The 144179-nt window shown below is 41.9% G+C and overlaps 4 protein-coding genes across 12 annotated transcripts; 1 reads left to right on the top strand and 3 right to left on the bottom strand.

The window, feature by feature from the left end:
- Positions 1-40500: 40500 nt before the first annotated feature.
- Positions 40501-43104, top strand: LOC112246188 (frizzled-8). The gene has a single exon (XM_024414480.2). It carries the CDS (start codon positions 40826-40828, stop codon positions 42578-42580), a length of 1755 nt encoding a protein of 584 aa, XP_024270248.1. The 5' UTR covers positions 40501-40825; the 3' UTR covers positions 42581-43104.
- Positions 43105-51299: 8195 nt separating this feature from the next.
- On the bottom strand, positions 51300-53966 carry LOC112246189 (gap junction delta-4 protein-like). Its single transcript, XM_024414481.2, has 2 exons — positions 53313-53966; positions 51300-53035 (listed from the first exon to the last, which is right to left on the bottom strand). Exons 1-2 carry the CDS (start codon positions 53374-53376, stop codon positions 51864-51866), a joined length of 1236 nt encoding a protein of 411 aa, XP_024270249.1. The 5' UTR covers positions 53377-53966; the 3' UTR covers positions 51300-51863.
- A 367-nt stretch (positions 53967-54333) lies between these two features.
- Positions 54334-100279, bottom strand: LOC112246191 (cyclin-Y). Of its 9 annotated transcripts, none has more exons than XM_024414484.2 (11): positions 100231-100279; positions 65202-65276; positions 64445-64465; positions 63931-63965; positions 63363-63457; positions 63219-63254; positions 63052-63109; positions 62795-62914; positions 59505-59671; positions 56268-56430; positions 54334-55966 (listed from the first exon to the last, which is right to left on the bottom strand). In XM_024414484.2, exons 2-11 carry the CDS (start codon positions 65266-65268, stop codon positions 55850-55852), a joined length of 879 nt encoding a protein of 292 aa, XP_024270252.1. In that variant the 5' UTR covers positions 65269-65276; positions 100231-100279; the 3' UTR covers positions 54334-55849. The 9 variants fall into 9 exon arrangements, with proteins under 9 accessions (XP_024270252.1, XP_024270250.1, XP_024270251.1 ...); XM_024414482.2 differs by lacking the exon at positions 100231-100279 and adding an exon at positions 99642-100202; XM_024414483.2 differs by lacking the exons at positions 64445-64465; positions 100231-100279 and adding an exon at positions 99642-100202.
- Positions 100280-108239: 7960 nt separating this feature from the next.
- LOC112251089 (cAMP-responsive element modulator) lies at positions 108240-128970 on the bottom strand. The gene is given in 9 exon segments (XM_024421776.2): positions 108240-110947; positions 111314-111365; positions 111368-111475; positions 119736-119912; positions 120409-120551; positions 122646-122737; positions 125166-125297; positions 125575-125695; positions 128823-128970. Coding segments are annotated over 8 exon segments (966 nt in total). The 5' UTR covers positions 125692-125695; positions 128823-128970; the 3' UTR covers positions 108240-110802.
- Between the last annotated feature and the right edge of the window lie 15209 nt (positions 128971-144179).

Below are 144179 nucleotides of genomic sequence, written 5' to 3'. Positions count from 1 at the left end.
GCTCTGTTGGTTTGTACAGATGGGGATGGGATATTTAATTATTATCTCAGTTTGGAGGGTTGGGGGATTATCTCTCTCTTTTCTCTCCCTTTCTCCTTTGCTGCCTCTTCCCCTCTGTCTTCTTCCCTTATCATTTCCTTCCCATTTCTCTCCCCACTCCCTCTCCTCTCTCTCCCTCTCCTTCCCTCCACTCCCTACCTCCTACATCCTAATCTCTCCCTCTCCTTCCCTCCACTCCCTACCTCCTACATCCCAATCTCTCCCTCTCCTGCCCTCCACTCCCTACCTCCTATATCCCAATCTCTCCCTCTCCTGCCCTCCACTCCCTACCTCCTACATCCCAATCGCTCTCTCTCTCCTGCCCTCCAATCCCTACCTCCTACATCCCAATCTCTCTCTCCTGCCCTCCACTCCCTACCTCCTACATCCCAATCTCTCCCTCTCCTTCCCTCCACTCCCTACCTCCTACATCCCAATCTCTCCCTCTCCTTCCCTCCACTCCTTACCTCCTACATCCCAATCTCTCCCTCCCCTTCCTTTGTCCCTCCTTCTTCCTACTCCCCTACTCCCCTCACTCCCGCCTCCCTGTCTTCACCCCTCCCCCTACCCTTCCCTCTCCTTCCCTCATCATCCTCTCTCCTCCCCCTGAGAGGCTGTGCCTCTGCTTTGTGCTGCTGTTCAGGGTCAGTGGGAGCCTGCCTCAGTCTGAGAGTTTGCCTGGTGGCTGGAGATGTTATTGGTTTTCCCTGACCTTTTAAGACGTCCTGGCTTCACTCCAACTGACACCCTATACCCTACATAGTGCACTCCATCTGACCAGGTCCTATAGTGGTCTGGTCAAACCTAGTGCACTATGTAGGGAATAGGGTGCCTTTTGGGACAGAGATATCCTCTCAGCAGCTCGGCCTTGGCTAAGTAAAACCCTGAAAAGACTCTTCTCTCAGCATCTCCTCACACACTGTAATTGCATTGAGACTATAACGAGAGTCCTTAACCTCGCATCTTATTGATTAATGCTGTTAAAAAACAATGCAGTTAGGTCTACTATATGACTGGCTGACTGGCTGCTGTTATGGCTGTCTATCAACTGGGCTAACTAACCAAATATCCAACAACAGTGGGTGGCCAGCGCTCGGTTTTGATACGGACTGAAGCAAGTTGCATTAGCCAGTAGGAATTATTTGAGCAATGTACAGACTTTGTGGCTTATGCTCTCACATTAAGTGTTTCCCATTGATGAATGTGACCAAAGACTATTCAGGTTAGTTGTATTTCTGTAGCCTACTTGTCCCAGGCTGGGCTAGGCGCTGAGCTGGAGAGAGAGCCTGTGGGTGGGTATTAGCAGTTAGCTACTGAAACCACTAATCTCCTGTCTGCTGTTAGCAGCTCTGCTCTGCGGTGCAGACCTGAGTTCAAATACTATTTGAAATAATTTCAAATACTTTAGCTGGGCTTTATTGAGCTTGTCTGGAGCGCTGAACCAATAGAAGAGTCACAAACTGCAAACCATCCAACCCGCCCATCTGGCTCTCCAGGCAGGCTAAAGCAGATGCTAAGAGCATTTGAAAGATGTCAAATAGTATTTGAACCCAGGGCTGCTGCAGTGATGATGTTGCACACACGCAAACACTATGGATGGAAACCATGTTGGATCCTGCCTCAGGTGCTTCAACAGACCCAATGACCCTGGTCACATGACCCCGCCCGTCCACGGAGCAGAGGACCACACAGTGTGCTCCCTCTCTCTCAGGCAGCTGAACTAGAAAACGGAAAGTTCTGGCAGCGACGCTCTTTTCTCTAAACACAAGGAACATATCCTCCGGTCCAAAGAAAACTGCCTCTGAGTAACTTACATAGAAATTCCCCCACCGTATGCATTACTTCTGCATGCAGCAGAGCATTTGGGTTTCAGAAAAGTGCTGTAGAAGATCTATGCGGTATCATTATTAACAAAAAGTTGTGTCGTTTCAGTTTCATTCAGCTGTCTTCTAGACAATGTACACTACATGTATTCCATGTTGACAAATTTAGTAGGAGCACATCTCAACAGCAGCTGGTTGTTCACATATTAGGAAAGCTATGTGTTCACTTAACACTGTTTGTTTTGGTGGTCTGTGGCGCAGACACTGCCTTGACCACATGATCATTCCAACAGGAAAGTAGATAGCCGCCCTATGTAACATGAATTCTACTCATAACCAGTAGTGCAAAGTGGATGAGATATAGGAATTTATCGGGAAAGATTTGAACTACTGTGACCGTACAGACAGTCAACCTCAACATTTAGCCTACTGTTGAAGTTCTAATGCATATTTTCAGTTAAAGAAGCAATCTGGGATTGAAACAACAACAAAGGGCACAGTTTTCTGGGTAAACAGCTGAGTGATAGGGCTGCATAAACGTAACCACTCAAATGTACTGTTGAAGCTATTATACGGAATATTTTCCCCTTAAAAACACAAGTCAAATGTGTGTGTGTGTGTGTGTGTGTGTGTGTGTGTGTGTGTGTGTGTGTGTGTGTGTGTGTGTGTGTGTGTGTGTGTGTGTGTGTGTGTGTGTGTGTGTGTGTGTGTGTGTGTGTGTGTGTGTGTGTGTGTGTGTGTGCGTGCGTGTGCGTGCGTGTGTGTGTGTGTGTGTGTGTGTGTGTGTGTGTAACTTCCCACACGCATACAGTAGCGAAATTCCCCAAAACTAACCCAGACCCCAGACAAACAAATCTAGTGCCAACCTAACTAGTCTCTAACAGCAAGGATAATTTGAGGGATGTGTCATCATAATAAGATTCTCGTCTGGAGCCTAGTAAAAAGGTGTTATTAAAAACCATTCAGTCTTCATTTGCACCGTTTCATTTCACCTCCCAAACTGACACTTACAAAGCTGAATAACAGTTATTCCGTGATTAATATAGTATTATGACAAATAACATCGTGCGTCCAAAACGGAACCCTATTCCATATCTAGTGCACTACTTTTGACCAGGGCCCACTGTGCCCATAGTGCAAAATATAGGGCGTAGGTTGCCATTTGAGACGCACCCACTTTGCTTTGGAGTTATTTAAAATGGTAAAATACACAGCCAGCTCACCTGTGTTTAGTCAGGAATTCATCCTCTGCTTTGTTTTCCCTCATGCTGGCATCTTGGCAGCAGTACCACAACAGACAGACAGACAGACAGACAGACAGACAGACAGACAGACAGACAGACAGACAGACAGACAGACAGACAGACAGACAGACAGACAGACAGACAGACAGACAGACAGACAGACAGACAGACAGACAGACAGACAGACAGACAGACAGACAGACAGACAGACAGACAGACAGACAGACAGACAGACAGACAGACAGACAGACAGACAGACAGACAGACAAACTGCTGCCTAGCTACAGTATAGCAGAATGTCCACTAGGATGGACCGGGATCTGCCCAGACATCTATCTAGACTATGTACTCAACTGGCACCCTATTCCATATATAGTGCACTGCTTTTGACCAGGGAGCATAGGCCTCTGGTCAAAAGAAATGCAATATATAGGGGAAAGGGGAAAGTAGTGCACTATATAGGAAGTAGGGGACCACCAGAGGTAACACTGCATAGGCAAGATGTAATAGATGGTATAAAATACAGTATATACATATGAGATGAGTGACGCAAGATATGTAAACATTATTAAAGTGGCATTATTAAAGTGAATAGGGATCCATTTATTAAAATGGCCAATGATTTCAAGTCTGTATGTGGCTGCTGTCTGCATCTAACACTTTCCAACAGCTCAGGAAAGTTAAGTATATGTTGTTTTCCTGGGACTAGTTTCCAGCCTGGGCAAATGTACAATGGCTGGGATTTTTTAAATAAATATTTGTTATTATTATTATTTTTTTAACCTTTATTTAATCAGGCAAGTCAGTTAAGAACAAATTCTTATTTACAATGACGGCCTACCCCTGCCAAACCCTAACCCGGACGATGCTGGGCCAATTGTGGGATCAGTAGCAGGGCAAGCCGAGCCTCAGCCCTGAGGGACCACATTACATGGTGTTCTGGCTAGCATATAAGAAGCTAAGCATTAAATTGAAGCAATTTCCCTTTTAGAGTTAACTACCCCTGCTTGAACCAAATAATCCATTGTTGATCTATGGGGGTGTGTCCCGATGCTGGTGGCCGTGCAGCCAGCAGGTTTATCTAAATATATCTCCTGCACAAGGCATTGAATGCACCCCAAATGGAACCCTATTCCCTATGTAGTGAACAAAAGCAGTGCACTATATAGGGAATAGTGTGCCATTTGGGATGCATACATTTATTTGTGTGGAGTGGAGCCCACTGTTTACAGACTGGATACAGATGGTGGCATCATGCCCTGAGGTGAGCTGGTTACACACACTTCACTCTCCACTGACAACAACTAAGACCATGTGGCTGCTGCCGGTAGATACCAGATGAATGGTTGTACTAGTCATGGCACGCTCCTGACAACTCTGAGGGAGGTCTATCTGTCTGCTTGTGTCTGCTTATGTCTGCTTATGTCTGCATCCAAGGAGAATGTGTGTTTTTGTATCTATGTTTGTCTCAAGGCATAACCTACTGTAGACGTGTTATGGAACCATTGGCAAGGACAAGGGAAAGGAAATCTGAAACTGAAGTACTGTTAAGGCACATATGGTAAGTCTGTATCGAATGCCTCTTTCTCTAAACAGTAGAGTGAGTCAGCCAGCATGTCAACGTAGGTCACACAAAAAAATAATATACTTCCAGGGACTGTCCAGTCAAGGACTGCATGGGTTATTGGGTTACTCCTCGGCAGACTAACGTGCAATATCCTCTGAGTCTGTGTCTGTGTCCAAAATGACATCCTATTCACTACATAGTGCTTTATCCTTTGACCAGCACCGGTGCACTATATAGGGAATAGGTTGCCATTTGGGACACAACCTGTCTATTTCATTTTCATTTCCCTGTTCACCAGCAGTGTGGTTGTGTGATTAGGGAGAGGAGGTAGGCATGTAGCCAAGGGTTACCAGTTCACAGCAGACAGACAGACAGACAGACAGACAGACAGACAGACAGACAGACAGACAGACAGACAGACAGACAGACAGACAGACAGACAGACAGACAGGCAGGCAGGCAGGCAGGCAGGCAGGCAGGCAGGCAGGCAGGCAGACAGCAGGCAGGCAGACAGACAGGACAGACAGACAGACAGACAGACAGACAGACAGACAGACAGACAGACAGACAGACAGACAGACAGACAGACAGACAGACAGACAGACAGACAGACAGACAGACAGACAGACAGACAGAGTGAGAGGCTGGAATACAGCTGCTGTGCAAAAAGGTTGTTGAGTAAAGTGCCAAAGTAGCTTCACTGAGGATGTGACTCAAATGGCACACTATTCCCTATTTGGCTCTGGTCAAAGGTAGTGCACTATAGGGAATAGGGTGCCATTTGAGACATTACACAAGTATTTATCCAGGGATTATTGGAGGCTGTTGAATTCAATGAAACATTGCTTTGGCAGTAAACTTATTTTACATGCAGGCAGGTGCTGCATGCACCTGGATTTTCCTAATGGCAGTGTGTTAGTAGTGTGACTCTCGTTTGGGTTTTAAGAAATCCACATAAAATGATGTGAAGATTACCTGGTTAGCTTTCATTTTTGGTGTTTTGGTTTTTACCTTGGATACTCTGTCAACGTCATTAGGCCAGCGATGGATGGAGAGCCGCATGCGGCCAGGGAAAACAGTGTGAACTTCAGCAACACTGTTTAGTTGGACACACTGGGACACAGCTTGGAATGTGATCAGGGCCTACAAACTAAGCACCAGACCAACAGTTTTATATGTAGCTTTCTTATGGACTAGAGTTGTACAATTCCGGTAACCTTCCCAAAATTCCCAGGTTTTCCAGAAATCTAAGTTGGAAGATTCCTGGAATCAGGAGGGAATTTAGCAGAAAAGATGGGAATCTTGTAAGCGGGATTTCTGAAATACCTGAGAATTTGGGGGAAAAAAACAGAAAGTTGCAATCCTATTATGGACTGATACCCTGACAAATGCCTTCACACTACACTACATTCATTATCAATTGAGAGGATGACTGAAGAAAATAACTGTGACAAAGATTAGAATACTATACAGGACTAACCTCATCCATTCAAATGAAACTCTTTTTGTGATTCACTCAAATAGGACACACCAACTTGGTAGCATGGCAACTGAAAAAAAGAAAAGATTGAGGGGGAGATGGACTTGAGGAACAGAGCCGAGATCATAGAAGACTTCACCTGAACCTTATCTCCAGCAGTTCTCAGTTAACTCTCATCCCTTCTCTCTATTCAGATGCTTTTACAGTGACGCTCTGTGAAAGCAGTCTTTGAAGCCACGGTCTGCAGCATCTGAATGGAGAAAAACAAAACCCCAAGTGTACTGAGCCCCCAAAGACCAACTTGAATGAAATTCTTCCCCTGACTTCTCTGCCCAGCCACACAGTGAGAAATGTCACATTTTCTGTCAGTTTGCACTAATGGATAAGACAATATTTGCCAGAGGGATGGGGTGGTGTGGTGAACTGAGGCATGGAAAGGGAGTTTAGAATCAATTTGCATTAAGGCATTGTGAATCTCTTTTTTTTAACCAAATACATGGTTTATATTCCATTCATCAGATTGGCAGGCTAGATGGGAAGACTTTCTGTTTTGACATTTACATTTGAGTAATTTAGCAGAGGATCTTACTCAGAGCGACAGTCTTTATGAGTCATTTCCTTTCTTAAATCACTGTAAAATAAGTATATTTCCTACTCGGTCACTTAGGCTCAATCAGACAGAGAAAACTAGAGCTATCTGAATAAAGTATCAGCGCCAAGCAGATGCACTCTTCAGATGGTGTTTTATACAGTGTTGTTTACCTTTGGAATTGTGTATATCTACCGGCTACTGATAGTATGCCGCATGGCGTACTGTGTGGTCTTCCTCCATTATATAAAAAAGGAAAGGTCTCTCAGACTAGGACCCTTCACATCTGCCATGTCAAGTCCTATTTTTGTTACTTACCAAAATATATTTTTTTAAATTCAACTTTCTCGAAAAGCCTCGGGCTAAAATTCCTCTTGCTCATAATTAGATGTAGCTGCAGTATTGTATAAGTAGTGTGACCTGTGTGAATGAGAGCAATGCTCAGCTGTTTTTATACAAAGAGCTTTGGGTGAAAAGTGATCACATCATGTTTGTGGAAGCCATCCTAATACAGAGTGACAGATGTGTAATAAACGTAAAAATCTAATACAGACCCGACTTTCTTTACACTATGTCCTTTTCTTAAGTTAGGTTTTACAGATTCATAATGACACAGCTAATTATCCGTGCAAATTCATCTTGGGTGCTGAATATAAACACAGGCATGTGGATGGATTGTTGCCATAGAAATCACTTCAAATGCAAACGGTATCTGTCACGACTGAATTATTGACTTTTGTATGCCTAGTCAATGCCTCACATTAATTAGGCATGAAAGCTGCAGATTAGGATATTAAAATGAATAGAAGCTGTTGCTAGCTGAAAGTATGTTCATGTTCACTTTCTAAGTCACTTCAACCCCTCCCACTGTCTATGTACAGTGCATTCGGGAAGTATTCAGACCCCTTTCATTTTTCCACATTTTATTACATTACAGCCTTATTCTAAAATATATATATTTTTAAAATTCTCATCAATACACAATACTCCATAATGAGAAAGCAAAAACAGTTTTTTTTTGGACATTTTTGCAAATGTATTACAAATAAAAAATGAAAATGTCATATTTACATAAGTATAAGACTATTTACTCAGTACTTTGTTGAAGCACCTTTGGCAGCGATTACAGCCTCGAGTCTTCTTGTGTATGACGCTACAAACTTGGCACACCTGTATTTGGGGAGTTTCTCCCATTCTTCCCTGCATATCCTCTCAACCTCTGTCAAGTTGGATGGGGAGCGTTGCTGCACAGCTATTTTCAGGTCTCTCCAGAGATGTTCGATCGGGTTCAAGTCCAGGCTCTGGCTGGGTCACTCAAGGACATTCAGAGACTTATCCCAAAGCCATTCCTGCATTGTCTTGGCTGTGTGCTTATGGTTGTTGTCTTGTTGGAAGGTGAACCTTTGCCCCAGTCTGGTGTCCTGAGGGCTCTGGAGCAGGTTTCCATCAAGGTTCTCTCTGTACTTTGTTCCGTTCATCTTTCCATCGAACACATTTCTCAAAGCGTCAGCTGCTGTTTTTTTTACATGGATAAAAAATGAGTCATATTCAGTATGTACCTGCTTTTAATGGAATACAAGAAGCATGTTTCTTCATGTGTGGATATGTATGCTATGGGCATTCTTCAAGAATCTGTGTGGTTGTGTTGTGTTCTGTTGTGTTGTGTTGTGTTGTGTGTGTGTGTGTGTGTGTGCGTGTGTAGTTGTCCATTACAGTACCTACATCTATCCCATCTGTTTTACAACTGTATTCTACATCCAGTCAGTAGCTCAACTCAACTCCTCACGTAATAGTTTATCACCGGAAAATTCATAAATAAATAATTTTGCAGCTGAGCTCAAGTTCCCATTTGAAAAGAGCAACCAGCCAGCCATATATTCAAAGAGCTGAGACGAGAACATTTCTGGAAAAATGTGTCAAACCTGAGCCTTGCAATGATGGAAAACACATTCACTCACAGGGGGAAAAAAACATTTTTTTTAAATCAAAGTAGCTACGTCCCTGTTGCGTATACACTCTCTTCAGTGGGAGCCTGATATAATTTCACTGTAATTGTGTTACGTTCCAGAATCTTCCAGAATATAAACTTGACTGAATGGAATGTTCTCTATGCTTCTCTATGTTCCGAGGCCACCCAGGGGTGTCTATATGTTTCAATGCTCTGTATGTTTTTGTGTTGCCCTGTATATTTTTCCTATAGATTCTGGACCGTGAGAAGTGAAACATCATACTCATCTGTCATTTTCACAGAACAGTAACTGTCCAGTATCTCATGGGCTGTAGACCCAGATGCTATGGTTTTACTATATGTTTTAAGAGATTATTCCTACTGTGTTGGCTTTTCGTTTGTCTCTCACTGTATACCATGATAACTATCAATGTATAAAACGGAGAGCTACATTCTAGTCACTCTGGCTGTCAACTCAAGAGAAGATGATGCCTTTAAATTAATGGGACATGTAACAAGACACAGACCACGTGGCATTCAATGCAACAGTCACAGAGACAAAGAACGACAGAAGCCTAGTGTGTATTTCATCCATATTTGCATTTCGTTGAATGGTGTATACCGTGTGTACATTTGGGATCAAATAAAACATTTGGGATAAAACTTGAAATTTGAAACACACTTCACATTTCACTCCTTTAATTCTGTAATGATTTGTTTGACTCTATAATTGAGGAAGTCTTTAGATGGTCTAGTCTGGGTGACTCCCTGCAGCATGATCATAGTGTGCGTCCCAAATTGCATCCTATTCCCTATATAGTGCACTAATTTGGACCCTGGGCCCTGGTCAAAAGTAGTGCACTATGTAAGGAATAGGGTGCTATTTGGCAGGCCTACATAATCACCCAGAACAGAGACCTGGGATGTGAGTCACTCCAATTAACATTCCAACCTAAAGAGCAAGTATCTGTTCTCTGAAGAACAACCATGTAACCTGCAAAACCTCTCTCATTGTCATTGTAATTATTTTCAGGTTTTTAGACAGAATCAAGTCTTTCCTTTGGAATGTATTTATATGTCTGGTATATGATTGGAGCATCCTGGTCCATTTATGGCCATCCTGGTCCATTTATGGCCATCCTGGTCCATTTATGGCCATCCTGGTCCAATTTATGGGCATCCTGGTCCATTTATGGCCATCCTGGTCCATTTTATGGGCATCCTGGTCCATTTATGGGCATCCTGGTCCATTTATGGCCATCCTGGTCCATTTTATGGGCATCCTGGTCCATTTTATGGGCATCCTGGTCCATTTAGGGCCATCCTGGTCCATTTTCCTGGTCCCATCCTGGTCCATTTATGGCCATCCTGGTCCATTTTATGGGCATCCTTCCATTTAATGGGCATCCTGGTCCATTTATGGCCATCCTGGTCCATTTATGGCCATCCTGGTCCATTTTATGGGCATCCTGGTCCATTTATGGCCATCCTGGTCCATTTATGGGCATCCTGGTCCATTTATGGCCATCCTGGTCCATTTTATGGGCATCCTGGTCCATTTTATGGGCATCCTGGTCCATTCATGGCCATCCTGGTCCATTTTATGGGCATCCTGGTCCATTTTATGGGCATCCTGCTCCATTTATGGCCATCCTGGTCCATTTTATGGCCATCCTGGTCCATTTATTGCCACCCTGGTCCATTTTATGTCCATTTTATGGCCATCCTGGTCCATTTATGGCCATCCTGGTCAATTCTATGGCCATCCTGGTCCATTTTAGTGAGGTTACACACGTTACAATGACTAGTACTTGTGTTTATGTCACGGGAGAAAGAGCTAGTGAGAGGAGGACACAGGACTATGTGGACCAAATCTTGGAGGACTGATAAACATCATTACCTGCATTTTCCCCTGATACCAAACATTTATTCAAAGTGATATGACATTGTGTCAAAACTGATTTCACCCTGGTCTATCAGATAAGCCTGCCAAATAACCAACCAGCACCTTTTCCGCTGACTCCGGATATCAAGCCACTGTCAAACTGCCCATTCCCCTCACCTCTCTTCTTGTGCGGGAGATTGAGCCAGAGAAACCAGTCACAGAGTACTAAAGTGCATCCAAAATGACACCCTATTCCATAGATTGTGCACTACTTTTGACCGGAGACCTATGGGCCCTGGACAAAAGTAGTGCACTATCAAAGGGATAGGGTGCCATTTGGGATGCAACCCTAGAGCCCTTTTCTGAGGGAAACAGGTCCACTCCCCTTCCCTCGCTCCCCTGGGGCTTTAGCCTGGGGCCATATTGACTCCTGCCTGGCTGCCTATGCTTTATCGCTGAAGGCGATATCCAGTCCGGCCTGTGTGGTGCCTCATGCCTGGGCCTGCCTGCACCAAGAAAGACAGACAGACCGACAGATACACAGAGACACAGCCTGACATCTGATTGGACGTGCACAGGCCAGATAGTCAGACTACATGCCCTGGAGGGAACTGGCAGGCCATACCACTCACCACACCTCACTAGCACTCTACTCCTGAACTGAATACTGATTCATACTGTAATAGGGATGATATTAGAAAGTACACATGTTCTATCCATTTTGGTCACCAAAATATGTTTCAACCACTACTTGGTTGGTTGGTACTAGTTGTTGTTTATGTTTGTTAGTTAGCAGGGGCTGCTATACATATTTTGATTCAACAGCATATCAGGACATATTTTGACTACACATAAATGGAACATTTCTGCTATTCTTCCAGCTGTTGAAAGACACGTCACATTTACCAGAGTTGTGTTTAATAGGCACCAAACAGAAGAAGACAGACTGAAACAGGGCGGGTCTACCTGAATGTGTCTAATTAAGAAACACATGTTTTTGTATTCCATTGCAAAACATTTTGTTACGGTTTACAGTAAATAAGAGTACTACATTCACTTCTGTGTTGGTTGGAGTTGCAGCTGCTTTAGAGTGAGTGGGTGGTGGGAGGGGAGGGGGGAGGGAGGCAACGGGAGATCTGGTCTGGCTTCTGACAGAGACAATGTCTGCTAAACATGCTGCTCCATGCTAAGTCCTTTGTCTGACAGGGTGGGAAGCTCCAACAAATAGCTGTTGGCAGCATGATTCATCTCTTGATCATGATGTGGAATCCGTCCTCATTTGCATTATTATTGAATGCTGAAATGCAAACAGACAGCCCACAGCACGTGAGTCAAACAGAGGCGTCATCTTAACGTAACGTGACAGTGCTTCTGACTGCCATGTTAAGAGGAAAGGTGTGATCTGGAGATATTTCTGTGTCACGTAAAGTCACAGATGAAGTGAAGAAATGTAAAGACAGATTGAAACTAAGTTGATAAGTGGTGATCTATGGTGGCCCTAAGGGGAAAACATTTCCAAAATTAAGTGATACACACACACACAAAGCAAGTGTCTGATCAAATACAGTGTGAAGTCAACGTGACATTTGCAGAGACTACAGTTAGTTAGTTAGTTAGTTAGTTAGTTAGTTAGTTAGTTAGTTAGTTAGTTAGTTAGTTAGTTAGTTAGTTAGTTAGGCAATACGTAACACACATTTAAAGAAATATGTTTTGCTCTGTTCTGTCACTTACATACACATTTTCAATAATATCATTAGGCACGATGAACTATAATGGCGCTAATAAATAAACGTGTCAACAAGTGTTTGTCTTTTCTTTACCAGGCCTATAATGTACTTGAATACAGCTGTTAAGAGGATTTTTTGGGATATTCCTAAAGTGTGTCTGTTCGTTGAGGGCTTTGGAAGAACAGTATTCAGTGTGACTGAGAAGTTTGATAGAGAAAATGTGTCTGAGTGTCTGATTACATTAGGGCCAATTAACAAGACAATGGAGAGGGATTGTAAGGAATTAAATCAGGCTATTTGTCAGCTCGCATCTGTTAATGATTTGTGCAAATTAGCTCCCAAACTCTAATTATCACCCACAATTAGTGGGAGGAAATGTTATTAAGTGTGTTTAGAGTGCTGACAAAAACAATTAGCTGCTGAATTCTCCTCCAATGCCACCCAAAGACTAACAGTTCTGTCTCCAGCAGCAAAGACCTGGCCTGTGTTCCAAATGGCACCCTATTCCCTAGGTAGTGCTTTTGACTAGGGTCCTCTGAGCTCCGGTCAAAAGTAGCACACTGTATATGGAATAGGTTTCCGTTTTTTTTCCCCCCAGGGCTCTGGCCAAAAGTAGAGCACTACAGTTACACCTGTGGTTTAAATTGAGAGGGCAGTCCATAAGGATCTGGAAATATTATGAACGGAGGAATGGTCAGGAACCCTCCGCATGTGTTCTCCAATCTCATAAAACATTTTAGAAAAAGGCTCAGTGCCGTTATTCTAATACTATGTTGTATTACTTGTTAAACAAAGATTCTTTCTCTGAGCAATTGTATTAGTATAAAAATAATATAATTTCAATCATTTTAGGCCTGACTGTATGGAAAGAATAGGATGTCATTTCGGAGGCAGCCTTGGAGCAGACTCATTACTAACCCTGCAATACACAGCCAACCTTTACGCCAAAGTCAGTGTAGCCAGTGTAAAGTCAGTGTAGCAATACAGATTCAACTGTATTCAGTTGAATTCAGTTGAATGACACAGGAGAGGTAAAGCAAGAGCTGTCATGTAATCTCTAATAGGCTACATCATGCAATTCTGTTCAAATCCATTCATGTTTAAGAGGCGAAACAACATACGGTAATGAGAGACACTTTGCTGAAATCATCATCAGTATACAGTATCCATGCACATAACTCAATTCCACGTTAGCCTAAACTCTCAACTTTATGTCTGCCCCTATGACAGTGGACCAAAGAAAAAGTCAATGGCTCTCGGATAAGCGATCCCTTCATCAACGTCACAAGACTACCGTCAAGGCCTCTGCTTCATGAGAGAGGGTCTTGGCTCTGCTCTCAGTATAAACCACTGAGGAGAGCTGGGTAGAAACATCTGTGACATGGAAATGAAATGAAAGGAGATGGATGTAAACAACCTTTCCTTGCTGATGACTGCAGATCAAAATCTTCTCCAAAATAGCAATGAAAACACACATGAAAGAGTTGGTTAAAGAGGGGGATAGAAAAACTGGTCTCAGTTCACTTATCTTCCCTTTAGTTGCTCTGGTGCATCATAGCAATATTTCTCCAATTCACAAAATAAATGTTTTAAAAAAAGCTCTAAATAGCTAATATCAATCCACACTGAATGTTGATGCTTCAACAATGGCAGAATAAACAACTAGCTCTTTAAATGAAATAGTGGAGGGTAAAAGCCTAACTAAAATGAGACTAGATGATTACCCTGTCGATAGACATACTATATAACCTAGACAGATATCTCAATACAGTCAATTCGATTTTATTTATTTACAAATGTGGTTAATTGTGTGGATTAACATGCTACTGTAGAACAAGCATATATTTCCCCCACAAAATGTTTATATATTCACCATCATATTTGAGTATTCATAAGTTCTGGCCACAGGCACTACACGAACTTAAACCTTTGTTACATGCATATATTTAAAGGCATTTGCATAATCCACTTCATAATCCATAGCAGCCCTTTCCCCATACAAAGATAAGGAGGGGTGGACACAGTTTCTCATGGGAATGCAATGGAGATAAAACTACACTCTCTGCTCATATTATGTGATTAAAGAGGATTTTTAAAGTTTCATGTTGCAGGGTATTTCCCTTTTAGGTTTGATTTACGGAATATCCCTGTTTGTATTTCTTTTCATTATATACATGGGGTGTGAAGGTTATGTGAAGGCTACATCACTAGAAGGCATGTTGATCAAAACAGTAATTTAGCTGTTGAGATAAAATAGACATAGGATGTTACAATGACTGAATATGCTTCTACAACAACAAATGTTGAACGAAGTCCCAAGAGTACGCCAAAGACAATCGGCCAAAAGAACAACAAATGAGCAGTAACTGACGGACTGAAAGAACCTACTGTGTAACGCATTGTATTAACCAGCTACTAAGGAGGGGGGTCTGTGGCTTTGTTAAAGCCACATTCAAGAGACATGGTGGTGGACGGAAATGGCAGGAAGTTTGACTAAGGCAGTGAAAAGCTCTTTAAATCCACATCTCTCCATCCAATGGCCCTTAAATGGAGGCACCCACCTCCCGCCCCAACCGTGTCTCTATACACATTCCTTGTGTTTTTGGACAATGGCAACACTTCCCTTTTGGCCTAATGGGCAGGAAGCCCCAGCCTCTGTGGCCTGATTAAGTTGGCCCATTCAGGGCTCAGCCTTTCTAATTGCTGTGGTCTTGTGTGGCTCTCCTTCCACTACTGTAAGAATGAATGAGACATAATTACGCACCCTACGAGTCCCGGGCCTCAGCCAATCCCTGAGTACCTACCCCCCATGAATAGCAGAGAGTGGAGGGAGAGAGCGGAGGGGAGGCGGATAGGAGGGAAGAGAGGAGGGGAGAGAAGGAGAGAGAAGGGGAGTGGAGTGGACATAGGAGGAAAGAGGAGGGGAGGGGGAGAGGAGGAGAGAGCGGAGGGGGTGGGATGGAGGAGGGGAGAGGGGAGAGGAGGAGAGAGAAGGGGAGGAGATGAGAGGGGGAGAGGAGGAGAGAGAAGAGAGGATGGGATGGGATGGAGTAGTGGAGAGATGAGGGGAGACGTTGAGTGATGTGTATTCGGAGAGGGAAAGAAAGGCTGAAGTATACAGCATGTTAAAGGGACCTTTGAGACCGGCCCGTAGTCTGACTCAAGAGGGAAACGTTCCTGTGTTCTCCAGGCATGAGCACAGTGTGGGAAGCAAGCTATGTCGGTTCTGAGGAGGTGTTGGAGCACTGAGCAATAATGAAGGGAAAGTCTCTCAGAGTACATCCCAATGGCACCCTTATTCCCTAATTAGTGCACTACTTTTGACCAGGCCCATAGAGATATGATCAAAAGTAGTGCCCTAGGGAATAGAGTGCCATTTGGGACACACTCTCACATCTTTGCACAGGAGCTCTGACTAGGACAACTCACAGAATTGTTCCCCTGGCTGGAATAGTAATGGCATTATTCTCTTTCATTCAGGACTGGTGATTTTGAACAGTTCTCATGTGAAATATACATAGCTCTTCCTCTGTCTGGAGGCAGACAGACTTCTCCTGAGAATGACACCTGCCATTGTTAGACTTTCTGTCTATCAATTCATAGGCAAAATGTCTCTGTTAGCAAACCTATCCAGACTCACATACGTTCTTCATCTATGTGAACAGCAAACCAAAATAATATATAGTAGGCCTTAAGTTCTTTAGGGGTAATGATGACAAAATATTCTAGTCTATGATGGGTATCAATATCAAATCAATCCAGATTCTCTACTGTCCTTTACCTCATCATTAATTACCACAGGATATAGCTAGCTATTAGATTACAATTATTTTAGAATGACTAGAAACTTCTAATGATAACTCCAAAGCCTGAGGTGAAGAGCTGAATATTTTCAGCATTTTTGTTTTATAGATTGGCGCTTGAGTAGAGTATAGTAATTTATTATTCTCTATGTTAATCCCAAGACATTCAGGAAAGTAATTTCAGTCTTCTGGCTGTTATTTTATCTCAAACCCTCTCAGTCACTTCTCTTGCCTTTGGCAGATCGCAACAGTGAACGAGACAACGATCTCAGTGAAATTTCAGTCTGTCTGCAGCTCTCTCAAAAACACACTGCTCTCACACTCTCTTTCTCACACACGCACACACACACACACACACACACACACACACACACACACACACACACACACACACACACACACACACACACACACACACACACACACACACACACACACACACACACACACACACACACACACTAGGTTGCGTCCCAAATTGCACCCTATTCTTTATATATGGAATAGGTTGCCATTTGAGATGTAGTGTCTGGCCCTATGTTCTTTTAGTGTGTGCTGCCTCTCAACTCCTGACTGAACCCCCTTTGTTTCCCCCATGACCCTATTTAGCACAGGTTGCAGCCTGCAGCCATTCCACTTTGGATTTGGACCCTATCGTGTATCATACTGCTAAGTAGACCAGGCCTGGGCCTCACTCCATTAAGCCAGCCAGGATGGCCAGTCAGTGCTGTTAGTCTGTCCAGTTCTCCACATGCCTGTCCAAAGGGAAGGGAACACTGCCTTGTACTACCTCTCTCTCCAACCAAGGTGCATGAATTGAGGAGCAAACTGAAGTGAAGAGGAAATTCAGCAACTCTTAGAGGACAGTGGAAGTTAAATTTAACCGCTTCTTTATTGTTAAAAGATTTAAACGATAAAGAAGCAGTTTTATCCACTGTTCTCCAAGAGTTGTTGAATTTCCATTCTGCATACCTGTCATCTTATTACTTCCTGCCTGCCTGCCTGCCTGCCTGCCTGCCTGCCTGCCTGCCTGCCTGCCTGCCTGCCTGCCTGCCTGCCAGCCTGCCTGCCTGCCTGCCTGCAGCAGCAGCAAATGGCTCTTCTCTGTGTCTCTCTTTCCTAGTGTAGGACCGTCAACACAGCAATCTATTCACACCGGTTCCTCCTAGTTATGTTGTTTGAGTAGTACTATTGCTTTACTATAGTTGTGTGTCTCGTTGCATTTACATGGAGAACAAAGTGTTATTCGTCACATGGTCTCTCCTGTGTTATTGGCAACTACAGTATGATACAACAGCAGTGCAGTAAATATGGCCATAGAACATCATGTATTTTCTGTGTGAAATGATTACCGTTCTATGCTGCATGATGCTGTAATCATTAACTAACATAAAAACATAATCTGGCGTTCAAGTCTATGGATAACGTCATCTGTCACTTTCCCTGGCTGACAATGATGTCCCATTTAAAAATGTGTAAACATTTACAGTTCTGTTGTTGCTTGCTGCAAACCAGGGCTTGCATCCCAAATGGCACCATATTCCCTACATACTGTAGTGCACTACTTTTGACCAGAGCCTCTAAGTCCTGGTCAAAAGTAGTGCACTAAATAGAGAATAGGTTGCCATTTGGGACGCAGGCCCAGTTGGTGATAAATAGGGTCGATTTATATTATGACGCACTTGCATCAAAATCCAGCCACTCCATTGGACAGATAAAGATTTATTGCAGTGTCTGGAATTTTTATTAAAGTATTCTTAATGGTTTTATTAGCATGTATTTCATATCTTTATATTCTTGATGAAGTGTTGCAAAGCTTGAAGAGCTCGACAGGTCAATCTCTATAACAAAGCGCATTGTATAAAACCTCCCTCAAAGACGATGGTGTGAATGTGTATTTGCTTGTATGTGTGTACACACTGCATACATTATGCAGTATGCAAGCAAATATATTTGCATGTGTCAGACTGTTGGAGATGCCTATGTAGTAAATCACAAATGATCTCAGCAGTAGCATGCGCGTGACACTCAGGAGTGTGACCACAGACAGTCATGTGGAGGACTTTTATGGGTGTGCCTTACAGATAGACCCAGAGGGTCCACTATGTGGCTGAAAAACATGGTCGATAAGAACGGAGAACGGAGTAGATGTAACGAAATCCATCTTCCTCTGACGAGGAGTATGACAGATCGGACCAATGTGCAGCATGGGAAGTGTTCGTCATTCTTAATGAATAGTCACTGAACACGAAAATACAAATTAACAAAGTGAAAGACAGAAACGAAAAACGAAACAGTTCTGTCTGGTGAAAACACAGACACAGAAAACAATCACCCACAACTAAAATGGGGAAAACAGGCTACCTAAGTATGATTCTCAATCAGAGACAACGAACGACACCTGCCTCTGATTGAGAACCATACCAGGCCAAACACATAAATACTACATAGAAAAAAGAACATAGACTACCCACCCCAACTCACGCCCTGACCAAACTAACACAAAGACATAATAAAGGAACTAAGGTCAGAACGTGACAGTAGAGTTCTTACTGCTAGCTGTACTACTACAACTATGCCCAGGGACTACAGAAAGTAGCTATTAGCTATTGCCAAATAAACTTAATACATCAAATTAAATGATTCAGCATTTTGACTTGTCCCTCTGTGACCTATAGGAAGAGTTTAACCGGCTTAACCCTAAAATGTAGTTTTCACCACCATTGTCAAGGCCTAGTCATATTGTTGCTTGACAAAGTCATTTCTGAAGATTATTCTTTATTTCATGTGATTAGTGAATCATGGACATCTGTCACTCATTTTAAGATCAACCGTGTGACATGAACTGAACATTCATTTTATTATGGTGAACCTATTTGTTTAGGAAAAATTTACATTGAACATCTAATTGTCAAATCCTAGTGTAAAAGCAGGTGAGCTGATTCTACTATCTTTGGCCATTTTCTTGTGTTTTGTGGGTTGAGCATAACGGGGCTGACCAAGATGGCACCGACAGACATGGTCACCCTGTTTCTAGCTCCATGACAACTTTGCAGTATTTAGCTTTTTTTGTCATTTCGTACATTATTTGCTCAAAACAATTCTAGTGGTATTATCTGATACAGACAAAAATAACTTTTAGGCATTAGATCGGCGTTCACAGAAATTCAACTTCCCTGATCTGGACCCATTGTTTGGTCTTCCCAAGGCAGACCCATTCATCCCGGGTGCTACACCAAAACATTGATGCCGTCTAGTCAGGCAGCGAGCAAACCAGCCACAGCTCCCAAGTATATTACTAGCTAACGTTCAATCCCTGGACATTAAAGTAGACAAGCCCAGGGCAAGGATATCCTTTAAGAGAGACATAAGGGACTATACCTCTGTTTTACGGAATCATAGCTCTCTTCATATATATTGCCACTGTCCATACAGCCAGCGGGGTTCTTCATTCATCGCATGGACAGGAAGAAAGAACTCTCCAGGAAAAACAAAGGTGGAAGGGGCTCATGATTAACAACTCATTGTGTGATTGTGGAAACGTACATGAACTCAAGTCCTTTTGTTCTCCTGATCTGGAATACCTCACCATCAAATGCCCACCACATCCCTTCCCGAGATAATTTTCTTTGGTTATTGTCACTGCCATGTATATTCTCCCCCAAGACGACACCGCGATGGCTCATCGGGAAGTGCATAGAGGATGTTGTTCCTACTGTGATGATCCAAACCAAAAAACGCATTTAACCATGGCAAGGTGACTGGGAACATGGAATTTTACAAACAGACCAGCTATGACCTCCGTAACGCAATCAAAGAGGCAAAACAACACTACAGAGACAAAGGGGAGTCACAGTTGAATTACTCAAAAAGACATGTGGTAGGGACTTCAGACAATTATAAAGGGAAAGCCAGACACGTCACTGACACCAATGCCTCACTACCGGACAAGCTACAGGGCCTTGTGAAAGTATTCGGCCCCCTTGAACTTTGCGACCTTTTGCCACATTTCAGGCTTCAAACATAAAGATATAAAACTGTATTTTATTTTTGTGAAGAATCAACAACAAGTGGGACACAATCATGAAGTGGAACGACATTTATTGGATATTTCAAACTTTTTTAACAAATCAAAAACTGAAAAATTGGGCGTGCGAAATTATTCAGCCCCTTTACTTTCAGTGCAGCAAACTCTCTCCAGAAGTTCAGTGAGGATCTCTGAATGATCCAATGTTGACCAATGATGATAAATACAATCCACCTGTGTGTAATCAAGTCTCCGTATAAATGCACCTGCACTGTGATAGTCTCAGAGGTCCGTTAAAAGCGCAGAGAGCATCATGAAGAACAAGGAACACACCAGGCAGGTCCGAGATACTGTTGTGAAGAAGTTTAAAGCCGGATTTGGATACAAAAAGATTTCCCAAGCTTTAAACATCCCAAGGAGCACTGTGCAAGCAATAATATTTAAATGGAAGGAGTATCAGACCACTGCAAATCTACCAAGACCTGGCCGTCCCTCTAAACTTTCAGCTCATACAAGGAGAAGACTGATCAGAGATGCAGCCAAGAGGCCCATGATCACTCTGGATGAACTGCAGAGATCTACAGCTGAGGTGGGAGACTCTGTCCATAGGACAACAATCAGTCGTATATTGCACAAATCTGGCCTTTATGGAAGAGTGGCAAGAAGAAAGCCATTTCTTAAAGATATCCATAAAAAGTGTTGTTTAAAGTTTGCCACAAGCCACCTGGGAGACACACCAAACATGTGGAAGAAGGTGCTCTGGTCAGATCAAACCAAAATTGAACTTTTTGGCAACAATGCAAAACGTTATGTTTGGCGTAAAAGCAACACAGCTCATCACCCTGAACACACCATCCCCACTGTCAAACATGGTGGTGGCAGCATCATGGTTTGGGCCTGCTTTTCTTCAGCAGGGACAGGGAAGATGGTTAAAATTGATGGGAAGATGGATGGAGCCAAATACAGGACCATTCTGGAAGAAAACCTGATGGAGTCTGCAAAAGACCTGAGACTGGGACAGAGATTTGTCTTCCAACAAGACAATGATCCAAAACATAAAGCAAAATCTACAATGGAATGGTTCAAAAATAAACATATCCAGGTGTTAGAATGGCCAAGTCAAAGTCCAGACCTGAATCCAATCGAGAATCTGTGGAAAGAACTGAAAACTGCTGTTCACAAATGCTCTCCATCCAACCTCATGAGCTCGAGCTGTTTTGCAAGGAGGAATGGGAAAAAATTTCAGTCTCTCGATGTGCAAAACTGATAGAGACATACCCCAAGCGACTTACAGCTGTAATCGCAGCTAAAGGTGGCGCTACAAAGTATTAACTTAAGGGGGCTGAATAATTTTGCACGCCCAATTTTTCAGTTTTTGATTTGTAATTTTTTTTTGAAATATCCAATAAATGTCGTTCCACTTCATGATTGTGTCCCACTTGTTGTTGATTCTTCACAAAAAAATACAGTTTTATATCTTTATGTTTGAAGCCTGAAATGTGGCAAAAGGTCGCAAAGTTCAAGGGGGCCGAATACTTTCGCAAGGCACTGTATATATATATTCAGCATGACAATGATCCCAAACACACCGCCCGGGCAACGAAGGAGTGGCTTCGTAAGAAACATTTCAAGGTCCTGGAGTGGCCTAGCCAGATCTCAACCCCATAGAAAATCTTTGGAGGGAGTTGAAAGTCTGTGTTGCCCAGCAACAGCCCCAAAACATCACTGCTCTAGGAGATCTGCATGGAGGAATGGGCCAAAATACCAGCAACAGTGTGTGAAAATCTTGTGAAGACTTACAGAAAACGTTTGACCTCTGTCATTGCCAACAAATGGTATTTAACAAAGTATTGAGATAAACTTTTGTTATTGACCAAATACTTATTTTCCACCATAATTTGCAAATAAATTCATTAAAAATCCTACAATGTAATTTTCTGGATTTTTTTTCTTCTAATTTTGTCTGTCATAGTTGAAGTGTACCTATGATGAAAATTACAGGCCGCTCTCTTCTTTTTAAGTGGGAGAACTTGCACAATTGGTGGCTGACTAAATACTTTTTTGCCCCACTGTATATATATGTATATTTCATGATGCTATAATCATTCATTAAGATAAAAACATCTGACATTCAAGTCTATGAATAACGTCATCTGTCACTTACCCTGGCTGACAATGATGTCCCATTTAAAAATGTGTAAACACTTACCGTTCTGTTTTTGCTTCTTGCAAGTCAAGCCTACATCCCAAATAGCACCATATTACCCACATACAGAGTCCTATGAGTCCTGATCAAAAGTTGTGCACTAAATAGGGAATAGAGTGCCAATTGGGATGCAACCCCAGTAGTTCATGAGATATTGGGGTGATTTATCATATGATGCACTCCATTGGACAGATAAAGATTTATTGCAGTGTCTGGAATTTTTATTAAAGAATGTCTTTGTGGTTTTATTAGCATGTATTTCATGTCTTTATATCCTTGATGCAAGAGCTCAACAGTTCAATCTCTATAACAAAGTGCATTGTACAAAACCTCCCTAAAAGACCATGTGTTTGCATGTGTTTGTACAGTATGCCAGCTAATATATTAGCATGTGTCGGACTGCAGGAGATGCATATGTTGTAAAAGATGGAGGGATGTATCACACTTTCTTTTTTTTTGCACACTCAGGAGTGTGGTCACAGACAGCCATGGGCACTACATTTATGGGTGTACCTTCCAGACACAGACCCAAAAGTATGGACATGGGTCAGCATGGGGGAGACAATGAGTGCAAAGTTGAGTTCTTACTACTGCCTGGCTCAAAGGTCCTATCAATGTCATCAACAAAGATTACGTCCACTTCAAGACAACATGGTGGTGTTAATAAGCCCTCCAATTAAAATGCACACAAGGACAAAGACATTTTGGGAATGGTTGAATATTTGGGTGTTACAAAAAGTGTGAGTGACACTAAAAATAACTAAGATGATATCTCATAAAAGATCACATGCAGGTAGTAATTGTATATTTACCGTCCTGTACAGTAGGTTTCAACCACAGGCAGTCCAAGTCATTAGGTGTTTCTGTCAGAGGCCTGAAGGCCTGAAAAGGTATAACTACCTACATATCTCTCTCTCTTTTTCTACTCTCTCTTTTCTTCTCCTCTCTCTCTCTCTCTCTCTCTCTCTCTCTCTCTCTCTCTCTCTCTCTCTCTCTCTCTCTCTCTCTCTCTCTCTCTCTCTCTCTCTCTCTCTCTCTCTCTCTCTCTCTCTCTCTATCTCTCTCTATCTCTCTCTCTCTGCTGGAGCTAAATCACTTGCAGGAGATAACATCACAGAAAGAAATTCCGTCGGTGTTGCCAAACTGCTCAGTTTTCTCCCTGGGGCTGACAACAATGTGTGTCGTTCATAAGCACCTCTACTTCTGCTCTCCCCTCCCTGTGGGCATCGCAAATGGTACCTTACATCCAGTGGAGGCTGCTGAGGGGAGGACGGCACATAATAACGTCTGGAACGGAGCAAATGGAATGGCAACAAACACATGAAAACCTTGTGTATTATGTATTTGATACCATTCCACCTACTGTAGGGCTCTGGTCAAAAGTAGTGCACTGTATAGGGAATAGGGTACCATCTCAGACCCAGCCACGGACTCTAAAGGAAACTCATCTGCTTTTAGTCCAATTACTTTTATAAAAACAACCCAAAGAGTCAGAGGTCTGTGCATTTAATACCCATTACAGTTGAATATACATTGTACATTTGTCGGAACATATGATTTATATATAAGATAAATGGATTTCCTCCATCTTCACCGTAGTGCATTATCCTGTGTACGTTCTCTATGTCCTTCATTGTTCTATGTTCTGGGATCAGGTCTTATCTGGTCTGTGGTTTGTTGTTTAGATGGGTTCTGTTGTTTTATTTATCCATATATGATGTCCATTTGGTCCAGGTCTTTACAAAGGGTTCCAGTTTCAAGCAGATTGTAGCTGATATTCTTGGATGTTGTTGGTTGTGTTGGTCCAGTCCAGGATGGTTGGTATTTGAGGTGATAGCCAGTGTCTTGTTACTGCTTTCTTACTTGCGGCTAATGTGATGTATGGCATTTTTTCCCGTATTGTTTCATTTCATTTTCAAACTATTCGTTGATATGTTTCATGGACATCGCATAGGCTGCTGAACATACGTGGAACCAGCCATAACATCAACATGACCAGATGGATTCTCTCTCATTCACAAAGGGCAACAAGCCTCTATATCACTTTAAGAGTGCCTGTCAAACATATATCCCTGAACAGTAAACACCACTTTGCTTCCTTATGTCAAGGCTAAATATAGCACCCACTAAAGAGTAACAGAAACAAAATATCCATGGTAACTAAACACAGCATACAGACGGGGCTTCTCAGATTAGTAGGTAGCAGTTTGGACTCAGCCTGGACTGTGTATCTTTGCTATATAATAGTTGCTTGAACTGTATATAGAATTGTCTCTAAAATGAGAGTGAACACGGACTCTGACCTTTGGAACCTTGCGTTGGGAGCAGCCTCCTCATACCTTATCTCAATGCCTGTATTGTCTAAAGAAGTCCAAAGCCATCTCCCTCTCTCTTGGTTATCCTTTGGCAACACTATCTCATTAATGCAGGGTCTGGCAACTGCACCCCTTATTGACACTTTAACATTAACAACGCGATAGTAAAGCACATTCTGGGGTGAGCAATGGTGGAACAAGTCATCAAAAGTCATACTTTGAGTAAAGGTAAAGAAACCTTCATGTAAAATTACTCAAGTAAAGTACTACTTGTGTAAAAGTCTAAAATATTTGGTTTTAAATATCAAAAGTAAATGGAATAGCTCAAATGTTTTTTAAAAAGTAAAAGTATTAGTAATTTCAAATTCCTGATATTATGCAAATCAGACAGCACAATTTTTATTTTTATTTGTATTTTTTATGTGCAGATAGCCAGGGGCACACTACAACACTCTGACATTAGTTTACAAACAAAGCCAGATCAGAGGCAGTAGGGATGAACAAGGATGTTCTCTTGATTAGTGTGTGAATTGGACCATTTTCCTGTCAAAACGTAACAAGTACTTTTGGGTGTCAGGGCAAATGTTTGGAGTAAAAAAGTATGTTATTTTCTTTATGAATGTAGTGAAGTAAAAGTAGAAGTTGTCAAAAAATATAAATAGTAAAGTAAAGTACAGATACCCCAAAAAAACACTTAAGTAGTACTTTAAAGTATTTTTACTTAAGGACTTACACCACTGGGGATGAGAGAGCCTTAATGACTGAGCTAATGAGTGCTCTCTCTCTCAGCTATAGCCTCAGCCATGCTATCTCAGGCTGGCTAAGCAGGTGTGCATAACAATACATTTTCCAGTTTATACTCAAGACTATTTCATGATAGGCAGTGATAACCCCCTCTCCCTCTCTCTCTCCCCCAGACCTGTCTATCTACTCCATAACTCATTCTCGTCTGGGGAGGTGGTTCTGGAGCTCTCAGTTTAATGTGAAGCTATCAGTGAAGCAGTCAGTAGTTGCGTCCTAAATAACGCCCTATTCCCATATTGTGCACTACCTTTGATCAGAGCCCCATAAGGCTCTGTCACAGTAATGCACTATAGAGGGAATAGGGTGCCATTTGGGACTTAACCAGTGTGTCAGGATTATTTATCCTGTGGACCAAGGGGCTTAGCCCACAGCCGGGGTTGTCCGGTGCCGTCTGGCCTGGATGGCTTGTCACGGCCGTGTGAAATGTGTCAAGAGGGTGCACCCCATAGGTCCCTGCACCGTGTACATGCTGAAGTAGGGCTGCTGTTAGGCTGCTGTTGGAGACACTGACATGGGCAAACATAGCAGGGCATTGCTGAAGGTTAAGCTGGTCGGTCAACGCAATGGTGATTGTTTGTGTGTGAACATGTGTGATTGTGTGTGTGTGAGAGCATGTGTGTGAGCGTGTGTGTTCCAAGATGGGTGAAATGAGGAAACATGACTATTTAAAAGTACAAGAAAATAATATTGCCCATAGATTTACATGCTTCTTATTCTAAAGGGTCAGACACACCGAGAAATCTGACTGCCGGTACTTAGCACCTCTTCTTAGAGAGTTGGCAATTAACTTTGTATTGTTCACACAGAACCGTTTTACCTGCGATTTGCTTTATTTAAATCCTCCAGGCCACAAGGTGGCAGTAGCTTGTTTGACCTGTGCCTGCTGCAGCTAATGTAAGCTAACTAGCAAGCTGCGCAAATGTTGTTTCTAGCTAGATAGAATTTGAAGTAAGCCCTTGTTGATACTAACCAGATGGCCACAACTAGATCACTAACTTAAACTAGTAGCATTATAAATAAATGACAATGAATAGCGTAGCTAGCAACATTATAATTAAATATAATTATAATAATGTTATAATTCAATCACAATATTTTTTAATGAAGTAGCTACCTGTTAGCTTCCAAGAGTCGGTGAAGCAGCTAGCTAGATGTCTTTTGCAGATTTATTGTTTAAGTTAGAAAAATTCTGATGAAAAGGGGGTGGATTACACTGGGAAAAGTGCCCTCTTTTTTCCATTTTGTTCTCATGTTCTCGGCTCCCCCACATGGAGGCTCGTGCTCTCTGACTGGCTCAAAGTCAAAATTCTCGGCTACTGACGAACATGGCGATGTGCGCTGTACCATTAGTGCGTGTTACATGTGATCTGATAACCATCTGCATTAGTTTTCCAACCCTGCTGCATGGAAACCAGGGGTTGCATCCCAAATGACACCCTATTCCCAATATATTGCACTACTTTAGGCTCTGGTCAAAAGTAGTACACTACACTACATGGCCAGAAGTATGTGGACACCCCGTCAAATTAGTGGATTCGGCTATTTCAGCCACACCTGTTGCTGACATCTCCATAGACTGAAGAGCTCAGTGACTTTCAATATGGCACCATCATAGGATGCCACCTTTCCAACAGGTCAGTTTGTCAAATTTCTGCCCTGCTAGAGCTGCTCCGGTCAACTGTAAGTGCTGTTATTGTGAAGTGGACACGTCTAGGAGCAACAATGGCTCAGCCGCAAAGTGGTAGGCCACACAAGCTCACAGAACGGGCCCGCTGAGTGCTGAATCTGTTTTTCTTGGTTCGAGTGAAGGGAAATCTTAAAGCTACAATATACAGTGACATTCTAGATGATTCTGTGCTTCCAACTTTGTGGCAACAGTTTGGGGAAGGCCCTTTCCTGTTCCAGCATGACAATGCCCCAGTGCACAAAGCGAGGTCCATACAGAAATGGTTAGTTGAGATCAGTGTGGAAGAACTTGACTGGCCTGCACTGATCCCTGACCTCAACCCCATTGAACACCTTTGGGATTAATATTGAACGCCGACTGCGAGCCAGGCCTAATCGCCCAACATCAGTACCCGACCTCAATAACCTCATGGCTGGAAGCAAGTCCCTGCAACAATGTTCCAACATCTAGTGGAAAGCCTTCCCAGAAGAGTGGAGGCTGTTATAGCAGCAAAGGGGGGACCAACTCCATATTAATGCCCATGATTTTGCAATGAGATGTTTGACAAGCAGGTGTTCACATACTTTTGGCCATGTAGCATGTATAAGGAATAGGGTTTCATTTGGGATGCAGACCAGAGGTAGAAGGGTCACAGGTTCACTAGTTTAGAACAGGTTCACTAGTGGTAAACCAAAGTCTGGCGTGTACACAGAGGGCACAATGCCAACTCCACACTCCCCAAAGTGGATGAGGACAAGGCTCTTTGAGTACTAAAGTGATGGAATGCTACAGATCTCAGAAGGTTTGTGTGACCACTGCGCTCAGAACAGGTGTGTCGACCAAAATGCATTAGAATTCCAAAATTGTGTAGCTGATCCGCACTCAAAGGAGATTCAAGATTAATTTTTAGTATTTGTTTTATTCACGTGTAGGTAGATAGATATACATTTCAAATTAATTAAATACTAAAAAGAAACCTTGAATCTCATTTTTGATTGCGGACCAGCAACCTGGGGCGGCAGGTAGCCTAGTGGTTAGAGCGTTGGACTAGTAATCAGAAGGTTGCAAGATTGATTCCCCGAGCTGAAAAGGTACAAATCTGTTGTTCTGCCCCTGAATAAGGCTGTTAACCCACTGTTCCTAGGCTGTCTTTGAAAATAAGAATTTGTTCTTTACTGACTCTTCTAGTTATTTTTTTTTTTAAATAAACACAATCTTGGGACACTACTGATCTGCTCTTCAAACATAAAACAAAATGGCTTCTGGAGTATAAAGGTCTAAGTCTTTTTCAATTGCAGTATTTACTAGTAACTAGATATGTCAGACATCCGCTTTAATACTTGAAATAAATCTGATGGGGAACATTATCTCCGAGGTCACTACTGTTAAATCAGGACAAGATATAGCGGAGGACAGAAGCCCTCTATTACGGAACTGCTAGTCTCGCTTGGCCATCCATCCAAATCTCGTCTCGTTGACCTAACTATTGGACTATTGGACAATTTCAAACAGAACGTGAGAAGTCTGGACTTTCCGAGGCTTTTATTTTTATTTTTTATTTAACCTTTATGTAACTAGGCAAGTCAGTTAAGAACAAATTCTTATTTACAATGACAGCCTACCAAAAGGCCTCCTGCGGGAACGGGGGCCTGGAATTAAATAAAATAATTGAATACAATATAAATATAGGGCAAAACACACATCACAACAAGAGAGACCTAAGACAACAACATAGCAAGGCAGCAACACATGACAACTCAGCATGGTAGCAAAAAAACATGGTGGCAGCACAAAACATGGTACAAACATTATTGGGCACAGGCAACAGCACAAAGGTCAAGAAGGTAGAGACAACAATGCATCACACAAAACAGCCACAACTGTCAGTAAGAGTGTCCATGATCGAGTCTTTGAATGAAGACATTGAGATAAAACTGTCCAGTTTGAGTGTTTGTTGCAGCTCGTTCTAGTCGCGAGCTGCAGCGAACAGAAAAGAGGAGCTTTGGGGACTACTGAAATGCAAACATGTATAGACATTGTGTGACATAACTTTATTACTTTCCGAACATTTTTAATTCCATTCCAAGGTGGTTGAAGTGTGGTATTTCTGCCATGCAGGTAAAGGGGAAAAACGGTACATTACAACATTTCCTCCTTTTCCACAGGGGCTTTGCCTAATTACTCAGAGAAATGATCTCTGTGAGCAGTCTGACTGCCTCCCAAATGTCACCCTATTCCCTATATAGTACACTACCTTTGACCAGGGTCTGGCCAAAAGCAGTGCACTATATAGTGAAATAGGGTGCCATTTGGGACTCATCCACTGATTAGCCTCGCCCCGGCGTTCCCTCAGATGAGAGGTTAGTAAGTGCGCTAGCTAGTTTCCAGCTTGTCATTACGGTTCTAATTAATCCGTGTTTGTGTGAAGCCGATACGGCTATGTTTCCCTTACTGAGGATGTAATAGCAGCAGAAGAAAGAACACAATTATAAAAATGCCATGAATCTTTCCAGTTGTTCCCTTTAAAATAGCCCCATCCTTCAGGGACTGATGACGTGATGAGAACAAGTTGCAAGTTAGAAGGGAAAACATAGCACCATAGATGTGGGGCTCACATGGTACTAAATTAACTATGAATATAGAAACGTATAAAATATGTATTTTGCGGAATCATGAATGTATGAAGATGATTTTAACAGCTTCAACTCTGTTCTAAAAAAACACAACCTCTTGAGTTACCTTAGCTTTCTTGAGAACAGGAACAATGGTGCCCCTCTTGAAGCATGTGGGAACATGGGATTGATTGAATATTCCGTAAACACACCAGCCAGCTGGTCTGCGCATGCTCTGAGGACGCGGCTAGGGATGCCGTCTGGGCCGGCAACCTTGAGAGGATAAACACGTTTAAATGTTTTACTCACGTTGGCTGCGGTGAAGAAGAGGTTTTGGTAGCGGTGGCACTGTATTGTCCTCAAAGCGAGCAAAGAAGTAGTTTAGTTTGTCTGGGAGCAAGACGTTGGTGTCCGCGATGGGGCTGGTTTTCTTTTTGTAATCCGTGATTGACTGTAGACCCTGCCACATACCCAACATAGCCTGGAGGTGTGTTGGGTCATTGTCCTGTTGAAAAAAATAAATGATAGTCCCACTAAGCACAAACCAGATGGGATGGGGTATCGCTGAAGAATTCTGTGGTAGCCATGCTGGTGCCTTGAATTCTAAATAAAATCACCAACAGTGTCACTATCAAAGCACCCCCACACCACCACACCTCCTCCTCCATGCTTCACGGTGGGAAACAAACATGAGGAGATCATCCGTTCACCTACTTCGTGTCTCACAATGACACCCCCGGTTGGAACCAAAAATCTCTAATTTGTACTCATCAGACCAAAGGACAGATTTACACCGGTCTAATGTCCATTGCTCGGGGCTCTTGACCCAAGCAAGTCTCTTCTTCTTATTGATGTCCTTTAGTAATGTTTTCTTTGCAGCAATTCGACCATGAAGGCCTGATTCACGCAGTCTCCTCTGAACAGTTGATGTTGAGATGTGTCTGTTACTTGAACTCGGTGAAGCATTTCTTTGGGCTGCAATTTCTGAGACTGGTAACTCTAATGAACTTATCCTCTGCAGCAGAGGTAATTCTGGGTCTTCCTTTCCTGTGGCGGTCCATATGAGAGCCAGTGTCATCATAGCGCTTGATGATTTTTGCAACTGCACTTGAAGAAACTTTCAAAGTTCTTGAAACTTTCCGGATTGACTGACCTTTATGTCTTAAAGTAGTTATGGACTGTTGTTTCTCTTTGCTTATTTGAGCGGTTCTTGCCATAATATGGACTTGGTCTTTTACCAAATAGGGCTATCTTCTGTATACCACCCCTACCTTGTCACAATACAACTGATTGACTCAAATGATTGGCACGCCTGTTAATTGAAATGCATTCCAGGTGACTACATTGTGAAGCTGGTTGAGAGAATTCCAAGAGTGTGCAAAGCTGTAATCAAGGCAAAGGATGGCTACATTGAAGAATATAAAATACTTTGAAATATATCAAATATATCTTGATTTGTTTCACACTTTTTAGGTTACTACCTGACTCCATATGTGTTATTTCATAGTTTATGTTTTCACTATTATTCTACAATGTAGAAAACAGTAAAAAATAAAGAAAAACCCTCCAAGCTTTTGACTGGTACTGTATCTGTTACATTGTGTTTATCATTATTTTCTTCATTGTTGTACTTATCACCAAGATGTTTGTGTGTGTGAGAGGTGTGGGGAATGTGGGGAGGGGTTGGGGGCAGACACACCTGAAACTGTTTAGCAGCAAATCTCTGGCTAAACAAAACAGACAGGGGAGTCTGCTACAACTACAGACTGGGGAGTGAATCACACTTGGAGAGTGTTGGTGCTGGGGGTGTAAGGTGAGGGGTGAGGGGTGTAAGAAGCTGATCTTGGGTCAGTTTTCCATTTTCCCCTAATGGTTAGGTTTTGGGGGAAGGAAAGCTGATCCTAGATCGGTACCTAGGGAAAAGAGATCCTCACTGAACTTCTGGAGAGAGTTTGCTGCACTGAAAGTAAAGGGGCTGAATAATTTTGCACGCCCAATTTTTCAGTTTTTGATTTGTTAAAAAAGTTTGAAATATCAAATAAATGTCGTTCCACTTCATGATTGTGTCCCACTTGTTGTTGATTCTTCACAAAAAAATACAGTTTTATATCTTTATGTTTGAAGCCTGAAATGTGGCAAAAGGTCGCAAAGTTCAAGGGGGCCGAATACTTTCGCAAGGCACTGTAAATGGGACGAACTGAAAGCACGTATATCCTACAGCTGACAGGTTATACACTCTATCGGCAAGACAGAACAGCAGCCTCTGGTAAGACACGGGCCAGGGGCCTATGCATTTATGTAAACAACAGCTGGTGCATGATATCTAAGGAAGCCTCAAAGTTTTGCTTGCCTGAGGTAGGGTGTCTCATGATAAGCTGTAGACCACACTATCTACCAAGAGAGGTTTCATCTGTATTTTTCGTACCTGTCTACATACCACCACAGAGCGAGGTTGGCACTCAAACCGCACTCAATTCCACCATAAGCAAACAGGGAAACACTCATCCAGAGGTGACGTTCCTAGTGGCCGGTGACTTTAATGCAGGGAAACTTAAATCAGTTTTACCGAATTTCTATCAGCATGTTAAATGTGCAACCAGAATGAAATTCTAGACCACCTTTACTCCACACACAGAGACGCGTATAAAGCTCTCCCTCGCCCTCTATTTGGCAAATCTGACCACAGCTCTATCCTCCTGATTCCTACTTACAAGCAAACATTTAAGCAGGAAGCATCAGTGACTGTATATAAAAAGGTGGTCAGATGAAGCAGATACTAAACTACAGGACTGTTTTGCTAGCACAGACTGGAATATGTTTCGGGATTCTTCCAATGGCATTGAGGAGTACACCACATCAATCACTGGCTTCATCAATAAGTGCATCGAAGACGTCGTCCACACAGTGACTGTACGTACATACCCCAACTAGAAACTATGGATTACAGGTAACATTCGCACTAAGCTAAAGGGTAGAACTGCCCGCTTTCAAGGAACGGGACTCTAACCCGGAAGCTTATAAGAAATCCCGCTATGCCCTCCGACGAACCATCAAAGAGGCAAATTGTCAATACAGGACTAAGATCGAATCATACTACACTTGAAAGCTATTACAGACTACAAAGGAAAGCACAGGCGAGAGCTGCCCAGTGACACAAGCCTACCAGATGAGGTAAATAACTTCTACGCTCGCTTCGAGGCAAGTAACACTGAAACATGCATCAGCTGTCCCGGATGACTGTGTGATCACGCTCTCCTCAGCCGACGTGAGAAAGACCTTTAAACAGGTCAATATTGACATGGCCGCTGGGCCAGATGGATTACCAGGACGTGTACTCCGAGCATGCGCTGACCAACTGGCAAGTGTCTTCACTGACATTTTCAACCTCTCCCTGTCTGAGTCTGTAATACCAACATGGTTCAAGCAGACCACCATAGTCCCTGTGCCTAAGAACACTAAGGTCACCTGCCTAAATGACTACTGACCCGTAGCACTCACATCTGTAGCCATGAAACAATTTGAAAGGCTGGTCATGGCTCACATCAACACCATCATCCCAGAAACCCTAGACCCACTCCAATTTGCATACCGCACCAACAGATCCACAGATAATGCAATCTCTATTGCACTCCACACTGTGCTTTCCTACCTGGACAAAAGGAACACCTATGTGAGAATGCTGTTCATTGACTACAGCTCAGCGTTCAACACCATTACTGCGCTCACTAAGTTAAGGACCCTGAGAGTAAACAACTCCCTCTGCAACTGGATCCTAGACTTCCTGACGGCCTGCCCACAGGTGGTAAGGGTAGGTAACAACACATCCTCCAAATATGATCCTCAACACGGGGGCCCCTCAGGGGTGTGTGCTCAGTCCCCTCCTGTACAACTCATGACTGCACGGCAAGGCACAACTCCAACACCTTCATTAAGTTTGCCGATGACACAACAGTGGTAGGCCTGATCACCGACAACGATGAGATAGCCTATAGGGAGGAGGTCAGAGACCTGACTGTGTGGTGCAAGGACAATAACCTCTCCCTCAACGTGATCAAGACAAAGAACATGATTGTGGACTACAGGAAATAGAGGACCAGGCACGCCACCATTCTCATTGACAGGGCTGTAGAGGAACTTCAAGTTCCTTGGCGTCCACATCACCAACAAACTAACATGGTCCAAGCACACAAAGACAGTCGTGAAGAGGGATTGACAAAACCTATTCCACCTCAGGAAACTGAAAAGATTTGGCAGGGGTCATCAGATCCTCAAAAGGTTTAACAGTTGCACCATCGAGAGCATCCTGATGGGTTGCATCACTGCCTGGTATGGCAACTGCTCGGCCTCCGAGCGCAAGGCACTACAGAGGGTGGTGCATACAGTTCAGTACATCACCGGGGCCAAGCTTCCTGCCATCCATGACCTCTATACTAGGCAGTGTCAGGGGAAGGCCCTAAAAATTGTCAAAGACTCCAGCCACCCCAGTCATAGACTGTTCTCTCTGCTACCGCACGGCAAGCAGTACTGGAGCACCAAGTCTAGGTCCAAGAGGCCTCTAAACAGATTCTACCCCCAAGCCATAAGACTCTTGAACATCTAATCAATTGGCTTCCCAGACTATTTGCACCTCCCCACACTGCTGCTACTCTCCGTCATAATCTATGCATAGCCACTTTAATAACCCTACCTGCATGTACATAATTACCTCAACTACCTCGACACCTGTTCCCCCGCACATTGACACATTGTCTCTGAACTGGTACCCCTGTGTATAGCCCCACTATTGTTATTTACTGCTGCTCTTTAAGGAAGTGTTTTTCTTCTCTCTTACTTTTTGAAAAAAAAAAATATTAGGTATTTTCTTTAAACTGCATTGTTGGTTAAGGGCTTATAAGTAAGCATTTCACTGTAAGGTCATATACAATTTATTTGTATTTATAAATCTTTCGTAACATAACAATCGTAAACAAGTATCATTCTTTTAAGTTGTTGAAATGGTTCACAATATGTTTAAAATAACTATGTTGTTGACCTTAATGATAAACTCAATAAGCTCAGAAAGAAACTCAAAATCGACCATCACTTAGACGAAGCAGAACCACTCAATTCTGCCGTTAATACCTATCATTTGACTGATTCAATTGGGGTCAACTTTGCCACAAGGGAATTACATGGCTGCCATGTTTCATGTGGTGGGAGCGTAGAGAAAAGACATGAGAGTTGGTCCTCAGCAATGAGTCTTTACAAATCTACACGTGTGTCTCAAATGAGTCTCTGTCTCCCTCCCTCTTTCTCCTTCCCCTCTCTCACTTTCTCTCTCTCTAGTTCTTTCTTTCTGTGTGTCTCTCCCTCTCTCCCTCCCACTCTCTCTCCCACTCTCTCTCCCGCTCTTCCCCTGGCATCATGAACTGTGAGAGCCCTGGGAGCATAACGAGAGAGAAGGGGGGGGTCCCACTCTGGCCAGAGAATGTAGGCCTAGAAATGTAGTTTTAAACAGATGCAGTAATTCCATTTCCACCCTTTTAAATTTGGAAAGCAGGGGGCCCATACGTAATCCAACACCTGCTATCACAGTTACACACAGGGGGCGTTTCAACAGTTGGTTGCTGGACTGCTGCTCTATCTGTCTGTTAATCAATACGGGTCCCTATAGATTCTGATAGACACACCCTATTTCCAGGGCCCGCAGTGCACTGTTATAGGGAATAGGGTGCCATTTGAGACGTACACACAATCAGGGTAACTGATGCGGCTCCTCATCTGCTGGTCTCCATTATATTGGCCTATGACCCTGAGACTGGACACCTGTTCTTTTCTGCAACTTTCACCTGCAGTTCAAAGCTTGTGTGCATTCTAAATGGCACCCTCTTTCCTGTATAGTGCACTACATTTGAATAAGGCACGTAAGGCTCTGGTTAAAATTAGTGCACTATGTAGGGAATAGAGTGCCACTTGGGCACAAACCCCTCTGATGGGGGCAGGGAGACGAGAGGGGAGGGGAAGCACTCACGGAAATCTATTTAAAATGTCAATGCAGTAGACACAGGCTGGCTTTGGAAGCACAGCTCTGCCAGATTTGCTCGAAAACAAAATGCAAAAAAAATGACAGAAAAAATGACATATTTGTAATTATGTGCATGTCACACTGAAAAAAAATACATCCACAGATCTAGTTGTTTCAATTAATTGATATTAAATAACTGGTTCCAAGCCTTTTTTTTTTTTACTCAACTTTTCAGTCTAAGTATTACCTGAACTTGACATTTTTAGTTGGCTCAAACTTAGCTCCAACATGAGAAAACATAGGCAAAATTCAGTCAACTTAAACATTTTCTCATATGTTCATTCAACTAGAAATTATTATTTTGGCATCTTACCTATAAAAAAAGGCTGTGGAACTATTTGAGACTTGGTTTATTGAGTTTTTTCCTGAAATTGCAGTAATAGCCTGAAACTGTCGCAGTCAGACCAGAGTTTACCCTTATCTCGTAGTAGGCTAACCTAACTAACTCAGGACCCTAGTTGTAGCATATGAGATAGAAATAAATCAGCTGTAAAAAGTGGTTTTATATGGGCTGTGATGGGACCAGATAATTTTTCTAATCAGGTCATAATTATGGCCCTAGGAAGGATGAAAACATTAAAACCCTTTACACAGACAAAGAGACAACAACTGCGATTGGACAAAAAATCAAATCAAATCAAATCAAATTTTATTTGTCACATACACATTGATTGGACAAAAACGAACAGGGCTGAGCTCGCTGTTTGCTGGGTTGCATTGTGTAGGCCCTTCAAACTCAACTCTGGACCTCAAAGCCAGTTCCACTGCATTTTTTTCATTGTTACCCTCTAAGCAGGGACTGATTTAGATCTGGGACACCAGGTGTGTGCAATTAATGATCAGGTAGAACAGAAAACCAGCAGGCTCTGGACCTCGTAGGGTAAGAGTTGAATACCCCTGGTGTAGGCCTTTGCATCTGTCATTAAAAATATACTCAAGTAGTGTGTCAATACTATTGTGTGTCAATCATTTTGGATTTAAAAGGCCTAGGTAGCCTTACCACCTGAGGTGTAAATATAAATCAAATTTACTCACATTCCCATTTCCTCAGGACACAAATAAATGGGCCTATTTTAGGCTATAAATACGTAGCTTAGGATATAAAAACCTGACCAGGCCCAGATGGGACAGAGCACAATGGCTTCTCAAGACTACCTGCAGCTGTGGTTGTTATCAGTAGGCTACAGTTGATCAGACTGAAGCACTGACTAATTCTGCAGCTTAACAAACCATGAAGCATTTTATTTAATTTTTGGGGTGGTGGGTATGGGCTTCTACATACAGTGCCTTCAGAAATTACTCATACCTCTTGACTTATTCCACATTGTGTTGTTTTGTTACAGCCTGAATCCAAAGTGGATTAAACAAAACAAATTGTCTGCCCCATCTACACACAATACCCCATAAAGTCAAAATTAAAACATGTTTTTAGAAATGTTTGCTAATTTATTTCAAATGAAATACATAAATATCTCATTTACATAAGTATTCACACCACTGAGTTAATACTTTGTAGAAGCATCTTTGGCGATGATTACAGCTTTGAGTCGTCTTGGGTATGTCTGTATAAGCTTTGCTCATTTAGATTTGGGGATTTTCTCCCATTCTTCCTTGCAGATTTTCTCAAGCTCTGTTAAGTTAGATGGGGAGTGGTGGTGAACAGCAATCTTCAAGTCTTTCCACAGACTTTCAATGGGATTCAAGTCTGGACTTTGGCTGGGCCACTCAAGGGCTTTCACATTCTTGTTCTGAAGCCATTCCAGCATTGCTTTGGCTGTATGCTTCGGGTCATTGTCCTTTTGGATTGTAAATATTCACCCCCAATCTAAGGTCATTTGCACTCTGAAGATGGTTCTCAGTAAGGATTTGCCTGTATTTGGCTTCATTCATTGTTATCTCTTACCAGTCTCCCAGTCTCTGCCGCTGAAAAGCATCCCTATAGCATGATGCTGCCACCACCATGCTTCACGGTAGGGATGGTGTTAAATAGGTAATGAGCTATGCCTGGTTTTCTCCAGACATAGAGCTTTGCATTCAGGCCAAAGAGTAAAATTTGTGTCTCATCAGACCACAGAATATTTTGCCTTATGCTCTCATAGTCTTTCATGTGGCTTTTTGCTAACAGCAGGCATGCTGTCATGTGCCTTTTTCTCAGGTGTGGCTTCCCTTTGGCCACTCTCCCATTAAGTCCAGATTGGTGAAGTGCTGTAGAGACTGTTGTCCTTCTGGCAGGTTCTCCCATCTCAGCCAAGGAACTCTGTAGTTCTGTCAGAGTGGTCATTGGGTTCTGGGTCTCCTGCCTGATCAAGGTCCTTCTTGCCCGGTTGCTCAGTTTGGTCGAATGGCCAGCTCTAGACAGAGTCTGGGTAGTTCCATATTTGTTTAATTTCCCAATGATGGAGACCACTGTGTTCTTCAAAACTTTCATCACTCTAGCAATTGTGTTATACCCTTCCCTCGATATATCACAATTTAATCTCAGAGATCTATGGACAGTTCCTTGGACTTCAGGGAATAGTTTCTGCTCTGACATGCACTGTCAATTGTTATATAGACAGGTGTGTTTGTTTATAAATCATGTCCAAACAATTGAATAGGCCACAGGTGGACTCCAATCAAATTGTAGTGAAATCTCAAGGATGATCAAAGGAAATTCGGTGCACCTGAACTCGATCTGGAGTGTCTTAGCAAAGGGGTGTGAATACTTATGTATATGAGATATTTCTGCATTTTATTTTCAACAAATGTGCAAAAATGTCTAAAAACATGTTTTCACTTTGTCATTATGGGATATTGTGTGTATATTGGTGAGAAAATATATATTTCATCTGTTTTGAATTCAGGCTATAACACAAGAAAATGTGGAATATGTCAAAGGTTATTAATGCTTTCTGATGGCACTGTAAAACCACACTTATTGGTGAATTCCCTTTATACCCACGTTTTCAGTCACAATTTGCTTTTACCACATGTAATGATTTGCATGATATTGATCAAAATGAAGCCTGGTTTGATGTAATGTAATTTAGGCCTACTGTATTTTATATTCTATTCTATGGAGAGGGTTAATCATTCATTACCTGATGATGACATGCTGCTACAGCAACTCTGTGCTTCTGTCTTGAAGCTAAAATGTAATGAGTGTAGCCCACAGACGAGAAAATAAACCCTTTAATTGTCTGCACATACTGTACATACTTGTGAATTGTTGCATTACTCAAGAGTTTTATTTGGTTTGGTTGCATTATTCAATAGTGTAATAATGTTTTAGAAGAAAAGTTTCTGTCATTGTTGAATAGTTTATGCTTACTGGCTCGTGGCTACTGTGATATTTACGGTCAATTCTCTCTCTCTCTCTTTCTTTCTCGCTCTCTCTCTGGTAGGACCGGAGTCCTAGGACCATGCCTCAGGACTACCTGGCACGATGACTCCTTGTTGTCCCCAGTCCACCTGGCCGTGCTGCTGCTCCAATTTCAACTGTTCTGCCTGCGGCTATGGAACCCTGACCTGTTCACTGTGATTACTATTATTTGACCATGCTGGTCATTTATGAACATTTGAACATCTTGGCCATGTTCTGTTATAATCTCCACCCGGCACAGACAGAAAAGGACTGGCCACCCCTCATAGCCTGGTTCCTTCCTAGGTTTTGGGCTTTCTAGGGAGTTTTTCCTAGCCCCCGTGCTTCTACACCTGCATTGCTTGCTGTTTGGGGTTTTAGGCTGGGTTTCTGTACAGCACTTTGATATATCTACTGATGTAAGAAGGGCTATGTAAATACATTTGAACATTTGATTTGAATTTGGGCTGCGGACCAAGAATGTCGCATTGCCAACCTCAACGAAAGGTAAGGCAAGGGTGTAGTGTGAATTAAAAAGTAGAATTCTCTTTTGCCACCCCACTCGGCAGAATCTCCTTCATATCTCGTAGTGGGAATAGGGCCTTAGACTATTGACACACATCCTCAGCATGTTTGTTAGCCATTGGCAGACAATTCACTAATCACCTCCTCAGCATGGGGCTTATACAAGCCCTAAATCAAACAATGGCACCTCAATTAAGACAAACACATTTTTCTTTAGTTTAGGACAACCCCCTGGGGTCTCCTAACTATCTCACATTAACACCCAGGGTCTCCACCCTCCCCTAAAGTTTGAATATTTATCTTGGGTCTATGCCTACTACAGTGTTAAAGGTTTACAATGAACGTGTTCCTTTAAAATCACGGATAAACCTTCCAATCACAGATAAACCGGTCTTTCTCAAATAATTGTATCCATGATTGACTGAAATGTAAATATCATGTTGAACGTGAAAATGCATACACTGTAGTCTAATAAGGCCTAACGTTACCCAAGGAGTGCAATGCAACGAATCAAATGGCAACAATGTTCTCGGGAAGCGTGTGAGTTAATTTAGCCACAATTTAATGTAAAAGTCCAATTCAATTCACTCAATAAACTCCTCCCCCTCAGTTAATAACTCGTTATGCATCGCTTTGTACGGGGGAGGAAGAATAAACCAAGACCAAGCAATTAAAAATATTCTATAAAGGGGAAAACGTAAACAAACACCTTTGAAAAACACTTGATTGACTTCCCTAGTTCCCCGCCCCTGTCGCTCTGTGATTAGACGCTCCGATAGGGGGAGTGACTTCGCTGCCCCTCCCTCCAGATATATTCCATTAAATGCGTTCGCCAACAACTGTTAACATGCAGAGCGAGCGATTAACGGTAGTGCCAAATGGAGATATCGGTGCGTAAATTATATTCTGTCAGTCAACAGTCCACAGCAGACGGAGAAGAGTGCTAGTTTTTTACAAAATAACGTAAACATAGAATAAACGATGTGATGTGTGGATTCCCTAACATTATACCAGCCAGAAGACACCCGAAGGCTTGCTTATCCCCAAAAACACGTCTGCGCCAAGGATGAGTTTACCCGCATCTCTGGAATAATCGGACTCTACAGCCTACTTGCAAGCGCAAGTTCGCTGGCACGTTGAAGCAGACGAATTCAGCAGTGAATGAGGATGGAGTGCCAGCTGCTGGGGTGGTGCATGCTTTTTGCACTCGTTCTACACAGGTCGAGCTGCGCCGCGGCGAAGGAGCTACAATGCCAGGAGATATCCGTGCCTCTATGCAAAGGAATCGGCTATAACTACACCTACATGCCCAACCAGTTCAATCACGACACACAGGACGAGGCAGGGCTGGAGGTGCACCAGTTTTGGCCCCTGGTGGAAATCAAGTGTTCTCCGGACCTGAAGTTCTTTCTCTGTAGCATGTACACTCCTATTTGCCTGGAGGACTACAAGAAGCCCCTGCCGCCGTGTCGGAGTGTCTGCGAGAGAGCCAAGGCAGGCTGCGCGCCTCTGATGAGGCAGTACGGATTCCCATGGCCAGACAGAATGAGATGCGATGTATTACCAGTGCAGGGTAACCAAGATACATTGTGCATGGACTATAACAGAAGCGAGACAACGACTGTTTCTCCAGTTGTTGCAAAGCCCACAAACCGCCCCATTAAACCAATAAACCCACGAAAGAAGAATGGACACGGGCGTTCGAATGTTCCTAGTAAACACAAACCTCAGAGTTCTCCTTGCGAACCCCGGTGTCACTGCCGCGCGCCCATGGTTCAAGTCAACAGTGACAGTCATCCTCTATATAACAGAGTTAAAACGGGACAGACTCTGAACTGTGCCATGCCCTGCCACAATCCTTACTTCTCCCAAGACGAAAGGACATTTACTGCATTTTGGATAGGACTATGGTCCGTGTTATGTTTTATCTCCACTTTTGCAACAGTGGCAACTTTCTTAATCGACATGGAGCGGTTCAAATATCCGGAGAGACCCATTATTTTCCTCTCTGCTTGTTACATGTTTGTCTCCGTCGGTTACATTGTCAGACTAATTGCTGGACATGAACAAGTGGCTTGTAACATGGAGCATGATACCGAACACATCCACTACGAGACCACCGGCCCTGCGCTTTGTACCATTGTATTTCTGCTCATCTACTTCTTCGGCATGGCAAGTTCTATTTGGTGGGTTATTCTGTCCCTTACTTGGTTTCTGGCTGCGGGGATGAAGTGGGGGAATGAGGCCATAGCCAGTTACTCCCAGTATTTTCATTTAGCTGCCTGGCTGATACCCAGCATGAAATCAATAGCTGTGTTGGCGTTGAGTTCAGTGGACGGGGACCCGGTGGCTGGAATATGCTACGTTGGCAATCAGAACTTGGATAACCTCAGGGGCTTTGTTTTGGCGCCGTTGGTTATCTATCTGTTCATTGGGACTATGTTTCTCCTGGCTGGATTTGTGTCACTGTTCCGGATCCGGAGTGTTATAAAGCAAGGAGGGACGAAAACAGACAAGTTGGAGAGACTGATGATCAGAATAGGTATTTTTACAGTGCTTTACACTGTCCCAGCCACGATTATAGTAGCCTGTTACTTCTATGAGCAGCACAACAGACAGACTTGGGAAATAACCAATAACTGTTCCTGCTTGCCGGAGCATGAAATGCAAAAGCCAGACTACGCTGTGTTCATGCTCAAATATTTCATGTGCCTTTTGGTTGGCATCACGTCCGGCGCGTGGGTCTGGTCGGGGAAAACTTTAGAATCCTGGAGGAAATTTTGCACCCGCTGCTGTTGGGCCAGCAAGACCACGAGCGGGTCAATGTACAGTGACGTTAGCACGGGACTGACGTGGAGGTCTGGCACTGCGAGCTCTGTCTCTTGTCCCAAACAGATGCCATTGTCTCGGGTTTGAAAAGGAAGAATAGACATCTAATTATGTTGGGATTGTCCATCAGCGTGTTCAAATTAACACATTAACGAGCACGTAATGATTTCTCTTCTTACTCAATGAGACCCGCAGCCAGTTTAGAACCATATAAATATAATGAGATGTGATTCTATGCTTACTGTTGAGGACCAGTTCAATGACATACACAATACAGTGATATTTTTCGATTGGCGGAAATTCAAGGTTATATCTACTGTTCTATTCCTTATTACAAATAACCATATTGTCTTAAACACACCATTTATTAATTCGAAAGAGAGACTTGGCTTTGTCTCATTTTAACTTGTAAAATTTGCTTAGCAAAGATGGTTTGAAGTATGCTGTCTCATACGGGTTTTGTTGGTGTTTAATGTATTTATATAATTATTCATGTAAAAACATTGTACATTTGTATATAAAATGTAGGCCTATACGAGATTGTAAATGTGTATAATTAACTTTGATAGAAGATCTTTATTTTGAGAATAAACCCATTTTTATAAAATGTTTACCTGTGCGTCTTGGTAGTCATTCTGTGCCAAAGCTGTAGGCTACATTTAGCAAATTTGCTTTGTTGTCTTCCTGCCATGAGAATAGATTTTTTGATAAGTTAGAAAGGCTATTCATAAATTGTCAAACAATTATAATTCATAGAAACGTATCCCTACTTGTGTATTGATATTGGGTTCCTTTTGGGTAGCATTGGTGAAAACAGTACACTTTTACGTATTGTAGATGCGACCGCGGGAAGGATTCGGAATAACATTGAAATGGCAATGAAAGCCTTACAGGTGGTCTGTTTGAGTAATCCTCTCTCGACGGAACCCCTCTGTGCGACAATTATGTTACAAGTCTTGCGTCTTCTGCCCCCAATTAATACTGACGACCCAATGAAACGTGAAATACTGCCTAGGTCTCGCTTGAATAAAGTGTAGGCAGGCTATCAGACTCTGCATGGACGTGGCACTGACCTCATATGAATATGAAATTATAAAGATTCTACTACTATTCTTATTGAAGTTTGTGTGGAGCAGAGTTCAGAATACCCACTGGTGTGCATAATTGGTTGGGTGCCCCTTCTTACTGTCAAGATGCCCTAGGCCTGATAGTTAAGATGTCAGACAGTGATGGAGTGGGACAGTAGAACTGGGTCCCAAAGGGCAACCTATCCCTATAGTGCACTACTTTTGACCAGAGCCATATGGGTCCTGGTCAAAGTAGTGCACTATATGGGGAATAGGGTGCTATTTGGGACGCACTTACAAACAAACAAGCTAGGCCCACTAGGCCGACCCTCTGCCTTCCCCGTTAGAAGGTAATTACGTCCCAGTGTGTGGTCGGTTTACTCTGAAAGCGCTTAAACAGCTTGCTTATCTTCTTAACAAGCATAGAGACACTGTTGCATGTGAAAACTGCAAATAGGACCCCTGCTTGTGGCGAAAACACTCGTTTAAGAGCGAGACCTGGGTGTAAAGAATCTCAAACCTTATAAAATGAAGCCCGTGTTTACTTTTACGCAGAGGGGCATGTTTGTGTTGATCCAATATCCATATATATATAATAATACAACATAAAAAATATTTTTGCAAATACATACCACTGTTTTTGTTAATTTGGACATTCAGGAGATGTAGTGTTCATCACAAAAAATGTACTTATCTATTTTTTTTCCACTGTCCAACCAAACAGGGATTTTACAGCATGATGTTATTGGGACCCAGTGGTCATGCCTCTCATTCTACTTGAAAAACTGCATCCTGACTTTAGTTCAAGTTGTATCTGCAACTTCATTCAGCCTAGGCAGCTTCATGAGAGCAGGAGCAACGCTTCAGGTAGACTACTGCAGTTCAATAATATCATACCGCCACCTTGTGGAAAAATTATTAAAATAAAATTGTATTTGTCTCATGCGCCAAATACAACAGGTGTAGTATGCTTACTTACAACCCCTAACCAACAATGCAGTTCAAAAAATAGAGTTATGAAAATATTTACAAAATAAAATAAAGTAAATAATTTTTTTTTTTAAAGTAACAATAAAATAACTATAACAAGGATATCTACAGGGGGGTACCGGTACTGAGTCAATGTGCGGGGGTACAGGTTAGTCGAGTCCGGGTAGCTGTTTGATTAATTGTTCAGCAGTCTTATGGCTTGGGGGTTAAAGCTGTTAAGGAGCCTTTTGGACCTAGAATTGGCTCTCCGGTCCCGCTTGCGGTGTGGTAGCAGAGAGAACAGTCAATGACTTGGGTGACTGGAGTCTTTGAATTTTTGGGGGGGCCCTTCCTGTGTTACAAGCTTTTTGGGGGACCTTCCTCTGTGTTGCAAGCTTTCAACAAGCCTGTAATGAGCACTCAATAAATGTTAATGTTAATAAATGACACGTTTTTTCCCAATGCCAATTATAAGTGAATTGATATTCCAATAAAATGTTAAACAGTTGGTAGGCCTATAGCCTATTCAGAACAATATAATGTATGGTTGACAAACATATGGCCACAACTAGGATTCAACTCAGAGACAAAGTTAGAGGTTGGTAGGGTGCCATCGTCCCAAATGGCACCCTATTATACTGCAGCCCCCAGTAAAAATCAACAGAGGAAATGAGGTCACACCGGATCCACCTCCTGCCAAGATAAACAGGAGGCCGTCCATAGAAGGCGACTCAAATGGCATCCTATTCCCTATAGTTCACTACTTTTGACCAGAGCCCAATGGCCTTGGTCAAAAGTAGAGCAATACGGAGGGAATAAGATGCCATTTAGGATGAAAACATGGTATCCCATTTAACCCCCCATCCCCCTGAACTGCTAAAGCACATTGAATGGTGTCTTTGTCTACTGATTCAATTGGTTTTCTGTCATTGATTGAGACACATCTGTTTTAAATTGAATACAGAAGTAAGATGACGCCCACAGTTAAACACGCAGTGGCGGAAAATCCAAACGTATACAGAGCATTGTATATACAGTAGATTTGCCCATATCGATACAATTCCATAAGGATGCTGTAACAAAAACATTAAAGCAAGTGTTTTATTCAGTTCTCACCTATTCATTAGCCAGCTGGTCACCCTGTGTTGTTTTGTAATCAACCAGCAGAAAAGCAGGCTCTCTAACTCCTTCCCCACTATATTTTCAAACAGAGTTGTGCATCATTCATGTTACTAGCTCAATGTACAATTCCTCAATACAGTCTCCACTTATTTCCCTTACACAACAGTCATATTCACTAGGCCCTAAACTGAAGAAAACGTACTGAAACATGGTGGGACCACCTGACTTTGTCCTTTACGAATCGCTTGTTTTCATTTTCTTTTGGAAAATGGTTTGCCATGTTTTGATATGTTGTGCACTAATGACTACTACCCAGTAGGCTTGCTGGGAATGGTTCATTGTATGTAGTGATATTTTTTTTCATGTACATTTAGTCTGACAACATCAAAGGAATGAGGAATGGATTTTTTCTGTCACCAAGGACAACACGCATATAATCCTACTGATCTGTCTAAAGGTGAAAAGTAAGTTTGGCAATATTTTTTATAGACTTTTGATGTTCTATTATTGTTAATGTCTATCACCAGTTGCATTTACCCATGAGATCGGAGTGCTCTAGGTACACCATGTAGGGCCATTGATGGGTTGCAGCATTTTTACGTTAGGAATTCTTCCAAAATGGCACACTGTTCCATGTATAGTGCACTTTTGACCAAGGCCCATAGTGGACTATATGGAATAGGGTTCCATTTGGGATGCAAATGAACAGTGGATCAATCAGGGGAATAGGAGCCAATGACTGGAAGGAGCTGATTTGTTATTTTCACTGTTCTCCCTTTCCCCTGGACACTGAACATTATGTTTGCAAAACGAATTCATAGACAATTGAATGATTTAACGTATTGTAAGAATAATGGTATAATTTACTATTTAACTAAGGAAAAGTATGTACATGTACACATATAGAAATGTCCATAGACTTCGCCTTGCTCATCTCTGGCAAGGTGGTTCTTCTTTTCATCTGCACTTTCATACATCTACCAGAGGAGGTCAGTATGGCTTACACTTACTTATTCCGACATTATTAGACCCTCAGTTGTTTAAATGGATTTCCAACATGGCTGTAACTATTACGTGTGAGGACACCGAGTTCCAGAAGTCATTTTTTGGAAAAAAAAAAAAAAATGTATATATATTGTACACATATTGTACAAATTAGATGCATTCTATCACAGTGCCATCCGTTTTGTCACCATAGCCCCATATACTATACCCACCACTGCAACCAGGTCATCTATAAGTCTTTGCTAGGTAAAGCCCTGACTTATCTCAGCTCCATGGTCACTATAGCAGCACCCACCCGTAGCACGCGCTCCAGCAGGTATATTTCACTGGTCACCCCCAAAGCAAATTCCTACTTCGGCCGCCTTTCCATCCAGTTCTCTGCTGCCAATGACTGGAACGAACTGTAAAAATCACTGAAGCTGGAGACCCATATCTCCCTCACTAGCTTTATAAGCACCAGCTGTCAGAGCAGCTCACAGATCACTGCACCTGAATATAGCTCATCTGTAAATAGCCCATCCAACTACCTCATCCCCATACTGTTATTTATTTTGCTCCTTTGCACCCCAGTATCTCTACTTGCAAACTCATCTTCTGCACATCTATCACTCCAGTGTTTAATTGCTATATTTGTAATTATTTCACCACTATGGCCTATTTATTGCCTTACCTCCCTTATCCTACCTCATTTGCACACATCGTATATAGACTTTTTCTATTGTATTATTGACTCTGTTAGTTTATTCCATGTGTAACTCTGTGTTGTTTGTGCCGCACTGCTTTGCTTTATCTTGGCCAGGTTGCAGTTGTAAATGAGAACTTGCTCTCAACTAGCCTACCTGGTTAAATAAAGGTGAAATAAAATAAATAAAAACAATAAAATCAATTACGGTTCAACATCTAAATATTGCTCCCAGCGTTGATAACTCAGAATGCTTATATTCTTGATCTGACTGATTCATAATGGCGCCTGCCTTTGTTCGTTATGTTCGCCTTCTCCACCGGATTTGCCTTTTTGTGCAACAAATTCCCAATCTCTCAAACGGCGGTAACTCCGCACTCTCGAGGCCTTGAGATATGAAACAAACTACCCAGCTCACAGTCAGATCAATAGGTAAATACTGCTGACAGTGTATTTGGGAGATGCCGGACAAAAAGCTATTTAAAAAATATAGATACACTATATGCAAAAGTATATGGACACCCCTTCAAATGAGTGAATTTGGCTATTTCAGCCACACCAGTTGCATAAAATAGAGCACACAGCCATGGCCTTACTAAAAAGCTCAGTGACTTTCAAAGTGGCACCGCCACCTTTCCAACAAGTCAGTTTGTCAGATTCAAAGTTTTGCCCTGCTAGAGCTGCCCTAATCAACTGTAAAAGCTGTTACTGTGAACTGGGAACTTCTAGGCGCAACAACGGCTCAGCCACGAAGTGGTAGGCCACACAAAAGTGGTAGGCCACAAAAGTGGTAGGCCACACAAGCTCACAGAATGGGACTGCCGAGTGGCCGAGCAGCCGCACACAAGCCTAAGATCACCATGCGTAATGTCACTCGGCTGCAGTGGTGCAAAGTTCGCCGCCATTGGATTCTGAAGCAACGGAAATGCATATTTCTAGAGTGATGAATCACGCTCACCATCTGGCAGTCCCACGGATGAATTCCAGCTACCTGCCCCAATGCATAACGCCACCTGTAATTTTTGGTGGAGGAGGAATAACGGTCTGGGGCTGTTGTTCATGGTTCGGGCTAGGCCCCTTAGTTCCAGTAAAGGGAAATCTTAATGCTACAGCATACAATTACATTCTAGAAGAGTCTGTGCTTCCAACTTTGTGGCAGCAGTTTGGGGAAGGCCCTTTCCTGTTTCAGCATGACAACGCCCCAGTGCACAAAGCGAGGTCCATACAGAAATGGTTTGTCGAGATCGGTGTGCAAGAACTTGACTGGCGTGCACAGAGCCCTGACCTCAACTACATTGAGCACCTTTGGGATGAATTGGAACGCCGACTGCGAGCCAGGCCTAATCGCCCAACATCAGTGCCCGACCTCACTTATGCTCGTGGCTGAATGGAAGCAAGTCCACGCAGCAATGTTCCAACATCTAGTGGAAAGCTTTCCCAGAAGAGAAGAGGCTGTTATATCAGCAAAGGGGGAACCAACTCCATATTAATGCCCATGATTTTGAATGACATTTTCGATGAGCAGGTGTCCACATACTTTTGGGCATGTAGTGCATGTCCGTCAAGTGGCTAGCTGCTGGCAGAGACTTACAGTGCCTTGCGAAAGTATTCGGCCCCCTTGAACTTTGCGACCTTTTGCCACATTTCAGGCTTCAAACATAAAGATATAAAACTGTATTTTTTTGTGAAGAATCAACAACAAGTTGGACACAATCATGAAGTGTAACGACATTTATTGGATATTTCAAACTTTTTTAACAAATCAAAAACTGAAAAATTGGGCGTGCAAAATTATTCAGCCCCCTTAAGTTAATACTTTGTAGCGCCACCTTTTGCTGCGATTACAGCTGTAAGTCGCTTGGGGTATGTCTCTATCAGTTTTGCACATCGAGAGACTGAAATTTTTCCCATTCCTCCTTGCAAAACAGCTCGAGCTCAGTGAGGTTGGATGGAGAGCATTTGTGAACAGCAGTTTTCAGTTCTTTCCACAGATTCTCGATTGGATTCAGGTCTGGACTTTGACTTGGCCATTCTAACACCTGGATATGTTTATTTTTGAACCATTCCATTGTAGATTTTGCTTTGTATTGGATCATTGTCTTGTTGGAAGACAAATCTCCGTCCCAGTCTCAGGTCTTTTGCAGACTCCATCAGGTTTTCTTCCAGAATGGTCCTGTATTTGGCTCCATCCGTCTTCCCATCAATTTTAACCATCTTCCCTGTCCCTGCTGAAGAAAAGCAGGCCCAAACCATGCTGCCGCCACCACCATGTTTGACAGTGGGGATGGCGTGTTCAGAGTGATAAGCTGTGTTGCTTTTACGCCAAACATAACGTTTTGCATTGTTGCCAAAAAGTTCAATTTTGGTTTCATCTGACCAGAGCACCTTCTTCCACATGTTTGGTGTGTCTCCCAGGTGGCTTGTGGCAAATTTTAAACAACACTTTTTATGGATATCTTTAAGAAATGGCTTTCTTCTTGCCACTCTTCCATAAAGGCCAGATTTGTGCAATATACGACTGATTGTTGTCCTATGGACAGAGTCTCCCACCTCAGCTGTAGATCTCTGCAGTTCATCCAGAGTGATCATGGGCCTCTTGGCTGCATCTCTGATCAGTCTTCTCCTTGTATGAGCTGAAAGTTTAGAGGGACGGCCAGGTCTTGGTAGATTTGCAGTGGTCTGATACTCCTTCCATTTCAATATTATCACTTGCACAGTGCTCCTTGGGATGTTTAAAGCTTGGGAAATCTTTTTGTATCCAAATCCGGCTTTAAACTTCTTCACAACAGTATCTCGGACCTGCCTGGTGTGTTCCTTGTTCTTTGTGATGCTCTCTGTGCTTTTAACGGACCTCTGAGACTATCACAGTGCAGGTGCATTTATATGGAGACTTGATTACACACAGGTGGATTGTATTTATCATCATTAGTCATTAAGGTCAACATTGGATCATTCAGAGATCCTCACTGAACTTCTGGAGAGAGTTTGCTGCACTGAAAGTAAAGGGGCTGAATAATTTTGCACGCCCAATTTTTCAGTTTTTGATTTGTTAAAAAAGTTTGAAATATCCAATAAATGTCGTTCCACTTCATGATTGTGTCCCACTTGTTGATTCTTCACAAAAAAATACAGTTTTATATCTTTATGTTTGAAGCCTGAAATGTGGCAAAAGGTCGCAAAGTTCAAGGGGGCCAAATACTTTCGCAAGGCACTGTATATTGCATTGATGTTGAAGGGCTTTGGTAGGTCTATTACTTAGCTTCTTACATCATCCTTCTAGCTGGTTAACCTCAGCAGGAGCAAAAAACAGCTCATAATAACTTTGCTTTACAGAGAGTTAGCCAATGAGACAGACAGTGACGTGGCGCTCAATGGTGAGACTGACGCAGGCTGCAATGCATGGTGGGAGAAGTAGAGACATAGTGGTTCGTACAATAGTTCCCAAACTTGGGGTCAGGGCCCCACGTCTGGTCTCCTGAGAAAATATGGACTAATCTTATCAGTTAGTACCTTAAAAAAAACAAGATATTTTTCAATATGAACATCTCCACATGGCCGATCCTCCCAATAGGCCTACATTACAATGCAAACAATACAGTTCTACAAATGTAATGTGTTTGTTTTGTCGCTGATGTGACGTGTCAGTGTGAATCATTTCCTCATATTTCCTCCCTTTCAGGGGTATAATATTACAATTGTATAGCTAATAGGCTAGGTGTCTGTAGATCGCCTGACGTGAATGAATCTACATCAGCCCAAGTGATAATGGCCAGGATCATTTTTACTTGTTTTTGCTATTCTCCAAATAGCATTTAAAAAACAACATTTAATTCCAAACCTCACTTAAAACTCACCCTGGTTACAGCCCTGATTTCAAAGAAGGAATTAATTATGGCAGTCCCATGTGTACTAAAATGTTTAATACAGTCTGTACATTCACTTAAAAAACAGAACACATAAATCCCTATGGTAGTTGAAATGATTTATTTTTAAAAAAAGAAAAGAAAAGTAGAATAAAAAAAAATCAAGATCGTTTGAAATCCTACACTACTGCTATACTGGATGAAGGCTTTGGACAGGATTCAATCCAAAGCGCATTGCAGGGAAGCGCATTGTGCTTGACTTTTAATTTAAGGTAATCAGTTCTCCAAGTGACGTTGGCTTCGGTGGGGCAGGAGCATGTCAGTCGTCTGACTGTTGTTGGTGAAGCCAATGAAAAAACAGTTGAGCTGAACAACAGCTGTGTGCTGCCACCATTGTCCTTGAAGGTCAACTGGCATTGTTTGAGTCACTCATTCTAATTCTGTAAGCCAACACAAACAGCTCTATAGACAGAAGGTGGTCACTAAGTATAAAGTCAGCAAAATGTAATGTATAGCCCATTATAACATTCAGGAGGAAAATTCATTCAAGTGTAAGTAATGAGTAAATCATCAACAATGTTTAACAAAAAAAAAAAGACAGTCACATTGTTGTGTTTCGCCCTTGCACAGAATTACATACATTTAAACAATTAAAATAAACTTTATTGCGCATCTGATGAGGAAGAAGAACCACTGGAGGAGCTTGAGGTGCCCCTTACCCCCACTTCCTGCAGGATGACTTCCTCCTGGAGTCTGTCACGGGACTCTGCACTATCATAATGCTGCTCCAGGAGTGTTGAGTCTACCACGTTGTAGCAGCCGTGCCTCCGGCCACTGTTCATTGGCGAGGGGGTAGACTGGCGTGAGACTACCACTGGGTTTCTCTCTAACCCCCGGGAGAGGGGGACTGGAGATGAATGGGAGATGTGGTTTGGATGAACAAAGCGACTGTTCAATGACGGCGGAGGCTCCATCCTTGCAGCTCTCCGTGGTGGCCTTCTCCCCTGCAGGGGTGGGGCAGCCACCCTTACCTGGGTCTCATTGTTTATTCTCACTCGTCCGTGTGAAAGGTCACTCTTTGGGATACACCTCGAGGTCGGTTTGTCAATGTGACTTTGTCCTCTCTTTAGGACAGTTTTAAGAGCGTTCTGGGCGTACAGGACTTCAATATCTTCCCCAACTCCTTCATTCATGAACAGTCCGCCTTCCTTCAGCTCCTCCTCTCTCCTCCCCTGTGTCACCATGCGCTGCACGGAGCACATCAAGTCCGCCAGACTCAGTAGCAGAGACAGGGAGGCAGCCCCCAGCATGAAGTTGAGCATGATGGTCTTCTCTGTGGGGCTGGATATGTAGCACTCCACCATGGACGTACAGGGGGACTCATAGCACTGGAAGCGCCTGGGGACAGAGAAGCCATAGAGGTAGTACTGTCCGGTACTGAACGCTACCTCCAGTAAGATACGCAGTAGCAGGTCCAGGAGGTAGGCCCTTAGGAAGTTAGGCGTCCCTTTTGGTAGGGAATGTTGATGGGTACACAGAGCCCCTGCCGGCCTTCTGCTGCTGGGGAAATAGTTCCCTCCGATACGAAGAGCTGACGATACTTTGTGGACGATATACGAAATGAACATCATGTGAGGGAGACAGAGCATGATCAGTTGGAACAGCCAGAAGCGGAAGAGGGAGAGGGGAGCAAAGCCGTCGAAACAGACGTTGGTGCAGCCCGGCTGGATGGTGTTGCACACAAAGTGCTTCTGCTCGTCCCGGAAGAGGGGATAGCCAGAGAACAGGAGGATGAGTAGTCTCAGGACCACCATTAAGATCAACCACGTCTTCCCTGCATAAAGAGCCAATCAATTAAATATTCACTTACACACACACACACACACTATTTTAACGTTAGACACCAATATTGAAAACAAAGCTATTTGTTAGTAACATTAACTATCAAAAGAAGACCATCACGCTCTCCCCTAAACATTTTGTTGGTGCGGAAAACCTGTGAATCTAAATAAGTAATTTAATGGTCTGACTGCACTCAAAAATATGTTGCATAAAGGCCCAAGAAACATCAACTATCCCAAACATATACCATTCACATTATGTTTACCTACCCAGGAAAGTGACGTTGTGATTGAAAGTAATAAAGAGCATTTCCATTAGGCGCGTCTTCTCCATGGTGTAAACAAGCAGCTCATCCCACGGTCTGTATACCTTCCTCCAATCCAGGTTACTCAGCGAGGGTCTATTTCAGTCTGATCAATCCAATTCAACCAATTCACTTCGATTCAATTCAGTCCAATTCAAATCCAACGGTCTCATTGAGTCGTAGACAAGTGACTCCAGCGTAAGTTCCCTAGCTGTTCCCCAGTGTGTGTGTGTGTGTCCACTATAGAGCTCTCTCAAGTGTTATAAACAGCTTAGTGACAAGACACCAGGGACCTCTCTGCGCTATTATTATCATCCTGCCAAAATCATGTTACCATCAAAGCATTGCTAGGATATTTCAACAAATTACACTGAGCTCAGACAACTGGTTGGGTCTACATGAACTCAGAGTAGCATAGGGACTATAATGGTACTCAGATTGAAGGTTACCAGGTTAAAGATTATAGAACAATAATGAGAACGTAGCTCTGTCCCCAAATGGTGATGGTCTTAGCCATGAGCCTCAATATCCATGAACCTATTGACCGTGAAGGTCAAGTTTCGTGCGTAAATAGCTAAGTGATTAATGACAATTGGTGTGCTTCCCAAATGGCACCCTCATTCCCTGTACAGTGCACTACTGTTGACCAGAGCCTATGGTCCCTGGTCAAAAGTAGTGCACTATATAGGGATTAGGGTGCCATTTGGGACACAAGCCTGCTACTCCATGCTGGATATGTAACAGTATAGCTTCTGTCCCTCTACTAGCGCACAGCTAACTAGCTAGCATTTACATTGGCTACGGATACACTGGTAATAAGGTGATTTAGTGATTAGCATACACAGTCTTAACAAGTTCTCCACATATAAAAATAAATTAATACTGTCGGACAACCAGATTGGAAATAAGTGTTTTTAACACTAATGTGTTATCCTCTGAGATTTATTTGTAGCCTGTTTAAATGTACAAAAAAAAAAAAAAAAAAATAAGAAAACAAGGAAATTTTATTTTAGTATAAACATGGATCAACACCTCAATATAAATATTTAACAATTAAGTTAATGATCTCATCACTTTAATACTTGTTTACACACTGTAGAAAGTTGATTAGCAAAATAATTAAATTCTAGTGCTTCAGTTGTCAGGGGTCTTCTTGACAAATGATAAAACAACTAAAAGTTGATCATCAGGAATTTAACAATAATATTTGAATCAAAAATAATTGCTTAAAAGACAAAATCAATCTGTATAAAGTTTGAAGGAGCCATGTTATATATAAGTTGGCTCAGGATTCAGGTTTTTGTTCTTAAAAAAAAACATTGTAGCTTAAAACATCCAGAGTTCTGAGACAAAAAACACAAGTCATGCTCTACAGTGTATCAAGTATGACAACCCATTTCTATCCTTTCATTGGTTGCTTTCTTGTCAACATAACCTACTTTGAATCCTGTGGATGACACATTCACAGTAGCTAAAAATCACTCACATATCTCCAAAAGCTTTCAATTAGGATTTTAGCTGCAGATTTGAATACAACATTCTGTATTGGGAGGCACAGTAACTGTACACAAGTGGAAAGGTAATTAATTATGGCCAACTTGTTTGAACATAAACAAAATAATTGTGTTCATTAAGAACTAAATGATTCTGGAATGTATGTGTAGATCAAGTAGAAACGCCTGCACAGCTAGAAGGCTATTTTATCTGATCAAATATTGTACCTGGGTTTGGTTGGCTGTAGCACTTAGTAGTAAAAACAACTATGAATACAAAATAAATAAAAACCTGTTCACCAAAAGCCACAGAACCGTCTGTAAAGGCAACCATCTGTCCTGTCATGCCAGGTTGGATAGTCCAGACCCATGGTCGTATTCATTAGTGGACACTGTAGCAAAGCGTTTTGCAACGGCAACGAAAACACACGTTTCTTATTGGACAATTTCAGGTCGTCCCTCCTCGTTTCAGTCCCTTTTCGTTTGTCATGATCCAGGGTAAGAGGTCAAATGACATTGACATTTTGTTCTGACCACTTCTATCTTGGTTTGCTGCTTCAACGCATAAAGCTCATGTTGCCGCGGTGATCATCTGGCTACTTCTGTCAACAGGAAGCTATGATGTCATGAGCTCTCCAAACAGTCAAATCTTTATATCACAAAGAAGCTTTCTTTTTCTTAACAGTCAGTGAAGTACCAGTCCTGTAGAGAGTTCTTCCTTCTGTGTTACAGGAGTAGCGGCACTGCAAAGGCATCTATCTGTGATGAGGACAAAGTCTGTCTAAGTTAGGGGAGCAGAATTCCGATAACTTTCCTCAAATTCTCAGGTTTTCCAGAAATCCAGATCGGAGGATTCTAGATTTCCTGCTGATTCCGGGAATCTTCCAAGCAGGATTTCTAGAAAATCTGGGATTTTTCGGAAAGTTACTAGAATTTTGCTAGGTAAAAGACTGGATGTCCCCATGCTGGCCTGAGGCCCAGTCTCAGGTATGGTCTATGTTCCTGGTTGTTAGGAGAGGATAGCAGGGACCCATCGCACTCCGACCAGGTTGTCCACGCTCGCAGAGCGCTTCTTGCCAGCTCTCCTGGTATCTTTGTACTTGTCGTCACACAACCTCGAGATCGCCTGCAGGAATAAAAAAAAAACATGAATCGCTAAACAAACTCAGATGTATCGCTTGAACTGAATTGTTATTGACCTTCTGGCATGGACTACATCGTCAGGTCCAAGTGTTAAACCATTGCTATTAAGAGGACCAGCTGCCATCAATTCATCTATCAAATGCATTTCTAAAGCCATTTTCTCAGAACAGCAGTTGTCAGAAAGTGCCCTACTATAAATTCCCTTTGTGACAGCTGCTGATGTAAAAAGGGCTTTAGAAATAAATGTGATCATTGATAAACAGTGAAATTGAGTGGTGGCTCACCTCTAGTCGCTGGGCTTTGTCCTGGCTCAGGGGCTCCAGAGGGAAGCTCAGGTTGTTGGTCTCTGACAGTGAGCGCAGGTCAAAGTAGTACTTGGCATAAACACTAGACGGAACGTTGATGTTGAACTGAAGAAGCTCCAGAAACTGACGCTCCAGCTCGTTCCTGTTCAGAAAAAAAGTGAGAAAATATGTTTATTTTCACAACAATTGGTAGCACTGTTACGTAGACAGCTCACTGTCCTGGAGATCAAAACCAACATATTAGGGGCATGTATCCAAAACGTTGGTGTAAAAACATGTGTACAGTACCGGTCAAAAGTTTTAGAACAACTACTCATTGTATTATGTGTTAACCAAAAAAAAGTGATGACAACTTTGCACACTCTTGGCATTCTCTCAACCAGCTTCATCTGGACTGCTTTTCCAACAGTCTAGAAGGAGTTCCCACAAATGCCGAGCACTTGTTGCCTGCTTTTACTTCACTCTGCAGTCCAACTCATCCCAAACTATCTCAATTTGGTTGTGGTCGTGGGATTGTGGAAGCCAGGTCATCTGATGCAGCGCTCCATCGCTCTCCTTGGTCAAATAGCTCTTACACAGCCTGGAGGTTTGTTGGGGCATTGTCTTGTTGAAAAACAAATGATAGTCCCACTAAGCGCAAACCAGATGGGATGGTGTATCACTGCAGAATGCTGTGGTAGCCATGCTGGTTAAGTGTGCATTGAATTCAAAATAAATCACGAAGCATTTCTTTGGGCTGCAATTTCTGAGACTGGTAACACAAATTAACTTATCTTCTGCAGCAGAGGTAATTCTGGTTATTCCTTTCCTGTGGCGGTCCTCATGAGAGCCAGTTTCATCATAGCGCTTGATGATTTTTGCAACTCCACGAAGAAACTTTCAAAATGTTCCTTATTGACTGACCTTCATATCTTAAAGTAACGGACTGTCATTTCTCTTTGGTTATTTGAGCCGTTCTTGCCATAATATAGACTTAGTCTTTTACCAAATATGGCCATCTTCTGTATACCACCCACCCCTACCTTGTACCAACTCATTAAGGAGGAAATAAATGTCACATTAACTTTTAAGAAGCCACACCTGTTAATTTAAATGCATTCCAGGGGACTACCTCATGAAGCTGGTTGAGAGAAAGCCGAAGAGTGTGCAAAGCTGTCAAGGCAAAAGGCTGTCTACATTGAAGAATATCAACTATATTTTGATTTGTTTAACACTACCTTGGTTACTACAGTCTTAGCCAAATGTTTTGAGAATGAGACAAAGTCTGCTGCCTCAGTTTGTTTGATGGCAATTTGCATATACTCCAGAATGTTATGAAGAGTGATCAGATGAACTGCAATTAATTGCAAAGTCCCTCTTTGCCATACAAATGAACTGAATCCCCAAAAATCATTTCCACTGCATTTCAGCCCTGCCACAAAAGGACCAGCTGACATCATGTCAGTGATTCTCTTGTTAACACAGGTGTGAGTGTTGACGAGGACAAGGCTGGAGATCATGGTCATGCTGATTGAGTTCGAATAACAGACTGGAAGCTTCAAAAGGGTGGTGCTTGGAATCATTGTTCTTCCTCTGTCAACCATGGTTACCTGCAAGGAAACACGTGCCGTCATCATTGCTTTGCACAAAAGGGCTTCACAGGCAAGGATATTGCTGCCAGTAAGATTGCACCTAAATCAACCATTTATCGGATCATCAAGAACTTCAAGGAGAGCGGTTCAATTGTTGTGAAGAAGGCTTCAGGGCGCCCAAGAAAGTCCAGCAAGCGCCAGGACCATCTCCTAAAGTTGATTAAGCTGTGGGATCGGGGCACCACCAGTACAGAGCTTGCTCAGGAATAGCAGCTGGCAGGTGTGAGTGCATCTGCACTCACAGTGAGGCAAAGACTTTTGGAGGAAGGCCTGGTGTCAAGAAGGGCAGCAAAGAAGCCACTTCTCTACAGGAAAAGCATCAGGGACAGACTGATATTCTGCAAAATGTACAGGGATTGGACTGCTGAGGACAGGGGTAAAGTAATTTTCTCTCATGAATCCCCTTTCCGATTGTTTGGGGCATCCGGAAAAAAGCTTGTCCGGAGAAGACAAGGTGAGAGCTAACATCAGTCCTGTGTCATGCCAACAGTAAAGCATCCTGAGACAATTCATGTGTGGGGTTGCTTCTCAGCCAAGGGAGTGGGTTCACTCACAATTTTGCCTAAGAACACAGCCATGAATAAAGAATGGTACCAACACATCCTCCGAGAGCATCTTTTCCCAACCATCCAGGAACTATTTGGTGACGAACAATGCCTTTTCCAGCATGATGGAGCACCTTGCCATAAGGCAAAAGTGATAAGTGGCTCGGGGAACAAAACATAGATATTTTGGGCCCATGGCAAGGAAACTCCCCAGACATTAATCCCATTGAGAATTTGTGGTCAATCCTCAAGAGGCGGGTGGACTAACAAAACCCCACAAATTCTGACAAACTCCAAGCTTTGATTATGCAAGAATGGGCTGCCATCAGTCAGGATGTGGCCCAGAAGTTAATTGACAGAATGCCAGGGCAGATTGCAGAGGTATTGAAAAAGCAGGGTCAACACTGCAAATATTGACTCTTTGCATCAACTTTATGTAATTGTCAATAAAAGCCTTCGACACTTATGAAATGTTTGTAATTATACTTCAGTATTCCATAGTAACATCTGACAAAAATATCTAAAGACACTGAAGCAGCAAACTTTGTGGAAATTAATATTTGTGTCATTCTCAAAACTTTTGGCCACGACTGTACATGATTCCATGTGTTATTTCATAGTTTTGATGTCTTCAATATTATTCTACAATGTAGAAAATAGTTTAAAAAAAAAGATAAACCCTTGAATGAGTAGGTGTTCTAAAACTTTTGACTGGCAGTGTATATGCTTTTGATTTCAAAATGTGGTCCAATGACAGCCATAAGTCAGTAAAGCTTTAAGTTTGAGCATTTACTCAGAAAAAGTGTGTACTTTAAAATGCAAGCAGCAAAACAGGTCAGCTACAATTAGCCGGCAGAAGAGAAGAGTCCCTGTTGAAAATAACATCCTGAAAATAAAATGTATCATGTTCCCATTCCAGTCATGGACATACACTCTAGACATGTGACAAACATGTGAGACACTGAAGTATATAATCACACACACAAATGTCTGAGGATCTGACAGTAGTCCATGTTCCATATATTGATTGATTAACTCACATGTCCTCCACGGTGATGTCTTTGAGGATCTGGCAGTAGTCTACGTTCCACACAGCCTGATCGTCCCAGACTTTAGATGCCAGCAGGATGGCTCCCAGCAACATACGCTTCCAGTTCCCTGGGCCAATGTCTATGTCTGCATACGTCAGCAGCCTCTCAACGTACACCTAAAAAACACAATGGGAAAATGAATACTAAAGTCATGAGGTGCTCCGACATGCTTTTGTCACTTCTAGGTTAGACTACTGCAATGCTCTATTTTCCGGCTACCCGGATAAAGCACTAAATAAACTTCAGTTAGTGCTAAATACGGCTGCTAGAATCCTGACTAGAACCAAAAAATTTGATCATATTACTCCAGTGCTAGCCTCTCTACACTGGCTTCCTGTCAAAGCAAGGGCTGATTTCAAGGTTTTACTGCTAACCTACAAAGCATTACATGGGCTTGCTCCTACCTATCTCTCTGATTTGGTCCTGTACATACCTACACGTACGCTACGGTCACAAGATGCAGGCCTCCTAATTGTCCCTAGAATTTCTAAGCAAACAGCTGGAGGCAGGGCTTTCTCCTATAGAGCTCCATTTTTATGGAACGGTCTGCCTACCCATGTCAGAGACGCAAACTCGGTCTCAACCTTTAAGTCTTTACTGAAGACTCATCTCTTCAGTGGGTCATATGATTGAGTGTAGTCTGGCCCAGGAGTGGGAAGGTGAACGGAAAGGCTCTGGAGCAACGAACCGCCCTTGCTGTCTCTGCCTGGCCGGTTCCCCTCTTTCCACTGGGATTCTCTGCCTCTAACCCTATTACAGGGGCTGGGTCACTGGCTTACTGGGGCTCTCTCATGCCGTCCCTGGAGGGGGTGCGTCACCTGAGTGGGTTGATTCACTGTTGTGGTCATCCTGTCTGGGTTGGCGCCCCCTTGGGTTGTGCCGTGGCGGAGATCTTTGTGGGCTATACTCAGCCTTGTCTCAGGATGGTAAGTTGGTGGTTGAAGATATCCCTCTAGTGGTGTGGGGGCTGTGCTTTGGCAAAGTGGGTGGGGTTATATCCTTCCTGTTTGGCCCTGTCCGGGGTGACCTCAGATGGGGCCACAGTGTCTCCTGACCCCTCCTGTCTCAGCCTCCAGTATTTATGCTGCAGTAGTTTATGTGTCGGGGGCTGGGGTCAGTTTGTTATATCTGGAGTACTTCTCCTGTCCTATTCGGTGTCCTGTGTGAATCTAAGTGTGCGTTCTCTAATTCTCTCCTTCTCTCTTTCTTTCTCTCTCTCGGAGGACCTGAGCCCTAGGACCTGAGCTCCAGGACTACCTGACATGATGACTCCTTGCTGTCCCCAGTCCATGCTGCTGTTCCAGTTTCAACTGACCTGAGCCCTAGGACCATGCCCCAGGACTACCTGACATGATGACTCCTTGCTGTCCCCAGTCCACCTGGCCATGCTGCTGCTCCAGTTTCAACTTCCACCTGACTGTTCTGCCTTATTATTATTCGACCATGCTGGTCATTTATGAACATTTGAACATCTTGGCCATGTTCTGTTATAATCTCCACCCGGCACAGCCAGAAGAGGACTGGCCACCCCACATAGCCTGGTTCCTCTCTAGGTTTCTTCCTAGGTTTTGGCCTTTCTAGGGAGTTTTTCCTAGCCACCGTGCTTCTACACCTGCATTGCTTGCTGTTTTAGGCTGGGTTTCTGTACAGCACTTTGAGATATCAGCTGATGTACGAAGGGCTATATAAATAAATTTGATTTGATTTGAGGTAATTGAGGCCACTACCTTTGTGATATTGGTTGTATCACAAATGGCACCCTATTCCCTAAATAGTATGTTCATCTCCTGATAACGCACACACAGAGCCATGTTCAAAACCTGACCCGTATCTCAAGCTTGAATCATACAGTGACCTCCCCTCAACCCCACTGATCCTCACCCGAGGCACACAACACACCCCCATCCCTACTCCCTCTCTCACAGCTTCCTTCAGCCCCCAGGGCGCTCTCAGGATGATCTCAGGAGGCAAGCCAATGACGTGTGTAAATTGAAGACAAGGCCACAACATTGGTGCATCGAAATGTCATGTGGTGTGTGGAAAATGCATCTCTCTGATCCTAATATTAGCCCTTCTCTGCTCTGGCAGCAGACCGACTGTGTATTCCACAGGCAGTAGAGTATTAGCCGCAGGCCTTGTACTGTACATTGATGACTCAGTGGCTTACTGGCTTTGGCCACGTTTTCCTCCACTGCTGCTCTTGACAGTCTCTGAATCTGCCTGCCAGCAGCCTACAGACACAGGTTAGTTAGTAGGCTTCTTCTGGCAACCGATTCCCTATATTGACCTATGGGCCCTGGTCAAAAGTAGTGCACTAAATAGGATGCATTTTGGGATGCACACACAGGCTAGTTAGGCAGCCTCTGGCAGACTGACTCACATGGTGATCAGCCTGAGACTGGAACACTCCAAGCCTGTGTCTGACCGGGGATAGACATACTGAGACAGTGACCAACAGGACACCAGATGATCAAACATGGCGCTAAAGGGGATAAAATAACTTGGTGGAGAGGACTTCTGTCTGCCCAGTCTGAGAAGGTATCTGATGAGCAGTGGTGTAAAGTACTTAAGTAAAAAATATTTTAAAGTACTACTTAAGTCGTTTTTTGGGGGGGGTGTCTGTACATTACTTTTCACTCTATACATTTCCCCTGACAATCAAAAGTACTCATTACATTTTGAATGCTTAGCAGCACAGGAAAATAGTCAAATTCATGCACTTATCAAGAGAACACGTGGTCACCCCTAATGCCTCTGGTCTGGCAGACTCACTAAACAAATGCATCTTTTGTAAATAATGTTTGAGTGCTGGTGTGTCCCTGGCCATCTGAAAATAAAGAAAACAATAAAATTGTGCCATATGCTTTGCTAAATAATTGGAATTTGACATGTTTTATACTTTTATATATTTTTCTCTCCAATTTTATGGTATCCAATTGGTAGTTACGGTCTCGTCTCACCGCTGCAACTCCTGTAAGGACTCGGGAGAGGCGCATGTCGAGAACCGTGCGTCCTCCGAAACACAACCCAACCAAGTTTGCTTCTTGACACAATGTCCACTTAATCCGGACGCCGGCCGCACCAATGTGTCTGAGGAAACACCGTACACCTGGCGACAGCTGCAACAGAGCCTGGACTCGAACCCAGAATCTCTAATGGCACTGCGATTAGTGCACTATATCGGTTATAGGGTGCCATTTGGGACACAAACAAGGGAGTCAACCATCCCCCTCCTTTACCAGTGTAACAATGGCACATTCTGCAGTGAGCTGAGCAGCGCTGAACAGCGTCCGGACGAAGCGGTAGATCTGCTTCTGCTCTGGGTTGTGTTTGTCATAGTCAGACGGCACTTCTGATTTCTGTGGGAGTAGAAGAACGTGAAGGCTTTATGGACAGAGTATAAATACAGAGTATAAAAACAACATTTTATAGAGTCATACACGCATAAACACAGTGGGTCAATATGAACACCTGCACGGATTGCGTCAGCTATTACCGAGAGAGGGTGAAGCTTCTCGTCAAAAATGTCTTGCTGCATTCCTCCATCTGTGTACCTGAAACAGGCCATTCAGGAAAGGTCAAATGTTTTACTGAACTGTTACACTAGCTAGATAAACTCTCCATTCAAGGCATTGCTTGCTCAAAGTGATAGGGTATTCTTACCTGTTCTTTATATGGTAATATATTGCAAGGGATACACTGTAGAGAAGGAAAAACAGGTCGTGGTTGAGGCATTTGTCATAACAAGGACTTTCTGTACTTTCCCATAGGTCAACTCATGAAAATGTAACTGGGACATATACTCACCATTTGATGGTGAATTTAAGGTTGGGCTGACTGACAGTGTTGTCATCTAGGAAGATGGTGGAACAGGAGCTGTGTTTTCGTCTCCTTGATCCATGCTACGATAATGAAATAGAATTACAAATACACATATGGCTACAAATATAAAAGCTGACTGTTAGAGGGCATATTGATACATGACGTAAGGTTTCTACAGTAGGCTATACTTCGTCAAACGGAGCACGCGATGGACATGCATGACAAATGAAGACATGAAATGCAATAATGTATCGGCTAGCTAAGGACTGTTCATCTTTTACAATAATGCAGAGATTCCTTCACTCCTAACACGTTACCATGAATGATGCAAGCCGGCACTAACCATATTAATTTAACAGGATGTCACACGAGTTGCAACTGAATGGATCCATGGAGGACATAATGTTGTACATTACCTTTGACTCGTCAATGTGTGTTAACTTGTAAAACAACAAGGAATTATCATTAACATTATCAATCAGCTACAAAGACTAACTTTCCAACATCATGAAATAATATAGATGCCTATATTTAATAAGCATTTAATACTCACATGATTGATGAAGAGGCTCTTTCTTTTTTCACGCACTTAACAGAGATAAAAAGAGAAAGAGCGAGAAAGGCTTTGATCCTTGGTTATCAGCATTGCCCTAGAAATTATGCAAGGCAATAGAAGAAAAAAAAAAAGCATCATGGTAGATTTGCCAGGATGATCAGCAAGACCTGCTGCACTGAAACAGCAAGGCTTCTATGGATCCTACCTGGAATATTTGCGACAAACTGGTACAGAGAGAAGCATTTCAAAGTGTGCACAAAGAGGACAACGCGGTTATTATCACATTATCAGAGCTGGTTAAATCATAAAGGCAAGTCCTAACTTCCACATACGCATTAATGTCAAGTTACATTTTGACCTAACTATTAAAGTAAAGCATTCACTTAAGTGGAAGCTAGGATTCACCCCTAATGCTGGTTAGACACTGAGAACATGATAGACAGACTCCACTCTGCAGCTAGGGGGAAGCAGAAGCTCTCCGTGACAGATAGTAGCCTAAGCTTATACTCACCATTCTTGCTAGGCAACTCCACTGAAAGAGAACCCAAATCCATCTACTTCATTTACCTGTCCAACTCAAAAACACACAACTATCATTGGCTCTCACTTTAACACATGGGTATGTACCAAATGTCACCTTTTCTATGATGCAGCTTCTGGACAATGGTGTATCTTAACCTGCTCTGCTGCCAGTACTGTCTTGTTACAGTATAACACAACTAAGCATGACTCAAAAGTTCTTCAGATCAGTCATAAGCAGGCGTTGTTCCTAGAAAAATGCTCATATTTATCAGAGAAAAAAAACAGTGATAGTATGAGAATCCACAGAGGCTGCTGGTACTGAAACTGCTGGTAGTGAAACACCCCAGGGCAAGGCATACATTACCACAGAGATCAAAGCTGACTGTGTTCAATGGAAGCTGTGTGATCTGGGATTGTAATAGCATATTTTGTAATGTATTGTGTTAGAGGTTATGCTGTACTGCAGTTTGTATCAAGCGTCTCAGAGTAGGTGTGCTGATCTAGGATCAGGTCCCCCGTCCATGTAATTTTATTCATTACGATCAAAAAGGCAAAACAGATCCCTACACCGAGACGCTTTATGAATACGGGGCCAGGAGTTCACTAATAAACCTGGGTTTATTTCTTGATCAGGTCACATGATCAGAAAAACCATTGGTCTTCCCTAAAGGCCTTAGGTAAAGTCCATGTTAAATGCACCTGTTGAGTGATTCCAAAGAGTCTGAGATTCATTGAGACCAACTCACCATCCGGCTGAGATTTACTGAGGAATATAGTGCTGGCCCGAGGATGGTCAGAGGGGTTGTACTCCATGTTCAACTCTGTGAAAATAAAATCACAGTCAGTTACTGGGATGTCATTGTAAGCAATATCAACTATGGTATGGTAGTCCCAAATGGCACCCAATTCCCTTCATAGTGCACTGCCCTTCAGGATCCTGGTCAAAAGGAGTGCAATAAATAAATCTAATCAAAATGTATTTGTAAACAACAGGTGTAGACTAACAATGAAATGCTTACTTATGGGTAATTTTCCAAAAATGCAGAGTTAAAATAAAAAGGGACATGAGGAGCAACTACACAGTGAATAACAAATAACAAGCGAGCTAGCTATTTCTGTGCATCAATAGTTACAACCTTATTCTAAAACATGTCAATCTACACACAATACCCCATAATGACAAAGCAAAAAACAGGTTTAGACATTTTTGAAATGTTGATAAAAACTTAAATAACTTATTTACATAAATAAGTATTTTGACCCTTCCTTTGCTATGAGACATAAAATTGAGCTCAGGTGCATCCTGTTTCCATTGATCATCCTTGAGATGTTTCTACAACTTGGAGTCCACCTGTGGTCAATTAAATTGATTGGACATGATTTGGAAAAGGCACACACTTGCCTATATAAGGTCCAGACACCACAGTTGACCGTGCATGTCAGAGCAAAAACGAAGCCATGAGGTCAAAGGAATTGCCCGTAGAGCTCAGAGACAGGATTGTGTTGAGCATTGAAGGTCCCTAAGAACACAGTGACCTCCATCATTCTTAAATGGAAGTAGTTTGGAACCACCAAGACTCTTCCTAGAGCTGGCTGCCCGGCCAAACTGAGCAATCGGGGGAGAAGGGCCTTGGTTAGGGAGGTGACCAAAAACCCAATGGTCACTGACAGAGCACCAGAGTTCCTCTGTGGAGATGAATGCCAAGCGTCACGTCTGGAGAAAACCAGGCACCACTCATCACCTGACCAATACCCTCCCTACGGTGAAGCATGGTGGTGGCAGCATCATGTTGTGGGGATGTTGTTCAGCGGTAGGGACTGGGAGAGTAGTCAGGATGAAGGGAAAGATGAACAGAGCAAAGTACAGAGAGATCCTTGATGAAAGGTCCTGAGTGCTCTGGAGCAGGTTAAGACTGGAGCAAAGGTTCACATTCCAATAGGACAACGACCCTAAGCACACGGCCAAGACAACACAGGAGTGGCTGTGTTCGGGACAAGTCTCTGAATATCCTTGAGTGGCCTAGCCAGAGCCCGGAATTGAACACGATCGAGCATCTATGGAAAGACTTGAAAATAGCTGTGCTCCCCATCCAACCAGACAGAGCTTGAGAGGATCTGCAGAGAAGAATAGGAGAAACTCCCCAAATACAGGTGTGCCAAGCTTGTAGCATCATACCCAAATGTGTTTCAAAGTACTGAGTAAAGGGTCTGAATACTTATGTAAATGTCATATTTGTATTTATTTTTTATACATTTGTAAAAATGTCTAAACCCTATTTTTGCATTGTCATTATGGGGTATTGTGTAGATTGAGGATTATTATTAGACTTAATCCATTTTAGATGACGGCTTTAATGTGAAAAAAGTCAAGGGCTCTGAATACCTTCCGAATGCACTGTAATACGCAGCTGCTACAGATCAGTCTATGTAGAGCAGTAGCAGCATGTGGTGAGTGTGAAAGTGTGTGTGTGGCATTAGTAGGCATGTGTAACGTGCAAGGGTGTGTGTGTGTGTCAGTATTTGTGTTGTGTGCAGAGTCAGTGCAAGAAAGTTAGTAAAATGTTTTTTTAAAAAGGGTCAACGCAGGTAGTCTGGATAGCCATTTGATTAACTATTTTGCAGCCTTGTTTAGCAGTCTTATGGCTTGGGGGTAGAAGCTGTTCAGGGTACTGTTGGTTCCAAAGTTGGTGCACTGGTACCGCTTGCAGAGAGTCTTGGGTGGCTGGAGTAAAAAAAAAAAAAAATGTTTCTTCCTCCGACACCACCTGGTACAGAGATCCTGATGGCAGGGAGCTCGGCCCCAGTGATGTAATTGGCCATACTCACCACCCTCTGTAGCGCCTTTGCGGTCGGGTGCCTTGCAGTTGCCGTACAAAGCGGTGAGGCAGCCGCTGTATAAAAAAAAATTATACAGTCAACACGCTCTCTGTATAATGTTTTTGAGAATCTGAGGGCCCATGTCAAATCTTTTCAGCCTCTTGAGAGTGATGAGACATTGTTGTGCCTTAATCACAACTGTGGGGGTGTGTGTGAAACATGTTAATTCCTTAGTGATGTGGACACCGAGGAACTTGAAGCTCTTGACCCGCTCCACTAAAGTCCCATCGATGTGAATAAGGGTGTGCTCGCCCTTCCGTTTACTGTCGTCCACAATCAGCTCATTTGTCTTGCTGACATTGAGGGCGAGGTTGTTGTCTGGCACCACACTGCCAGGTCTGACCTCCTCCCTATAGGCTGCCTCATGGGGAATAACGTGTCATTTTAAATGCAAACTAAAATATAATCTGTCAAGTAGAACTCAGAAGTGGCAAGTTCCTGAAGTTACAACATAATGTCTTGCATGAAAAAAAAAAAACTTTTATTTGACCTTTATTTAACTAGGCAAGTCAGTTAAGAACAAATTCTTATTTACAACGACTGCCTACCCCGGCAAAACCCAGACGACGCTGGGCCAATTGTGCGCCGCCCTACGGGATCTCAATCATGGCCGGATGTGACACAGCCTGGATTTGAACCAGGTACTACAGTAATGCCTCTAACACTGAGATGCAGTGTCTTAGACCACTGCGCCACTCAGGAGCCCAGAAAAAAACACATGCAACTGACCCCCAAAATGTAGGGGTGAGATGACATTTCAAAAAGGTTACATTTATAGCCTACGTTTTTCTCTACGTTTTTCTCTCATCTGTGCATTGGCCTCATTCAGCCACAAGGACAGACCTATAATCCAAGGATAAATTCACTGTCTTAGGTCAGTTAGGATCACAACTTTATTTTAAGAATGCGAAATGTCAGCATAATAGTTGAGAAAATGATTTAGTTCAGCTTGAATTTCTTTCATCACATTCCCAGAGAGTCAGAAGTTTACATACACTCAATTAGTATTTGGAAGCATTGCCTTTAAATTGTTTAACGTGGGTCAACTGTTTTGGGTAGCCTTCCACAAGCTTCCCACAATAAGTTGGGTGAATTTTGGCCCATTCCTCCTGACAGAGCTGGTGTAACTGAGTCAGGTTTGTAGGTTTCCTTGCTCGCACACACTTTTTCAGTTCTGCCCACAAATGTTCTATGGGATTGAGGTCCCAAATACGGCAAAGAGCTGGTGGGATGGAGAGACCTGGGGGTGCCGTTGATGAGGACGATGAAGGCGTTTGTCAGCAGCAGAGGGATATGACCTGGCAGAAACCCAGACAGAGAGCATGTGGGGCTGGCTATCGGCCAACTGACCAGGAGGGATGGGCCAGAGCTGAGAAAGTGAGTTACATTCAAACCAAATGGGTCTGAGACAAAGACTAGGGATTAGCTCAAGGAGCTGATGCAAATCTTCAGGTGTCAGGCAAAGTTACTTGACCATCTCAGGTTTCATTCCATGTTATTGTGGATGAGAAGCAACAGCGCATTACAATACTTCTGGCTGGAAACCAACCTGGGCCAACTAAAAATGGACTGACAGTGTAGATTAGTCTTGCATAAAACACGGTCATTTCGTAGATTTCGAACACTTATGCAACATAAACCCAGATTGTCTGAAATGGCATTCTATTCAATGTACAGTGCACTACTTTTGACCAGGGCCGATAGGGCTAAGGTCAACAATAGCACACCAAATAGGGAACAGGGTCTCATTTCGGACACAGCCTCAGTATCACACTGCGGGAGGATTCCACAAATTCAGAAATTAGGACCAGGAGGTATTTAGAGGGTGAGGTCACTTGAACACAATTAGCCTTTCGTGGGGGGGTCAGGCATTCCACAACAAATACACTGCAGTTCTGAAGCATGGACAAGGTACCAACAGAGGTCTATTTTCTGTACAGCAAAGCTGTTAATACACATAATCAATTTGCCTAGATACTGTAAGATTCTATACGTAATCAATGAATGATCATTCACGTCTAATTTCCCCCTATCAAACATGAACTCACTTTGCAGTACAGTGGGTTCCATCCCAAATGGAAGTAGTGCACTACTTTTAACCAGTGCCCTAGGTGCCATTTGGGACACATAGCAATGTAGATTAATTGGCATCATCCCTGACAGCATGCAGACAGGAAGGATATGAGAGCGCAGCCTTTTAATCCATGCTTGCAGGGATGCCCTGCCCACTCATCCTGCAGGAGGAACTACCACAGAGCACACTACCAGAGGGAGGGGGGAAATTCCACAGGAACAGAATGATGCGGAGACTCAGATTTGTGTATGTCAAACAAAAACCAATGATTACCAAGTTAAAACAAACCATACAACTATGCACAAGGACAACGTTTAACAATTTCCACATTTAATAATTTGATTTTTATAGCGCTTTCTAATGAACTTTTAAGGCACACCTGTTAATTGAAATGCATTCCAGGTTACTACCTCCTGATGCTGGTTGAGAGAATGCCAAGAGTGAGCAAAGCGGTCATCAAGTAGAAGGGAAAAAAGCAGGTACAACTATTTTGCTAAAATAATTACATTTTATGGTTGTGGAAGGCATATATATATATATATATATATATATATATACACACACACACACACAGCACACACACACACAGGTTAGGTATAGTTTACCAAGCTCAGAATTCATTAGTTAATTGCTGACTGTTTTAAATGCAGTGGATTTGACCTTTAACTGTACAACAAAGCTTATTTAGAGAAAACATTTAATGTCGAGTATCATTAGACATTTTTCATTTGATTATTATTATTTTTTTTTAGATATGAGTTTTAGGCCATATCACCCAGCCCTACCACTAACAAAGACACAACACATAACCAGAACCAGAGTACAGAAACATCCATAGCAATATCCTTGTAAGGCTGTCATACTGCTATCTGCCAAGACTACCTTCAATCCAGTCCACACTCTGCCACTTCAGATCCATTTGCAAATGACCGGTTGTTAAATAATGGTCTGAAAGGACCAGAAACACAGCCCTGAATATGAAACGTCCCAGTGATGGATGAGGCAGTCAGTGAATCACACCCACACCAAATCCCCTTATAGTGCATTTAATATGTCCAGTATGTTCTCACAATCCAGACATTTTCTGCACACACACAGGCCTATTCCCTATGTGGTATACTGCTTTTAACCAGGGCCCATTTGGCTTATGCCCATAAGATTCTGGTCAAAAGTAGTGCTCTTTATAGGGAATAGAGTGACATTTGGGACGCACTAGCAGGCTGTAGACAGGACTGGACTTCTCTGGTGCCAGGTAGAACATGATATTTGGATTCCTGCATGCATGCCTGTGAGTGAGTGTTCAATGTAAGGACCAATGAGAAAGATGTATACACACACACGATGACTGACAGGGGGTGTTGTTTTGAAGCCACCACGCCTCCATCTTGGAAGCTGTAGAAAAGGCATTTATTAACATCTACATTTTTTGGACACGTTTATTTTATTACAGACCCAATTCAGGGATGGGCATCTGGCGGCCCCCTCTTCTATAGGCCAGTGGATGTATTTTTCAGACGGGGTCCCTCAACTTACTGTTAAAAAGTTAGAATAGTAGAATACATAAAAGGTGCAATTTCAAAATTTGGTTGTGCATCAGATGTTTCTCTCTTGGGCATAGACCCACTTGGGAGACTGGCCCACCCACTGGGGAGCAAGGCCCAGCCAATCAGAATTAGTTTTCCCCACAAAAAGGGCTTTATTGGAAAGAAATACTCCTCAGTTTCATCAGCTGTCTGGGTGGATTATCTCAGACGATCCCGCAGGTGAAGAAGCCGGATGTGGCGGTCTTGGGCTGGCATGGTTACACGTGGTCTGTGGTTGTGAGGCCGGTTGGACGTACTGCAAATTCTCTAAAATGAAAATTCTGATTTTTGTTGGCCCCTACCCCATCAAAGCTGCCCATTCCAGTATTAAATAATACTTAAACATATGTGAGCTAAACATAAATATGTAAATCCTTAAAGTATAATTTAAAAAAAAAGTTGTTACTGTCCCCACTACAACAACAAAAATGTAATGCATGTAAATTTTGTCCTTGAAATATTTAATTGAACTACTGTATTCCATTCATTCCAATGGAGGACCGCTTCTTCTGAGCAGTGCCAATCGAGTGGTGAGAAGGAGCGCCATGGACCCTTCGTGTCCGGTAGTCATTTATTGTAGTCATTGTGCTCTTTAGAGTTTTTTCAAGTTGAGTCAATTAACTCAGGATATTCCTGGATTACTCATTATATTAATGAAGTCCTATTTAACAAATACAAGTCAGTTTGAAAAGGCTAAGGGTACAAAACAGAACATATCTGGCTGTGTTGGCATAATCACTACATATCCAATCAATTATTAACTGTACAAAATAAACATTTCTCACAAAAGTTGTGCACAGGGCCTTTACAACCCCTGTATTAGCGGATGGATAGAAGCCGCCTGCAGCGCCAAAATTATACATTTTTTCACAAAAGTAGTGCACTGGGCCTTTACAACCCATATTAGTGGATCGATACAGCTGTCTGCAGCACAGGGGGAAAATATTTGACCCCAAAAAATGTTGTACTAAGTGCCAGGGCGAACAACTGTAAAAGCATCATTCATTTCTTTAATTGCTTTCATGGTGAAATACACTGAGTGTACAAAACATTAAGGACACCTGCTCTTTCCATGACATAAACCGACCAGGTGAATCCAGGTAAAAGCTACGATCCCTTATTGAGGTCACTTCCACTTCAAATCAATCAGTGTAGATGAAGGGGAGGAGACCGGTTAAAGAAGGATTGTTAAACCTTGAGAAATGGATTGTCTACGTGTGCCATTCAGAGCCTGAATGAGCAAAACAAAAGATTGAATGCCCGTGAACAGGGTAAGGTAGTAGGTGCCAGGCACACCGGTTTGTGTCAAGGACTGCAACGCTGATGGGTTTTTCCACGCTCAACAGTTTCCTGTGTGTATCAAGAATGGTCCACCACCAAAAGGACATCCACCACAACTCACTTGTGTGTTGGATTTTTTAAATTGGCCCTGATAGTGTTAACAAATTAGCCCATGTTAATCCTTAAAACAAGTATTGTGACATATTGAAATGGGTTGGCTTGAACAGTATGTTTCAACTGGTTTCAGTAATCCGTTTTCTTTCTGTGCAATAGCTAGGATAAACATGGGAGAGGTGGGCTTGAAAGGAAAGTGCTTTAAGTGAGTCATTTACCCGGTGTTCTCTTTGATGTTCCAAGCATTCATAAAAACACATGTACAGTGACCACAAGCTTACAGCTTACTGTAAACCTGGTTTGTTTACAGGGATTTTTCGGTCATTGAAATCCCTGGGCGGGCCGCCTAAGCATTTCTTCTGGTTGCATTCCATCTCCTGCCGTTGTGCCCTTGATCAAGGCACTTGACCCCATGCAAAGTAGATTAACTGCACCGTTAAGCTACTGTATGTGGTCAATCCTCCATCGGCAGAGCTGCTGGGTGTGCAGGCTTTTGATGCAACCTGGAAACACACCCAAGCTTGCTTATCAAGGTCCTGTTGAGCAGCTGATGTTTAGGGTACAATGTGGTGTATTAGAACAGGGCTCAGACAAAAGCCTGCACACCTAGTAACTCTCCTGGAGGATGGTTGACCACCCTTGATAAAAATATTGCAACATTACAACCAAATAGGCCTACTTTTATGTCTTTATACAATTATTCCATCATTCAATGAATCAGGGATAAAATGGATATGGTAGGCTATTTCAAAGCAAGGTAGCTAACGAAGACATGTTTATCTCTTAATCTTAAGGCTAAAATGATAATGTTTCAGGGGAGGTCTAGGCACAGCATGGAAGTCATTTGTTAATTTGTCAATTCTTCTAATATTTTTAACGTTGGTCAGAATTATATGGCTAGCCTAGTGTTTAAAGAGCGAATGCCTTTAAAAAGCAGCGAATCCCTTTGAAAAATGGCCTAGGTGGCATCGATATTAGTCAAAACCCATTATTCTAGTGTCCAAATTGAATACAAAAGTATAAATAGGAGAACTATGGTCAAAGTCAATCATGTCTAAAACAGGGTAAATGCAGGTTTGGTTTTGCTTGAGAAATACAGCACCAAACACCATAGTTCGATGTAAAATTGCGCAACTAAAAACTTCCTCTGCAAAAACGTCAAAACTAATCACAGATTTCTTGAGTTATCTTAGATTCATTCTGAGGATTTTGAGAAAGTGAAATAGGCTTCCGTGTCTACAGTGTCTAATGGTGACAAACATCATTAACCAAATGCGGAATGGGTCAGGAAACACTTCAAGACTGAAATCAAATGCTTATCTTACGAGCGACAGGAAAACATGTGCCAACCGGCGCTTTCAGGGGCTTTTTAATAGAGGGGAATCCCAGCTTTCCAATAATGGTGTCAGATTTATTTCTCAACAGTGCCGGTGGAAAGGCGACAGCGAGTCAACACCATTGATGCTTAGAGCTAATTTGTTAACTAGCGAGGTAGTATGGCTATATAGTTAGTCTATAATTATTTTATAGGCTACCTGCTGCTGAAATGTCCCCCTACCCTCAGGCAACACCACTGGCACACACGCAGATGATGCACATACAGAGAGGCCTAATTCTGATCATGGTTGATAGACATTAAGTGATTGATAATATATTTAAAAAGGAAAACAATATTAAAATTCCATGCCTTTTCCAGGATTTTCATGACCGTAAGAACCCTCATTTGACAACTTCAGGCTGGCGCACTCTCAATCTGCACACAACGGATTCACAGACTAGTGAAAAATCCCACACTACATTGCTAGTCAATGCCGATCCCACCTTCATTCCTCTTTGATCAATCTTTTAACGCTGTGTGTGAATCCGGGACAGTGATAGACCACTTTGTTTTTTTTAGAGGAGCTGGTACGCAATTTCCCAAAAATTGTAGGTGCCAGTACAGCGCTCAGGACAGCTCTGGCCCAAGTCAAGCACTGCCTGTAGGTCCAACAATGAAAATGTAAAAAAGAAAAAAAAAAAAGTTTGAAAAATTGCTCAGAAACCTTAGGGGGCCAAATAAAATCAACAAGTGCCAAATTCGTTCCGCAAGCCACCAGTTGCGAAACCCTTTTAAAGAACATGTATTTGAGACTGAACTTCAGCACACTTATCAGAAGTCAACTGATAAGAATGGAATAGTGCCAAAGCCAGCACTGCTGATACTGAATATCTAGCTCAGCAGGTAAACTTTAGCAAAGATTCAGAGGCGGCGTCCCAATTGGCACACTATTCCTTCATTTTCAAAAGTAGTGCACTAAGGCCCATAGTGCTCTGGTCAAAAGTCTGCAGTCAAAAGTAGTGCACTGTGGAGGAAATAGGGTACCATTTGAGGATGCAGCCTGTGCAAGAGGAGATGGCTATTGGCTAGCAGCCTGTAGTGCTGTTTTCTGATCGGCTTCATGAATTGACAATAGGGCTCTTAAAAACACACACACACACACACAGAGACCGACAGACAGAGAGCACATAAATCACAGTCACATGGTTGTTCGGAAACCCTGGAGGCCTGTGGGTGACTGGGCAGGCAGGAGGGAGGGGTCTAAGGAGGATGGTCACAGTAGCAAACTTATTTTTCACCAGCTCTTGTCAGTTGACATATGGAATTGGCCATTTTGATTTTACGTATCTTCAGCCTTAACAATAGGGATCGAATGGATTTAATGAGTCATTACAGCAACACATTTTGATTTGAGCCATTGCCAAAACAAATGTTGTCAGTGTGATAATATTGCCATTAAGATAAATGGGCGGTTGATAGAGCAGTCAATTATAAAACAAATAGCTGCCGTTTAATGCATGTAAAGCTTTAACATCTGATCTGCAACATGTCTTAAGTGTGAGGCAATGATAGAAAATCCCTCAAGAAATAACACATTTGCTTCCACTGCCCTCTGTGTGAACTGTTCCCTTTCAAATCACATTACAAGGGAAGTCCTAAGAATGGTATAGTATGGTGATGTCAGCATGAGTATTTAGTTACTGCCATTATTGTGTGTGGATCTCCCTATATATTTCTGACTCAACTGTCAACAGAATCACACTTTATAAACTCCCAACCCAAAGCAATACACACAAATGTCAGAAGAGAGAAATAACAAAAACAGCTACCACTCCCAAACTCCCGTCTGTAGCATCCATCCTGTCACTTAGCAAACACCCCCCCCCCCTGCGCCCCAAATGGCACCCTATCCCCTATATAGTGCACTACTTTTCAACAGGGCCCATAGGACTTTGGTCAAAAGTAGTGCACTATATAAGGGTAGGGTACCATTTGGGATATAGACCCCATCATCCAATCCCCTAGTACCATTTCAACAGACACACCATTGTTGGACTACAAATGCTGACTGTAAGAGTGTGGTGGATGGGTCCAGTTAAAGCCCTGAGCTACTGAGCTCTGTCTGGTAAAGAAAGGGTCCCAAATGGCACCCCATTCAATATAGTGCACTGTATAGGGAATAGGGTGCCTTTGGGACACAAACTGCTCAACTGTGGCATAATTTGAGGAATCCTCTGTCCAGAAGAATACAGCAGAAACACCATGAGCTCAACAAATCAACAAGAAGTGAGACAACTTGAGCTGACGGGGCTGGACTGAGGCCAAAGCAACCTCAGTCAGTCTGATATCGGACAGGGGAGCCCAAGGCGTCAGATTCACACACAAGCGCACATAATAAAATGTCAGAGCGGGAACACCAGTGTGTGTTCTCAGGCAAAGCCACGGTGCATATGAAGAGGCTTTCATTCCTAGCCACCACATTAAATTCTCATATAGTATATTCTGTGTTCCAAAATTGCAAAGCACTCATCCACTTGAGTGCCTGTGTATATCAAGACAAAGTAAATGAAAACATCTGTACTATAGACCAGACCTAGCCACATCATATTTAGCTTATGTTGATTGACAACTAAAATATACCAAACACTATTTAGTCCACTGTATTAGACTAAGCAGAGGTGATTTGATGATGTTGAAGTTGAAAGAGAGCAGGCAGCTCCTATTCTCTTTCTACCTGCTCTCCGTGGTTCAAAATTAAGTTGTTTAGTAGTCCGAAAATGCCGGAAACATTAACTTGCTTGACCATGCTGTAGGTCATGTAACGGTTTGTTACATGCAGTATGCTTTGGCGACTTCACCAGACAAGAGGTTGCTCTCTGGTATTGTGATGAAACAAGTGGGGTTGAATTTAATCTGCCACTGCCTTCTTATGGTCTCTGCCTTTAGGTCTATATATCACGATGGCAAGGCATATGAACTACCAGGTTATAGAGCAGGGGTATTCAACTCTTACCCTACGAGGTCTGGAGCCTGCTGGTTTTCTGTTCTACCTGATCATTGCACCAACCTGGTGTGGCAGGTCTAAATCAATCCCTGCTGAGAGGAGGAACAATGAAACAAAGCAGTAGAACTGGCTTTGAGATTCAGAGTGGAGTTTGTGGGTTATCGAGCAAATACTATTATCACAACAAAAAGGTTCTCATTAGGGTTGCACATTTTGGGGAATATTCTGGAGGTGGAAACTTTCCGTGGGAAATAACGGGAATATATGGGAATTCATATTAATACCATTTAAATGTAATAGTTTTTTGCATTGGACACATTTACCATATGGAGAAAAACAACCCTTTTACCTTATCATAAGTAGACAATTGCATATGATTAAATCCCCCCAATAGAAAAAAACTAAACTATTTAGTTACGAATTGAACTTTAATTAAACGAGTTGACTCTTCACATGGGATGATTTCACTGAACAACAAAAGGGAATATTGAATGATCCCCAATGATCCATCACATCTCCCAAAAATGTTTTCAACATACATCTGTAAAATGATGGTCTAGAAACTAAAGCTTTGGTTGTCTTCCTCTTAGGCTTCCATGACTTCTCCCTGGACCTCCTCAATGTCAACCCCTTGTACGTCAGACTGAGGCCTCATCTTCACCGTCACTTTCCAACCTTGTTGAGGATGGCTCATTGTCAGGCTCAAAAAGCCTCAAATTTGCCTGGATGGCCACCAATTTCTCAACAGTTGTATTGGTCAGCCTGTTGTGTGCTTTGGTGTGTGTGTTCCCAAACAAGGAACAGTTGCGCTCTGAGGCAGCTGATGTTTCTGGGATTTGGAGGATGATACTCCGGGGAAAAAGCCTCAGATCTACAAAGTCCCTTCCATCAGGTGGCTGATGAAATATGTTGGCATGACTGCCATATTGCATCTCCATCCTAAAGCCCTTGCTTGGAAGTGTACTTCGCCAGACTGCCAAGAACCTTGTCCTCATCCAGGTCAAGGTGGCGAGACACGGTAGTGATGACACCATAGGCCTTGTTGATCTCTGCACCAGACAGGATGCTCTTGCCAGCATACTTGGGGTCCAACATGTACGCTGCAGCGTGTATGGGCTTCAGGCAGAAGTCTTCATGCTTTTTGAAGCATTTCAGAACAGCTGTTTACTCTGCTTGGAACAACAGTGAAGTGGGCAGGGCAGTATGGATTTCTTCTCTTACATCTGCAGAGTCTGCACATCAGACAGGATGGCATCGTCTCCCTCAATTCAAGCAATGGCTACTGCTGTAGGGTTCAGGAGTTTCAGGCTGCTTACCACTCTCTCCCAAAATACATAATGCAGGAGGATCTTCTTGATGGGGCTGTCCATAACGACAGACTGATATGGCCATTTCTTGGAGAGACTCCTTCTCCTCCAGGAGACTGTGAAACATGATGACAACACCACTCCAATGGGTGTTGCTGGGCAGCTTCAATGTGGTGCTCTTATTTTTCTCACTTTGCTTGGTGAGGTAGATTGCTGCTATAATTTGACAACCCTTCACATACCTAACCATTTCCTTGTCTCTCCTGTAGAGTGTATCCATTGTGTTCAGTGCCATGATGTCCTTGAGGAACAAATTCAATAAATGAGCAGCACAGCCAATGGTGTGATGTGAGGGTAGGACTCCTCCACTTTAGACCAAACAGCCTTCATGTTCGCAGTATTGTCTATCACCAGTGCAAATACCTTCTGTGGTCCAAGGTCATTGATGACTGCCTTCAGCTCATCTGCAATGTAGAGACCGTAGTGTCTGTTGTCCCTTGTGTCTGTGCTCTTGTAGAATACTGGTTGAGGTGTGGAGATGTGGTTAATTATTCCTTGCCCACGAACATTCAACCACCCATCAGAGATGATTGCAATGCAGTCTGCTTTGCTTGACCTTCACTTGAACTCTGCATCCAGCAAATGAATAGATAAAGCATGTCTGGTTGGAGGGGTGTAAGAACATGGGCAAAGAACATTCAGAAATCTCTTCCAATACACATTGCCTGTGTGCATCAGAGGTGAACCCAGTTGCATACACAGCTCGAGCAAGACATTCATCAGCATTTCTCTGACCACGTTCCTCCATTGAGTCAAAAGAAAACACTTCTGATTCCAGGAGGACCATGAGCTGTTGCTATCGATAAGGTGTCTGGGTCATCATTTTCACCTCGAATAGAAGTAGAGGGACTTTTGTCAGAGGTTGGTTGTTGTGCGCACTGAGGGACTTTCATGCACTGGTCAGATGATTCTGCATCTTTGTTGCATTCTTCACACATGATTTGGCACAGTATTTGCAAATGTACACAGATTTTCCTTCTATATTAGCTACTGTGAAATGTTTCCACGCATTCAATAGTGCCCATGGCATTTTCCTATAAAGATTAGAAAAAAAATGAGTAAAAAAAAAACAATTCCATGTACAGATAAATAGTTAAGCAATTAGATTAAAACAACTCCTCTGTAAGATAAATGTTTTAAAATGAAACATGTATGGAAACGCGAATTAACACTCAGTAGGCTCAAAAGCAAGCTAAAATCCACACGGTAGCAAAAACTAACTAGCAGAAATCTTTAACAAGTTAGATATGATTTAAAAACACATTTTGCCGTTGGCTACTATTTACTAGTTAACAAAAAAATCATGCATGTCATAAAATATATTCACCCCACCCAGTATTGTAATCAAAACTTACCAAAAAGCATGTAGTCCTTGGCTCAGACAGTGTAGTAGTGTGGGCTCAATAGCATCTCATTAGTGTGCAAGATCTTGAGAATCAGCTGTACATGTGACTGAAGAGTGCATTGTACATGTGATGGAAGAATGCATTGTGCATGCAGAGGGTTGAAATTCCATTGAATTGGGGATAGTTTAACCAAAATATGCCACATGCCTAGAATTGCCTTATTTGTATCCCACAAAAAAAAAATCCCACAAATTGCAGGGCTTAACTTCCCATGTAACATTTTCAGAAAAATTCCAGAAAGTTTCTGACCCTTTGCAAACCTAGTTATAATATGGCATTTTTTCCCCTGGCCTGGCTTCCGAAGCATAGACCAAATGGCACAGTTCTTAGCCATCTTGTATCTATTCCATCTCAAGCAAACCACATGGCTATAGCATATACAGGGTTACCTACTGATCATGGCATGTTTGTGTTAGACTCCATCTGATCTGAAATCCTGCAGCTGTGGCCTTGGAATGATTCATGTAAAATGTCACAAGTTTAATTTTGCAAAGTCAACATAACTTTTGAATTGTGCATCTGAGTGGTGGAAATCCAGCTAAATTCTGGAAAGTGATCAAATCTTGGCTGTACATCAACCTCTTGCAAAAATATGATAAAATCACTGGCAAACTCTCAGCTAAGAACTTTAACTTCAAATTATACCCGTCTGGTTTATGAACTGGACATAGCATCATTTCAGCAGCTACGCTAGTCTTAAATTATATATTAAATTGCTTCAATCACAGGAAACACTGTGCTGCCAAATTTACAGACCTATCCAAGGCTTCGGATACTGTCGACCATCCCCTAAGTTTGTCTGAAATGGGACTCGACCAGGCATCTTGCAAGTGGTTTCGGAACTACAGTATCTGTCCGACTGGACACAATGTGTGCTTTCTGATAGCGTCAAGTCAAGTTACCGTGATCTTTCTAAAGGTGTCCCACAGGGGTCAATTTTGGGGCCTGTCCTCTTTACATAAATAATATTGTTCTATCTGCAAACAGCTGTAGCAGTCAAATAAAGATGACACTTACAGTGTACAGTATGTACGCCATTGCCCCTATAGCTGACCAGGCTATTTTGTCACCTTGCAGAAAGTCCTTGTTGATTTCAAATTGGTACTTAATGCTGGAAAAAGTCAATGTATACAGTTTTCTAATTCTCAAAAAAATATTATTTCAGCTGGCTTACACATTTCTGCATTGGATGGTTCTTTCATCCAGCAGGTTTCCACCTATAAATATCTGGACTTTTGGATTGGACAGTATTTAAAAAAACAACATACAGATGAGCTAGTTAAGCTGATATTTAAAGTAGGCTTATTTTATAGAAATAGATCATGCCTCTCCCTAAACAGCAGGATGCAGATTGTACAGTCAACTTTACTGCCAGTTCTTGACTCTGGTGACACAATTTCTCAGAATGCGGCAGCCACTATTCTTAAACCTTTTGATGAAGTGTACCATAGCACCCTTCACTTTATCGCAGGTGACCGTTTTAATACAACACAGCATCCTGTATCAAAAGGTTGGCTTGTCCTCTTTAAAGTCCCGTAGATCACTTCATTAACCCTTTGTTACTGTACACCCTTTCTACTACACAAGCTTCTGATCTACCTCACGTCACTGTTAAAATATGAGATGCCAAACCCATTCACAGAGATGGCTAACTGCCTTTAGGGCAGTTTAGGACTTTAATGTTGAATGAATTTAAATGAGAATTGCAACTGTTTGGATTAAATGTGAATAATTGTATTTGTGGTGTTTGAAGCTTTAGTGATGATTCTGTAATTTGTAGTTTATTTTATTTTTATTGAACATTAAAATGTGTTGCATTGTTGTCCTCAGGGTACCATTGTAAATGAGACACTGGTCTCAATGGGTTCCCCTGAATAAAGAAAAAGTTAAATAAAATGACCTGAGAATAGCACCCTATTCTCTATATAGTGCACTACTTTGGCCCTGGCCAAAAGTAGTGTGCTATATTAGGGAATAATGTGCCATTTGGGACAAACACCTAGTTCAACCCAGGTGACCTGGAGCAAATTCCCCTGCAGAAGGGAGGCATAATCAATGTCTCTCAGATCAATGTGGGCTCTTCTTGAAGAGGTACAGTATCAATGAAATCCCCTAAATGAAAAGGATAAATCAGGGAAATGCTGGGACTCAAGACTACTTAATGTGTAATCTGGCGGTGCTTTTGTACATTACCTCAGTATAATACTATGGGTGTATGTGAACAGATACAGTGAGTTCGGAAAGTATTCAGACCCTTTGACTTTTACCACAATTTGTTCCGTTACAGCCGTATTCTAAAGTGGATAAATAAATAATCAAGAATCTACACACAATACCCCATAAATCCAAAGTGGAAACAGGTTATTCTTAATTTTGCAAATGTATTAAAAATAAAGATGTAAATACCTTCCTTACATAGGTATTTTGACCCTTTGCTATGAGACTTGAAATTGAGCTCAGGTGCATCTTGTTTCCATTGATCATCCTTGAGATGTTTCTACAACTTGGAGTCCACCTGTGGTCAATTAAATTGATTAGACATGATTTGGAAAGGCACACACACACATCTATATAAAACGGTCCCACAGTAGACAGCACATGTCAGAGCAAAAACCAAGCCATGAGGTCGAAGGAATTGTCCGGAAAGCTCCAAGACAGGATTGTGGCGAGGCACAGATCTTGGCAAGGGTACGAAAAAAAGCATTGAAGGTTCCCAAGAACACAATGGCCTCCAGTCTTAAATGGAAGAAGTTTGGAACCACCAAGACTCTTTCTAGAGCTAGCCAACCAGCCAAACCGAGCAATCGGGGGAGAAGGGCCTTGGTCAGGAAGGTGACCAAGAACCCGGGGATCACTCTGAAAGAGCTCCAGAGTTCCTCTGTGGAGATGGGAGAACCTTCCAGAAGGACAACCATCTCTGCAGCACTCCACCAATATTGTAGAGAAGTTTTTCAGCGGCAGGGACTGGGAGAGTAGTCAGGATCGAGGGAAAGACGAACAGAGAAAAGTACAGCGAGATCCTTGATGAAGTCCTGAGCGCTCTGAAGCAGGTTATCAGACTGGGGAGAAGGTTCATATTCCAACAGGACAACAACCTGAAGCACACAGCCAAGACAACGCAGGAGTGTCTTCGGGACAAGTCTTTGAATGTCCTTGAGTGGCCCAGCCAGAGCCCGGACTTGAACATCTCTGGAGAGACCTGAAAATAGCTGTGCAGCAATGCTCCCCGTCCAACCTGACAGAGGCTGAGAGTATCTGCAGAGAAAAATGTAAGAAACTCAAATACAGGTGTGCCAAGTTTGTAGCGCCATGCCCAAAAAGACTGCCAATAGGTGCTTTAACAAAGTACTGGCGTAAAGGGTCTGAATACTTATATAAATGTGATGTTTTTTTGTTTGTTGTTGCTTTGTCATTATGGGGTATTGTGTGTAGATTGATGAGGGAAACAAACTATTTAATACATTTTAGAATAAGGCTGTAACATAACAAAATGTGGAAAAAGTCAAGGAGTCTGAACACATTCCCGAATGCACGGTATGTAACGGATTGCTTCAGAGTTGCCCTGAGAAGACCATTTCTCTGAATAAAGATTCCAAGAATCTTACCCAACATCACACAGGTATGTCAACTCAGATTTGTATAATAGCAATTGACACTTGACTACAAATCAATGAGCAGTGAAAATCAGTAAATGATTTCCTCCGAGCACATTTAAGACCAATGAGACTGATGCTTCTAAAAAGGGGTTATTAAAGTGATGAGATGCTCAAAGACGGGAGTAAATAACACAGTCAATTACTCAATCACACACCTCTAGTATGCCTGCAAAGGCTTAATCTGCTTGAAATTATTCATTAGCAGTAAAGGGAGAGACCATAACAGTGGGAATTTAACTGTTCTCCATTCCACAAAATTTCGTCATTTATTATTTTTAGACAGATCTCCTCAATGGGTAAGGAGTAGAGGTTGACCGATTATGATTTTTCAACACCGATACCAATTATTGGAGGACCAAAAAAAGCCAATACCGATAAAATACATGCCCATTTAAATCCAACTCGCATTTAAGTACAACTCAGGGTATTAACATAACAATACTGAATGAACACTTATTTTAACTTAAAACATAAATAAAATCTATTTTGGTCTCAAATAAATAATGAAACATGTTCAATTTGGTTTAAATAATGCAAAAACACAGTGATGGAGAAGAAAGTAAAAGTGCAGTATGTGCCATGTAAAAAAAAAAGCTAACTTAAGTTCCTTGCTCAGAACATATGAATGCTGGTGGTTCAATATTCCCAGTTAAGACGTTTTAGGTTGTAGTTATAGGAATTATGACGCGTCGACTATTTCTCTCTATACCATTTGTATTTCATATACCTTTGACTATTGGATGTTCTTATAGGCACTTTAGCACTGCCAGCCTAATCTCGGGAGTTGATAGGCTTGACGCAGTAAAGTTTGAATGAATGCTTACAAGCCTGCTGCTGCCTACCACCGCTCAGTCAGACTGCTCCATCAAATCATAGACTTAATTATAATAAAAACACAAACTGTTGCATATACGGCCCAAACTGTTGCATATACCCTGACTCTGCTTGCACTGAACGCAAGAGGAGTGACAATTTCCCTAGTTAATATTGCCTGCTAACATTAATTTCTTGTAACTAAATATGCAGGTTTAAAAAAATATACTTGTGTATTGATTTTAAGAAAAGGCATTGATGTTTATGGTTAGGTACATTCGTGCAACGATTGTGCTTTTGTTAAATCACCCTTTTGGCGAAGTAGGTTGTGATTCGATGATAAATTAACAGGCACAGCATTGATTATATGCAACGCAGGTCAAGCTAGTTGTGTAGTTAATGAGTGATTGTGAAGATTGAGTGTTTTTATAAGATAAGTTTAATGCTAGTTAGCAACTTACCATGGCTCCTTGCTGCACTCACGTAACAGGTGGTCAAGCCTGCCACTTAGTTTCCTTGTGGAATGCAATGTAATCGGCCATAGTTGGCATCCAAAAAGGTTGATTTTTCAAGTTAACATCGGCCCTAATTAAAAATCGGCCATGCCAATTAATCGGTCGACCTCTAGTAAGGACTAACTAATTCCAGGTATATCAATGAGAGATGATTGGTTTGTAAAAAAGGTTTTACAAAAAAGGTTTTTCCCCCCCCTCATCAAAACCACAATTTTGTTTGAGCTTTCACATATTTTCCCAAAACCACAGGAGGACATGTGACCTTCAAAGACCTGTGTTTATTGGTTATTATTATGCATCCTACTGGTGTGGCTCATGGAGAATGAAAAAGATGATGGGGACAATCTAACCAGCCAGAGGATCTATTTGTACATGCTGTTTATAATTCTGTTTATTATGCCAGGATGCTTTGAGCAGCTGAGGAGCAGCTGATGAAAGGGGGCGGGGGGGGTCATTGTGTGTAGTGAATGGAACTGAAGACTGAAGCGACGGTTGTAGGGGTGAGGACGGGAGGGTAATATTAGAGTTGAGGTGAAGGAGCACCATAAGGGATAAACGTGCCCATTTAAGTCCAACTCGCATTTAAGTACAACTTAGAGTATTAAAAGGAAATATGACAGCGTCTGAGCTTATTTCAAACTCTCTCATTTGCATAATTACAGACGAGACCAGTGTATGCAGACAGAAAAGGAGTGGAGAAATGGAGTTCAAAGTGGTGGAAAAGAACAGAGTGTCATACAGTTGAAGGAACAGGGGGTTTTCAGACTACCTTAACAGCTTCACATCAGTCTAAATTTAAACTTCTCAATAGGCCTGACACACACATAGCTTGTGATGTGGTCTGAGACAAGGTAGACACATCACAAGACATTTGCCTCAAGACATGAGCAGTAAGCACCATCTTATATCTGATAATTAAACTGTATTTGATCATTTGGGCAGTGATGTACATGTACAGTGCCTTCAGAAAAGTACTCACACCCCTTGACTTTGTCCACATTTGTTGTGTTACAGCCCAGACTTAAAATGGATTAAATTGAGTCACTGGCCTACACACACAAAATTAAAAGCTTAAATGTCTTGAATCAATAAGTATTCAACCCCTTAGTAATGGCAAGCCTAAATAAGTTCAGGAGTAAACATTTGCTTAACAAGTCTCATAATAAATTGCATGGAGTCACTGTGCGCAATAGCAGTGTTTAACAGGATTTGTGAATGACTACCTCATTGCTGTACCCCACATGTAATTAATTACCTGTAAAGGTCCTTCAGTCGAGCACTGAATTTCAAAACAGATTCAACCAAAGACCAGGGAGGTTTTCCAATGCCTTACAAAGGGCACCTATTGGTAGATGGGTAATTGAATATTGCTATGAGCATGGTGAAGTTATTAATTACATTTCGGATGGTTCATCAATACACCCAGACTACAATGATACAAGGTGTCCTACCTAACTCAGTTGCCGGTGACGAAGGAAACTGCTCAGAAAATTCACTGAGGTCAACGGCGACATAAAAAAATAAAATAGTTTAATGGTTGTGTTAGGTCATCTTCAGTTGTTTTCTTCTAACACTGTACTTACTCCACAATACTAACTTAAAATGGCAGAGTGAAAATTAGGAAGCCTGTAGAGAATAAAAATATTCCAAAACATGCATACTGTTTGCAACAAGGGACTAAAGTAAATTAGCAAAAAATGTGCAAAGAAATTAACTTTGACCTGAATACAAAGTGTTATGTTTGGGGCAAATCCAACAACACATCACCGAGTACCACTCTTCATATTTTCAAGCATGGTGGTGACGGCATCGTGTTATTGGTATGCTTGTCTTCGGCAAAGGACTAGAGAGTTTTTCCTTCTATACAGATAGCTCTATTCAGTTTAAGCGCAGAAACCCTAGAGGAAAACCTGGTTCAGCCTGCTTTCCAACAGACACTGGGAGAAAAATTCCCCTTTCAGCAGCACAATCACTTAAAACACAAGGCCAAATATCCACTGGAGTTGCTTACCAAGATGACATTGTAACTAGGCCACTCAGAAACATTCATTTTTTTACATAAATCTGCTTGAAAATCTATGGCATGACTTGAAAATGGCTGTATCGCAATCATCAACAACTATTTTGACAGTGCTTGAAGAATATTAAAAATATTGCGCAAATGTTTTACAATCCTGGTATGCAAAGCTCTTAGAGACTTACCCAGAAAGAGTAACAGCTGTAATCACTGACAAAGGTGATTCTAACATGTGAATACTTATGTAAATTAGATATTTCATTTAAGAAATTTGCAACAATTTCTAAACACACGTGGGGTATTGTGTCTGTTTACACTGAACAAAAAATATAAAACGCAACATATAAAAAGTGTTGGTCTCATGTTTCATGAGCTGAAAGATTCCGGAAATGTTCCATACATACAAAAAGCTTCTCTCAAATATTGTGCACAAATTAGTTTACTACCCAGTTAGCTAGCATTTCTCCTTTGCCAAGGTATTCCATCCACCTGACAGAAGCTGAATAAACATCACAATTACACAGGTGCACCTTGTGCGAGGAACAAAAAAAAGGACATCAAAATGTGCCGCTTTGTTACAACACAATGCCAAAGATGTCTCAAGTTGAGGGTGTGCAATTGGAATGCTGACTGCAGGAATGTCCACCAGAGCTGTTGCCAGACAATTTAATGTCTACCATAAGCCACCTCCAACATCGTATAAGATAATTTGGCAGTACGTCCAACCAGCCTCACAACCGCAGACCACATGTAACCACGCCAGTCCAGGACCTCCACATCCAGCAAAGTCTGAAACTATTTGTAAACAGTTGGAATTTCTTGCTTTGAATATTGAGGTTTCAAAGGGCCTCTCTATAACTGTGATTGGCTGTTATAGAGAGCAGAGGGGGGTCTGTAACAGCCAATCACAGTTATAGAGAGCAGAGGGGGGTCTGTAACTGTGATTGGCTGTTATAGACCCCCCTCTGCTCTCGGTGATGCATTTTCTTCTTTGACGCACCTTATGTCTAAACTTCTTTACAGCAAAATGATCTTGATTGGTGATCTCAACTGGTGTTGGTTAAATCCGGTGTCTGATGATTTACAAATGTTTTGTAATTCTATGAATCTTACCCAGTTGATTAACTCACCCACTCGCCCAAATCTTAAATGCCCAGATAAATCTACCCTGATTGATTTGATATTGGCAAAATGTTCCACATAAATATTCTGCGGTTGGTGTTTTTTGTAATGATTTAAGTGACCATTGTGCTGTTGTTGCTGTTAGAAATACTAAGGTTCCAAAGACAAACCCATGTTTTATTCGTAAGAGAAATTTGAAGTGTTTTTCTTTCATGATTTGTTTTATTTTGACTGGAGCAAGATTGAGCTTATCCCTGATGTGGAAACTGCCTGGAAATTATTTCATGATGGTTTTTGCCAAATAGTAAACAAACATGCCCCATTCCACAGGTTCAGGGTTAAAGGGCGGGATAATCCATCGTTTTCTTCTGAGCTGTCTTGTATTATTCATGACCGTAATCTAGCCTGGGCTAAAGCAAGGAAATCATGTTCTGATGCTGATTGGCTTATTTTTAGGTAGTTACGAAACAAGTGTTCTTTTCTTCTCAGGAAGGCCAAGTCTGAATATTTTATGTCTGTTACCACTGATAACCTGAATGACCCTAGAAAGTTTTGGAAGGCTATTAAGTCTATGTCTGGTAACAGTAATGTTAATGAATTACAGTCATGTGTTTTGAAGGACTCTGTTGCTGTATATGACAAAACTGAAATGCTGAATTGTTTCAATGAGCACTTTGTATCATCTGGTAGGCTGTTTGATTGTGTCCTCGGTCTCTGTACAACCCTGTGTGGATGAACCAGTGTCCTGTCTCTGTACAACCCTGTGTGGATGAACCAGTGAGAGCTGGTCAAACTTTGAGCTTTTTGCCATTCTCAGTGCAGGTGGTACATAAAGCCCTGCAATCCTTAGATCAGAGAAAGCCTGCAGGTCCTGATCTTTTGGATCCCTGCTTTTTAAATCTGGCAGCTGATTTCATAGCTGAACCACTTACATCTCTGTTCAATCTAACCCTGGAATGTAATGAAATTCCAAAGATCTGGAAATCAGCATGTCCTACCACTTTTAAAAGGGGTAGAGCTAACTCCCTGGCAAAAATACTTGAAACTCTTGTAAGTGAACAGCTAAAATAGTAAATCAAAACGAACTCTATTTTATCAATGTACCAATCGGGCTTCAGGAAGAAGCATAGCACAATTACAGCAGCCATGAAGGTTTTAAATTATATCACTGAAGCCATTGACAAAAAACAGCACTGTGTCTCACTTTTTATTGATCTCTAAGGCTTTTGATACAGTTGATCATGCTATACTAAGGCAGAGATTGTCGAGGGTAGGTCTTTCAGAGCATGCAGTCGCATGGTTTGCTAACTATCTGTCTGATAGAACTCAGTGCACTCAATTTGAAGGGCTTATGTCTGTTAAATTGTCTGTCTTGAATGGTGTGCCCCAAGGCTCTGTACTTGGTCCTCTCTTATTCACTTTTTTTATATAAATGATTGAGAAAAAAATGTTGAAAATGCACAACTTCATTTTTATGCTGATGATACTGTTATTTACTGTTGTGCCTCATCTCTTACAAAAGCTTTCCAGAACATGCAAACTGCTTTTTATACTGTTCAACATACTCAATTGAAGCTTATCCTCAATACTGACAAAACTAAACTAATGGTGTTTTCTAATGCAAGAAATAGACATCTTGAACCTTTCACCCATTACTACATGTAAGGGCAAGGAGATTGAAGTTGTAACCTCAAATATCTTGGAATTTTAATTGATGACAGCCTCACTTTTAAATTGCATATTCAACAACTTACAAAACAATTTAAGCTGAAATTGAGATTTTATTTTAGGAATAAGGCCGGTTTTCTTTTGAAGCCAGAAGGAGGATAGTAATCAGCTACATTTATGCCTTTACTAGGCTATGGGGAAATTTTATATATGAATGCTTCCACTCAGTGTTTGAGATCAATTGACACTCTTTACCATGGCACTTTGAGATTTATTTTAAACTGCAAAACCCTTATGCACCGCTGCACTTTGTATACCAGGGTTGGCTGGCCTTCTCTAGTCACTGGTAGGCTCAGTCACTGGTATGCTTTTATTTACAAAGCCATTTTGGGTTTACTACCTTTTTATTTGTGCATTTTTATTGTTCAGAAATGTGGTGGGTACTCTCTTTGTTCGCTGGACTTTATCCTGCTAACTGTTCCAAATGTCCGACCTAAATTTGGTAAAAGGGCTTTTATGTACTCCGCGCAATCGTCTTGGAACACCTTACAAAATACTTTTAAACTGGAAGAATTTGTCCCGATTGGTGTTTTGAAATCACTGATGAAGGATTTTGAGGCTGATTCCCTGACCTGTTAATGTTTTTAATTTGCTGTTTTATACTCTTGTGAATTCAATGGTTTGTACTAGATTACTTGTAGTTTCATGTTGTCTGTCTGTAATTTTTTTGTAATGACTTGGTGCTGCCCATCATGGCCAGGGCGCTCTTGAAAAAGAGATTTTAATCTCAATGAGCCCTTCCTGGTTAAATAAAGGTTAAATAAATAAAAAATAAACTGGGCAGATAGCGTGTATGGCGTTGAGTGGTTTGCTGATGTCAAAGTTGTGAACAGAGTGCCCCATGGTGGCAGAGTGGTTATGTTATGGGCAGGCATAAGCTGCAGACAATGAACACAATTGCAATTTATCGATTGCAATTTGAATGCAAAGAGATACCGGGACGAGATCCTGAGGCCCATTATCCTGCCATTAATCCGCCGCCATCACCTCATGTTTCAGAATGGTAATGTAGAGGCCCCACGTCGCAAGGATCTGTACACAATTCCTGGAAGCTAAAAATGTCTCAGTTCTTCTATGGCCTGCATACTCACCAATTGAACATGTTTTGGGATGCACTGGATCATCGTGTACAAAAGCGTGTTTCAGTTCCCGCCAATATCCAGCAATTTCTGGATTGGTTCTCTGATCCATGGCGCTACTTTAAAAACATTTTTTTTAAGGTATATGTATTCAAAGTCATGTAAAATCCATAGATTAGGGCCTAATTCATTAATTTCAATTGACTGATTTCCTTATATGAACTGTAACTCAGTAAAATTATTGTATTTTGTGTTTATTTTTGTTCAGTGTAATTTGTTTAATTCAGGCTGTAACACAACAAAATGTGGAATAAGTCAAATGGGTATGAATTATTTCTGAAGACAAAAAAAAAAAAAAGAAATCGGTGCACCAACAGGAGAACAGACAGTTGAGGAGAACGTTATTTCTAATTAATGCTGCATCTTACTTCCAGTTGATTACTACATGTACAATGAACATGCTACTCACATGGGGGAGAACAATATGGCAATGAACTCGTGCAGATTCATAACCTCTTCTTTAGAGCGACAGTTTCTGACCATATAATCAATGCAGTGTTCCTTCTGCCCCAAATAATTAGTGCCATGAATGGGATCTAGCCACTGCAGTCACAAATACAAAAAGGGGAGGACTTGAGCTATAGATCGCCCACAAAAGGCTACAGAAGTTATTTTCCCCATTCAAGATGATATTACTCAACCTAATTTACATCCAAGTAATGAGCACCCAGCATGTTTGGTCAGTGAGTCTCAGAGAGGATAGACTCCCTGCATCCATAAACTGAAATAAGAGCATCAGTGGATGCTGCCTTGCACCCTAGTCTGCAGAATGAACTAAGGTAAGATTCAGGAACACAGTAAGCTTTGTGTGAGACCTCTCCCGCCCTCTCAATTTTAACTACAGAAAGATATTTAATTTAGTCAAGAATGTTTCCTGGAATATAGGACAGACTCTTTGGTATTCAACACTTGGTATTCTTCTTTACTCAGGTAATGAGGAGACATGTACTGCGATTATCACGATGTCATATGTATTGCGATTTGATGTTCCAAATATATTGCTCACCATGTCTGCTGCAGAGGAACAAGATTTATCAGTAAAAAGCTGAAAACAAAATTGGCTCCCTATTCAAATATGCGATACGCAGAAATCACTCCACCATTTCCTGTTGTTTTCTAAAGGCTTGACTAATTTCTGGTTGTGACAAAACAAGAAATGTATGGTGTCGTGAATCATTGTACCATATAGATAACCAATGACATTGCATTTTCAGCTGGTGTACAAAACCGAAAGTAAAATAGGCACCAACTTAATGAGATGCATAGAAATAGTGCACAGAGAACATATCTACAGCTTCTTAGAAATGTTAGATATATCACGTGAATTTGTTTGGTCGCCCAAAAAGTTACATATTGCAGCTTTAAAAAGGAGAACAAGCTGTGAAGGAAAAATACTGGAGTTTTGGTGCAGGTACAGCCAAATAATATTGTGATAGTCAAAACAATACGATATACAGTGCCTTCAAAAAGTATTCATACCCCTTGACTAATTCCACAGTCGTGTTACAGCCTGAATTCAAAATGGATTAAACATGTCTCACCCATCGGTGCCGTTTTTAAATTGATGTACACTGAACAAAAAAAATGTAAAACGCAAATGTCAAAGATTTTACTGAGTCCTTAAAAGGAAATAAGTCAATTGAAATAAAATTCATTTGGCACTAGTCTATGGATTTCACATGACTGGGTATGCAGATATGCATCGGTTAGTCACAGATACCTTTAAAAAAAAAGTAGGGGAGTGGATCAGAAGACCAGTCAGTATCTGGAATGACCACCATTTGCCTCGTGCATTATGCTGAAACATGAAGTGATTGCGGTGGATGAAAGTCACGACAATGGGCCTCAGGATCTCGTCACAGTATCTCTGTGCATTCAAAATGGACACCAATAAATAGCAATTGTGTTCATTGTGTGTAGCTTATATATGCCCATAACCCAACCATGGGGCACTCTGTTCAGAAAACCACCTGCCCACACGATGTCATGCATGATGTCTGCAATCTGCCCGGTGCAGCTGAAACCGGGATTCAACCGTGAAGGGCAAACTTCTCCAGCGTCCCAGTGCCATCGAAGGTGTGCATTTGCCCACTGAAGTAGATTATGACACCGAACTGAAGTCACGTCAAGACCCTGGTAAGGACAATGAGCACACAGATAAGCTTCTCTGAGATGGTTTCTGACAGTTTGTGCAGAAATTCTTTGGTTGTGCAATCCCAGTTTCATCAGCTGTCCAGGTGGCTGGTCTCAGATGATCCAACAGTAAAAAAAACAAAATGGAGGTCCTGGGCTGGCGTGGTTACACGTGGTCTGCGGTTGAGGCCGTTTGGAAGTACTGCCAAATTATCTAAACTGACATTGGAGGTGGCTTATGGTAGAGAAATTAAGATTCAATTTTCCAGCAACAGCTCTGGTGGACTTCCCTGCAGTCAGCATGCCAATTGCACACTCCCTCAAAACATGACACATGTGTGGCATTGTGTTGTGACAAAACTGCACATTTTAGAGTGGCCTTTTGTAGTCCCCAGCACAAGGTTCACCCATTAAATGATCATGCTGTTTAAATCTGCTTCTTGATACGTCTCACCTGTCAGGTGGATGGATTATCTTGACAAAAGGAGAAATGTTCACTAATAGCAGATGTAAACACGTGTGCACAATATTTTAGAGAAATAAGCTGTGTGCGTTTGGAACATTTCTGGGATCTTTTATTTCAGCTCATGAAACCAACACTTTACATGTTGCGTTTATATTTTTGTCCAGTCCTCATCTATTAATGTTCTTTAATATGTCATGTTTCATGTTGTGTGGACCACATGAAGAGTAGCTGATGCTTTCCCAAAAGCTAAATGGGGATCCTAATAAAATACCCAAATTACACACAATAGCACATAATGACAAAGTCAAAACATGTTTAGGAATTTATTGAAAATGAAATACACCCTGAATCAAAACATGTTATAATCACTGCTGTGAGTGATTAACAGCTTTGCACACCTGGAATGGACAATATTTGCCCATTATTCTTTTCAGATTTCTTCAAGCTCTGGCAAATTGGTTGTTGATCATTGCTAGACAAACATTTAAGTCTTGCCATAGAGATTCAAGCAGATTTAACTAAAAACTAACTAGGCCACTCCGGAACATTCACTGTCATCTTGGTAAGCAACTCCAGTGTAGATTTGGCCTTGTGTTTTAGGTTATTGTTCTGCTGAAAGGTGAATTAATCTCCCAGTGTCGGTTGGAAAGCAGGTGTTCCTCTAGGATTTTTTCTATGCTTAGCTCCATTCAGTTTCTTTTTTAATCCTGAAAAACTCCACAGTCCTTAAAGATTACAAGCATACCCATAACATGATGCAGCCACCACTACGCTTAAAAATTTGTCCCAAACTTAACACGGTGTTCAGGACAGAAGGTGAATTGCTTTGCCACATTTTTTGCAGTATTATTTCAGTGCCTTGTTGCAAACAGGATGTGTGTTCTGGAATTTATTTTTTACAGGCTTCATTTTCACACTGTCAAATTAGGTTAGTATTGTGGAGTAACTACAATGTAGTCGATCCATCCTCAGTTCTCTTATCAAAGTCATTAAACTCTAACAGATTTAAAGTCACCATTAGTATAAAAATAAACAAAATTCCACTTTGACATTATGGAGTATTGTGTGTAGGCCAGTGACAAAAAAAACTATTTTAATGTAGGCTGTAAAACATGTGGAAAAAGTCAGAACTAATATCCCGATATGCAACTATCGGTCCCCCCCACCGTATCACTACTGTAAAGGGAATAAGTTGCCATTTGGGTCTCAAACCTGTTAGAGGCAGAGGCACCTAGGAGCCATCTCTGCCCAAAGTAAGCCTTGCTCTAAATTTCTTCAAAAGCAGCCTGCCTTGCATGTCCAACCTGAAGTCGACTGTATCAGCCAAGGGGCGGCAGGTAGCCTGGCTGGGTAGGTGCGTTGGGTCAGCAACCGTCAAGTCGCTGGATCTAATCCCCATGCTGACAAGGTAAAAATCTGTCATTCTGCCCCTGAGCAAGGCAGTTAACCCACTGTTCCCCGAGCGCCGAAGACGTGGATGTTGATTAAGGCAGCCCCCCCGCACCTCTCTGATTCATAGCGGCCGGGTTAAAATGTGGAAGACATTTCAGATGAATGCATTCAGTTGTACAACTGACTAGGTATCTCCCTTTCCCAATGACATCAGTTCATACAGGGAAAGCATGAGACTTGATGTTATGCCATGATGATCTCTGCTTAAGAACCAAGATGGAGAATAACGTTAGGACAGGGCCACAAAGCCCTAAATGGATTGTGAAATAACATAACTCAGGCTGGCTGGGTCAGACTCGAGGCTTCTCAAACAGAACTAGATCCCACTTTAAATAAACTGCAACTTTCAATGCTTAGTGAAGCCTTCTAAACAATTTATACTGCTTATATAGATGGTTCTAAAGTTGTAGTTTGTTTATGTGATTCAGAACTATTTTGACAAGAGTATCGTAATGGTGATGGACTTATATTTCTCATAAGAGTCAACATAGATGCATCAGTTTCTCTCTCTCAGCAGTGATTTGTCATTACCCATCTACCTCTTCAGGCCTGCTGCTGTGGTAGCACAGCGACAGACAGCCTGCTAAGAAGTGTAACATTCAGCAGCCCATCTTCATACGGTCTGACCTCACATCCTCTGTCCCAAATGGATCCATATTCCGTTCATAGTGCACTACTTTTGACCAGGGCCTTACGGCTGGCATTTGAACAACACCCAACTCATCTACCTACACGCTCCTTTCCAATCACACTATGAGCAGTCCCCAGTACTCTCACTCTTCTTTAACCTCCCTCCCTATACATACAGTACCAGTCAAAAGTTTGAACATACCTACTCATTCAAGGGTTTTTCTTTATTTTTTACCATTTTCTACATTGTAAAATAGTGAAGAGGTCCAAACTACGAAATAACATGTATGGAATCATGTAAGCAAAAAAGTGTTGAACAAATCAAAATATATTTGAAATTCGTCAAGGTATCCACCCTTTGCCTTGATGACAGCTTTGTACACTCTTGGCATTCTCTCAACCAGCTTCATGAGGTAGTTACCTGGAATGCATTTCAATAAACAGGTGTGCCTTGCTAAAAAGTTAATTTGTGGAATTTCTTTCCATCTTAATGTGTTTAAGCCAATCAGTTGTGCTGTGACACGATAGGGGTGGTATACAGAAGATTGCCCTATTTGGTAAAAGACCAAGTCCATATTATGGCAAGAACAGCTTAATTAAGCAAAGAGAAATGACAGTCGATCATTACTTTAAGACATGAAGGTCAGTCAATGCAGACAATCTCCAGAACTTTGATAGTTTCTTCAAGTGCAGTCGCAAAAACCCATCAAGCGCTATGATGAAATTGGCTCTCCTGAGGACCGCAACAGGAAAGGAAGACCCAGACCCTGCTGCAGAGGATAAGCTCAATAGAGTTACCAGCCTCAGAAATTGCAGCCCAAATAAACACGTCAGAGTAAGATATCTCAACATCAACTGTTCAGAAGAGACAGTGAATCAGGCCTTCATGTAGAATTGCTACAAAGAAATCACTACTAAAAGGACACCAATAAGAAGAGAGTTGCTTGGGCCAAGAAACACAAGCAATGGACATTAGACCGGTGGAAATCTGTCCTTTGGTCTGATGTGTCCAAATTTGAGATTTTTGGTTCCAACCGCTGTGTCTTTGTGAGATGCAGAGTAGGTGAACATATGATCTCTGCGCGTGTGGTTTCCACCATGAAGCATGGAGGTGGTGGTGTAATGGTGCTTCGCTGGTGACACTGTCGGTAATGCATTTAGAATTCAAGGCAGAGTTAAGCAGCATGGCTACCACAGCATTCTGCAGCAATACACCAACCCACCTGGTGGGACTATCATTTGTTTTTCAACAGGACAATGACCCAACATACCTCCAGGCTGTGTAAGAGTTTTTTGACCTAGAAGGAGAGTGATGGAGTGCTGTGTCAGATGACCTGGCCTCCACAATCACCAAACCACAACCCAAAAGAGATGGTTTGGGATGAGTTGGACTGCAGAGTGAAAGAAAAGCAGTCAACAAGTACTCCGCAAATGGGGGAACTGCTTCAAGACTGTTGGGAAAACATTCCAGGTGAAGCTGGTAGAGAGAATGCCAAGAGGGTGCAAAGCTGTCAAGAAAAAGGGTGTCTACTTTGAAGAATCTCCAATATATATTTTTATGCTTACATGATTCCATATGTGTTATTTCATAGTTGATGACTTCCCTATTGTTCTATAATTTAGAAAACAGTAAAAAATAAAGAAAAACCCTTGAATGAGTAGGTGTGTCCAAACCTTGACTGGTACTGTACTTGTAGGAGAGATATGCGCCAGTCTTCCAGCTAAATGTCAAATGCAGAGGGGTTATTGGTAGAGGTCAACCAATTAATCGGATTAGCCAATTAATTAGGGCCGATTTCAAGTTTTCATAACAATCGGTAATCTGTATTTTTGGACAGATTATGGCCGATTACATTGCACTCCACGAGGAGACTGCGTGGCAGGCTTACTACCTGTTATGCGAGTGCAGCAAGGAGCCAAGGTAAGGCGCTAGCTAGCATTAAACGTATTTTATTTAAAAAACAATCAAATCTTCACATAATCACTAGTTAAACTAGTAATATCATCAACCATGTGTAGTTATCTAGCTTGTCCTGCGTTGCATATAATTGATGTGGAGCCTGTTAATTTCGCATTCGCGAAAAAAAGCACTGTCATTGCACCAATGTGTACATAACCATAAACATCAATGCCTTTCTTAAAATCAATACACAAGTATATTTTTTAAAACCTGCATATTTAGTTAATATTGCCTGCTAACATGAATTTATTTTAACTAGGGAAATTGTGTCACTTCCCTTGCGTTCTGTGCAAGCAGAGTCAGGGTATATGCAGCAGTTTTGGCCGCCTGGCTCATTGCGAACTGTGTGAAGACCATTTCTTCCTAACAAAGACCGTAATTCATTTGCCAGAACTGTACAGAATTATGACATAACATTGATGGTTGTGCAATATAACAGCAATATTTAGACTTAGGGATGCCACCCATGATAAAATACGGAACGGTTCTGTATTTCACTGAATGAATGAACGTTTTGTTTTTGAAATGATAATTTCCGGATTTGACCATATTAATGACCTAAGGCTCTTATTTCTGTGCGCTATTATAATACACTTAATTATATGATTTGATAGAGCAGTCTGACTGAGCGGTGGTAGGCAGCAGCAGGCTCGTAATCATTCATTCAAACAGCACTTTACTGCGTTTGCCAGCAGCTCTTTGCTGTGCTTCAAGCATTGCGCTGTTTATGACATCAAGCCTATCAACTCCTGAGATTAGGCTGGCAATACTAAAGTACCTATTGGACATCCAATAGTCAAAGGTATATGAAATACAAATGTTATAGAGAGAAATAGTCCTATAATAACTTACAACCTAAAACTTCTTACCTGGGAATATTGAAAACTCATGTTAAAAGGAACCACCAGCTTTCATATGTTCTGAGCAAGGAACTTAAACGTTAGCTTTTTTACATGGCACATATTGCACTTTTACCTTCTTCTCCAACACTTTGTTTTTGCATTATTTAAACCAAATTGAACATTTAATTATTTATTTGAGACTAAATTGACTTTATTGATGTATTATATTAAGTTAAAATAAGTGTTCATTCAGTATTGTTGTAATTGTCATTATTACAAATATATATAAAAAATAATCTGCACTTTTTTAGTCCTCCAATAATCGATATCGGTGTTGAAAAAAAATCATAAAATCGGTCGACCTCTAGTTATTGGTAATGTTTCCAGAGACATGCAAGGCTGCCTGAGAAAAACATGCTGGGCATATTGAACCCACACTACCTGATTATGTTGTCCCATTCCAGCACTCAGAAGTAACTTGAACAGGAGAGCCAAGGTAGAATGAGACACTGAGCCTGTATTGTACAGACAGTCACAGCCTCTATCCACCACTGTAGGTTCTAGTGGCTTGGACATACCCAGTGTTTGAATTAGGCTGGTACACACCGGTACCAGCACCTGAAATGTTCTACTGCTTTAGAACCAGCAACTCATAGAATATTGGCTTTAAAATATTGTGGAATAATGTCACCTAAATATATACAGTACCGGGCAACCAAAAGCAGTACCAGACCCCTTTTCAGTCAACGGACATATCCACAAGAAATACTGATGAGAAAAATGGGGGAAAACACCAAAAGTGGTTGATGTAAAATGTACAGACTTTGCCAATCATGGATATTCAGACATGCATGTTGCAAAGCAGACCACTCAATATCAGAGAGTTGCATATCTACATGAGACATTCAGCTTGAATAGGCTATACCCATTTAGTAGACACTTTGAATGGATCAATTGTAATGCATGTTAGCATGTGTGGCAGAGTGCTATACCATGTCACCATTGGTCTTTCATGCTGAAATTGAAAACAAAGAGAAGCACAAAGGCGTCTTTCTTTATGAAGAGGATGCGGTCTGCTCTGTTGCACCATGGTGGCGTCCCAAATGGCACCCTATTCCTTATATATTGCACTACTTTTGACCAGGACCAATAAGGCTCTGGTTAAAGCAGTGAACTGTATTGGGAATAGGGTGCTATTTGGGACACATTCCCATATTTCAACATGTCACATGGGACTGAGAGGCAGACTGGCTTGCCATGTTGCCTAACCCCATGTACAGTAATAACAGCACACATTCAGATAAACAGTCATATTAGAAGCATTATAAGTCAATAACACAGATCCACTGCCAGGGAGGGAGGACAGGAACCCTAGCTAAGTGGAATATGCTTAATAATGATTTCTGCATGGCATTTGGATAGAGTCTCAAAGGAAATAAAGAATACTTCAAATAAATCCAATGTCGGCCTATAATAGTTAAAAGCAAATTAAGCAATGTTGCCAATAAATGTTACCGCTATAGGCTACTTGGCAAACCAATGCAATACAATTCAGTGTGAACTTCAAAATGGTTAAGTCGTGTTATTTATCAAAACACTCACCACCAGCACACAGGCACAGTTAACTTTAGGCTAATATTATTATACATTAGGCTATTATTAAGATATGGGCTGCCTAAAATACTTCACCGTCGACATTCTCTCGGTCGCTGATATGCTGCAGGTTGCAGCCCGTATCCTCCCTACTCAACTCCGGCTCCGGGTTGTGCGACTCCAGCCTCGAATGGGCATTTCTCCGGAGCTTCGGGCTCGAAGACACACAGCAAGAGCTCGTGCTTCCCATCTTTCCAATATTGCTCTCTTCGAAGAATGATATTAGTCGGTTCAAATTGATACTGAAGAGGTGAGGAGGATCAGAGCACCAAGGGTGAAACCGCCACTGCGACCAGCACGTAAATGCACTGTCATTGATAAATACTCGCACAGTCAACGAGATAATGACTAGACTCAACAGAGAAAAATGACAGATTTTACACTGTAAACCGTTGCAGCCAGCCTTCCTCTTAGTTTCCACAGTCTGCCAAGCTCACGCATTAACCACGCTATTGACTGTTATCAGACGTGCTAGGGGTGTAATCATTAGTCCAAACAGTTGCAAAACGGTTTGCAACAGAATCGGCATAATAAACAGCTTGCCAGGGCCGTATTCATTACACCAATTCTGTTGCAAAACGTTTCTTAAACGGAAGCAAACGAAATTAAATGGGGAGTTAGCTACCTGAATCTGTCCGATAGAAACTTTAGTTTTTCTCTGTGTGCTTCCGTTTAGTTGTAAAAACGGTAAACGGTTTCCGTAATGAATACGCCCCTTGACGTCCGAGACGTCGTCGTTTTAACAGAGGGGAAGAAGTGCAGCGAGTGGTTTTACTATTCTCAAAATCTGTCCACGAAAATAAGCGTTTTTGAATCGAGGTCAATGAATAAGAATTGTTGTATCGAGGTCAATGAGGGAGTGTAGCATTTGGTAAACAAAACATTTGAATTGCTAATTTGCTACTTGAGGTTTATTTGATCTAATCTAATTTTCATAATGGTTAGGTTTTCACGAATGCACTGATATAAGTGGACGCACGTGACATTTCGACAACTTTGAAAATATTGGAGTTGTGCTGGATTTTATAGAGAAAAAGGACTCATCATGGCTAAAACTTGTTGTAGCATTGATATTGCCATTGAGGGCTTCCACCAAGTAGTCAACTGGGTATGGTTTCCTATGAGTTGGGAGCAGGGTTGGGTAAGTTACTTACTTTCTAAATGTAATCCATTACAGTTGCTAGTTACATGTCCAAAATTGTAATCAGTAATGTCACTTTTTGATTACCCAAACTCAGTAACAATCTGATTACATTCAGTTACTTTTAGATTACTGTCCCCTTAAAAGGCATTAGAAGAAGACAAAAATGAATGTTACCAATTGAATGACATCAACTGCAGGAGTAATCCATGTTAAAGTTTACATAGCTGGCCATATATGGATGTTCACTTTTACTTTATGGGTTGGTTATGAAGGCTTCTTCTAACCCATCGCTTTCTACTACTTATAATAAGATGATTAAATGATATCTTTACATTAAAAACCAAAGTTTATCAGAATTCCAGTCATTCCAATAAATGTAATACCCCTTAATCTTCAAGAATAGGACTTGTACATATGGAAGTATAGATTAGCCAAATCAAATGTTATTGGTCATATACACGTTTAGCAGATGTTATTGGGGGTGTAACGAAATGCTTGTGCTTCTAACTCCGACAGTGCAGTAAAATCTAACAAGTAATATCTAACAATTTAACAACACATACCCAATACACACAAATCTAAGTAAAGGAATGATGAATTAAGAATATATAAATAAATGGACGAGAAATGTCAGAGCGGCATAGACTAAGATAAAATAGTATAGAATACAGTATATACATGAGATGAGTAATGCAAGCTATGTAAACATTATTAAAATGAATAGTGTTCCATTTATTAAAGTGTCCAGTGATTTCAAGTCTATGTATATAGGCAACAGCCTCTATGTGCCAGTGATGGCTATTTAACAGTCTGTTGGCCTTGAGATAGAAGCTGTTTTTCAGTCTCTCAGTCACAGCTTTGATACACCTGTACTGACCTCGCCTTCAAGATGATAGCGGGGTGAACAGGCAGTGGCTCGGGTGGTTGTTGTCCTTGATTATCTTTTTGGCCTTCCTGTGACATCGGGGGCTGTAGGTGTCGTGGAGGGCAGGTAGTTTGCCCCCGGTGATGCGTTGGGCAGACGGCACCACCATCTGGAGAGCCCTGCGGTTGCAGGCAGAGCAGTTGCCGTACCAGGCGGTGATACTGCCAAGCCAAATTTCTTCAGCCTCCTGAGGTTGAAGAGGCGCTATTGCGCCTTCTTCATCACTCTGTCTGTGTGGGTGGACCATTTCAGTTTGTCAGTGGTGTGTACGCTGAGGAACTTGAAGAAATGCCACAAGCATTTCGTTACACTCGCATTAACATCTGTTAAACATGTGTATGTGACAAATACATTTGATTGGATTTGATTTGGAGGCGTGCTTGGCCACGCAGTCATGGGTGAACAGGGAGTACAGGAGGGGGCTGAGCACACACCCTTGTGGGGCCCCAGCGTTGAGGATCAGCTGAGTGGAGGTGGTGTTTTACCTGAACATGATTTTGTTGTCATGGAGGACTGATTGGGCTCAATAATTCGAGTTAAAAAATAAATGCTGTGTTCAAGGAAGGGCATGCTTTGAGCACGACTGAAAAATAAATGCTGTGCTCAAGGAAGGGCATGCTTTGAGCACTACTGAAAAATAAATGCTGTGGTCAAGGAAGGGCATGCTTTGAGCACTACTGAAAAATAAATGCTGTGCTCAAGGAAGGGCATGCTTTGAGCACTACTGAAAAATAAATGCTGCGGTCAAGGAAGGGCATGCTTTGAGCACTACTGAAAAATAAATGCTGTGCTCAAGGAAGGGCATGCTTTGAGCACTACTGAAAAATAAATGCTGCGGTCAAGGAAGGGCATGCTTTGAGCACTACTGAAAAATAAATGCTGTGCTCAAGGAAGGGCATGCTTTGAGCACTACTGAAAAATAAATGCCATATGCTGTATTTTCTATAGGCCTACTGTTTCCATTTTTGTTGGTGACACTTTGATATCTTGATAATATGCATCTGTTTAAAGGGCAAATCTACAGATGAAACAATAACAAAACGGTTGCCCCGCCTCTGTTTTGGTAAAAAAAAAAAAAAAAAAAAAAGCTGAGGGATGGGCCTGGAGAAATGTTTCCACTCTCAGATTAATCGGCAGAGCTAAGGATGCAAGCACTGACCATCCATGACATAAAACATATTGTTTTAACCATGATATGAGGCTATACAGTGTTTGTTTACATTTACAATGTTTACAAACATTGGAGTAAAACAAGCTTATATTGTGGGTTCTCGTGGAGTGCGACAGTTGAACTAACCTCATGAGGTATTCATAAGTTATATTCTTCAAGAATCAATATATTATATATAAATCCAGAAATGAATGTATAAACTACAGATTAAAAGGGGCAATCGGTAGTTTTATTTAATTTGATTTAAGTCTATCAAAATTGTGCAAGTTTGAGCATGTGTCCATTAGGCCTATTAGGTTTTTTTTATTTTTATGAATTAGAGCAATAAAAGTCCCACTTCCATAGCCTTGAATCCGCACTATGCAGCTGTTGCAAGGGTGCATTTTTCACTGGCTGTCCACTGGTTTCAAAAACAATGATTGATAGGCAGCTTAAACGTCTTGAATTCAACCATTATTGGGTTCAAAAACACATTTAGATTTGTGCACAGCCATCCACAACAACCACAAGCTGTAAGGCGCAAAAAAACGAAATGTGAGAGCAGCAGTGCGATTCACATCCATGTGCTATGTAGATATCAATAATAAGTGCTATCCGTATCGCCGTAGACTACACCATACACCACTGCTGTCGTCCTTACCTCCAGGCGTTTATTCCAGTTGGATAATCTTTGAATGCCGACAGTAGTCACACCATTGAATGATATATGTTGGACTGTAGCCTACAAAAGCCTAAATCTGCTCTTTAAACGCGATCCATCAAACACATTTGGTCTGTCATCATAGTGGTCTCTGACTTGTGGTCAGACTCGCTCAGGCGGAACAAACTTAAATTGACGTCTTTTTTCAATGCTGATTTGAATGTCATTAAGAAAACAGAGAACTGTCAAATATTTATCGTAAACATCCTTTCTGATTTTTGCTGTTAACATAACGGATTACATAAGATTCAAAGATGAGTCCTATATCGATCACTATGGCCTGTTATTCACACACATATCTGCCCTCTCATTGACTACAATGGTCCCACCTGATCTCGCCTCCTCCTGCCTGCATTCCATCTTTGAGAGCATGTATTTTCATTGTTACAATGTTCACTTGACCATCTTGTCAATATAATAAACAATCTTTGTTTTTATCAGTTATAACAAAAAAAATGTAAATGGGGCTCTACTATGGCAAATATGATGGCAAATATGATGGCACATAAAATGGGTGCTCCTGCTGTCACAATGACAGAGGCAACACAGTTGTAACTTGAAAAGGTTCCAGATCAAGTTAGTGGTTACAAATTAGCTCAGCGCAAGACAGCGAGAGTGTGTGTGCACAGTGGTGTAATGAGTTCAGACAGGCGCAGTTATCAAGATCAATGTGACATGGCTAGACATGGCTTTGACTGTGCAATGGGCTCTGGGAGAGAGCAAGAGACTGTGACGAATGGGATCTGTCATACTGTAAGCCACAAAACACACACCTATGGTGCTTTTCCATCTAGACTTACCCCCACACCAGGGTGTCACCAGTGTTTCATGTTAATGTACGCTAAAGACTTGTGGCGAGCAAAATCAACAACCTTTGTATCATTCAAGACTGTTGCTTTGTGAGGTGTTAAAGTTCACAGTTAGCCATTGTTATGTAAAGGCTAGCGTAAAAGTACCCAGCGCCTTGGCAAGTCAGAGCAGGTCTGCCGGAGCCATGGCACAGTGAGACACGGGTAGATGGAAACAGAAAATCCTTAGCCTTTTGGGTAAACGCTGGGGTAAATCCTTAGTGGAAATGAACCACTAGCCTACTGTAAGAGGCCTGCTGCCAGGCTGGAGGCCTATGATAGGACCTTATCTGTTAATGCCAGACAGACGTACGGACAGGACAGACATGTTCACGCCATTCCAAACAAAGACATGTCTAAGACATGTCAAATTCTCACAAAAGGTTTACAGATTCCTGGGGTTAAGTGACAGATCAGATTTGGCTTTACATCAGATATACTTTAGAATACGACAGCAGTAGCAGGAGTATGGAGACTAAACTCGAAGCCAACACCCATGAGGACTCTCTCTCTCCCCTCCTCTACCACACCTGCTGTCTCATCCTCTGCATGCTCGGCTATGAAGAGCCAACTGACATTTACTCCAGAGGTGCTAACCCATTGCACCCTCTACAACCACTGTGATTATTATTATTTGACTCTGCTGTTTTATTTAATAAGGCAAATCAGTTAAGAACAAATTCTTATTCACAATGACGGTCCTACCCCAGCTAAACCAAAACCCGGACGACGCTGGGACGTCTTATGGGACTCCAAATCACGGCCGGTTGTGATACAGCCTGGAATCAAACCAGGGTCTGTAGTGAAGCCTCTAGCACTGAGATGCAGTGCCTTAGACCGCTGCGCCACCTGGGAGCCCATGGCACCTCTCTGGGTTTCTTCATAGGTTCCTGCCTTTCTAGTGAGTTTTACCAAGCCACCGTGCTTCTACATCTGCATTGCTTGCTGTTTTTGGCTTGGTATCTGTGTAAGCACTTTGTGACATCTGCGGATGTAAAAAGTACTTTATATATGTTTAGTTTTCCAAATGTAGTAATACCCTCTGTCCACAAGATGTCAGTGTTGAACTATTCACGAAGGGAGAGGCTTCAGGATTAGACCAGTGTATTACTTCATTACCGATTGCGCGATGGCACCTTGTCCTGAGGTGGAAATTTCCACTTCAACCAAACAGGATGAACTTCAGGAGATGTTGCAATGCTGCTAATAAAATCTTAAATATACACCCACCTCCAGTTGTTCAACTTCTATGTTTTGATAGGTCCTATCTGACGGGTGCAATCTTCATGTACTAATAAGCATTTTAGGCAAACTCCTAAATGTACAGTAGCAGTAAAATAATTTGCCATATAACGTGAAACCCTCATCTATGCGTTGGACATACTCTGAGAGAAGCGAACACGTAGGAGATGTTCACAGATTGGCTTTACATAAACACAACAGTAAGGGAAAACACCATTGTTTCAAAGGTTTCATTCCAAGTCCTCTGTTTACAGTACCAACCCATCCACTTTGCAGTGTCCTGAAACAGAGAGAGAATGGTGTACTGCACTCTTTCAGAGAAATGCAAAATACTTTAATAAGAGAAATGAGAAATTCAAGGATTAAAAATAACAAATGAAACTTGAGGGCAGTTTGTAGAGCAGAAACCAGTTATTAATAAACAGGATTGCTGCTCTATGAAAGCACTACACCGGTATTGTCATTTAGATCATATACGGTAGAGACATTGAAATAATTCTATAAGTGACTGATATTCCTTGGGACGTCAAGGGTAGTAAATCGTTCTCTTATATGGAGTCCTGCTGATTATAGATCACAATCTGATGCCTGGGCTATCATAATGAATTTGTCTCAGCATGACTCTCAGTCCAAATAAAGTAATAACTAAAAAATGTAATGTTGGAACATGAGGTTTTTAGGTTATTTGCTCTAGGCAACGTTTAAGTTTTGTGTAACAGTTTTCGGTTGAGCAGTCTGTTGTACAATGTTGTGATGACAGAGTTAAGGTATTTAAAGGTGGAGATATATTAGATGTGGGTTAGTATTTGTATTCATTATTGTGCTCGTTTTTTCTGCAACCTAGACTCAGGATAGACATAACATAGTACATATGTCTCCCTCCATTTGATATGATATGTTACTTTTCGTGTGGTTTGTGGATGTCCACCATCCATTTCGTATGATACGTTACAAATTGCAATTTGTACAATATGTTATGAATTTGCAATACATATAAACTCAGCAAAAAAAGAAATGTCCCTTTTTCAGGACCCTGTCTTTCAAAGGTAATTTGTAAAAATCCAAATAAATTCAACAGATCTTCATTGTAAAGGGTTTAAACACTGTTTCCCATGCTTGTTCAATGAACCACAGACAATCAATGAACATGCACCTGTGGAACGGTCGTGAAGACACTAACAGCTTACAGACGGTAGTCAATTAATGTCACAGTTATGAAAACTAAAAGAGGCCTTTCTACTGACTGAAAAACACCAAAAGAAAGATGCCCAGGGTCCCTGCTCATCTGCGTGAATGTGCCTTAGACATGCTGCAAGGAGGCATGAGGACTGCAGATGTGGCCAGAGCAATGAATTGTGATGTCCCTACCGAGAGACGCCTGAGACAGGACAGACAGCTGATTGTCCTCGCAGGGGCAGACCACGTGTAACAACACCTGCACAAGATTGGTACATCCGAACATCACACCTGCGGGATAGGTACAGGATGGCAACAACTGACTGAGTTACAGGAACGCACAATCCCTCCCTCAGTGCTCAGACAGTCCGGAATAGGCCGAGAGAGGCTGGTCTGAGGGCTTGTCTTAAGGCAGACTCCTCACTGGCAACAACATTACCTATGGGCACAAACCCATTGTCACTGGACCAGACAAGACTGGCAAAAAGTGCTCTTCACTGACAAGTTGCGGTTTGTCTCATCAGGGGTGATGGTCAGATTCGCGTTTATCGTCAAAGGAATGAGCGTTACACCGAGGCCTGTACTCTGGAGCGGGATCGATTTGGAGGTGGAGGGTCCATCATGGTCTGGGGCGGTGTGTCACAGCATCATTGGACTGAGCTTGTTGTCATTGCAGGCAATCTCAACACTGTGCGTTTCAGGGAAGACCTTCTCCCGCATGTGGTACCCTTCCTGCAGGCTCATCCTGACATGAACCTCCAGCCTGACAATGCCACCAGACATACTGCTCGTTCTGTGCGTTATTTCCTGCAGGACAGGAACATCAGTGTTCTGCCATGGCCAGCGAAGAGCCCGGATTTCAATCCCATTGAGCACATCTGGGACCTGTTGAATTGGAGGGTGAGGGCTAGGGCCACCCCCCAGAAATGTCCAAGAACTTGCAGCTGCTTTGGTGGAAGAATGGGGTAACATCTCACAGCAAAAACAGGCAAATCTGGTGCAGTCCATGAGGAGGAGATGCACTGCAGTACTTAATGCAGCTGGTGGCGACGCCAAGATACTGACTGTTACCTTTGATTTTGACCCCCCCCTCCCTTTGTTCAAGGACACATTATTCAATTTGTTAGTCACATGTCTGTGGAACTTGTTCAGTTTGTCTGTTGTTGAATCTTATGTTCATACAAATATTTACACATTAGGTTTTCTGAAAATAAATGCAGTTGACAGTGAGAGGACATTTCTTTTTTTGCCGAGTTTAATTTTGGTCATGTATTGTATGATAATAATTTGAGTCTCCAATTTACAATGTCTTTGAGACCAGGCTGATTTCAGTGGTAAGCCTAAAGGCATTGTGTTGAACAGACTTCAGTCCATATAGTGTATAGTTTTCTGACTATGAATCTTACAAACATTTTCACTGCAAATTCCTATTCTGGTATGAACTTTTGGAAATTTTATTAGAAATAGTATTTTTTTTAAACAATTTACAAACATAGCAGGGATCAATGCGCGCTGTACAACTGGTTAAGAGCTACACTGTTTGACATGCTCTTCAAATCTATCCAACAACATTTACTGAGATCAATTTTCTTTTTCATCTGATTTGACATCTCACCTGAAATGTATAACCACTGGCATGACAACATACAAAGGACATATACATGTAAACGGAAAGAAAGGTTACCACAAAATTCAAAGCAAGCGGGAGGGTGCAAAATCACGCAAGCGGAACTGGTGTGAGAAAATAAAATGAAGAGGCTTCATCAGTCAAGTCTGTACTCTCATGGACATTCATTAGCAATACCCTTTAAACAGAGCAGTCATGAACTATGCATGTCCCAAATGGCACTCTATTCCTTATTTAGTGCACTACTTTTGACCAGGGCCCATAAGACTGGTTAAAATAGTGCTCTATAAAGGGAATAGGGGGCCATTTGGGACACATACTACCTGTTATTAGAAAGTAATTCACATACATTTCTTTTTACAAAGACAGTCAAAATACCCAAGCATTAGTTCATCAGTACTTTCCATGGTTGTATTTTTTTTTTTTCATGTGTACAGTATACTGGCACAGCACAGTAATGTTCCAAGACAGACAAAGTGGAGAATGATTGGTGAGCCATTCAGTAAATGGAAAATGTAGCCATTTTGAAAGAGTAGCATAGCAGTAGTCATTTCAACATGTTCTTGGTGAGATAAGATTCCTCAGATGGCTATAAATATATAATTATTTAATTTAAATTCCTCTGAGGGGCATGTCATGTTTATTTTTTTAATTGAACTGTGCCATTTGAAAAGAGCACATCAAGTAAAAGGCATAAAAGGCATTCAATCATTGCTCGCGTTAGCGAGCAACTGCGTAGCCGGGCGCTAAAATAGAACTTGGTTCTATTTGTGACGCTCAACGCGCTGCAAGTCCTGCCTCTCAAATCTCCTCATTGGATTTTAGGAGCATATACCTATGTGGGTGATTGAAAGATGAACTGAGGTCCACACTCCGGTCGGTTGTAGTAATGGTGTAATGTTGGTTTCCAAAAGGAAGCCTGAAGGAAGGAGGAGAGATGAGGAGAAACACATTTGGTAGAGGACTTTTCAGGTAAAGAGGACCATTCAGCATTTCAGGTAAAATATCAACCCAATGTTTATATCCCAGGACAAATAAGCTAGCATGTTAGATACATCCTTGACACTGGGTCTTACACATTAATTCAAGTAACACATTAAAAGGCCCAGTGCAGTCAAAAACTAGATTTGCCTGCGTTTTAAAATCATTTCAAAACTATGAGGTTGGAATAATGCTGTGAAATTGTCATTTTCTAAATGACAATAATGCCCTTTTAGTGGAAGAGCTGTTTGAAAAAAACATCTGAAATATCAGCCTGTTTTTGTGGGATGGTGTTTTGGTCTTCCTGGTGGTAAATTAGTTAAGACCTGTAAGAAAGAGCGTTCCAAACCTCTCTGCCAATAACAGCTCAGACCACTCCCAGACAGCCCAAGCTAAATTGTTGCTTGAGAAATAGCTCTTTGCTAAGAAGCAAATTTTGGTTTATTTTTGACCACTTTAATTGAGAACAATCACAGTAAGGTACTTTATTGTAGCCCAGGAAATTGTTGCTATGGAGATCAAAACGGTTGCATTGGTCCTTTAAGTCATACGGTTGCATTGGTCCTTTAAGTCATAAACATTTTTGAATGGATTCAAATGGCCAAATACAGCATTCCAAAACTTCAATGATGTAGAAAGTGTATTTACTTGTCACACTTCGTCCTGAAAGAAGAGGTTCATCTCATTTCACAAAGGAATGTTGACAACAGCCAAGATGAGAATAGAAATATAAGAACAACTCTAGCTAGCAGTGAAAAGTAAAGATGGGTAGGTTTAGCCTGGTCCTAGATCTATTGGTGCTCTTGCCAACTTGATTGGTTTCATTGTCAAGCCAAACATGACAATAAGTAACAAGGAGTTGGCATGATAGCATAAACAGACGGGCACTTAGGCTAAGGTAGGTTGGCTTGCTGGTGAGTCTGCTTGCACAAACTTGCTGGCTGATAATGAGGCTCTAACGCAGGTCTTTAGCTTTTGCTTCTCCACTGTGGTGAGTCAGTGGTGGTGAGCGGTGTGCCTTCAGGAAGCACATGTACTTCCTTTTCCTCTGCAGGCTGGCTTCTCATTGGTTGCCTCACTGAAAATAGCAAAAGCAAAACGCGGCTGGGCGACACTTGTGTATTCACTTGCAAGCGCATGAGTGAGGACAGACAGGGGCCCTGGGCCAGAGCAAGGCTTGACTTGTGCCCGGAGAGCACAAGCCTATGGCCGCCTGACAACCTCTGATGCAGTATCAAAGTGACTGGGCCTGAAAAAGCGGAGTAGACAGTGAAAGTAGTTTTTGTTCCAGTCTTTTAGAGCAGTCAGTCTGTAAACGGAACTATATGAGCCTTTTTAGTAGGATCTCTCTCTCCTGGCACAAGGCTGAGTACAGCTACTGAGCTACTCGTTCTTGTGGCAGTAAATGTCCTTTAATGCTCGGAGTTCCTCGATGAGGGTCTTGTTTTGGTTTTCCAGCACGCCCACGCGGTTCTCCAGACACCGGACATACTCTTTCTTTTTCCTGCGGCACTCCCGTGCAGCCTCCCTAGAGAAGACAGGGGAAAAGAGATGGTCAGTGGGAGAAATTCCAGCACTCAGCACCAATCAAAAGTGAACAAATACACCTCAGACGAGTCACAAAACATCCACTCAATCTTTATTGCTAACCAATTATCAAAAGGGTGCTTTAAAAATCTACAGGAAAGGGAGGAAACCAAAAGATGAGTATGAATGATTTTGAAATCTATTTCTCTTTCTCAGTTGTTAGCCAAATTCAGAGCAATTCAAGTAAAATGAGTGTCTGTGTCCCAAAAGGCACCCTACTCTCTTGTGTACTACTTTTGATCAGGGCCTCTGGTCAAATGTAAAGGGAATAGGGTGCCATTTGGGACGCCAACTGCGTCCGTCTCACCTGTTCTTCATGAGGCGGACCTCCCTCTTGCGTGTGACCTCCTCAGTGTGCACCGGGGGCTGTGCATGGACAGGGAGCCTGGGGACGCAGCCATCACCAGGCCCTGGGGTAGGCCCGAAGTGGGCGAACGCAGCTGGTACGCTGGCATATCTCCAGTGGCAGCTAGAAAACACAGACAGAACATCAGGGTTAGTTTTGATCGTAATTTACTTAAATCAAGTTCATCACTTGCACAGAGAGACAGACAGGACATCGGAATACAAATTCTCACTTGTAATGACCGCCTGTACTTAGCTTGCTGGGTGAAAATCAAGTACTGTATTTTTTAACTCAATCCTTCAAATCACAAAGATTACTCATCTATTTACAGGATAAGCAACTGTAAATTAGACGAACTCAAAATACAAATAAAGTAGATGGGAATCCTTTTAACGGCAAAAAAACAACAACTGACCACTCTTTCTATTAAAATGACCAGACAATCCCAGATTCCAACAGACACAAATGAACTAAGCAAAACAAACCTAATTTAAATGATCATTTTTCTAGACAGATTTTAGATCACAGCACAGCTGCCAAATTAGGGAGTAGTTCTGAGTAGTTCTGTCAAATCTGTATTGGGAGAGTGTGAGAATTCATCCCAAATGGCACCCTATTCCCTCTGGGCCCTGGTCAAAAGTAGTGCACTATAAAGGGAATATGGTGCCATTTGGGATGCATTCAGAGCATGATCCATGACGAGAGCCAAGAACCCTCACCTTTGACCCTTCTGTAAAAAGATTAACCAATGGCCTGTGACTTAACACCAACAACCAGGATTGAGAGACAATCACCTGGCCTAACTCAATTAAAAACCATTTCACTGATTGGTTGTCATAAGCTGCTTGTTCAGAGGTTTTTTATGTAACCAGTGTTCTTGTCTTTATCAGATTATCAACATGCACATTGCCATTAAAGAATAGAGAGCATTTTAGCTTTATAGTGCGATGGTGGGGGGGATTAATTACTACAATTATGTGAGGACAATTGTCATTATCTGGTTACTGGGTGGATAACTGCCATCAAAAGTGAAAGAAGAGACAGCCTAACTGATAGCAGCCTACATTATTTGGTGATGATTAATTTAAAAACAATTTCAAAGTACAAAGAAATCCCAGAATTGCCAGGGGGTAGTCTAGTGGTAGTGCTGCCGCCCCTGAACCACATACACCCCTAGAGAGCGGTTTGATCCCCCATTCCGACTCACTTTCTATACTGTATACCTCTAATCTATTTCCCAATATACCGTACCAGTCAAAAGTCATCAAGGCAAAGGGTGGCTACTTTGAAGAATCTCAAATAAAATATATTTTGATTTGTTATACACTTTTTTGGTTACTACATGATTCCATATGTGTTATTTCATAGTTTTGATGTCTTCACTATTATTCTACAATGTAGAAAATAAAGAAAAACCATGGAATGAGAAGGTGTGTCTTGACTGGTACTGTACATTTCAGACATTTTTTAAAATACATACAAAATACATATATATTTTAAAGGATAACACATAAAAGCGTAAAATACACTTATTTCCAATGTGCCCCTTGGTTTAGAAATTGAGATTCTCATCCGATCGCTGGTATTTTGATAAATACCATTCTAATCTCTTCTAATAGTAACTGCAACGTAACTACAGGAGAGAAAAAACTAAAGATGTTTGTCACAAACTATCATCATGCTTACAGTGCCTTCAGAAAGTATTCACAACCCTGGACTTTTCCCACATTTTGTGTTACAGCCAGATTTAAAATTGATTAAATTTTTTTAAACTAAAAGCTGAAATTTCTTGAGTCAATAAGTATTCAACCCCTTTGTTATGGCAAAATGAAATAAGTTCAGGCGTAAAAATGTTCTTAACAAGTCACATAAGTTGCATGGACTCTGTGTGCAATAATAGTGTTTAACATGATTTTTGAATGACTACCTCATCTCTGTACTCCACATACAGATAATTGTAAGGTCCCTCAGTCGAGCAGTGAATTTCAAACAGATTCAACCACAAAGACCAGGGAGGTTTTTCCAATGCCTCGCAAAGAACGGCATCCATTGGGAGATGGGTAAAAATAGCAAAAAGCAGACATCAAATATCCCTTTGAGCATGGTGAAGTTATTTACACTTTGGATGGTGTATCCATACACCCAGTCACTACAAAGAGACAGGTGTCCTTTCTAATTCAGTTGCAGGAGAGGAAGGAAACCACTCAGGGATTTCACCATGAGGCCTATGGTGACTTTAAAAACAGTTACACAGTTTAATGGCTGATATGTGAAAACTGAGGATGGATTAACAACATTCTAGTTACTCCACAATACTAACCTAAATGACAGAGTGAAGAATGAAAAGGAGGAAGCCTGTACAGAATAAAAATATTCCAAAACAATAATCCTGTTTGCAAGGCACTAAAGTAAAACTGCAAAAAATGTGGCAAAGAAATTAACTTTGACCTGAATACAAAGTGTTATGTTTGGGGCAAATCCAACACAACACACACAGAGTACCACTCTTCATATTTTCAAGCATGGAGGTGGCTGCATCATGTTATGGGTGCTGTCATAGACTAGGGATTTTTGGAGGATAAAGAGACACAGAATAGAGCTAAGCACAGGAAAAATCCTAGAGGAAAACCTTGTTCAGTTTGCTTTCCAACAGACACTGGGAGACAAATTAACCTTTCAGCAGGACAATAACCTAAAACAATGGAGATGCTTACCAAGACTACATTGAATGTTCCTGATATGCCTAATTACAGTTTTAAATTTTGATTATCATCTGCAAAAAAATCAACAAACAACTTGACAGAGCTTGAAGAATTGTTTTAAGAATAAGGTGATTCTAACATGTGTGTGAATACTTATGTAAATGAGACATTTCAGTATTTCATTTTCAATACATTTGTAAAAATGTCTAAACATCTTTTCACTTTGTCATTGGATATTGTGTGTAGATTGGTAAGAATTTTTTTTTTGAATCAATTTTGAATTCAGGCTGTATAACAACGTGGAATAAATCAAGGGGTATGAATACTTTCTGAAGGCACCTATATGGCAAGAACAAACACTTATACAAAACAACTATGCTTTTGCAAAAAACAAAATTGGTAACATTTATGACTTGATAATAGCCCAAATGCTATCACTGCACTAGTGTTTTAACGCATGAGTGAGCAAGCATCAGCCTGCAGATGTGAGGGGCTACACCAGGCTGAGCTCTTCTCTCTCTGTTGTCATCTGAGTGGATTACTAAAACTGGCATCGCCTACGCTGTGCTCACTGCTCTCAGAGGGCTCTGTTCTGTCTGTAGCCTAATCACAGCATGACTCCCTGCTGACGTCAATCTGGGTCTCACTCGACACATTTTCATTTCCCTGCCCAGATCTGCTTCCAGGAAACCGGATTGACGTCAACACACATCCACCACCCCTCACCCTCGCTGATCCAGAGAAGCATTCTGTTTGAGCATTTCAGGGGGCAGGCAGACCGGTACCGGCGGATTGAGCAAGCTAACCAAACACTTACCGCCTTGTTCGGTCAACAGTTATGTCTAGCTTTTCACTTCAGGAATGTTGAAAGGTAATTATACAGTCCTCTTGCAAGGTGTTCAAGTCTCAGAAAGAACTGTGGGCAATGTGCCTCTGTGGTAGCTAGCTATTAACCCTCAGTCAGTGCACGTCTCAGTTTGCTATTGGTTTCCTCTGTTCCCTTAAAAACACTCAGTATCTTGAGAAAATACTCTGAAGACTCCAAGCGAACCTTTTGGTAGACTACATACACGTTTTTATCAATGCTTAAAAGTTCTGTAAAGACATTTAACCAACCCAACTTTAAAGTCATTCCTCCCAAAAACAAAACGTATAAAAATGATGTATTTAGCCGTCGAAATATAGACGATTCAGATAGATTGATATCCGAATTGTACAACAATGCAGCTATACATTTTCAATTACTGCCAGCATGCAACATTTCATTTTCTATGAAAATCTAAGTCTGAGAAACACTTAGAAAGGAAAACTTAAAAACGACAGTTCCATACCTGATTCAGTCTCATCTCCAGTAACAGCCATATATTCTACTCTAACACAGGCTCCACAGAACCAGACACTTTCTCTGTCTTTATTAGACTGTGTCTTTCTATCTGCCTGTGTGTGTCTCGCTCTGCCTGCTCTCTACATGGAGGGGTCACCCATCAACTTTGCACAAAATTACAATTAGGGACATTGACATCACAATGACATCACTGGCCCTGCTGAAGTCAATAAGACATTCTGCCGCTAGGCCCCTCCCCCTGCTCTTCTCCTGGATCAAATGCTAAAGTGGAGCAACACAATGCAGCGAGGCAGGGGGGAGGGAAGGAAAGACGCAGGGAGGGCTAGCTGGATATTTTTAGACCCTATGACGCAACTAGGCAACGGAGATCAAACAGGAGGTTAGTGTGCCCAAATAACAGCAGTCGTAGTACTAATGTGAGCACCCTGATTGAAGCAGTCCCTGGGGATTGGCTTTTACTACTTGTTAGGATTATATGATTTAAGGTTTTTCATCCGTTTCTCTGGAAAATAAGTCCAGCTGTAAAGAAGTACCATTGAAATACAGGGAAACTGACATTTAAGGGAAACCATTACAATGCTCTGATGAACTATCTAAAACCATGAATATACACTACCATTCAAAAGTTTGGGCTCACTTAGAAATGTCCTTGTTTTTGAAAGAAAATCAAATTTTTCATCCATTAATATAATATCAAATTGATCAGAAATACAGTACAGACATTGTTAATGTTGTAAATGACTATTGTAGCTGGAAACGGCTGATTTTTTAAAATGTTATATCTACATAGGCGTACAGAGGCCCATTATCAGCAAACATCACTCCTGTGTTCCAATGGCACATTGTGTTAGCTAATCAAAGTTTATCATTTTAAAAAGGCTAATTGATCATTAGAAAACCCTTTTGCAATTATGTTAGCACAGCTGAAAACTGTTGTGCTAATTAAAGCGCAATAAAACTGTACTTTTTAGACTAACGGGGTATATAGAGCATCAGCATTTGTGGGTTCGATTACAGGCTCAAAATGGCCAGAAAAAAATAACTTTCTTCCAAAACTTGTCAGTCTATTCTTGTTCTGAGAAATGAAGGCTTTTCCATGCGAGAAATTGCCAAGACACTGAAGATCTCGTACAACGCTGTGTACTACTCCCTTCACAGAACAGCGCAAAATGTATCTAACCAGAATAGAAAGAGGAATGGGAGGCCCTGGTGCACAACTGAGCAAGAGGACAAGTACATTAGAGTATCTAGTTTGAGAAACAGACGCCTGACAAGTCCTCAACTGGCAGCTTCATTAAATAGTACCCGCAGTGTCAAAAGTGAAGAGGTGACTCCAGGATGCTGGCCTTTTAAATGGACAGAAATTTGAGCTTTTCTTTCAAAAACAAGGACATTTCTAAGTGACCCCAAACTTTTGAACGGTAGTGTATACTCTATTGTTAAATCATGACACTGGTTGCATGGTACTGTAAGTAACATTACAGGGTCAACCAACCATGCTTGACATTTCTTTGAGAAAAACTAGTCATGCTCCAGCCACTTAGAGAGCCTTCTTCTGTTCTTCTGCTAAATGAATGCAAACCCATGACTTAATGAATCACACTATTTCAATGTAATCTAATGAAATAACTAGGAAGCCTAAGGACAGAAAGACCAGATGGTTATAAAGTTCAGACTGCGTCCAAAATGTGAACCCTATTACCCATGGGTCCTGGTCAAAAGTATTCCATTATATAGGGCACTGTTCCCAAACTGGGGGCCCGCAGGCCGAATTTGGCTTTCAGGTGATTTTATTTGGCCACCTAAGTTGAGCATTAAAAAAAAAAAAAAAAAAAAAAGATATTTTAATAAAAAACATTTAGTTGCTAGACATAAAAGACTAAAAACACCAGCAAAGCAAATGGGCTAGTCGGTCCGAGTCACGGATGGGCTAGTCGGTATGAATCACGGATGGGCTAGTCGGTATGAATCACGGATGGGCTAGTCGGTATGAATCACGGAATCGGTATGAATCACGGATGGGCTAGTCGGTATGAATCACGGATGGGCTAGTCGGTATGAAATCACGGATGGGCTCGGTATGAATCGGATGGGCTAGTCGGTATGAATCACGGATGGGCTATGAATCACGGATGGGCTAGTCGGTCCGAGTCACGGGTGGGCTAGTCGGTATGAATCACGGATGGGCTAGTCGGATGAATCACGGGTGGGCTAGTCGGTATGAATCACGGAGTCGGTATGAATCACGGATGGGCTAGTCGGTCCGAGTCACGGATGGGCTAGTCGGTATGAATCACGGATGGGATGGGCTAGTCGGTATGAATCACGGATGGCTGGGCTAGTATGAATCACGGATCGGTATGAATCACGGATGGGCTCAGTCGGTATGAATCACGGATGGGCTCGGTAGTCGGATGGGCCGGTATGAGTCACGGTATGGGTGGGCTAGTCACGGATGGGCTAGTCGGTCCGAGTCACGGAGTCACGGGTGGGCTAGTCGGCACGAGTCACGGGTGGGCTAGTCGGTACGAGTCACGGGTGGGCTAGTCGGTACGAGTCACGGGTGGGCACGGGGGTGGGCTAGTCGTACGAGTCACGGGTGGGCTAGTCAGTCACGGGTGGGCTACGAGTCGGGTGGGCTAGTACGAGTCACGGGTGGGCTAGTCGGTACGAGTCACGGATGGGCTATTGCAGCAGACGACCACACACCGGGTTCCACTCCTATTAGCTAAAAACAAGAAGAAGCGGCTCCAGTGGGCACGTGATCACCAACACTGGACAATAAAATAAAAACATCCTGATTTAGGGAACAGCATGCCATTTGGGACATAAAGAGTTTGGAGTTCATGTAGCCCTTTACACTCATACCCGTCCGTGTTCAGGTTGAAAAAGGCAAATTTGGGCACTGATTAGTAACTAAATTGAAATGCAGTGGCTGTACAGTAACATACTATGTATGACATCAGAGCTCAGGCTCTGTGCTTCACAGTGCTGTATGGGTTTTGACTGACAAGCCGTTCTGAACTTGAGCACCGCACACAACAAGAAGTTGCCCCCATCCCTCCCGCTAATTGGGCAACTTTTGCAGATTTTGGGTTGTCTGAGTGAGGGAAATCCTGTAAATGAAAAGGGCTCTATGTATTTTGGAGACATTGAGGATTATAATAAATACCACTTTGATGTCATACAAGCAGGCCAAACACTGTGATTCCAAATGTGCATTTCACATTTCCATATCATAAAACTCATGTCATGTTTTTATGTTACCTTTATTTAACTAGGAAAGTCAGTTAAGAACAAATTATTATTTTCAATGACGGCCTAGGAACAGTGGGTTAACTGCCTGTTCAGGGGCAGAACAACAGATTTGTACCTTGTCAGCTCGGGGATTTGAACTTGCAACCTTTCGGTTACTAGTCCAACACTCTAACCACTAGGCTACCCTAGTGGTTAGAGGGCTATCCTTTCGCCCACTAGGCTACCCTGATCACTATGTTTGATGTACAGTTACAAGATGACATGGCGTCAAACCCTGGGTTGTTCTGAACAGAATGAACCTGTTTGCCTGTTGTGAAGAGAATTCACTGCGGAACACCTGAAGGCACTCATGACTCCTTTCTATGCACACCAAAATAACGATCCGTTTCTCTGAATTGCCTTGTAAAAGCCTAACACTAAGATTTATTTGATAATTTAGATAGCCATGTTGGCAATAGAACAATTTTAAATAATTCCTACCTGACCCAGATTGTGTTTTTGGATTGAGTAAACAACGACAGTAATTGTGTGATAGTGGGGATGCAGGGTTGTGTTCTAAACAAAAACACTACAAGTGTGCTTGCTCTAGTCCCTCAACGGCACAGCTAAAAGAGCTCCAAAAAGTACCTTAGTGTTGAAGACTTCTTTGAGTCAAATTACTTAGGAACTGTGTACTTTGGAGAGATGTGTGTCCACTTGGAGACACCAGTTAATCCTCTCACTCAAACCCTTATGTTGCACCTTCCCCACATGTTCCAGGAATATTCTTATCATGTTACTGAATGTATCCACAGTATTTTCAGATTTCGTTATCAACAAATATGGTGAAAAGTACAGTAAACGTAAAATGCACATAAAATCAACATTGTAGTGTTTGGATTCAGTCTTGTGTCAGGTGAACTGTTGTGTCCTCAACTTTGGTCTCATCATTTTCCCATAATCTCCAAACTGTTCCCTTTCAATTGCGACCATGCGTATGTATATGCTTTTCACATTTCCTCTGTAAGAAACAGTTTAACTTAGACGTATCCACATAAGCCAATTCCCACGAGTGTAAAGGGTTCAGTTCAGTTCTTACCTTGTATCACCATCTGGCCACCTTGCACAGAGAATAACTGCTGTCCAGAGTCCCCTGCCTGGGCTGCGTACTGCAGGATCTGGGTACCAGAGTTGGACATGGCCAGCGACTGTACACCCTGGAGGCCCTCACTGCCTGGGCTGGCTATCTGGATGGCTCCCCCCTGGGTGATGGCAACTGAGGAGGGACACACGTTTTTAGAAGGGTTACTCAGAGGTATATGTGGATGTTAGTGTGAATCTAAAGAAGGTACCAAAACATGAATAATCAATGTGCAGAAGTAAAAGGGTGTGGGAGTTTATTTTGTCAACGAGGGACAAAAGTTGCATGCAGTTCTGCATTTTTGACCACTGTGACAAATAGCTCATTACTGTTATCAGCCGTTTCTAAGCAGCACCTTTCGATCTATTAGATTAGATGTTTTCTTCAAATATAAAAAAGTACTGTACTTTATGGATGGTAAGGTTGGGTGACTGGCTTATTGATGCATGAATTTAGCCTCCACAATGAATCCTTAGTTTAAGATCTCTTACACAATAACACAAAGTGGATATAGAACTTAATGTCACAATAGTGAGTGCACGTCAACATTTACACCATAGTTGCGTACCAACTATGGCAACCTATTCCTTGTATAGTGCACCACTTTTCACCAGAGCCTAATGAAACTCACTGTATTGGCCACAGCTGGTCTGATAGATTGAAGTTGGAACTTGAACTGAAGAGACACTGGAGGGTGGAACCTCATCTTCAGGTTTCTCCTCCTCAATTCTTGGAATTGAGGAGGAATCCGTTGATAGTTCATTGAGGATTTTTCTGAAGGAAAGAGGAAAGCACATAATAAACTACTCTGCTTGGATTGCTTTGAAATGTCAATGGTTATACAGTGCCTTTGGAAAGTATTCAGACCCCTAGACTTTCTCCACATTTTGTTACATTACAGCCTTATTCTAAAATTGATTCCCTTAAAAAAAATCCTCAGCAATATACACACAATACCCCATAATGAAAGTGAAAACACGCCTTTAGAAATGTTTGCAAAAGTATTCAAAATAAAAACAGAAATACCTTATTTACATAACTATTCAGACCCTTTGCTATTGAGCTCAGGTGCATCCTGTTTCCATTGATCATCCTTGAGATATTTCTACAACTTGGAGTCCACCTGTGGCTCCCGAAAGGCGCAGCGGTCTAAGGCACTGCATCTAAGTGTATCACATCCGGCCGTGATTGGGAGTCCCATAGTGTGGTGCGCAATTGGCCCAGCGTCGTCCGGGTTTGGCCAGGGTAGGCCATCATTGTAAATAAGAATTTGTTCTTAACTGACTAGTTAAAAAAAATTCAATTGTTTGGACATGATTAAGAAAGGCACACATCTGTCTATATAAGGTCCCACAGTTGACAGTGCATGTCAGAGCAAAAACCAAGCTCAGAGACAGGATTGTGTTGAGGCTGGGGAAGGGTACCAAAACATTTCTGCAGCATTGAAGGTCCCCAAGAACACAGTGGCCTCCAACATTATTAAAATCAAAGAAGTTTGGAACCACCAAGACTGGCTGCCCGGCCAAACTGAGCAATCGGGGGAGAACGGCCTTGGTCAGGGATGTGTCCAAGAATCTGATGGTCACTCTGACAGCGCTCTAGAGTTCCTTTGTGGAGACGAGAGGACAACAATCTCTGCAGCACTCCACCAATCAGTCCTTTTTGGTAGAGTGGCCAGACGGAAGCCACTCCTCAGTAAAAGGCACATGACAGCCTGCTTGGAATTTGCCAAACGGCACCTAAAGTCTCTCAGACCATGAGAAACAAGATTCTCTGGTCTTATGAAACCAAAATTCAACACTTTGGCATGAATGCCGAGTGTCACGTCTGGAGGAAACCTAGCACCATCCACACGGTGAAGAATGGTGGTGGCAGCATCACACTGTGGGGATTTCTTTCATCGGCATGGACTGGGAGACTAGTCAGGATCGAGGCAAAGATGAACGGAGCAAAGTACAGAGAGATCCTCCTCCAGAGCGCTCAGGACTTCAAAATGGGGCGAAGGTTCACCTTCCAACAGGACAACAACCATAAGCACACAGCCAAGACAACGCAGGAGCTTCCTTGAGTGGCCCAGCCAGAGCCTAGACTTGAACCCAATCAAACATCTCTGGAGAGACCTGAAAATAGCTGTGCAGCGATGCTCCTCATCCAAGCTGACAGAGCTTGAGAGGATCTGCAGAGGGGAATGGGAGAAACCCCAAATACAGACAAATACAGACTCTAGGCTATAATTGCTGCCAAAGGTGCTTCATCAAAGGACTGAGTAAAGGTGAGAATGAGAACTTGTTCTCAACTAGCCTACCTAGTTAAATAAAGGTGAAATAAAAAAAAAATGAAAATTTCTTTTTTTTAAAGGTTCTGAATACTTATTTAAATGTAATATTATATTTTTTCATTTTTTCAAATTTGTTAAAATATGTTTTTACTTTGTCATTATGGGGTATTGTGAGTAGATTGAGGATATTTTGTGTTTTTAATCAATTTTATAATAAGGCTGTAACATATCAAAATGTGGAAAAGGTCAAGCGGTCTGAATACTTTCCGATTGAAATGTATATCAAAATGTTGTCATTTAGCAGACTTACAGGAGCAATTAGGGTTAAGTGCCTTGTTGAAGAGCACAGACATATTTTTTACCTAGTCGGATCGGGTATTCAAACCAGTGACCTTTTGGCCCAACACTCCTAACCGCTACACTACGTGCTGCCCCAAATATATAAACTTACACCCTGATCAATTTATAGTGCACTACTTTTAACCAGGGCCCATAGATGTCTGGTCAAAAGTAATACACTATATAGGGAATAAGGTGTCCTTTGGGACACATACAATTTTTATATTTGCAATGTTTTCATGTCTGCCTACCGATAAGATGGGCGTCTTGAGAGAATCTCTCTTCTTTTCTGTGTGTCTGTGACTGCCGACTCCCCACCTTCAAGCCCAGCTATAGAGGTGATCTGGAGCAAAAAAAAGTAATGCATAGACACTGTGTAGGGCCACCTCCCTCCATTTTAAAATACCTTACTGAATACTGAAACATAAAAGTCTTTCCAAAACAGTATAAATCTCAGGTTGTGTCCCAAATAACACCCTATTGCCCTATTCACATGGCTCTAGTCAAAGGTAGTGCACTATAGGGAATAGAGTGCCATTTGTGACTCATTCTTTGTTGGGGAGTGTGATTTAGAGAAAAAAAGGAAAATGAGTGTGACGTGCTGATTTGTCGAATGCAAGCAGACAGCGTGTTTTCTAAGAGACTGCCAGACACAATACAACATTCGGTGCATGAAGGTCAAACTGATTAGCTTAAATCACAGATTCCATTTCTCAGACAAGGCCAATTAAGAGAGATTGCTGCATTAGAGCCAGAACACCCACACCTGTAGATGTGAAGATACCCTTTGTTACATCCTTGGCATCACTGATACACAACATCAGAAACTACTAGCCTGGCCCCAGATACAGTGCCTTGCGAAAGTATTCGGCCCCCTTGAACTTTGCGACCTTTTGCCACATTTCAGGCTTCAAACATAAAGATATAAAACTGTATTTTTTTGTGAAGAATCAACAACAAGTGGGACACAATCATGAAGTGGAACGACATTTATTGGATATTTCAAACTTTTTTAACAAATCAAAAACTGAAAAATTGGGCGTGCAAAATTATTCAGCCCCTTTACTTTCAGTGCAGTAAACTCTCTCCAGAAGTTCAGTGAGGATCTCTGAATGATCCAATGTTGACCTAAATGACTAATGATGATAAATACAATCCACCTGTGTGTAATCAAGTCTCCGTATAAATGCACCTGCACTGTGATAGTCTCAGAGGTCCGTTAAAAGCGCAGAGAGCATCACGAAGAGCAAGGAACACACCAGGCAGGTCCGAGATACTGTTGTGAAGAAGTTTAAAGCCGGATTTGGATACAAAAAGATTTCCCAAGCTTTAAACATCCCAAGGAGCACTGTGCAAGTGATAATATTGAAATGTAAGGAGTATCAGACCACTGCAAATCTACCAAGACCTGGCCGTCCCTCTAAACTTTCAGCTCATACAAGGAGAAGACTGATCAGAGATGCAGCCAAGAGGCCCATGATCACTCTGGATGAACTGCAGAGATCTACAGCTGAGGTGGGAGACTCTGTCCATAGGACAACAATCAGTCGTATATTGCACAAATCTGGCCTTTATGGAAGAGTGGCAAGAAGAAAGCCATTTCTTAAAGATATCCATAAAAAGTGTCGTTTAAAGTTTGCCACAAGCCACCTGGGAGACACACCAAACATGTGGAAGAAGGTGCTCTGGTCAGATGAAACCAAAATTGAACTTTTTGGCAACAATGCAAAACGTAATGTTTGGCGTAAAAGCAACACAGCTCATCACACCATCCCCACTGTCAAACATGGTGGTGGCAGCATCATGGTTTGGGCCTGCTTTTCTTCAGCAGGGACAGGGAAGATGGTTAAAATTGATGGGAAGATGGATGGAGCCAAATACAGGACCATTCTGGAAGAAAACCTGATGGAGTCTGCAAAAGACCTGAGACTGGGACGGAGATTTGTCTTCCAACAAGACAATGATCCAAAACATAAAGCAAAATCTACAATGGAATGGTTCAAAAATAAACATATCCAGGTGTTAGAATGGTCAAGTCAAAGTCCAGACCTGAATCCAATCGAGAATCTGTGGAAAGAACTGAAAACTGCTGTTCACAAATGCTCTCCATCCAACCTCACTGAGCTCGAGCTGTTTTGCAAGGAGGAATGGGAAAAAATTTCAGTCTCTCAATGTGCAAAACTGATAGAGACATACCCCAAGCGACTTACGGCTGTAATCGCAGCAAAAGGTGGCGCTACAAAGTATTAACTTAAGGGGGCTGAATAATTTTGCACGCCCAATTTTTCAGTTTTTGATTTGTTAAAAAAGTTTGAAATATCCAATAAATGTCGTTCCACTTCATGATTGTGTCCCACTTGTTGTTGATTCTTCACAAAAAAATACAGTTTTATATCTTTATGTTTGAAGCCTGAAATGTGGCAAAAGGTCGCAAAGTTCAAGGGGGCCGAATACTTTCGCAAGGCACTGTATGTCTGTGCTCTTCCTAACTCCATTGCTGTCATTATCAACGACATGACAAAGAGTGACAAGAATTTGGCATGATGGGACAGACTGGCACTCAGGTTAACAAACTACAGCTACAAGTCCCTAAAACCATTCTGGAATTGTTCTACGGGGAAAAAACTAACGACTGAATTACTGTATTGAGCCAAGACGAGTGACCCTTGAGGCTGCATCCCCAATGACAAAAGTAGTGAACTATAGGGAAGGAGATGCAAGTTGGGACCCAACCTGAGGGTATAAAGAAGGGATGGAGCTCTAGTAGCTACCTGTACAGTCTGCATCTGTGGTGACTGGATGACAGAGGCCTGAGGAGCCTGGATGACAGCCTGGACCTGAACTGTCTGCTCAACAGGTAACTGCACCACTGTCATGCCAGCGGAGTCTCCTGTTCCGGAAACCTGGAGAAAAACAAGAGACGTTCAATTGTCTTACTACCCATTAACAATATTTGAGAAAAGGATGCTCCAGCATCAGTGTTTCTAAATTAGCTTGTTTGTGCCATCATGCCAACTCCTTGTCATTTATTGTTGTGTTTGGCTTGACAATGAGAAATGGAGTTAGCAAGAGCACCAACATAACTGGGACCAGGCTTTAGGCCCTGATGCATCTCTGAATATAAGAGTGATGAGTGATGAGTGATAATGGCCACAACACACACTACACAAAAGGTGCTACCTGAGTAAGTACAGCAGTCGGTGAGTTGGATTCGCTCTGACTTGGTTCTTCATCAGACAGAGAGTAATCAACACTTCCATCCTGCTGTGATGACGCAACCGCTGTGTCCATGGTCATCGGACTGGATATGTCAGGAAATTGAGCACAATTGAAGGGGAAGTTCACAATTTTTTCATGTATCCTTATTTTCAGTCTTCCTGTAGCTTGTAGTTGATTAATTTATATTTTTTTATGTTTTGTATCATTACAAAGGAAATTGGTTGTCACATTTTTCTGAGTGATCACTTGCAATTGACTATAAAGCAATAAAGCATATAAGAACACTCCACACCAACTCATATTACATCAAAATCTCATTCTAAATTGTGTCTGCACTCAATAAAAAATTCCACTGTGCCATGAATCCATATTTCAATGAAAAAAATGAATTAAACTACAACAAAAATGTGTAGGGTATTACTGAGCAATTAACCAAAATGTTGGTTATTTTTCCGTTTTTAAACAACTAATTGAGCAACGTAGGTTCAATTACTTTAATTCCATAAAAAAAATAATCTGTGCTCTCGGTGCAGTTTCTTTAGAGATAATCAGATCAAGCCTGAACTGTGCGATGTAGTACAGAGTTGCAGTTTCCAACAGGCCAATATTCTAAATAGTTGAGCGCAGAAAACGTGGTAATTAACTACAATGACCATAATCCATTGTTCGCCCACCTACTTGTCCAGTCTGTGGAGCAGACAGGGAGAGAGAATGTGCGATCAAGAGGGATAGAAATAAGTTGCTTCGCGAGGTATCTTTACCTTAAAAATACATGATCTAAGTGATTGATAGTTGGTATTCAGCAGTCATAAAAGTATGCCTCATTTACTTTGAAGAACTACTAAAACTGTGATTTTGTCAAACATCATAGGCAGCAGCTCTATAGAGATGATGACTTGGAATGAAATAAAACAAATGTGATATACACAACTGAAACATTTTATTAAAGTAAAGTGATTAAAATGGTTAATAAGTGATCAGCAGTAATGGACAGTCACTACAAAGGTCGTTGGATCGAATCCCCGAGCTGACAAGGTAAAAATCTGTCGTTCTGCCCCTTAGCAACTCAGTTACCCCCTGTTCCCCAGGCGCCAAAGAAGTGGATGTTGATGAAGGCAGCCCCCCGCGCCTCTCTGATTCAGAGGGATCGGGTTAAATACGGAAGACACATTTCAGTTGAACAACTGACTAGGTATCCCCCTTTCCCATCATGGGACTTTTATTAATTTGTTTTATTCAGCATTCAATCCACATTAAAAAAAATTAAAAAATCAAAACCGAAAACCATGATGATTTTTTTGTAATCGAATCAACCCAAAAAAGCACTAATCACTTTTCACTTGCGCAGTGACATTAAGAATGGAATTCTGTAATGAGTTGGTTTGGAACATTGCCAAAACATGTAGCACCCACCTGGGTGATGCCATGGCTGCTGAAAAGTGCACAAAAAGCCACCCTAATAGATGATTATATAAGAACAAATGATGCTCCCTTTGGGAAATGCAAGTCTAAGACTATTTCAATATTATATCATTAGATTAAAGCAATTCATGTTGTCATTTGTACAGAACAACTGCCTGATTACTCAAAAACAGTGCTGGTTGATTGGCTTGCCATCAAAATCAAATCAAATTTTATTTGTCACATACACATGGTTAGCAGATGTTAATGTGAGTGTAGCAAAATGCTTGTGCTTCTAGTTCCGACCATGCAGTAATATCTAACAAGTAATCTAACAATTTCACAACAACTACTTTATACACACAAGTGTAAAGGAATGCATAAGAATATGTAACAGAACTGTTAGCACATTTGTTTTATTTAACTAGGCAAATCAGTTAAGAACAAATTTTTATTTACAATGACGGCCTACCCCGGTCAAAACCTAACCCAGACGACGCTGGGTCAATTGCGCACCGCCCTATGGGACTCCCAATCACGGCCAGTTGTGATACAGCCTGCAATCGAACAAGGGTCTGTAGTGACGCCTCTTGCACTGAGATGCAGTACATTAGATCGCTACGCCACTTGGGAGGCCATTAGTTAAAGTATTGTGTTAGGGTCCTCCTGTGCTGTAAACATATTGATTAAACTGGGATACACACTTTAAAGAAATGCAAGGAATGCCTAGTGTCTTTGCATGTTGGAGAACAAATGCCATCAATTCGAGGGCTTTTGATTTTTTGATACAAGTGGCCTACTGTCACTACAGAACAAACCCCTTCAGTGACAATGCATTACATGAAACACATAAACGTTTGATTTAATTCAAATTAATATATTCAATTAAACATCGTGTGAAACGTGATTGTTGCGTTTGCTTGGTTCATGTTTTCCATTTTTTACGGTGCTTTCAAGTCAACTGGGACCGCCGGGGGAAAAAACGAGTTCTAAAACATGAAGTCGGTGATCTTCAGGTCGGAGCGCTATAAAGAAACCATGGTTTCTGAGTTGGAATTCCGAGTTGGATAACCGTTCCAAAAGATTTTCCTCAGTCAGAGCTGTGCCCCCCGGAAAAACTCCCATGTAGCAAAGACAGCCGCATGCCTGTCTGAATACAAAAGGGGAGGGTCCAGAGTTTCGAAGCTGTCACTCTGAAATTGTTCATTTGTAGCGAGCTAGCTTATAACATCTATAGCCATATTCAGCACCTAAACCAGATATACTTTGGGTACATTTATTGACAGGGTATTTTTTGTTTCGTAAGCTGGCTGACTAACGTTACCTTTCCAAAAAATTGAACGCGAATGCAGTAGCGTAATTTATGCAGCTGAAGACAAACGCTCGAGAGAAACTGCGATGTAACACCGAAAAGCATGAAAGGTGGATAGCAAACGTTATTTCTCACGTAACTAACGTTAGCTAGTAGCAGACAGCTTCTAGTTTTTTTTTTCAAGTAATACGGACGCTGGCTGGCAAGCCAATTCACTCTGTCTATGCCAGTTTAACGTTAGTTAGCAAGCGAGCAAACTGTTCCATTCGTGTCAATGCATAAAGTAGTTCAGCTGGCTAACACACAGGAAGGAGATTGTCCACGTAACCAGAGCTAGCAACTAGCTTTAGCTAACATTGTCATTAGCCTGTAGATTCAACTGACAAATTGGAAGTTTGTCCATGCGTCATTGTAAACGGTGATCTTTCTGTTTTGTTGGCTCTACTTTTTTTCTTCAGAACGAGTCCCACGACTAGTCTACCGTGTAATAACTTACCAAAGTTTTACGTAGTCAGACTCGTCACTAATTATGGTAGGAGTGGATGGCTCGACCCTCTGCCCACGTATTCCCCACGTCAGTCTTGATGATGCAGTGCTAAAATGTCGACCAAGCGCTCGTCCTCTCCAACTGAACACCACAGGGGAAAAAACTACACATGGGAGGAGCTTTACACATTACTGTAGATTGAGGACAACAAATATAATTTCTCGACAATTGTATGACTCTAGACAGCAATGTACTGCACGACTCGTAAAAACATGTTATAATTAACTTATATTTAACCTTGTTGATACCGTATATCAAAATCAATAGGTTACTGACAAAGTGAAAAATACGTTTAAAGAGTAGACCAAGCATTCTGTAATTATCTCATCCATCCCATATGCACAGTAACGTTACACACTAAATAGTTTGACATGTATACTTTGTTCATATTTTGGAGGCCTAACCTGTTATGTACAGTATTTAAATATTACCCAAATGTGCCATCTAGTGGTTGTAAATGAGAAGAAAACACTGCATTGGAAATGTAATTAACTATTTATATAGCGAATTGGTAATGGCGTCTTTTTACAGGCACTAACTCCGCCATTCGTTGGGCAAAGCCTATGGGGGAAATTAATGGCGTTTTTGTAGGGTATTTGGATAAACGCCGAAAATAAGGTTTGTGAACACAGGCTTATGTTTCGTATTATGAGATAATCTTCATCGGCTAACGTCACTTTTTGTGAATTTTGAAGAATTGAATGTGTAACCTTTAATTAACTAGGCAAGCCAGTTAAGAACATATTCGTATTTACAATGGACGGCCAAGCCCGGACGACACTGGGCCAATTGTGGGACTCTCAATCACGGCCGATTGTGAAACAGCCTGGACATGAACTAGGGTGTCTTTTGTGACGCCACAATAGACAATGGACCTGACCGGACAGCTCAGAACTTCTGCTCTTTTCTGTCCATAAAAAAAACAAATGGATTGGTGGAAGAGGCATGCAAGGAAGGAGGGAGTGGTGGAGTAAGGCATCCCCCAAGGCTATATGCCCTAAGGTTTTCATCAGAACTGGCGTAGATTAGTCTCACCTTTTTCCTTTCCTGACATAAGTTTGTTGTGTAAAAATAAATATATATACATATAGCTCACAACTGTGCGGGGGGAGAGGGGTGGGGACGCTAAGGATGCAGTGCCTTATATACCGCTGCGCTACTCGGGAGTCCAAAAACCACATACAGGATTCATAAGGATCATGTTAACTGACTGCTATTATCTTATAGAACAAAACTTATTTCCGGGGTTTTAGGACTACACGCTGGCGAGCTCTATGGCAATATTTTACAGAAAACTAAATAGAACGTTTGGATACATCTGAATTTGACCTCCAAAGTAGGTCCATAGTTCATTGACTAACAGCTATTATTTACCTGACTGGCTCTGGATTGAACTGTTGCTCTTATTCACTCAAGGCTACTAATGTATTGACAGTCGGCAGGGTGGCCTAGTGGTTAGAGCGTTGGACTAGTAACCGAAAGGTTGCAAGTTTGGATCACCCGAGCTGACAAGGTGAAAATCTGTCGTTCTACCCCTGAACGAGGCAGTTAACCCACCGTTCCTGGGCCGTCATTGAAAATAAGAATGTGTTGTAAACTGACTTGCCTAGTTAAATAAAGATTAAATAAAGGTGAAAAAAAAACTTGAAATCGGCCCTAATTAATCGGCCATTCCGATTAATCGGTCGACCTCTAGTCCAGAGTAGTGATGCTGGACGGGCGGGCAGGTGCGGTCAGCGATCGGTTGAAGAGCATGCATTTAGTTTTACTTGCATTTAAGAGCAGTTGGATGCCACGGAAGGAGAGTTGTATAGCGTTGAAGCTCGCCTGGAGGTTAGTTAACACAGTGTCCAAAGAAGGGCCAGAGGTATACAGAATGGTGTCGTCTGAATAGAGGTGGATCAAAGACTCACCAGCAGCAAGAGCAACATCATTGATGTATACAGAGAAAAGAGTCGGCCCTAGAATTTAACCCTGTGGCACCCCTATAGAGACTGCCAGAGATCCGGAATGCAGGCTCTCCGATTTGACACACTGAACTCTATCTGAGAAGTAGTTAGTGAACCAGGCAAGGCAATCATTTGAGAAACCAAGGTTGTTGAGTCTGCTAATAAGAATGTTGTGATTGACAGAGCCGAAAGCCTTAGCCAGGTCGATGATATGGCTGCACAGTAATGTCTCTTATCGATGGCGGTTATGATATCGTTTAGGACAATGAGTCGGTCCAGATTTTTCATCTCTTTCAGAACATCAGCTATCTGGATTTGGGTGAAGGAGAAGTGGGGGAGGCTTGGGCGAGTTGCTGTGGGGGGGTGGAGGGTTGTTGATCAGGGTAGGGATAGCCAGGTGGAAAGCATGGATAGCCGTAGAAAAATGCTTCTTGAAATTCTCAATCATAATGGGTTCATTGGTGGTGACAGTGTTTCCTAGCCTCAGTGCAGTGTGCAGCTGGGAGGAGGTGCTCTAATTCTCCATGGACTTTACAGTGTCCCAGAACCTTTTTGAGTTTGTGCTACAGGATGCAAATTTCTGCTTGAAAAAGCTAGCCTTAGCTTTCCTAACTTAACTGCCTGTGTATAATTGTTCCTAACTTCCCTGAAAAGTTGCATATCACGGGGGCTGTTCGATGCTAATGCAGAACGCCACAGGATGTTTTTGTGCTGGTCAAGGGCAGTCAGGTCTGGAGAGAACCAAGGGCTATATCTGTTCCTGGTTCAATTTTTTTGAATGGGGCATGCTTATTTAAGATGGTGAGGAAGGCACTTTTAAAGAATAACCAGGCATCCTCTACTGACGGGATGAGGTCAATATCCTTCCAGGATACCCGGGCCAGGTCGATTAGAAAGGCCTGCTTGCTGAAGTGTTTTAGGGAGTGTTTGACAGTGATGAGGGGTGGTCGTTTGACCGCAGACCCATTACGGATGCAGGCAATGATCACTGAGATCTTGGTTGAAAACAGCAGAGGTGTATTTGGAGGGCAAGTTGGTTAGGATGATATCTATGAGGGTGCCCGTGTTTACAGATTTGAGGTTGTACCTGGTGGGTTCATTGATAATTTGTGTGAGATTGAGGGCATCAAGCTTAGATTGTAGGATTGCCGGGGTGTTAAGCATGTCACAGTTTAGGTCACCTAGCAGAACGAGCTCCAAAGATAGATGGGGGCAATCAATTCACATATGGTGTCCAGGGCACAGCTGGGGACAGAGGGTGGTCTATAGCAAGCGGCAACGGTGAGAGACTGGTTTCTGGAAAGGTGGATTTTTAAAAGTGGAAGCTTGAATTGTTTGGGTACAGACCTGGCTAGTAAGACAGAACTCTGCAGGCAATCTCTGCAGTAGATTGAAACATCGGCCCCTTTGGCAGTTCTATCTTGTCAATAATGTTATAGTTAGGGATGGAAATTTCAGGGTTTTTGGTGGTCTTCCTAAACCAGGATTCACACACGGCTAGGACATCCGATTCACACACGGCTAGGACATCCGTTGGCAAGTGTGCTAAAGTAGTGAATAGGAGGCTTCTAATGTTAACATGTATGAAAGCAAGGCTTTTACGTTTACAGAAATCAACAAATGAGAGCACCTGGGGAGTAGGGGTGGAGCTAGGCACTGCAGGACCTGGATTAACCTCTACATCACTAGAGGAACAGTTGAGTAGGATAAATGTATGGCTAAAGGCTATCAGGACTGGTCGTCAAGTGCGTTCAGAGCAGAGAGTAAAAGGAGCAGGTTTCTGGGTGTAATAGAATAGATTCAAGGCATAATGTACAGCCTGAGGTATGGTAGGATGTGAGTACATTGGAGGTAAACCTAGGCATTGAGTAACGATGAGAGATATATAGTCTCTAGAGAGGTTTAAACCAGGTGATGTCACCGCATATGTGGGAGGTGGAACTAAATGGTAGGTGGTTGGGCTGGCTGGAGACAGTGATTCAGACAGCTAGCAGGCCAGGGCTATCAAGCTATCAGAAGGGCCTTAGAGGGACGTCTCGACGGAGGAAAGTCTGTTTTAGCCTCCGTGTGCGGTGACGTTGATAGACCCTTCGTGATGGATTAGTAGGATTCCGAGTGGCAGAGGGGTCCAAGTCCAATTGGAAAAATGGGTATAGTGGCCCGAGAAATTGGCCGATGGATCTATACAGCTAACAGTCCAATATGCTCTGGACAGATAGCGGGCAGCGGCTAGGGGGCCGCGGCTAGCAGCTAGCTCCAGGCTAATTGGTGCTTGCTCCGGGACCAACGTTAGCCAGTAGTCACTCGGAGGGCAGATGGCTCGCTGCGATGATCCAGGGGAAAATGTCCAGAGCTTGCAGTAGGAATCCAGGGATATGGAGAGAAAATAGGTCCGGTATGCTCTGGTTTGAGTCGCGTTGAACAAACTGGCGAGAGTTTTCAGAGCTAATGGTTAGCTGATGACCGCTAGCAGTGGTTAGCTGACTACTAGCTAGTAGCTAGTGAGCTGGTTAGCTTCTGTTGGGGGATTCCGGATTCGAGGTTACAAAAATACTTTAAAACAGATCCGCACCACATTGGGTAAGGCGGGTTGCAGGAGAGTGTTTTGAATTCGAGATTTAGAAAAATATATAAAAAAGGTAAATACATGGGACACGACAAGACGGAGGACAAAAGACGTCTGACTGCTACGCCATCTTGGAAATGGGCCTCAGGATCTCATTATGGTATCTCTTTGCAATCAAATTGCCATCGATAAAATGCAATTGTGTTCATTGTCTGTAGCTTATCCCTGCCAATAACATAACCCCAATGCCACCATGGTCCACTCTGTTGACATCATTGACATCCACCAACCACTCGCCCACACAAACGCTATACACACTGTCTGCCATCTGCCCGGTACAGTTGAAACCAAGATTCTTCCGTGAAGAGCACACTTCTCCAGTGTGCCAGCGGCTATCGACGGTGAGCATTTGGCCACTGAAGTCGGTTACGATGCCAAACTACAGTCAGGTCAAGACCCTGGTAAGGATGACGAGCATGCAGATGAGCTTCCCTGAGACGGTTTCAGACAGTTTGTACTGAAATTCTGCATTTGTACAAACACACAGTTTCATCAGCTCTCCGGTGGCTGGGCTCCGACGATCCCGCAGGTGATGAAGACGGATGTGGAGGTCCTGGGCTGGGGTGGTTACACGTGGTCTGCGGTAGTGAGGCCACCCGGCTTTACATTAACGTTCAATTCTCTGGCAACAGCTCTGGTGGACATTCCTGCAGTCAGCATGCCAATTGCACGCTCCCTCAAAACTTGAGACATCTGTGGCATTGTATTGTGTGACAAAACTGCACATTTTAGAGAGTGGCCTTTCATTGTCAACAGCACAAGCTGCACCTGTGTAATGATCATGCTGTTTAATCAGCTTCTTGATATACCACACCGGTCAGGTGGATAGATTTTTCTTGGCAAAGGAGAAACGCTCATAAACGGAGATGTAAAGAAATGTGTGCAAAAATTTGAGAAATAAACTTGGGTTTATGGAAAATGTCTGGGATATTTTATTTCAGGTCATGAAACATGCAATGCTTTTACATGTTGCATTTATATTTTTGTTCAGCAGTTATACTGCATCTAAAGTCAATCTAATGACATCACAATGATGACAAAGGTTTTCCTACTAATTATTTGTTTCCTTCTGAAATGTCATCATGTTTCCAAGCCACTATAATCCACTTTAGACAATCTTCATTAGTTTCAATTGGAATTAAGTACAACGTTTAATCGGGCACCAGTCCTCAAGAGAATCTTCATAAACAATGTGGCGCAACATGCAACCCATATATATTTTTTTTTAAATAACAAATTATATCCATTTTTAAAATGGAAACCTGGGAAGAATTCATGCTGAGGGTGCTGCAGCATCACCTGAAAAATCTGAATATTTGTTTTTTGTATTCAGTGTGTCAAAAGTTAGAACACACCTCATTCCATGTTTTTTTTTTTTTTTACTATATTGTAGAATAATAGTGAAGACATCAAAACTATGAAATAACACATATGGAATCATGTAGTTACCAAAAAAGTGTTCCCATCTTTGCCTTGACAGCTTTGCACACTCTTGGAATTCTCTCAACAAGCTTGAGGTAGTCATCTGGGATGAATTTCAATTAACAGGTGTGCCTTGTCCAAAAATTGATTGGTGGAATTTCTTTCCTTAATGTGTTAAAGGCGATCAGTTGTGTTGTGACAAGGTAGGGGTGGTATACAGAAGGTAACCCTATTTGGTGAAAGACCAAGTACATATTATGGCAAGAACAGCTCAAATAAGCCAAGAGAAATAACAGTCGATCATTACTTTAAAGACATGAAGGTCAGTCAATGCAGACAATTCATAACTATGAACGTTTCTTCAAGTGCAGTCGCAAAAGCCATCAAGCGCTACGATGAAACTGGCTCTCATGAGGACTGCCACAGGAAAGGAAGACTGAGAATTTCATCTGCTGCAAAGGATAAGTTCATTAGAGTTTGCCACCCAAATAAGTGCTTCACAGAGTTCAAGTAACAGACATCTCAACATCAACTGTTCAGAGGAGACTTCGTGAATCAGGCCTTCATGTCATGTTGCTGCAAAGAAACCACTACTAAAGGACACCAATTAGAAGAGACTTGCTTGGGGCAAGAAACAATAGCAATGGACATTAGACAGGTGAAAATCTGGCCCTTGGGCTGATGAGTCCAAATTTTTGATTTTTTGGTTCCAACCGCCATGTCTTTGTCATACCCATTGTGAATCACTAACCCAAGCGGCAGATCAGACAGTGAGGAGACAGACAGAATGTTCTGGTGCTAACCTTTCTTAGAGGGTTTTATTTACAATATGCAGGACTAATTAGCCTATAAACTATGTACAGAAAACAAAAAACGGGGCATTGACAAAGACTTAAATAAATCAGTATAGACTGTTTGGGCAGCTACTCTTTGCCAAAACTCTACTCTAGCCAACCTGTTACATGCCCAGCCTACACTTTGGTTATTCCTGTCAACCAATACATGTTCCTCGATGACTCGTAGACTAATTTACCTCATGCGTAATGCACACCAGCACGGCGGGAACAGACAGCGCGGCGCTTCAGACAAACACAGAGAAAGATTAAATCATATGATTATACTCGACCAATACTTTGATCGTTATTCTAATAATAGATATATTCACATTGCTAGAGCATGTACGTTTAAATGGGCAGATTTATACACGGTAGATACATTGTTTTAGTAACTAGTGTGCAACAAACACTCGACTTTGGCGCCTTATGTCAAAGTATTGTTGGCAAATGGAATGCGCTACTCAATCCAACATTCGCTTTTTTGTTTCAGGATTCTTGACTTTACTTTGAAGAGATACAATAAATATTCTTAATTCAAACAATCATTTGTTTCAAGTGTCATTGTCTACAAGTCATGGACATTCGCTCAATGACACACAGACTAGGTGAACGGTCTCCGCATGTGTGGTTCCCACAGTGAAGCATGGAGGGGTGATGGGGTGGTGGTGCTTTGCGGGTGACACTGATTTATTTAGAATCCAAGGCACACTTAACGAGCATGGCTACCACAGCATTCTGCAGCGATACACCATCCAATCCGATGGGACTATCATTTGTTTTTCAACAGGACAATGACCCAACGCACTTCAATGCTGTGTAAGGTCTATTTGATCAAAAAGGAGAGTGATGGAGTGCTGCATCAGATGACCTGGCTTCCACAATCCCCCGACCTCAACCCAATTGACATGGTTTTGGATGAGTTGGACCACAGAGTGAAGGAAAAGCAGCCAACAAGTACTCAGCATATGTGGGAACTCCTTCAAGACGATTGGAAAAGCATTCCAGATGAAGCTGGTACTTATTCCATATTGGTCTGGCCATGTTTGAAGTTTGTATGGAGTTTAAATCTGGAATCCTGGTGCCCCATCCGTTTGCAACATAAAACAAATAAGTTACTCCTATTTTTTGTTTGTTTTAACCATGCTGTGTGACGCAATTCATCGTTCGAGCCGATGAATACGGCTGGAACGATGAATCATGTGGAAAGAGCTATCCCTCCGTGTGCTCCATAAGAACATGTTTAATCCTTCAAACTGTCAATTGAAACCAAAAATGCTGCTCTGGTGTCAGCATCCTAACTGCAAATGTTTCATGTTATAGTGAATTACTTTGAAGGTATTTGTTTATGTAAAATATGTTTGACTTGTAATACATACATGTTGTGTAATTGTTGTGTAATTATTGTGGCTTGTTGTCAAAACGGATGTACGTATTTAATCTCATGAATCGTTATTAAACATCAATGATATTACCATAATTGATTCACTTTGTTTCTTGAAGATGCAGTCTGGGTGTCTGTTCAGTGGGCATTTGAATTAATTGACATTATTGATCCATTGTTTCTTGAAGAATAGAATTCTCTTAGGACCCAAAAAGTTGTCTTACTCCACAAACATTAACGTAAACGAACAGTCTGTGTATATAGCTTTAAAATAAATGGAAAACTTTCATGTGGATGTCAGAGCGCTGTCTGTGAATATTAGTGTTACATTTCCCTACCCCATCCGTTCCCTGTGGGGCAGTCGTTTGGTTTTTAGAATCTCAGAATGTAGCTTTGTGTTTCCAAACTCTCGCTGTGTATAGACGTGAGTACTTATTAGAGCCAACTGTATTAGACTGGTTTCAACTGTTCTGCCTGCAGCTATGGAACCTGTTCATCGGACGTGCTGTTTTCGACTCTCTCTCTCGACCTCGATGCTCGGCTATGAAAAGCCAACTGACGTTTCAAATAACGTTGGTCAAATAATATAATAACAATGAATAATATATAATATATAATAAATAATGCTGGTCAAATAATAACAGCTTGAACAATCTGAACTTAATGGCCATGTACTCTAATCTCCACCCGGCACAGCCAGAAGAGAACTGGCCACTCCTCATGTACTCTCTAGGTTCCTGCCTTTCTAGGGAGTTTTTTCCTAGACAATCATGCTTCAACATCTGCATTGCTTGCTGTTTGGGGTTCTAGGCTGGGTTTCTGTATAAGCACTTTGTGAAATCTTCTGATGTAAAAAGGGTTTTAGAAATGCATTTAATATGGAATCCCATGATGCTCAGTGTGACGTGTTTACTCCCTCCATGCACAGCTAGCTAGTATAATTTCATCACCATGATCATGGTATTGAACTGAAGGCCGTCCCTTTACCAAGTGGGTGGAGGCAATACCCATTAGGATCAGTAAGGGAAGGAAGAGTACATGCTTAACTCAATTCCCTTCTGTAAACCGTTAAAGATGCTTGGAACCAAAAATTGATTTGAGTTTTGTATCATACCCATCAAGGACGAGACTGGCGAGGCCACCTCCAAGACAATGGTGGACATCTTCAACACCCACCTTGAGGGACTGAGGTCATGAACGCTGGGAATTTTTTTTTTTTTTTTTTTCACAATTTCTTTGTTTTTCCATGGTAAATATTTCAATATGTTACATTGTCAATAGATATCGCTTTCCTACCCCCTGCTCCGGGTTTGGTGAATGGACCAACCAGACCCTCAAGACTACCTTGGGCAAGTCCCGTGATTGGTACCAGGAAGGATGGGAGAACAACCTGAAGGTAAGTCTCTTTGCACACAACAGCAGCATCCAGGCCTCCACCGAGTACAGACGAGAGCCGCAGCTGTTGACTGAGGTAAACAATGCAATTGTTATTGCACACACTGTAGTCTTTCAATTTTTTGTATAACGTACTTTCTGATCACTGAAACCCCACCTGATGTGTTCGAACCAGATCAGAACGCCTTGGAGGACCACCTTCCTAGGAAATATAATTGTATTTATTCCTGTTCTCAATCAAGGTGAGACTGGACAAGGTGCAGGTGGAGAGCTACAATTTGCATACAAAACAACCTGAAGCTACTTTAAGTTTCCCTAACGCTGATACCTTCCAAAAGTGTTGAAGTACATATCTCCCATTTGTAACACTGCACCAATCCATGACATGTTCTCAGTGTAACCTGTGTGTTTGCTTGTTTGTGTCTGTCTCCTACCTTGTTCCCTTTAACTCTGCTCCTGTTCTCAAGAGAGCAGCAGTGCCTGGACTTTGCAGTCCCCCTTCCGAGACTGGCTGCCTGTTGAGAACAAGGGACAGGCAGAACCTCCCACCCACACAGCAACCACCACCTCTATATTCCACAAACCAGAATTCAGTATTTTAGTCTATGATTGCCATGTGAGTGTACAGAAAATCAGTTGAAAAAAATTCATGACACAACTGTACCAAAAACGATTAAAGTTTATGTATGAAAATATATTGACAGGTTGGGTTTCACAAGGTGTTCATTATTGGAAGCTGTAAGGTATCCTTTGATGGTATTTATTTGTTCCAGGTTATTCATTGTTGTATCCTTGGACCTACACCAGATGATATATATGATGAGGGGGGATGAATCATAATAGAGGACTACTGAAATGGTATTATTTCAGTGTAGATGAGGGCAGGTTAAATAAAAACATGACAGCCAGACAAGCCAGTGACTGAATCAAAAGGATTTACATCTGAATGGAGTGGACATCAGCTTACTTTGTGATCTGTAAGGTAAGTAACTTTAATGTGTCAAGCAGAATACACGTTTTCTTTGCCATTTCCCGAAACGTAGCAACGTTTAAGACATGGATTTCATGTTGTAATGTTGACGAGGTACCCCAAAAAGTAGTTTGAATGAACGTTTCCATGTCACAAGCTAAACAGAGATTGTTTAAACAGAGAAATTGTCGCAGAAATCAGCCTTGTTTGCATAGCGATGAAGAAAAGAACACAATTTAGGCTGTGATCTCAAATTCTAATCACTCCGTCGATATAGCAATGGACGCTAATAGTCGATCGAATCCCATTGTGACGCAGTGGGGGACAGTATTTGGCATGACAGGCCCCCATTGAATGTATTAGTCTCTCACTCATATAGCAAAATGTGTACAATTACTGGAAATTAGCTTTAAAACCGCAAAAATGTCTCTACACCTTATGGCAAAATGATGACACAATATGGCAGTCCCCGCACCACAAGGTTCATTCCGTTGGGCATGCACAAATAGGTTGTTGATTGCGCTCACAGAAAAAAGTGTGTAACTTTCCCTTAATCAGATTCTAGTTTCCAAATAATTCATTTAGTGCAACGATTTCATTAATGTATCAGTTTTGATTCCACAAGACACGAGCCAAGCTGATTCAAATTGTTCAGCACCGCATGACGTTTCACAGTTCAGCACCAGGATGTGGATAGCACACATGACATCATTGCCATTACCTCACGCTTGGTTTTGCAGGGGTCCTCCAATGTGCAAAGAAAACTACCCAAATGAATTTCCCAAAAGGAATCTGGTACATATGTTTGTGTGAAGTAACAATTTGTTCATTCATTCTCAAAGGGTATATGGTAACAAGGCTTGTTGACGCTTGTATACACATACTCTGGTAAGACCCGCTCAAGCCAGTGTCAAAAAGCCTCAAATTTTTCCAAAGGCAAATTCTATCATCTCAATGCTACTGGTCGATGTTTGGAAAAAAATACAGGAGCAGAGTAGGAATAAGCTTAACTTATTCCTGCAGGTGATATCCAGGGATATAGAAGCATCAAAATATCAGCTGAACTTCAACTGTATTTTTGCTGTAAACCAAAACAGTGATAGCATTGACAGAACAGCATAAACAGATCTGGGAGTGTGGCTTTCAGTTAGTTCTTTTTGGCAACCCATCCCATGAGAGTGAGTGTCGCGCCAGTTCATCTGTTCTGTTATATTTAATCAAATCTGACTAACCCAGTGCACTGCTTGCTAATAATTCTATTTGCGTGTTTAGGTCAAAATACAAATAAGGTCCCCATTTGGAAAACTGACAAGTAAAGAGCATACATATATATAGTAGCAGTCAAAAGTTTGGACACACCTACTCATTCCAGGGTTTTTCTTTATTCTTTACTATTTTCTACATTGTAGAATAATAATGACGACATCAAAACTATGACGTAACACACATGGAATCATGTAGTAACCAAAGAAGTGTTAAACAAATCAAAATCTTTTTATATTTGAGATTCTTCAAAGTAGCCACCCTTTGCCTTGATGACAGCTTTGCACGCTCTTGGCATTCTCTTATCCAGATTCATGATGTAGTCACCTGGAATGCAATTCAGTTAACAGGTGTGCCTTATTAAAACTGAATTTGTTGAATTTCATTCCTTCTTAATGTGTTGAGCCAGTCAGTTGTGTTGTGGCAAGGTAGGGGTGGTATACAGAAGATAGCCCTATTTGGTAAAAGACCAAGTCCATTTATTTGACAAGAACAGCTCAAATAAGCAAAGAGAAATGACAGTCCATCATTGCTTTAAGACATGAAGGTCAGTCAATGAGGAACATTTCAAGAACTTTGAAAGTTTCTTCAATTGCAGTCGCAAAAACCATCAAGCGCTATGATGAAACTGGCTCTCCTGAGGACCGCCACAGGAAAGGAAGACCCAGAGTTACCTTTGCTGTAGAGGATAAGTTCATGAGAGTTACCAGCCTCACACTGTCACCAAGATGGCATAGCAGTCAGACGTCTTTTGTCCTCGTCTTGTCGTGTCCCGTATATATATATATTTACAACTTTCTTCGCATACCTTTTTATATATATTTTTTCTTTTCCATAAACTCAACTTCAAAACACTCTCCTGCAAATTTATAAAAATAAAAGAAAGTATTATTTCCCTCATCTGTAATCCTCCATAGAAGCTAACCAGAAGCTAGCCAGAAGCTACCCTGAAGCTAACCAGAAGCTAATCAGAAGCTAGCCAGAAGCTAGTTAGCTTCTTTACTGGCTAATCGTTAGTATTAAGCTAACCACGGTTTGTGTTCATCAGCTATCCTTTAGCTCGAAAATCTATCGCCAGTTTTGTACGGAGCGGCTCGGACCGGAACACACCGGACCTATTTTTCTCTCCATGTTCCCGGATTTCAATCGCAAGCTCTGGACATTTATACCTGGATCTCGCAGCTAGCTAGCTGCTATCCGTGTGACTACCGGCTTACTTCGATCCCGGAGCAAACATCAATTATTCCGGAGCTAGCCAGCTGAAGAGTTCCATCAGCCACTCCTGGGCTACAATCACCTATCCGGACCCGTTTTACTGCCCTGGTGTCAATGATGTTTCTAGAGAAAATATCTCTCTCATCATCACTTAATACCTAGGTTTACCTCCACTGTATTCACATCCTACCATACCTTTGTCTGTACATTATACCTTGAAGCTATTTCATCGCCCCCAGAAACCTCCTTTTACTCTCTGTTCTAGACGACCAATTCTCATTGCTTTTAGCCATACCCTTATCCTCCTCTTTTCCTCTGGTGATGTAGAGGTGAATCCAGGCCCTGCAGTGCCTAGCTCCACTCCTATTCCCCAGGCGCTCTCTTTTGATGACTTCTGTAACCGTTATAGCCTGGGTTTCATGCATGTTAACATTAGAAGCCTCCTCCCTAAGTTTGTTTTATTCACTGCTTTAGCACACTCTGCCAACCCGGATGTTCCAGCTGTGTCTGAATCCTGGCTTAGGAAGACCACCAACAATTCTGAAATTTTCATCCCTAACTACAACATTTTCAGACAAGATAGAACTGACAAAGGGGGCAGTTTTGCAATCTACTGCAAAGCAGAGTTCTGTCCTACTTTCCAGGTCTGTAACCAAACAATTTGAACTTCTACTTTAAAAAATCCACCTCTCTAAAAACAAGTCTCTCACCGTTGCCGCCTGCTATAGACCACCCTCTACCCCCAGCTGTGCTCTGGACACCATATGTGAACTGATTGCCCCCCATCTATCTTCAGAGCTCGTTCTGCTAGGCGACCTAAACTGGAACATGCTTAACACCCCAGCCATCCTACAATCTAAGCTTGATGCCCTCAATCTCACACAAATTATCAATGAATTAAATAAGCATGCCCCATTCAAGAAATTTAGAACCAGGAACTGATATAGCCCTGGGTTCTCCCCAGACCTGACTGCGCTTAACCAACACAAAAACATCCTATGGCGTTCTGCATTAGCATCGAACAGCCCCCGTGATATGCAGCTTTTCAGGGAAGCTAGAAACCATTATACACAGGCAGTTAGAAAAGCCAAAAGCTAGAAATTTGCTTCCTGCAACACTAACTCCAAAAAGTTCTGGGACACTGTAAAGTCCATGGAGAATAAGAACACCTCCTCCCAGCTGTCCACTGCACTGAAGATAGGAAACACTGTCACCACTGATAAATCCACTATAATTGAGAATTTCAATAAGCATTTTTCTACGGCTGGCCATGCTTTCCACCTGGCTACCCCTACCCCGGTCAACAGCACTGCACCCCGCACAGCAACTCTCCCAAGCCTTCCCCATTTCTCCTTCTCCCAAATCCAGTCAGCTGATGTTCTGGAAAGAGCTGCAAAATCTGGACCCCTATAAATCAGCCGGGCTAGACAATCTGGACCCTTTCTTTCTAAAATTATCTGCCGAAATTGTTGCCACCCCTATTACTAGCCTATTCAACCTCTCTTTCGTGTCGTCCCAAAGATTGGAAAACAGCTGCGGTCATCATTTACAAATTAGCCTCCAATACCCTACTCAACAAATTGGATGCAGTCTATCACAGTGCCATCCGTTTTGTCACCAAAGCCCCATATACTACCCACCATTGCGACCTGTACACTCTCGTTGGCTGGCCCTCGCTTCATACTTGTCGCCAAACCCACTGGCTCCATGTCATCTGCAAGACCCTGCTAGGTAAAGTCCCCCCTTATCTCAGCTCGCTGGTCACCATAGCATCACCCACCTGTAGCACGCGCTCCAGCAGGTATATCTCTTTGGTCACCCCCAAAACCAATTCTTTCTTTGGCCGCCTCTCCTTTCAGTTCTCTGCTGCCAATGACTGGAACGAACTCCAAAAATCTCTGAAACTGGAAACGCTTATCTCCCTGACTAGCTTTAAGCACCAGCTGTCAGAGCAGCTCACAGATTACTGCACCTGTACATAGCCCACCTATAATTTAGCCCAAACAACTACCTCTTTCCCTACTGTATTTATTTTATTTTATTTATTTATTTATTTTGCTCCTTTGCATCCCATTATTTTTATTTCTACTTTGCACATTCTTCCACTGCAAATCTACCATTCCAGTGTTTTACTTGCTATATTGTATTTACTTTGCCACCATGGCCTTTTTTTCACCTTTACCTCCCTTATCTCACCTCATTTGCTCACATCGTGTATAGACTTGTTTCTACTGTATTACTGACTGTAT

The sequence above is a fragment of the Oncorhynchus tshawytscha genome, linkage group LG10 (genome assembly GCF_018296145.1).
Source record: "Oncorhynchus tshawytscha isolate Ot180627B linkage group LG10, Otsh_v2.0, whole genome shotgun sequence".
Lineage (NCBI taxonomy): Eukaryota > Metazoa > Chordata > Actinopteri > Salmoniformes > Salmonidae > Oncorhynchus > Oncorhynchus tshawytscha.
Note: the sequence above shows the minus strand (reverse complement) of the source record. Positions and strands in the feature narration are given on the sequence as shown.

Bases quoted from the DNA above. Each gene is read 5' to 3' on its own strand.
- LOC112246188 (XM_024414480.2), top strand. From the start codon at position 40,826: ATGAGGATGGAGTGCCAGCTGCTGGGGTGGTGCATGCTTTTTGCACTC.
- LOC112246191 (XM_024414482.2), bottom strand. From the start codon at position 99,795: ATGGGAAGCACGAGCTCTTGCTGTGTGTCTTCGAGCCCGAAGCTCCGG. The intron at 64,466-65,201 runs GTGAGTTGGTCT...GTTCTCTTTCAG, and splicing joins CAGTAAATCTCAGCCGGATG to TGGAGTTGCCTAGCAAGAAT. The intron at 62,915-63,051 runs GTAATAGCTGAC...CTACTCCCACAG, and splicing joins AGAAGCTTCACCCTCTCTCG to AAATCAGAAGTGCCGTCTGA.
- LOC112246189 (XM_024414481.2), bottom strand. From the start codon at position 53,376: ATGGAGAAGACGCGCCTAATGGAAATGCTCTTTATTACTTTCAATCAC. The intron at 53,036-53,312 runs GTAGGTAAACAT...CTCTTTATGCAG, and splicing joins TCACAACGTCACTTTCCTGG to GGAAGACGTGGTTGATCTTA.